At 39.2% G+C, this 130,188-nt stretch overlaps 4 protein-coding genes across 8 annotated transcripts; 2 read left to right on the forward strand and 2 right to left on the reverse strand.

Moving 5' to 3' along the window:
* Positions 1–6,971: 6,971 nt before the first annotated feature.
* On the reverse strand, positions 6,972–12,588 carry MED21 (mediator complex subunit 21). The gene is made up of 4 exons (XM_080660358.1): positions 12,516–12,588; positions 9,271–9,385; positions 8,359–8,459; positions 6,972–7,577 (listed from the first exon to the last, which is right to left on the reverse strand). The coding sequence occupies exons 1-4, from the start codon at positions 12,555–12,557 to the stop codon at positions 7,401–7,403; spliced, it is 435 nt and encodes a 144-aa protein (XP_080516484.1). The 5' UTR covers positions 12,558–12,588; the 3' UTR covers positions 6,972–7,400.
* A 6,958-nt stretch (positions 12,589–19,546) lies between these two features.
* Positions 19,547–52,019, forward strand: TM7SF3 (transmembrane 7 superfamily member 3). Its single transcript, XM_080662322.1, has 12 exons — positions 19,547–19,878; positions 25,803–25,957; positions 29,029–29,179; positions 30,628–30,748; positions 31,497–31,668; positions 41,499–41,676; positions 42,998–43,084; positions 44,232–44,312; positions 44,965–45,117; positions 47,879–47,976; positions 48,800–48,962; positions 50,170–52,019. The coding sequence occupies exons 1-12, from the start codon at positions 19,788–19,790 to the stop codon at positions 50,430–50,432; spliced, it is 1,713 nt and encodes a 570-aa protein (XP_080518448.1). The 5' UTR covers positions 19,547–19,787; the 3' UTR covers positions 50,433–52,019.
* Positions 52,020–53,391: 1,372 nt separating this feature from the next.
* FGFR1OP2 (FGFR1 oncogene partner 2) lies at positions 53,392–74,201 on the reverse strand. Of its 2 annotated transcripts, XM_080662323.1 has the most exons (7): positions 73,950–74,201; positions 66,094–66,242; positions 63,320–63,437; positions 61,699–61,841; positions 59,013–59,126; positions 56,389–56,502; positions 53,392–55,407 (listed from the first exon to the last, which is right to left on the reverse strand). In XM_080662323.1, exons 2-7 carry the CDS (start codon positions 66,226–66,228, stop codon positions 55,270–55,272), a joined length of 762 nt encoding a protein of 253 aa, XP_080518449.1. In that variant the 5' UTR covers positions 66,229–66,242; positions 73,950–74,201; the 3' UTR covers positions 53,392–55,269. The 2 variants fall into 2 exon arrangements, with proteins under 2 accessions (XP_080518449.1, XP_080518450.1); XM_080662324.1 differs by lacking the exon at positions 59,013–59,126.
* A 140-nt stretch (positions 74,202–74,341) lies between these two features.
* Positions 74,342–100,683, forward strand: INTS13 (integrator complex subunit 13). 4 transcript variants are annotated; one of them, XM_080659237.1, is made up of 17 exons: positions 74,342–75,035; positions 75,840–76,075; positions 77,523–77,597; positions 79,868–80,070; positions 80,431–80,511; positions 82,540–82,630; positions 84,604–84,732; positions 86,263–86,347; positions 92,125–92,214; positions 92,385–92,474; positions 93,763–93,941; positions 94,857–95,027; positions 95,265–95,419; positions 95,706–95,936; positions 97,428–97,567; positions 98,633–98,768; positions 99,732–100,683. In XM_080659237.1, the coding sequence occupies exons 2-17, from the start codon at positions 75,851–75,853 to the stop codon at positions 99,769–99,771; spliced, it is 2,121 nt and encodes a 706-aa protein (XP_080515363.1). In that variant the 5' UTR covers positions 74,342–75,035; positions 75,840–75,850; the 3' UTR covers positions 99,772–100,683. The 4 variants fall into 4 exon arrangements, with proteins under 4 accessions (XP_080515363.1, XP_080515361.1, XP_080515362.1 ...); XM_080659235.1 differs by having other exon boundaries at positions 74,342–74,879; positions 92,367–92,474; XM_080659236.1 differs by having other exon boundaries at positions 74,342–74,879.
* Positions 100,684–130,188: the final 29,505 nt, after the last annotated feature.

A 130,188-nucleotide genomic window follows, 5' to 3' on the forward strand; every position in this document is an offset into this window, starting at 1 on the left:
CTCTTAATACTAGTATACCTAAGTCTGAATAACTAGTCTATCGCTCAGTTTTAGTAAATGATATTCCCTGAAAAAAGCTGCTAGTTCAGCTCACAACTCAAAAAATTGTCTAACTTCTTTTTCCTTGACAGAGCTATTGTACTTGGATATGCAGCAGAAGTCATATCTATATATATAAAAGCCTAAGCGACCATTTGACCGTTCGACTGGTAGCTATGACATGCACTGACCACCAGGGGGCATACGCTCAACACACAGGCATGGAAACATGGAACAGACTGATGAATCTCAGAGGGAAGGGGGAAGGGGGGAGGGTGGGAAGAGATTAAACAAAGTTCTTATATGCATACTAGAGGCTCAGTGCACGGATTCATGCACCGGTGGAGTCTCTCAGCCTGGCCTGTGGGGATCGGGCATACTAGAGGCCCAGTGCACAGATTCGTCCACCAAGGGGTCCCAGATTGCGAGAGGTCACAGACCAGGCGGAGGGACCCCACTGGTGCATGAATCCATGCACCGGGCCTCTAGTAGAATAATAAAAAGATGTGTACAAGGGTCAGGATTCAATAAAATTAATTTTTACTGCTTCATCAAGGGAATCCTTAAATGAAATTGTTTGTTTTTGTTCCTGTGCATGTATGACAGTAAAGTGTGTAATTACTAGCTTGAATGCAATGCCTTGATTTATGCTAAGGATCCAGCAGTTTTCCCAACATTGCTTTTGCCTCATCAGTACAAATGCCAACACAGTGCAAAGGGTAAGCAATGTCTTAGCTGTATTAGACAAAGGGTTTTGATGGCACAGGCACAGGGGTCCACTAAGAATGGATTTCTATAGTACATTAATTCCTGGATTAACATGTACCACTTTCTAGTTGTTGTTTTTTTTACTTTGATATTAGATAAATAATATTATGAGTAAATGTTGCCATTGAGATAACCTGGTATTTAATTAAATATATGGGCTGCTTTGTCATCGTGTAGGCCCATGATCCTCAAACTTTTTCATTAGATACTCCATCCAAACAAATGTTGAGGTGATATGCCTGGTATGTATATATTTATTTCTTTATAAACTACATATGTAATGCTATATATTTGACACACTACAAGTCATACCTACAAAGATAGGAATTTTGAAAAGATGAGATAGAAATTAAACAATATTCTTAAATATAATATTTTATTTTACTATCAATAAAACATTTCTTTGCCTTCACAGAAAAAAAAATGTTAGTGACAGAAATGTAATTGAGTATGTTTGTTTTTATAAAATTTGTTTTGGTACCATAGAGGAAAGTGTTATGAAGTTCTGGTTACAAGTTTAGTTTATTTCAATATTTGGTATTAACAGTTCTCACATCTAAGAAGAAAATCCTGCAAAAAATTAGCTCTTTTGGCTTGGCCACCAATGTACCATCCAGACTGAGGAAGACCCAGAAACTTTGGGGCCTGTGAGCCACAGCCATGGCTGCATCAGCAGCACAGTGAGCACTGGAAGGCGAGGCAATGCTGGTGGCACACGCACATCATCACAGAATCAACTTCGACAAATCTCACCCATGTTCCTTTGGGAATGCTAGTATGAGGATTATCTCTTCAAGAGGGACCAGAGCTTCCGCCCAACTGTCAACCTTGATAAACTGGACCTTGGTCAATGAGCAGACACAGGTAAATGCTGCCCAAACCAAAACCCCAAGACAAGACTGGTGTTGCTCCTGTCATTGACATGGTGCAATGGGGCTCCCACAAAGTTCCGGGGAAGGGAGAGCTCCCAAAGCAGCCTGATCAGGAAAGCCAACCCTCAGCAGGAGCGCTGAGGAGACTAAGGCTGTTGGGGAGCCCTGTGTCCTGGTAGCCTGAAGCCACACGGAGGGAAGTTCATCAAATGCTCACAAGTGCTTGTCAAAAAAAGAAAGAAGTATGGATTTAATTGAAGATTTAGCAGCATACAAAATCAGAGTACTAATTTTTCAGTACATCCACCAATCATTTAAAAATCTTTCAATTTAAGTAGCAAATGTCCATTTTCCAAAATGTCAACAATTGTTCTTGCATTTTCATATTTTAAACAAATGGGTTCAAAAGTTACTTTTCAGAAGATTTAAAAATGGGACAGATAGCTTTTAGAATTATAATAAGTGTTTTGATGGAAGATTTTTAAAGCTGACATACATAATTTTTGGCAACTAAATCCCATAAGGATGGAAATACTAGTGTGTCCAAACATCTATTGTCAAAATACCTTACATTAGAGGTGTTTCTTTCAAAATACAGATACATATTTTCTCAGTCATTGTTAAGTGTTCCCTTTCCCTTGAAATGACAGATGGTGTTTGTTTTCTTTTGTCTTATTTCCATACAATCTCTTAGAGAACAGCTTTGCAGATTCTTTAAAAAGTTAAATATACACCTATCATATGACCCAGCCATTCTACTCCTAGATAGTTACTCAAGAGAAATAAAAGTCTATGCTCATATAAACCCTTGTACATAAATGTTCCTAGCAGTTTCATTTGTGTTGGACAAATATTTAAAACAATCTAAATATCCATACAATTGATAAGGGGTAGTCCTCAGGCAGGGTAGCACAGGAGCCTACACTATTCATCACTAACTACGCTGCCTGTCCATACAGGGCTGCCCTCCAGCCAGGAAGTAGCGGCGTTCTGTTGTGTGGCCTCTCCAGCGCACACACAGACATGTATGAATGTGCACATAAAGGATAACTTACCATCCAGAGAAAGTACTCACTTCCTTGTGGCTTACCCAACACTTAACTTCTCTATGATGAACCTAAACGTCTTATACCCATGGAGTTGTGTCCCTGTGCTTCTGTTTTCAGACGAAAATAAACATTGGATCATCATATTCGAGTTATCGGCCCCAGGACGACACTAGTTCAAATCAGAATCATAATACTAGCTTTAAGTGGACTCCAGGGGAATCTTAACTCGTGGCTGCTGCTACCAAGCTAGCTAATCCCCAGGTACCCTTGGAGTCACAAAACATCCTATCCAACCATTTAAAAAAAAAAATGAAACGCTTCACGAATTTGCATGGCATCCTTGCGCAGGGGCCATGCTAATCTTCTCTGTATCCTTCCAATTTTAGTATATGTGCTGCCGAAGAGAGCACCCAACCACTTCTTAAACAGAACCAAAGTTCAGGGTCAAACTGCCCTCTTGTGGTAGAACACTAATATCTGTTTGAACTCAGAAGCCACAACCTGCAGCATCAGTGCCTTAAGGGAGTTTTCCCACCACTATCTTAGGTCTTTTCCCACCACTATCTTAGGTCTTCATTGGGCAAGGGGGGAGGGGGGGAAGATAACCCTAAGTAGGCAGGGGCAAGGAGGAGGAGCAGGGGCACAGGAGCAAGCAGATCATCATTTGAAGTTCTCATTACTGTTGAATTGTTCAGAAGGACTCCAAGGGGCAGAGTGTGGGTTAGTCCTGTGGAGGAAGATCTTCCAGCAATATCTACAATGGGTATTAGCAAGCCAGTTCTGCTGAATTCAAACAGATAAAACAATATATTATGCTGCTTAAAAATGTGCTGCCTCATGCCTTATAGAAACCGTGATTTTAAATATAGTTTGCATTAAATATTAAGTTTTATTAAGTGCATACCTCGCAGTACAAAAAAAAAAGAATTTTATTATACTACCTTAAAAGGCCCTCGGTGCTCTTCCCTGATGGCATCCCCTTCTCCCCACCAGAGGAAATCACTACCCTGAAATTTGTCTTCGGAATATCCCTGCTTTTCTTTAAGTTATATAAGCATGTATTTCTAGGCCTGCCCTGAACACACGCAGCCCTGGTCAAGACTATATGGAAGCCCAGGGACCACATAGCCAAATGCATAAAATGTATCAATCAAGCTAGTATGTTAATGTTTTTTTAAAAAGTATGCTTTGTCCTCCTGTCTTGAAAAGTGAGCCTTCCTAAAGATGTGGAAGGCCAGTCAAATATTCCTGATTAGCAAAGAGGTTGAGCATTTTTGCATTTTTATTGGCAATTCCTCTACTGTGGAATGATTAAGTATTTTGTGATTTTTCTTTTATTTTTTAAATTGCACAATTGTTTTTCCTTTTTATTGAGTTTATTAGGGTGCCAGTGGTTAAAAAGTTAGTTTTCAGGTGCACAATCCCACAACACCGTACACTGTGTTGTGTGTTCACCACTCCAGGCAAGTCCCATCCATTACCATTTATCCCCACTATACCCTTCACCTCCACCCACGTGCCCCCCTCTCCACCACAGTCACCTCACTGTTGTCCATGTCCATGAGTGTTTTTTTTTTCTTTTTTGCTCAATCCCTCTGCCCTCTCCCAGCCACCCAACACCCCCTCATATGATTTTTCTAATGGATTATCTTTTTCTTATTGATTCATCGGAGGGTTTTACATTTCCAGATAGTAACCCTTTGTCCAATTACAAGTATTGCAAATACCTGCTCCCAGGTTGAGCTTGCATTTCCACTCTTTTGGAGTACTTTGATGAACAGAGATGTAAATTTTTTTAAATTTTTAAAATATATATTTTTATTTATTTTAGAGAGGAAGGGAGAGAAACATCAATGATAAGAGGTAATCATTGATTGGTGGCCTCCTGCACACCCCCTACGGGGGATCAAGCCCAAAACCCGAGCATGTGCCCTTGACCGGAATTAAACCCAGAACCCTTCAGTCTGCAGGCTGCCGCTCTATCCACTGAGATAAACCAGCCAGGGCTAAATTTTAATACAGTTGAGTCTATTAACTTTTTCTAAATTAGTATGTGTAAAAGTTTGAAACCATTTCTCACACATACTGTTTATTGTATTTTCCTTTATGATAGGAACTTTTTGCATCTATTTAATGGACAGAGACTTGACTTGGAATAGTGAACACTCAATACAGTGTACAGATGATAAGTTGTAGAATTGTGCACCTGAGACCTGTATAATTTTAACAAGTGTCACCCCAATAGATTTAAAAAATACATAAATAAAATTAAAAATTTTCCTACCCTAAAGTCATATTTTCCTGTCTTCAAAAACATTTTTGACATTTGCCCTTCACATATAAGTTTTCAATCTACCCGGCATGGATTTTGTGTGTGTGTGTGTGTGTAATGGTTTTATTGAGATACAATTCACATACCATAAAATTCATCCTTTTAAAGCACACAATTCAGTGTTTTAGTATATTCGCAGTTGTTCACCCCTATCTAATTCCAGAACATTTTCATTACCCCCCAAAAGAAACCCCACAGGCATTAACTTTAATAATGGCATGTATATAACCAATTTCCCAGCACCAATTCTATTCTATTTCATCCTCAATGATTTGCAACAGCATCTGTCACAAATCAAGTTTTTATATCACTATGATTTCTGTTCTCTTCCACTGGTCTATTTGTTTATTCCTGCACTGATATGTGCTATCGTAATTATTATTAAAGGCAAGCTCTATCATTCTATCTTTCCTCAACAGTATCTTGGTCTTGGTTTCTATTGAAACTTAGTACTTCTGTATAAATTTTAGAAATAACTTGCCAATTTCCATAGAAATCCTATTTGGAAATTTAGTTAAAATTATGTTAAATCTATGCACCTATTGAGGAAAATTAACATTTTAAAATATTGACTCTTCTTTCCATAAAATGGCCATAACTTGCTAATAATTTTTGATGTTCATGAGATTGTAATCTTTACTTTTGCACTGTCAGATTTTGATAATGAGTTTTATCTATTTTGTGTAAGATTGGAATTTTTTCTGAAAGTTTAGTAAAACTACTAAACTGATCTAGGCTTGGCACTTTATTTGGGGAGAAGAATTTTCACTATTGATTGAATTTCTTTAAAGGTTAAAGAAGGATCATGATTTACATATATTCTATTCTTGATCCTATTTGCTATTTCTAGAAATACCTATATCCTTTTGACCAAAATTTTCAAATATTGGCAAAAAGTTTATTTTAAAATCAATGCCTATGACATTTTAATTCTTCGTATTGTTTATTTATGCCATCTTTCTTTTATGCTTGATCAAGCTTGTCTAAGTGGTCAATTTTATTACTAATTTTGAATCCCCAACTTCGGGCTTTCCTAATTCTCTCACAGTAAGGTTTTCTTCTTAATTTCTTCTGTTAGCTTTATTATTTCCTTCCTTCCTTCTTTCAGTTGAAATTTTAGCTAAATTTTTAGCTTCATTTTTTCTAATATAAACAAGAGAATACTTGCATTTTCTGCTATACTGTCTTAGCACAATGCCAGAAGTTTCTATATAGTTTGTTTTCATTAAGTTCTGAATTATATCCATTATGATTTCCCTTTGATCCCTGGGTCATTTCTAAAGTGTTGGGTTTGTAATATTAACCTTTATTAATTTTATATTGGATGTGCACACAAGATGTGCTGAATCGGAGATCGATTTCCTATTACTTCAAGTAAATTCCTCTGCCCTCTTGTCCAGCATTGACCCTGTGGCTACGTGAGGTGTCATGGGATCCTTTTCCTATACAAGTGAGGAAAGTATCAAATGAAAACAAATCCAGATGTAGGTATGAAAAGACTATTAGAGAAACTACTGCAAAAGGGAGAAAGGAACTATTGAAATAGGGGCAGGAAGACTATAACAATAGAAAGAATGCCCTGATCATAGTATTTGCAAGCATCTCAAATCTCAAAGATGAGGTGGAAAGAGACTTTTTTTTAAATCCTTACCCGAGTATATGTTTTTCATTAATTCCAGAAAGAGAGAGAGAAGGAGAGGGAGAACATTGCCAAGAGAGAGAAACATCAATTGGTTGTCTCCCATAAGTTCCCCAACTGGGAACCAACCTGTGACCCTTGGGTGCACAAAACAACGCTCTCACCAATGGAACCATACCAGCCATGGTGAGATATTTTTAAATAGGAAGAAGTAAACAAGGCTAGAAAAATCTGGATGTGAAGATGAGCAGATGACATAATGGGACAACTGATCAGGGAATGTCTTTTTATTTGTAGTCAATTTTCAGGAGGGGTCATTGAGGGGGAACTATTCCACATTCCAGTATAAGGGTCTATGGGGTTATGAAGAATGATAAAAATAAAGATAGACATTATGTCACAACAGAATTTTATAGGACAGTTGTTTAATTAAATTATAAACATCAATGCAACAGCTGCCTCAATTTCATTCAGATAATAAAAAATGATGATATGATGGTTTAAAGCTGATTCAATCACAATTTTACAAGCTAATTCATCAAGACTGAAAATAGAAGACTATTAAAAATAGCGAAAAAGATAACATGTTATAGTGCTTAATGTTTCTGTAACTGTTGGTAAGGCTTACATCTAAATCTGATACAGAATTCTTAATGGCACTGAAACAGTTCTTTCTCGGCCACATGGTATATATATGGGCACTACGAGTCTGGAAGAGGCTGGCTGTGGGTACCACTTCTTGTCTTCAGCTGTGACTGCGCAATGTCAGCAAGTGCACTTTGTATCTTTTCTAGAAGCATGTCCCCTCGATAAACAACATCCTCCAGACATGTAGCAGCCTCGTGGTTTTCTTCTTCTAGCTTATACAAGCTTGCAGCCTTTATAAGACATAAATTTAAAAATCTTTTGAGAAATGAAAAAGTTGGAGATTAGTAAGAGCTGAGAAAGAAAGAAACTGCAGAATATTTACTTTTAAATCTGAATGACTATGCAGGCATTGTGATGGAACTTTCAGTGGCAAAAATTCTAAAATCAGGGAACTATTAAAAGTTTTCCTTGTGTGAATTATTTAAAACAATAAACTTTAATTAGAGATCTCTGGATGTCTATATATGACTCCCTTCCACACTGTTTTTGAACACTACTATTCTACTCCACATCCAGAATGCCATCCTCCTCTCATTCTTTGCTAGGTAAAGAGCCAAACTGAGAAAAATAGAAAGAGTCCTTATAACTCAAAATTGGAAAACTATATATACACTAGAGGCCCGGTGCACGAAATTCGTGCACGGGTAGGGTCCCTAGGCCTGGCCGGTGATCAGGGTCCATCTGTGGGGCGACCGGCGGGGCAATCAGGGGGGCCTCTGTTGGCACCCACCTTGGCTGGCCTGGGGCCTGCGTTGAGCATCTGCCCCCTGGTGGTCAGTGCATGCCATAGCAACCGGTCATTCTGCCGTTCAGTCGATTTGCATATTAGGCTTTTATTATATAGGCTATTCAGTGCAGTCTTTAACAGACTACACTAACCCACAATGAATGAAACTCCCACTTTAAAATTCAATCTTAAACTTTAAATATTACAACAAACGGTATTAAATCTATCTCCTTTAATTCAAAATTCCCTATTAGCAAAGTACTCAAAGGAAAAGAGATTTTTACCTGTAAAGCAGCTGTAGATTCTTCACTTGGCAAGGAATCTATCAAAACATCAATGTCTTTTGCTGTTCGTGCAATCAGTGCAGCAAAAAGCTGGGCATATTCTAGAGAAAGACACTACTAATTTAGGATATTAGAGAAACTTAAGTTTTCAGAAACAGAAACTAAACATTAAGTTAATGAAACCAGAAAACTTAATATATTAACTTTTCTATGCTAGGCTTCTAACGACTAAAGTGTAATTTTAACACATCAGTCCTATTACATGTTTAAGAATCACCCTTAATATTAACTCAAATTGCAAATTAACCATAATATAGATCCCTTATTAGGGCAATATGGTGGTCACTTGAATAAAGAAATCTATAAGTGGGATGCCTTCCTTATTAAGATCCCAGAAGTGCCCTTGCCAGTTTGGCTCAATGGATAGAGCATCGGCACCCTCCTGGACTGAAGGGTTCAGGGTTCAATTCTGGTCAAGGGCACGTACCTTGGTTGCAAACTTGATCCCTGGCTCTGTCTGGGGTGCGTACAGGAGCAAACCAATTGATGTGTCTCTCCCCCCACCTTCTACTCTCTCTAAATTCCTCAGGTGAGGATTAACAAAAACACAAACAAACAAACAAAAGTAGATTTCTAAAAAAAACCCAAAAAATCCCAGAAGTAAAATTCAGTTCAATTCATATAATTTTTCCTCTAAAGGAATAACAATGTTATATGACATAAACAGAATTATGACGTGTTATGTCAAATTGATTATAACAAACTAATTTCCTTTATGACAAAGCTTACAATATTCTCACACAACAATGTTTTTGAAAGCCACAAATAAGCCACATTTCTCAGTAAACGTAATTTTAAAAGATTACAAGTAATATGAGAATCAAACTAAGAGAAGCCAAGAAAACGACTTACCTTCTGTAGGATTCGCTGGCTGATCTTTGTTAATCGCTGTCTGAATATTACTAAAAGAGGCAGGAGGACCACACTGCTGCAACACTCCAATGGCATTACAAAACTGATCTGCAAGCTTGAAGCCAAAGGAAAGAAAGTTAGGAAGGACTGATCAGATTTAAGGGTTTTATTGGTAATGCAACAATGACCTCTGAGCAAGGGAATAAAACACACAAAAGTAATTTTGGATATAATTAGCCAGTTATTAACAGCGATTAAATGTTTTGACCATTCAAAGAAATTACGTTTGGTAGCAATCTACTTGAAACAGTTAAAAAGAAATACAAAATAATTTTTCTTTTCTTCCCAAGGTAATAAAATGATAAGAGAAATACATACCAATACTTGTTGCAAGCACAAGTAACGACTTTTTGGGGGGAATAGTGGGAAAAAGCAAATTTGACTGGCAAATATCTAAGTATAGCTCCAAGGTAAATAAAATAGTATGTGCAACTCATGGACAAGTATCAATCCTTTTTTTGAGATCAGTATAGTTACAAGTCTAAAGAAATAGTGGGGAAAAGATAGTAACTAAATATTTAGAAATGTTTTTCTTCATGACTCGAGTTTTCAAACTCCTGGTGCTCTAAATCTATTCCATGAACAGTTTTGAAGATTAAGAATTCTAATTCTTTACCAGCTCCAAACTCCTGACTCCCCACCAACTTCTATTAATAGTCCTGACCTCTCAAATCTCAATTCCTTATTTTTAATCTGTGAATAAGCATTTCCACTAAATTTCTCTGCCATTATTTGAATGACAGAACTCAATGTCAATTGTTTCCTTTAACATGTCATTTGTATTGAGATTCTCCTAGTCAACCAGTATAACTTCAAGCTCTTACTTTCCTTTAATCTTCAAATCCTGCTAATACTACCAACCTTGCCCTTTTCTTCTATCATCACTGCTGCTGTGTTAGTTCAACCAATTACCTCACATCAGAATTGTTGCAATAGCTTTCTGACTGCTTTCTAGTTCACTATGTTATTTTGCCCTGCTTAAGCATTTTGAGCTCACCCAGCATGGGCTTCAAGATAAATCTCCAATTCTTCAGGCTGTTTCAACGCTTTCAATAATCCAAGTCAACTCTACTTATTCATTTTCTACTGCTCCTTCATATAGACCTGACTAGTGATAAGCTAGTTCCTGACTACACTGCTTTTGCTCACATTTTACAAATGCAATAGAGCAGTAGTAGTAAGTGCTCAGAAACTGTACAAACATGGATTCTAATTCTGGTTCTAGTAACTTGGGATAGGGTTTTTTTAAATTTTAAAATCTGGAACATTCTCACATTACAGCACTGTTATGAGGAACAGAGAAAACAAAAAATATTCAACATAGTGGCTATCTGCTCTGTGCTTCAAAAGCTCTCAAGATCTATTTATTGAACAAATGTTATAAAAAATCAATTTTATGACATGTACTGTATATGTATAAACATGGCAAAGATACAGAGAACTAGACAGTTTCTGCCCTTAAAGAGTTCTTAGAGTGTAAAACAAATGTTATCTTGGTGGAATTATGAATGAATTTTTGAAATAACAAGCTTAACATTTTTATAAAATTATATAGACATATAAAACTCATTATTAAAAAACAAAAATATTTTAGTAATTTTACAAATAATTACAATTCAGATAAATGCTAAGAAGATTCCCTCTATTTTAGGGAATTTACTCTATATTCCAATTTACTTCAGCACTTACAGCTAAAACACTCCATTCATTATACCTCCCTAACCACATACTGCTTTTGCATTATTTAAAATGTCTCCTGCGTATATGACATCTTTCTAATCAGACTGTAAACTCCTTAAGGAGCATCTCTCTGTAAATATGATAAGTGCTTATATACATTGTAGGCACTCAATACTAGTAAATCTAGAGATTTCTCTCCAAAATCCAATAACCAGCATGCCAACCCTGGAGTTAAGGCCGTATTAACTTTGTTTTCATTCTCCTTCTGGCTACAAGACAGGTATGAATATGGAACATTTCCCTGAATATCATTTCTATCCAACAGCATCTTTACAACTGGATTTTGTAAAACCTCAAAGGAGTATCTCCCTGAGGGAGGCTGTCTGGCAACCCAGGAAAGTCACCACTAGGGAGAATTTATCTTGGTGAATTCATCAACATTTAGGGGCTGGTCCTCTCCGCCTCAAAAGGTCTTCTTTTATACACACACGGAGAAGATCAGTTTCTCACCAGCAGATGCACAAAAACTGATGCAACAAGAATGTCAACTTTTTAGCAACCTGTGTGAAAACACTGGCCAGGGACCAGGTACTTAGGTTTTCCAATCAACACATTCTCTCTCTTTCCATAGGCATCTTACCTGGGACATCAAATTATAAACAGAATGACAATGAGAAATATAACTGTCAATAGAAAACTATTTAACTATTAATGGTAATAAGCACATGAGTCCTATGGTTTGCATAGATGTTCCACTTGGGCATAACAGGAACAATAATCAGAAGGATGAAAGTAGGGGGAAGGGGGCTACTTACAAGATAAGATATGCCCTTCAATAGAAGGTAGACTTTTTGGGAGATACTAAAGAAGACTTAAATGAATGGAAATATACGAGGAGTAGAAAAATTCATTACCATTAAGATGTCACTTTCCCCCCAAAACTGTTTAATGCTGGAGAGTGGCCAAGACCTGGGGCGAGATCCTTGGTCTATATAGGTACCAACTAAGATGAAACAAAACTTCTCACCTCACCATCACTCCCGCCCCCAACATGAAAGTTTTGGCAAAGGATGAACTCGGCTAACAGCTATTGATCCAATCATCAAAGCACCGGTTCTCCTCCGCGGGTTAAAACTGATTAGCCGGGGGAAGAGCTGCTGCCACTTCTCCCCGCCTCCCAAACGAGAAGAGATCCTATTAGCATCACTAACAAAATCAACTGTTCCCAGAGAACGGGACGGGACCGGGAAGTCTGAGGGTCCGGGTAGAGACCCTCCCTTCCCAGAGGAGAGGCCGCGCCGCGCCCTCCGCAGCCCTCCGCCCCACGGGCAGCCGGCCCCAGCCTCCCCGCCGCGGCGACCGACGCCTTCCGCCGCCCGGCCGCTTTTTGCAGAAGCCGTTTCAGTCCGCCCTCCACTCCCGGGTGTCGTGTCTCGAGCCCCTTTTCCTCCCTCGCTTTGCCTAGAAAAGGGGAAGACGGAGACTAACCGAGTGAAATTGCTCACCGAGTTCACGGCGTCCTGCAGCTGCGTGAGCCGGTCCGCCATGTTTCTCTCCTAAGCGAAAGGACGCTACGGCAGCTGGTACGCGATTGGGCAGCGCTAGGGTGCGTCATGGCCAATCACAGGGCCGCGTTCTTGGAAGGGGCGGAGTCAAACGCAACTTCACAGGTAGGACTTGGCTGAGGCTGAGTTACATCCTTTAGACCAGCTCCACCTGGGAAAGGCCTCTGCTGCGTCTGTTTTCATTAACTTGGGGGCTGTCTGGGGCCCACCGGCTTTGGGAGCTAACATACTATACTATTTTCCAGGCTTCTAGGTAGTATACACTTTACGGAGATTAAGTTCTGCGGTTTTTAAACGTTAATTTTCCCTACCCTCCCATGTATTCCTTTAAAAAAAAAATATATATATATATATATATTTTATTGATTTCAAAGAGGAAAGGAGATGGAGAGAGAGAGAGAAACATCAATGATGAGAGTGAATCATTGATCGGCTGCCTCCCACTGGGGAATGAGCCCACAACCCCTGGTTCATAGGTCAAAGCTCAACCACTGAGCCCTGCCAGCCCTGCCCATGTATTCCTTTTTAAACATCTACTTGAGTATTTATTTTACGTTGCTTTTGCTTTCCAGATGAACCACAAAACATACACAGCAAGCAACTCAAGAATACTTGGGAGTCACAATACCGACTTAAACCTCAACAAATACAAATTAAAAACCACCAGAATATCCGGAATGGCCGGGTCGGGATGCCTCCTCTGTTGCTTTTGAGAAAGGCCCTTATCCAAGTGGAGACTGGGTGTGTGCTTTAATTCTGAGTGTGTGCTGGGGAAACTGACTGAAACAATTAAGTACAAAGTGAGCTGTATTGCCTGTGTTGGAAGAGTACAGAGAAGGAAGGTCTCCATTCGCAAAGGTGAGAAGAGCATTTGGAGTTAGGAGGTAAGATGTGAGTGTAGCAATGGATACCCATCTCTTGTTTGTGTGATTGAGGGAAATTGGTGTAACGGTTAGTGGAGAGGAGAGTGGAGGTTTACAGGGTGTTGTCAGAAGAGAGGTTCCTGGAAAATAAGCGACATGCATAGGAAGGGCAGGTTCAATTTTTTAAAAGATGAACTGTGCAATTTAGACTTAGAGTTGGGATCTATTGAGAGTTTAAGTGGGACGAGTGATAGTATAAACTTGGTATTAAGGGAAGTTAGCCTGGGGATAGTGGGAAAGAAAATTGCCTGGAATCAGCCAATGACTGGTTTGTGAACTTGAAACAGACTCACTCTCTTTCTCAGGCTATCTCCGATTATCCTCCTGGGATAGGGGGAAAATGAGGGAAACTGTCCATGGAGAATCTAGCTTGTTGGATCTACCCCAAACTAGGAAGCTAACTGGGAAGCTCCACTTCTGCTTCGCCTTCTCTCCCATTCCCAAATAATCCTATATAAAAAAGGCTAATATGCAAATAGACCGAACGGCGGAACAACCAGAACAACCGAAAAACCGATCGCTATGACATGCGCTGACCACCAGGGGGCGTGTGCGGAACATGGTGGGTGTGGGCGTCGGCTGCAGTGGAATGGTGGAATAGGTGAGTGGGGGCACCAGACCAAGGCAGGGCGCCGGTTGCTGTCATCGGGGTGAGCCTCTGGTGGTTACTGAAAATTCTTTGCTCCTGTGCACCATGGTCCCGCCCGGCACTCACACCCACTGCTGGCACTGGAGCCTCTGCTTGCACCCACTGCTGGTGCCCAGCGCCAGTCCCGATCGCTTGGCACCATCAGCAGGTGCGAATGATGGCTGCCAGCTCTTATAGCTTCTGAGGGCTTCTCCACCTCCCCCTGCTCCTGAGGGGCAGTCGGGGCAGCAGCCGCCACTCACACCTGCGGATGGCAGCAGCCGCCACTCACACCTGCGGATGGCACCAGCCCCATTTACACCCACTGCTGGTGCCGACCCCAATCGCTCTGTGCCATCAGCGCATGGGAGCGGCGGCAGCGGGAGAGGGGCTGCTGGCAGACAGAGGACTGGGGCTGCAGAGGAAGGGGTCGGGCGGGGGTGCAGAGGATGGGCTGACACCTGCCCCTGTACCTACTGCAGCCTCACGGCCCACAGTTCCTTTCAAGGTGCACGAATTTGTGCACTGGGCCCCTAGTATTAATAATACTAGGTCCCTCTTGGGACCTAATTCTGAACCTTTGGTGAGGCACCGGCCCCCATACTGGGATTAATGAGCGATAACTCCAATTTGTTTTACCTGTAATTTGGGGTAATTGGTGATATTCTCCTCCCACCCCCAGTTGAGCATGTACCTTATTTATTGATTGCCTGCCATGTTCCAGGAAGTATGTTGGGTGCTTGGTTTGCAAACACAAATAAGCTAAACTCACCAGGAGGGTTTTGTAGTTATCCAAGAATGTGTAGGTGTTGACCCTGATAATAGAAGAAAGGCTATTTAAAAATATATATTTTTATTGATTTCAGAGAGGGAGAGAGATACAGAAACATCAATGATGAGAGCGAACCATCGACGGGCTGCCTCCTGCATGTCCCTTCTGGGGATGGAGCCTGCACCCCAGGCATGTGCCCTGACTGGGAATCAAACTGGGACCTGCAGGTTTATAGGTTAACGCTCAACCACTGAGCCACCCCGGCCGGGCAAGAAAGGCTAATTTTGAAGGAAAAATTAACGTGGATTGATGACTGCTTGAATATAGAGGGATGAGTGAGAAAACCCACTAAAGGAGAATACTAAGTTTTGTAACCTGATTGAAAAGGACTGAGGTGCCTCGGGTAAAGCAGCCATTTCAAGACCACTCATGTTATGACACAGCTTTTGTTCTGCCATTCATTATCTTCCTTGCAGGCTTTCAGTAGCTCCACAGAGACCTCAGGTTCATGTCCAGCCATCTCTGACTGGTTTTCCAGGTTCACTGTCTTCTTGGATGAAATACAAAAATAAGCATATGCAGCCCCAACCGGTTTGGCTCAGTGGATAGAGCGTCAGCCTGTGGACTGAAAGGTCCCAGGTTCGATTCCGGCCAAGGGCACATACCTTGGTTGCGGGCACATCCCCAGAAGGGGGTGTGCAGAAGGCAGCTGATCGATGTTTCTCTCTCATTGATGTTCCTAATTCTCTATCCCTCTCCCTTCCTCTCTGTAAAAAAAAAATCAATAAAATATATTAAAAAAAATAAGCATATGCTTGGTATTTGCTTATTTACTTAGACCAGTGGTCGGCAAATTCATTAGTCAACAGAGCCAAATATTAACAGTACAACGACTGAAATTTCTTTTGTGAGCCGAAAACCGACTTCTGCGCATGGGCCACGAAGTTTCAATCGCACTGTATGTGCGCGCCCGCACGTGGTATTTTGTGGAAGAGTCACACTCAAGGGGCCAAAGAGCTGCATGTGGCTCTCGAGCCGCAGTTTGCCGACCACTGACTTAGACTCCTTGCAACCCCTGACTATTCTCTACTGTTTCACACTTCTAAGCACACTGTACTAGTATAAGAAACATATAATTCTCTCTTCCTTGTATGAAATGCCCACACTTCCATCCTTACCTCCATTTTGTCCTTTTGTTGATTGGGTCACTCAACTTTCAAACTGTATTTTAAATATCTCCTTCTTTATAAAACTTTCCCTCAAACTCTAGTTAATTGCTCCCAATCTTTATCACAATTGTTCCTTATATATCTATTATTGCACTTAGCATACTGAGGTGTAAGTCATACATTACTCTGATTCACTCAGCACCATGAAATACTTGGGGGCAGGTAACATATTTTAATTGTTTCCATATTTCCAATACCTAGCACCAAGCTTGTAGCCTGGCACACAGAAACTACTGAATAGTTTATTTAGGGGCTGAATGAATGAACTGCCCAGCATAATGATTTCCATATAACAGTTACGAAATAAACATTTATTGAAATTAATAAAAACAGTCAAAGTAATGTAAGTTGCTACCCACAAGAAGAACATGAATTTAAAAATACAGAGGGAATAGAGTGGAATAGGCTAAATGGGCAAGTTTCATAGCGGTCTTTTCCTGACTCAACCCTGGATCCCTTCTGTCATCTCCGTCCAAGATGTCTCGAGTTCCCACTCCTCCCTCCCTCCCTCCCTCCTTTCTTCCTTCATTCCCCCCTCCTTCCCTCCCTCCCTCCCTCCCTTCCTTCCTTCCTCTCTTTTCTAGCCCTTGAGCAGATTTTAAGGGTCTAGTTATCTATATCTTGGATTAGGGAATCTTCTCAGTTTTCGAGTTTCCTTTAAATTCATAGAAATGACAAACTCATCTGTAAAGCTGCTGAGCCCATTTGCTCAGGTCTCCACTGCAACTGAGCAAGGAGCCCCAGCCAGTCATCCTCCCAAGCTGTCACAGTATTTCAGAGTCAAGATAATGAGACCCTCTTATTATTGTTGATATACTTCTGTCATCAGCTGTCCTCTGCAGGCCTGGGGCACTGCAATGCAAAGGAATAGAGGAGAGAGAATAGGGTTAGTTCAGGGAACTGAAATTAATTCAGTGTGGCCAGCATAGAAGAGTTTGCGTTTAGTTGCAGCAGAACCCAAACAGATAGACAGAGCTATATCATGAAAGCACTGTGTAATACTCAGGAAAATGGACTGTTATTCTGAATGCTTTTATAAGAAAACTTTTAAAACTATACCTATCTTCTCAAAAATAATATTTTCTTATTCAAAAGCAATACATGTTCAAAGTAAAATTTTTTACAAAGAACAGACATGTGCAAAGAAAATCATTCTTAATCCAATCACCTTTATAATTTTTAACATTTTGACATATTTTTCAACCTTTCTTTAATGAATGTAAGCATGAATGCACATTTAAATGAAAACAAGTAAGGCTTATACTATATATATTTATTCTTTGTAACTTGCCTTTTCATAAACACTTCACAACCAATTGCCTTTAAAACATGATTTTTGAAGGGCTACACAGTATTTTATTATATGCATGTATCACAGGTTATTTAATTAATTCCTTATTGTTGGGCATTTAGGGTGTTTTTGTTTTTTTCTACTATAAATAACATCTTCATGAAGAGTTTTGTACACTAATTTTAAACATCTGATTTTTGGTACATATTTATAGGCTTAAATCTAAAAGTGGAATTATCATACCAAAGCTATGAATATTTTAAAGATTTTTGATGCAGATTATGCTTTAAAAAGTTGTTTCAAGTTACACTCCTTCTAGTCCTATGGAAGAATGTCTACTTCTCAGCTCTTTCATCTGCACTGAATGTTCTCATTCTTTAAAAATATTTACAGCTTATTTTCTTAATTTGATTTTTTTAAACTAGTGAGTTTGAACTTTTTTCATGCTTTTATTAGCCTCTTATATTTCTTTTTTTGTATGTGAAATTTGCTATTCATGTCCTTTGCTAATTTTTATCTTTTTTCGTCAGCTTGACTTTACATATTGTTTAGGTTTTTTGTTTTTTTTTAATTTTCATGAAATTTAAGTTTTTGAATAGCCAGACCTACCAATCTTTCTCTTATGGTTTCCTTCTTCGCCTTTTTGTTTATAAAGTTCCTCCCTTGAACCCTTCCAGATTCCAAATGATTTTGTTCAAATAAATTCTTAAAGTTAAAAAAAAAAGAGAGAAACCATTCTGAGATCAGTTTTCTTAAAAAAACACACAAAACCAAACATATTTCTTGCAGCTGTTACGATTTTATTTATTACTTTGGGATTGAATTTTGACCGTGTGAGAGTTTTAAGCCTCTCTCTCCACTATCAGAACAGTTTATTGTGTAATCCATCGCTGATTCAAATGCTACCTTTATCATAATAGCTCCTGTCATCTTCCTGGGATTCATCTCCCGACAGTTACAGGAATGGGGGGCATGTGGGAGAGTGAACAAATATCCTAGGCGGGAATAGACAGTGCTACCATGGTGTGAAAATTCAGGCAGATAGAGAACATACGGTGTTTGCTATAGATTTTTAGCTTAGCAGTGGATTAAGTACATACGTATGTAATTTTCAAGATAGTTGCTCATTAAAATATATAAATGAAAATTTTGTCCTAGCTGGTTTGGCTCAGTGGATAGAGCGTCGGCCTGCGGACTGAAGGGTGCCAGGTTCGATTCCGACCAAGGGCACATACCTTGGTTGCGGGCACTTCCCCAGAAGGGGGTGTGCAGAAGGCAGCTGATCAATGTTTGTCTCTCTCATTGATGTTTCTAACTCTCTATCCCTCTCCCTTCCTAATGTAAAAAAAAAAAATCAATAAAATATATATATATATATTTTTTAAAAAATCAATAAAATATATATTTTTTTTTTAAAAAAGAAAATTTTTAGCGGCAGGAAAAGGAAAGCAGGGCCATCTTCCCCAAATAACTTTGTCTGTAAATCCAGTTCCACACGCGAGCCACCTGTCACATGGACTACTGCCCTTTAAACAGCAACACTCAGGTATGCGATTTGAGAGAGGAAGTTCAGATGAAGGTCTTGAGTCTTCCAGGATATTTTGCTTAGAGAAAACGAAACTTTATTTTAAAATACGGTGCTCTTCCTCAGCGCAGTAACCACTACAGAAGCAGCATGACCCGCTCATTCTTATACTGACATCGGCCTACGCCGCTAAGGCGATCTCAAGCGGGGAGGTGGGGGGGTGGGGGGGTGGGGGGGTGGGGGGGTGGGGGGGAGGGGCTGGGCAAGGGGCAATTATTTTTGCGTTTTGAGCACCAGATTCCTCCTTTTTTATTTTCTTTTTGCAAAAGACCGTTAAGGTCGGGAACAGGAGCCTAGAAACGTTGGGCCGCAACACAGTTATTTTTACTGTAACGGTGGTTTTCGTAAACGGGAAAGATAAAAAAGGGAGAAGTGCAGGTTACACCACATAACTTCCTGGGGTCTCCCCTGGCCCCCGGGGGAGATCCTGGGAACGCCGGCGGCTGCGAGGCCTCCTCGCGCCACTGGGGGGCGCCCTCCCCCAGGAAACCTCCCTCAGTCGCCCCCGCCCGGGGCTACGGAGCGGTGACGTAAAGGGGCGGGGCGGAGGCGCGGTGCCCGGCGGCGGAGGGCGATCGCGGTAAGAGAGAACCTCTGGCTGCGGCGAGCGAGTGCAGCCGTGGTTGCTGGCCAGCCCCCCGCGGCCCTGGCTAGTGTGCGGCGCGAGCACCTGGCGGGCGATGGCGCCGAGCGCGAGCGCCCCGGGGTAGTGAGGGCGAGGCCCCGGGGCCCCGAGCGCGCCGCGCTCCGACCTTGGCGCTGGCTCCGCCGGGCCCGGGCAGCTATGGGGCTCCTTCGGCTGATGGCGCTGGCGGCGCTGGCATCGCAGCCCGGGGTGGCTGGTGGCGCCGAGACCGTCGGGAACTCCAGCGTGGGTAAGGTTGGGGCGTCTCCCTTCTGCACCCCAAGGGGCGTTTGCATTTCTTGCAAGGTCGAGGTCCACCCCAGGGTCTGTGCGCCTAGCAGCCGAGGCGGCGAGTACAGAACCGGCAGGAATGGGTCAAGGTCCTTCGTGCAGAAGGAAATTCCCTTTGCTAAGGAGGCGTCCTCACTCAGGCTGTGGACATGGGAAGAGATGCGTAACTCTCTTGTTCACACACATTCCTGTTTCCCTCGGGGAGCAGCCATGTTTGTGGGTTTCATTTGACACTTGAAAGCACCTCTTGGCTCCCGAGTGGCGTGGCTGAGCCGTGGGGCCGTCAGGCGTGCAGAACCGAGGGCTCTGCGAGCGACGGCCCCGCGGACCGCGCAGGTTTTTACTTCCCAGTCGAGATGCTTTCCTAATTGGCGAGCTGGACGGAGCTGGAGAGGAAAAGCGAACTCAGATCGGGCTTTAGATAGTAGGTCATGTGCTTGGTTGAATGGGTTTTATAAGTAATTCGTGGTTTGTTAACATATACACTGTGAATAGCACGAACTGTGCCAGGCTGATAATCACGTGCTTTTCCCGTGAGGTTAGGCACATTCTTAGTTTTGTTTGGAGCATTAAGAGACTACTTACAGTTCTGAAACATAATATTTCCTGAATAATGTGATTGTGCTTCTAAATACTTATCTTTGAAAAGCTCTTGTGCAAACTGAGTTCTAGAATCTTTGCATAGGACTTAAGGCCAAAGCTGAAAAGGGCAAGTTCTATTTTTGCAGAAAAAAATAGCCTTTTTTTATTATGGAGCAATGACATTCACGGTAATGCAGACTGTGCAGTGTGTGTGTGTGTGTGTGTGTGTGTGTGTGTGTGTGTGTGTTTAAAAAATATTTTTATTGGTTTCAGAGAGGAAGGAAGAGGGAGAGATAGAAACATCAATGATGAGAGAGAATCAGTGATCAGCTGCCTCCTGCATGCCCCCTACTGGGGATCAAGCCCTCAACCCCAGCATATGCCCTTGACCAGAACTGAACCAGGGACCCTTCAGTCTACAGGTCGAGGCTCTCTATCCACTGAGCCAAATCGGCCAGGGCAGTGTGTTGTTTTTTGTTTTTAATCCTCACCCGAGGATATTTTTCCATGGATTTTTAGAGAGCATGAAAGAGAGAGGGAAAGACAGAGAGAAATACCAATGTGAGAGAAATACATCTGTGGGTTCGAGCACCATGCCCTTGACTGGAATCGGACCCAGGACCCTTCAGTAGGCCGGTGGACGAGACTCTATCCACTGAGCAACACCGGCTAGGGTATGGCAGTGTTTTTTAATCCTCACTTGGCAGAGGAGGGAGCTGAGGCCCTGATGATTGGTGATGCCCACCACACAAGCAAACTGCTGTAGGGGCACAGGCAGCATCTGAACCCAAGTATGTCTTGTGGCAAATTTCCTGGTCCTTCCACTTCAACACAGCTGCCCCGAATAAGAATATTTTACTCAGTATGGTGCTTTGCACTTAATTCTTCCGGGAATTCTCATTTCTCAAAATAGCTTTCTGACGCAGGTGGAGGAGTTGCTGCTCCATTTCAACAGGTGAAGAATTTGAGAGATTGAGTTTGCAGTTGATCCGGGAGGGCTGCGATCCAGAACGTTTCATTTCTAGTTCTATGCTTTAGTACTTAATAAGATCTAGACATTTTTACACAGAAATTGAGAAACCTGAGTAATCGAGAGATTACTATTCTTCAGGCGCTATTTCTTGCCTCTTCCGTGATTTCAGCACTGATATTTCCCCTACCATGATACTCTTTGCCTTGCAGTAGTATTGTTGCTCCGTGCGGTAGGACAACATGTGGGAACTTAACTGCTGAGTGATAATAAAAGCTGATGTGCCCAAGCCGGTTTGGTTCATGGATAGAGCCTCTGCCGATGGACTGAAGGATCCCGGGTTCGATTCTGGTCAAGGGCATGTACTAAGGTTGCAGGCTCAATCCCTGGCTGTGGTTGGGGCACCTGTGGGAGGCAGTCAATCAATGTGTCTCTCTTACATTGATGTTTCTCTCTGTCTCTCCCCTTCCCTTTCATGCTCTCTAAAATTCAATGGAAAAAATAGCTATGGGTGAAGATTAACAAAACTAAAACAAGCTGGTGTTCTCCACATCTGTCAGATAGAAACTAACAAAGACTTAGTTAAGACTTCCAGTCTCCTCATTTGTTTCTATTTGAGGACTCTGGTAACTAGACAAACCGAAGGAATTAAGCAACTGCTATAATTTTAGAGGATTTACCCATCTTTCCCAGGAAAAGCTAACTTGCACCACATGAGTAGTGGCTCGAAAGCCAAATAAATCTTTGAAGGTGGCAGATGAAGTTTCTAGAACGAGGAACGTGCTTTCTGTGACCAGCAGGGCACAAGAGGTGCACCACACCTTTAAACAGTGTTTCCTTGTGTTGAAGTTCCAGTTCTCTGCTGCCTTTAATGTCTGTTGTTATTGTTTGTTTCACATGCATAATTTACATAGTATTACATAGTAATTGGAGGTGAGCACAATGTCATTTGAACTTCCTAATCTTTGTGCTAATGGTAATGCCACAAGTAAGGTAGCAGGCCATTTTTGTAGTTAGTTGCTAGTGGTCTCTTTCTCTTGAAAGTGTGTGAAAGATGCCCTGGCTGGTGTGGCTCAGTTGGTTAAGCATATCCCATGCATCGAGAGGTCGCAGGGTTGCAGGCTCGAAACCCAGTACGGTGCATGCAGGAGGCAACCGATCAATGTTCCTCCCTCTCCCTTCCTCTCTTTCTAAAAATATCAGTAAATTTTTTTTTTAAAAAGTGTGAAGAGTAGTATGCACATTTTGTGTTTCTTTTTAGCTTTTAGTGCTAATGAAAATTCATAAGATATAAATAAGAAATTGGGCCCAGCCGGCATGGCTCAGTGGCTGAGCTTTGACCTATGAACTAGGAGGTCATGCTTTGATTTCCTGGGTTGTGGGCTTGATCCCCAGTGTGGGGCATGCAGGAGGCAGCCCATCAATGATTCTTTCTCATCATTGATGTTTCTATCTCCCTCTCTCTTCCTCTCTAAAATCAATAAATATATTTAAAAAAATAAAAAATAAATAAATGAGAAATTGGGAGGGGCTGTTGCATGTTGACCAGTTCAAGTAGCTAAATTAACTGCTTTTGTTTTTAATATTTAATCTGAAGAGAATTATGAAGACAGCTTTCACAATTCTCTCCTAGAATTTGGTTGTTGTATGCAAGCACAAACAATGCTTTCATTTTAGTAAAACAGTTCAATTTTAGTAAAATAGTAAAAAGGAAGAGTTGAACAATTTTAAGTTTGCAAGTTTAGGATTGATTGGGTAGCTCTTGGTAGAATAGAATTCTTGGAAAGAAAAAGTGACTGCATAGGAATGAGGAGTATGAAAAAAGAAATGAGTCCCCTGTTACGGGTCAGATGGCAAAAAAAAAAAAAAAAAAAAAAAATTTTGGCAGAAAAAACAGAGGCACTTCTTTTTAGAGGAGAGCTGCAGCCTAAGTGCTCTGTCTCCATGTTGGCTATGTGCTCTGTAATATCATTTGATGTACTGTTTCCCTCCCACACCCAGAGTCATAAGATCTAATTATGCCTCGTAAAATGTTTCTCACGAATCCCTTTCCAGATGCCTTTGAGGTGAATTAAGTTCCTGTTAACTTCTTCGGGACCTATTTTGGTTATATGCCATTATTTGCCATGTGTGCTTTTATGAGTAGAAGTTAAATGCAGATTCTGCTACTGTACTGTTCCAGTTGTCTTGGTTTTCAGTATTTTTCCTTGTCACTTTAAGGAAGTCTCCTCTCACCTTGATGTTTCTGATGGGTGTGCCAAGCGTTTATACCTGTTAGTCCTCTTCTTCCCACTCATTTATTTGTAGGACCACACTGATTGCCTGACTTAAAATAAACAAGAGGAGCCCCTGAAACACTGGAAAGCTCATGGAAGTTAATCATGACACTTTGTTGTGTAGTATTGGACTGTTTATAAAAATTCCCCGTTTATTTGATAATTTCAGCAGCCAAGTGATTTACGTAGCACAGTTTCCTCCATTTTACCATGAGGGAACCGAGGCCCTGAAGAAAGAAATTACTTCCCTGAGGTTACAAAGTTGAACTGTCATTTACTAAACAGTTACTATGTGCCAACTAGGTGACCAGTACTGTACTAGGCTTTGGAATGCCAAACATGACAAAGCCCTGTATAGCCAGCAGTCATACCATAACTGATTTTGTTCCTACGCAATCTTCTGTAAAAATTGTAAAATGGCTATCCGACTGCAGGGGTAACACATCCCAAAGGATTTTCACACAGAAGTTAGGTTAAAGATAACTAGGAATAGGAAAAATATACTTATCCTTTCCTAACTCATCAAACGTTGAGTTAGGAGTTCTCAAACCTGGCTGACCATTAGAAATCAGCTGGGAAACTTTTATTTAAAAAGGCATATTGGTGAAGAGTCAACTAGAAATTGAAATTTAAAAGAAAAAGTAAATGAACAATAGTATCAAGAAACATTATTTAGGGATAATTATAATGGGATATGTGAAGACCACTACAGAGAAAACTATACAACACTTTTTTTTTAAGTATGTTTTTATTGATTTTAGGGAGAGAGGAAGCGAGAGGGATAGAGAGATAGAAGCATCATCAATGGGAGAGAAATGTCCATTGGCTGCCTCCTGCATGACCTCTACTGGGGATGGAGCCTGCAACCTGAGCATGTGCCCTGACCGGGAATCCTTAGGGTGCCCCTGTTTTATAAATTTCAGATGAAGAGTTGAGGTAGAACCTGTGTTTTGAGTGCCATTAGGGTTTCTTTCTGAAAAGAATACCTCGCTATCACTGTAGAATTTTGTTAAACAATGAAATGTGTAAAGAAAAGAGAAATCACTTAAAATATATTCCCAAGGATACCTATGCTTAATGCCCCTACTTATTTTGTCAGGTTACTAGTTGTTCAATAATGTATTTTAATTTCTTTGGCCCTATCTTTCCTTACTCTCTTTTAAAGCAATGGACATTTCAGTTCTCCAAGTATTTCTTGTGATTTATCTTCACCCTGGTTTACCTATTTAGTGGATTATTTGAGAATTAGCTTGGACAAAGAAAGAACTGGTGTGCAGCTAAGAGAAAGATACACAGAAAACCATGGGTAGAGTGAGTGAGTTAATAAACACAACCAGAAATGGATGAGAAAGGCCTGGAGGTGTTGGAAAACTGTTGTTTATGTGGACTCTGAACTTGGTCCTTAAACAAAAAGCTCATTTTTTTCCAGAATACCCATGGTTCATAACAATAGATGAAGTAAGTATCTGAGGTGGGCGTTCAATTGACATTTTTGCCAGTGTTGATGGCACCTTCTTTTGCAAGCTGGGTAATACAGTCCTATTTGACAGATGAAGAAAATGAGGTTTAAGAGAATTGAGAAACTTGCCTGAGATCACAAAGCTAGTACATGGTGGGATAAAATTGTAGCCACCTCGTGTCTCCAGGGTGACTTCAGAATTCTCAGTTCCCACTGTTCTTTAATACCAGTGCATTCACAGTTGTCAATAGCTCCTGAGGGTTGTTAATTCTTAAATTCAGGGCTTCTGTTCAGAATACAATTGTTATGGTTGCTACCAGATGGGGAGTTTTTCTGGGCCCTGGGAACCAGGCACCTTGAGCATCCTCAGCCACTTTAAGAATTTTTCTCATCTTTTGAAACACCTTTTCCCCACTTTAGTTCTTCGTTCTGCCACTCTCTAGCCAAGTCACCCTGCTGAGCTAGGGGCAGTAATAAAAGTTATCAACCAGTTTTTCTTTCTGAGGATTAAATTAGTGTCTGTGTTTATATATGTGATTTCTACAAACTGATATTAGAGGTTCATATGTTACAATGAAACGTTTCTCTTGTTGTAGGTCTTATTGAATTTTCTGTGGGGAAATTTAGATACTTCAAGCTCAACAGACCCTTTCCAGAGGAAGCTATTTTGCGTAATATTTCCAGCAATGCGACTTTTCTTATTTTCCAAATACACTCACAGTATCAGAATACGACCATTTCTTTTTCTAAGGTAAGTACAAAGGATTATTTCTGTAAAAACTGTTTCTGCAGTTTGTGTCCTTATATTTAGCAAAAGCATTAGAATTATTGGATGCCTCTTTATGTTTAGCTTTATGTCTTAAAGTTTTTAAAAAAATCAAAGTTGGTTTCTGTCAAATTAGTGGTTTAGACCAGCTAAGAGGTGAATATCTCAGGCCTTTCTTGAATGGGGTGACCTCTGACTTAATGAGGAGGTGATAAGGTACTGAGTTTGAGGGAAGGGTGAGCTATGCCAATGTTTCCCTGAATGTAGTTAAAGCTTTCCTCATGATTTCCCACTTTTTTTTTTCCTTACTCTCCTGGTCCTTAATACATTTTAATGGGTTTCCATTTCTGTTTAGCCATTTAGTGTGGTGTTGAAATTGACTAAGATCTATCCTATATAATAAAAGGCTAATATGCAAATCGACCGAACGGTGGAACAACCGGTTGTTATGATGCGCACTGACCACCAGGGGGCAGACGTTCAATGCTGGAGCTGCCCCCTGGTGGTCAGTGCGCTCCCACAGGGGGAGCACCGCTCAGTCAGAAGCCAGACTCATAGCTGGCGAGTACAGTGGCGGTAGTGGGAGCCTCTCCCGCCTCCGCAGCAGCACTAAGGATGTCCGACTGATGGCTTAGACCCGCTCCCCGTGGGCTCCCAGACAGCGAGAGGGTGCAAGCCGGGCTGAGGGACCCCCCCCCCCCCGAGTGCACGAATTTCGTGCACCAGGCCTCTAGTATGTTTAATAAGACCCTATAGGATCAACTTTATTCTTTGATGCCTCTTGGAAACAAAAATATCCTAACACCGAGTTCATCTTCTAGCAGCATTCAGAACTCTTGCAGAAATTATCACTAAACACCTTAACCTCAGCCTCAGTTTTGGGAAGTTTTTCAAATGCCCTGGCTCAGCCTAAGCTATTAAGGACCTGCCATTATGTTAACCTTTTACAAATCTATTTCTGTTTAGCCTTTATGACTCTTTAGACAAATAAATTCCACTATGTATTTGTGTTTTTTATTTGTTCTAAGCCTATATTCTAATATCCTAGATTTTGTTAAACAAAGCTCTTTTAGTCCAATTCATATATGTTTTGTAGGCATTGGTCATATAATCTCTCAAACTAAGTATTTTATATATTTTTACCCTGATATCCTGCTTCTGTCATGAAGGTTTTGAAGTTACATGCCTGTGTGTGATAGTTTAATCTACTAGAAATGAAAGAGTTTGATCATGGAAAACAAGAAGGAATAAATTGTTAATTGTAAGAGATGACAGTGCCTGTGACCCATTTACGCTGACTTTGCTTTAGTTCAGTGATCAGCAAACTCTTTAGTCAACAGAGCCAAATATCAACAGTACAACGATTGAAATTTCTTTTGAGAGCTAAATTTTTTAAACTTAAACTTCTTCTGATGCCACTTCTTCAAAATAGACTCGCCCAGGCCATGGTATTTTGTGGAAGAGCCACCCTCAAGGGGCCAAAGAGCCGCATGTGGCTCGCGAGCCACAGTTTGCCAGCCACTGCTTTAGTTCATGGCAGCCAGAGCAAAAATCAAGTCATGTTAAATTTCCTAACTTTCTTAGAAGGAAGAATATGCCAATTACTCAGAAGAAGCCAAGTTTTTTTCTGGCATTATATTCTAAAGGAATCTCCCTATGTAGGCCCTTACATAGGAGACATAGTAAAATGGCATGCGCATAATTTCCTTCTTAATAACATCACAACACAGACAACATTTGAAGGAAGAGAAAGGGCAAAGAAAAAGGCATTTATATTTATTGCATGCCTACTGTGTGCTAGGCTGGTAATCTTAGCTCCTGGGGCCATAGACTTTGAATCTGCTGAAATTTATGGACTCTCTACCTGGCAGAATGTATAGGTACATATGCGTGATTTCATGGGGACCTCCGGAAACTCTCCGGGCCTCTGGGGCTCCTAGTTAGGAACCCCTGTGCCCCTTTTCCATATAATTAATTTAATTCGCACAACCGCTCAACAAAGTAGTTACAGAGCCTGTTTTTACCTCTGAGGAAACAGAGCTCGGATAAAGGGATGTCGACATAACTAATGTGACAGAAGTGGCCTGGATGAACCACATATGCCAGTCACAGCCCTCCAACTCAGTTTCCTGCAGGAAGGATCTTCGTTATCTTTAATTATAACAATGTTCCTTCACTGTGCTGCCTTTAGTTCTCACTCTGTCTGTGCTACTGGGAGGCTATCCAGACTGCATGTAGCTCTGGAAGTGAGCAGTCTGTGGGAAGAGAATTGTTTCTGTGTCCTCTGCCCTTCCTGAAGAAGTGTAGCACTTAAGATTTTTAGGCTCATCATGGCAGCTGGTTCTTTGAAACTGTCAACTCTATCGTTCGTCAATTAGTATTTGGGTCATTCTCCCTTTTGATTGACAAATTGAAGCCCACCTATCACTTACGGAAAAATCAACCTGCACGTCAGTCTGCAGTTATGGGAAACCTGTCAAGGAAACCTCACATATGCCAATCACAGTCCTCCCACTCAGTTTCAGCCAGCTTACCTTACCCTGCAAATAGGACCTGCTGGTATCCTAAGAACTTCCCGACCTCCCATCCTGCCCTGTTTCTGCATTGCTGTTTCTAATGCTCTATAGAGCTCGCCCTCGCCCCAAATCCCTCAGAAACAATATTCCACAGCATGTGAGGCATTGCACTCCCCCTGCCAATGGGTTGTTTTCCCCTGAATAAAGGATATCATACTTGTGATGAAGTTATTTTAGTTTCATCATTCAACAGTAGTGTTATTACCTGACCTAGTACATCTTAATTTGGGGGATAGAAAAGCTTGGGAATTTTATTGCATCTGATCAAAGATCATGTATTTTAAATAGTTCTGCCATGTGTATGTGTGGGCAAATGCACAGAGGGGTGACAAGAGCCCTTTAATTTCTAAGGAAGGTCTGTTTTTATTCCTTTCTGTTTTGGGAAGATTTGGAATAGGACATGCATAGTAGATCATCTCTGGAATTTTAATATTTTGCTCAACTCCCTGTTCATGATGACTCTTTTCTTCCTTATTGCAGACGCTCCTTCCCAGTACCTCAGGAACAGGCACTGACAAAGGACTGGTTTTCATTCTTAGACCAGAGCAAAGTATGTGCTCTTGGTATTTGGAGACTTCAGACGCTGAGCCTGTCCAAAATATGGCCATTCCACTCTCCTACTCAGAAAGAGGTGGTGATCTTTCTGTCTTCAACTTCTACTACTGTCTAGATATGGGACTTATTCCTGAATATTTAGGGAAAACTGTAATCTTATTAAAAGTGTTTATTGTAAGTACAATATATTTAATCAGAAAGGTTTTAATAGCAAGGGAGCCAGAGAATTATCATGATGTTGAAAGTCTAGGTAGGAACTAGGAGAATACATTTATTCTTTGGAAAAACATTTAAGGAGCCCTTGGAAAAGCAGTAACAAAAGGGCAAGACATACTCCTTAACACTTCAGTTGGTTGTTCTAGGCAGAGGAGGGCACTTAAGAAAAATGGAATGTTAGAAGAATGGCATATAGTGGGTGTGGCTGGAGGCAGAGTGTGAGGGCCTTGCATATAATTTGAGGTTTGCATTCTATTCTGAGATTGGTTCTGGGGAAGCATAGAGAGTGTTTAAGCAGAGGAATGATGTGATGCACTTCATCTCTTAGACAGTTAACTCTAGAAGCAGTGTGGGGAGTGGGTTGGATAGGTCTGCGGCAGCACTAAGGATGTCCGACTGCTGCCTTAGGCCCGCTCCCCTATGGCCTAAGCCGTCAATCAGACATCCCCCGAGGGCTCTTGGACTGCGAGAGGGCACAGGCCAGGCTGAGGGACCCCCCTGAGTGCAGGAATTTTGTGCACTGGGCCTCTAGTTATTAATAAAATGGAATGTCACAAATTTGTGTTTAATTAAATATTCAAATACTATTCTGATACATGGTCTTGGGGGTCTTTTACTCTATATATATATACACAAAGAGTCTTGCAGAATTGATATGACACTGTCTTTCCCCTTTTACTCATGGAGTTCCTTTTCTCTTTGGCAGTGTTTTTTTCCCCTCCATCCCTGGGTTCTTATGTTCTTTTTGTAGGTTCATAGTCCCCAAAATCTAATAAAGACCTCTTTCCCTAGGAGATGAACACTCAACATACAATTTCAGGGTGTTCATGGAGCCCCTAAAACCCATTCTTGGATCTCAGCTTAAGAATCTCTTGTCTCTTCTGACCATTTCAACTCTAGAGCAGAGTTTGACAAACTGCAGACTGAGCCAAATCTAGCTCGCTTCCCGTTTTGTACATAAAGTCTTATTGGAATGCAGCCATGTTTATTCACTTATGTGTGGTCTATGTCTGCTCTCATGCCATGAGGGCAGGGTTGAGTAATTGTCACAGAGACCATTCGGCCCTTGAAGTCTAAAATCGGCACTTTCTGATCCTTTACAGAAGAGATTTGCTGACCCTTGTTCTAGGGCCCTTAACCTCAGTTAATTTTACCCTCTTAACCTCAGTTCATGAGGTGGTACAAATCTAGAAGCTCTGTATTTAACTTATATATGGAAAGTTCTTGAAAGAGTAGAGTTCTGTTTTCTGAGTGTTATTTGAATATATAAAAATTCTGTGTTGAGTGACTTTCTTATTTTTCACCCAGATCCTATTCCTGGAGGCTGTAATTTAGAGTTTGATTTAGATGTTGACCCCAACATTTACTTGGAGTATGATTTCTTTGAAACAACTATCAAATTTGCCCCAGCAAACCTAGGCTATGCAAGGTATGTCTGTCTCTTATAATTACTTCTAGAACACACATGACTAGATTCAATGAACTCTCTCAAAAGCTATCATTCTCTTTAGTAAAATGGAATCGTTTAATTTTTTTGAATGAAAGTAATTCATACATTGTAACTAATACTGGAGCTGTCATTTACAGTTAATATTGTCCCCCTCAGTGTGTATGAAGAGCCAGATGTTGAGTGTCTGTTATGAGCTTAGAAGTACATCTTAGTTTCCATAGAAAGTTTTATATATGGAAAGCATTTTGGAGCCTTGAAATATACTTATTTTTTTTTTTTTTGTCAAGGATTTTATTTTAATTAAAACTCTGCATTAGTTTCTAGTTTAACAATAAGGATAGCTAATGTTTGAGTAACATTTGAATGCTCTCTGTGTATCATCCACAGTGCTGAGTGCCCTATGTTCTTTGTCATTTATTTCTAGCACTTTTATTAAGAAGGGGCAATTGTTCTTATTTTATAAAGAGGTTCCCTAAGGGTCTTTGAGAGTAAGTGACTTGCCCACGTACAGCAGCTAACAACTGGCAAAGCTAGCATTTGACTCTAGGCCTGACTGACATTAACATCTGGTTACATAACCATGCTGCCTGTCAGTGTGTTGTTTTTCTTCATAATGCCAAAATTGGGATCATTGTTTCAGAAGTTTGAAATTTGAGCTTTGGTTCCTTTTTATAGATGGGACTTCCCTCACAAGAGATTGATGTTCAGTTTTGTTGGTTGACTTTAGAGGCACAGATTCTCCGCCATGTGACACCAAGACGGGGCAGGATTCTAGGTGGAGGTTGCAGTATGACGTCTATCAGTATTTTCTGCCTGAGAATGACCTCACTGAGGAGGGGTTGCTGAAGCATCTGCAGAGGATGGCTGAAGTGCCTCAGGTGATGGCCAATGCTATTAAGGTAAATCTGATTTCTTGTGCTTTGAGTGGCCAGATTGCGACACCTTTGTAAGAGTTGAGTAGCGGAGAAGCTACCAGGAGCTTATTTCTTTACTGTTCCCTTGGTCTTTCTGGGATTTGCACTTTATTCTCTTTTATTTCTTTATTATCTTGGGAGTCTTTGCTAGTGATATCTCAAAGTAATGTTGTCCTTTAAAGAGATGCATGTAAGTTATGTTACATTTTAGTTGCAGCCACACATATGACCTGGTAATCTTGAAATGTAGATGGAAGTGGGTGGTGATTTTTTATGTATTCCTATGCCTATTAGATTAAAACTTTTGGCAAATACGAAGGTTATAGTGTTGTGAGAAACTGTTTAAGGATATACTCACTGGCATTAATATTTAAACCCAAACTCCAAATCTCTTACTTGGAGAAAAATTTTCTCTAAACTGTTGCCAGAAGGTTGAGAGATTACCAGATTATATAGAAAGAGGTGATTGAAATAGGGCATATATGGTTAGTCTAGAGGCTCAGTCTGTTATAGAGCAAGATCTGAATGTGTTACTCTGTCATCTAGGATGTCATTGCCCCATGCTAACAGGAAGCCTTATACAAGAACGCTTATTGTGCTTATCACAAATTAGGAAGCTCTTTGGGAAAAGTTTATTCTTTAAAATAAGAAATTTTGAAGGCCATGTTTATGTATTTATTTATTTGTTAATCCTCACTCGATTGATTTTCAGAGAGAGTGGAAGGGATGGGGGTGGAGGGAGAGAGAAAGGATAAAGGAAGGAAGGAAGGAAGGAAGGAAGGAAGGAAGGAAGGAAGGAAGGAAGGAAGAAAGAAAGAAAGAAAGAAAGAAAGAAAGAAAGAAAGAAAGAAAGAAAGAAAGAAAGAAAGAAGGAAAGGAACATCGATGTGAGAGAGACACATTGGTTGGTTGCCTCCTGCACATACCCCAACCAGGGTTGGGGATCGAGTCTGCAACCGAGGTACATGCCCTTCACTGGAATCAAACCCAAGACTCTATAGTCCGCAGGCCAACACTCTTATCTACTGAGCCAAACTGGCTAGGGATATTCTTATGAAGAATATAAGAACTCACAGAACAGGGCCTTTTTAAGCTACTTTTAACTTTCAGTTAAGAGTTAGAATATGGTATGCTGATATTCAAGGAAACCCTCAGTGACTAATGAGGACATGTTAAAAAGACTCTGGAACCTGTTTGAAGAGGCTCACACTGGCCAACTTTGGGACAATTCAGTGATCAAAAAATAAAATGATTGATTATAAGTCTTGAATAAGTAAAAACAAGATCTATACTGATACAAAAAAAGGAAGAAAGAAAGAAAGAAAGAAAGAAAGAAAGAAAGAAAGGAAGAAAGAAAGAAAGAAAGAAAGAAAGAAAGAAAGAAAGAAAGAAAGAAAGAAAGAAATCTCCCTAGTTGCTACCATTGGAAAAGGCTCTTACACCAAATTACCCTGAAAATTTGTTAAAAGGGAAGGAATTTGTCCTGCCTTTTTAAAAGGAGGAGCGGTTATTCATTCTCAATTGATGAGAGAAACAGTGCCAACTAATAAATGTTGAAGGAATAATTTAAATTAGAAAATCACCATTTTGTGACCCTCAATGAAGTAATTCAGGCAAGGATCATTAGGTGAAAGATTGTTGGGGGACAGGATATTTCCAGGATGCCTAAATAGCCTGCCCAGATTCTAACTGTAAAGGGTCAACTGTTTTTAGAACGGAGTAACCTGATTGTCTCCTTACCCTGTGGTCAGCACAGCCTCAGTGATCGTGGGTTCACCTGCATTAGGTGCTCACATGAAGGCAGTCTGACATTGTCACCATTATTATCACCTGGGAAGGATACTAGCAAAGCATATCCTGAATTCAGTCCTTGGAATTCCTGTTTACAGAAAACATAGTGGGTGAAAGTACAAATTGGACACCTTGAGCATAATCTAAAAAATGCAGATTGTGGAATATTCTATAAAGTGACTGCCCTTAATCTCTTCAGAAGTTATTGGGTGAGTGGGAGCAGGGTGGGGGGAGGGACTGTTCTAGATTACAGAGGCTAGAGATAAGTACTGTGCATGCAACTTGGTTGGATCTTGGTTAAAGGGGAGAAAAGCTATAAAAGATGTTTAGAAAAACCTGAATATGGAATTTGTAATAGGTAAGAATTTATTAAACTTCTTAGGTGAGCTAAGGTATTGTGGGTATTTAGGAGATTCTTTATACATCAGACCTTGCTACTCAGAGTGTGGAAGATGGACGCATAGCATTGATGTCACCAGAGAGATTGTTAGATAAGCAGATTGTTAGATAAACCCTCTGACCAACAGAATCCGAATCCGAATTTTAACAAACTATCCAGTGATTCATAGACATTAAGTTTGAGAAACATTGTTTTAGGACATGCATGCGGAGTTATTTAGAAGTGAAATGTCATGATATCTGTACCTCACTTTAAAATGGTTCCACAGAAGCAAATAGAAGGACGAAGAGAAGGAGGAAGGGATAGATTAGCAAATATGGTAAAATATTAACAGTGGTTAAATCTAATTGGTGCGATGTAGTTTATTAATTGTAGTGTTCTTTCCGTATTTCTGTAAAGAAGGTTTCATAATAAAAATGTGGGTGACTAGGAAGTACTTCTTGTTGAACTTAACCGAATACTTTGCCCAGGAAACATATTTGTGAAGGATAAGCAATATTTTTGAGCAGTGCAAGTCCTCTAAGAGGCTAAAAATTATTCCTGAAACTCTAATTTTCTCATTTACCAGTATTAATAAGAACATAGCTATACAGGGTTTTTGTTTCTTCTATGACATGTATTACCTATTTTAAAAACAACCTTTAAAAGGGAATTTTTGAAGTTAAGGAGTATTGCATAACACAACTACACAACTACATGTAATGTCTTCTTATTTCAGAGCCTGTTAAACAAAAATAAGTGGGTACTCTATGAGGTGTTAACAAACATCGTTAGCTCTGTAACTAGTAGTAATAGCTAACACTCGTTGAACACTCACTCTTGTGCCATGCATTGTGCTAAGTATTGAAGAAAGAATAGTGAGCAAAATAAATATGGTTCCTGCCCTTATGTTGTCTACAGTCTAGCAGGTGAAAAAATTTTTTTTTTGCTTTGTCCTAATTAGTCTTTACATGTTACTTATATCTTATTTAATTATTAACATTTAACACTATACAAAAACTTTAAAAACATGTTGTATAAGAGCTTGCTTATATTAGTACATACAAACTGTGTATGATAATCTTTTTTTATTTTTTTATTTATTTTATTTTTTTAAATTTCTTTATTGATTAAGGTGTTACACATGTGTCCTTCTTCCCCCATTACCACACCATCCACCCCACTCATGCCCTCACCTCCCTGTTGTCTGTGTCCTTTGGTTAGGCCCATATGCATGCATACAAGTCCTTTGGTTGATCTCACCCGCTTACCCCCACCCTCCTCTACCTTCCCTCCGAGGTTTGATGGTCTGATCGATGTTTCTCTGTCTCTGGAACTGTTTTTGTTCATCAGTTTATGTTGTTCATTATATTCCACAAATGAGTGAGATCATGTGATACTTATCTTTCTCTGACTGGCTTATTTCACTTAGCATAATACTCTCCAGGTCCATCCATGTTGTTGCAAATGGTAAGAATTCCTTCTTTTTTAGCGCAGCGTTGTATTCCATTGTGTAGATGTACCACAGTTTTTTAATCTACTCATCTGCTGATGGGCACTTAGGCTGTTTCCAAATCTTAGCTATGGTAAATTGTGCTGCTATGAACATAGGGGTGCATATATCCTTTCTGATTGATGTTTCTAGCTTCTTGGGATATATTCCTAGAAGTGGTATTACTGGGTCAAATGGGAGTTCAATTTTTAGTTTTTTGAGGAAACTCCATACTGTTCTCCACAATGGCTGCACCAGTCTGCATTCCCACCAGCAGTGCACGAGGGTTCCTTTTTCTCCGCATCCTCGCCAACATTTGTCATTTATTGATTTGTTGATGATAGCCATTCTGACAGGTGTGAGATGGTACCGCATTGTTGTTTTGATTTGCATCTCTCGGATAATTAGTGACTTTGAGTATGTTTTCATATGTCTCTTGGCCTTCCGTCTTCTTTCGAAAAGTTTCTATTTAGGTCCGTTGGCTATTTCTTGATTGGATTATCTTCCTTTTGTTGAGTTGTATGAGTTCCCTGTAAATGTTGGAGATTAAATACTTATCAGTGATAACATTGGCAAATGTGTTCTCCCATGTAGTGGTCTTTCTTGTTGTTTTGTTGATGGTTTCTTTTGCTGTGCAAAAGCTTTTTATTTTGATGTAGTCCCATTTGTTTATTTTCTCTTTAGTTTCCATTGCCCCAGGAGCAGTATCAGTGAAGAAATTGCTTTGGCATATGTCTGAGATTTTTCTGCCTGTGGATTCCTCTAGTATTTTTATGGTTTCCCGTCTTATGTTTAAGTCCTTTATCCATTTTGAGTTTCTTTTTGTGTATGGTGTAAGTTGGTGGTCTAGTTTCATTTTTTTTTTTGCATGTATCTGTCCAATTTTCCCAACACCATTTAATGAAGAGACTGTCTTAACTCCATTTTATATTCATGCCTCCTTTGTTGAATATTAATTGGGCATAGTGGTTTGGGTCGATTTCTGGGTTCTCTATTCTATTCCATTGATCTATATGTCTGTTCTTGTGCCAGTACCAGGCTGTTTTGAGAACAGTGGCTTTGTAATACAGCTTGATATCTGGTATTGAGATCCCACCTACTTTCTTCTTCTTTCTCAGGATGGCTGCAGCTATTCGGGGTCTTTTTTTATTCCAGATGAATTTTTGGAGAGTTTGTTCTACATCTGTGAAATATGCCGTTGGTATTTTAATGGGGATTGTGTTGAATCTATAGATTGCTTTGGGTAGAATGGACATTTTGATGATGTTGATTCTACCAATCCATTAACACGGTATGTTCTTCCATCTGTTTATATCTTCCTCTATCTCTTTTTTCTATGTCCTGTAGTTTTTTGCATATAGGTCTTTTACCTCTTTAGTTAAGTTTATTCCTAGGTATCTTAAATTTTTTGGTACGATGGTAAATGGGATTGCTTTTTTAGTCTCTCTTTCTCTAAGTTCACTATTGGTGTATAGAAATGCCATAGATTTCTTGGCGTTAATTTTGTATCCTGCTACCTTGCCGAATTCATTTATTAAGTCTAATAATTTTTTGATGGAATCTTTAGGGTTTTCTATGTACAGTATCATGTCATCTGCAAATAAGGACAGTTTTACTTCTTCTTTTCCAATTTGGATGCCTTTTATTCCTTCTTCTTGTCTGATAGCAATGGCTAGTACTTCTAGTACTATGTTGAACAGGAGTGGTGAGAGAGGGCATCCCTGTCTTGTTCCTGTTCTTAGGGGAAATGGTTTTAGTTTTTGTCCATTGAGTATGATGCTGGCTGTGGGTTTATCATATATGGCTTTTATGATGTTGACGTATGATCCTTCTATTCCCACCTTGCTGAGAGTTTTTATCAAGAAAGGGTGTTGGATTTTGTCACGTTTATTGATTTGTGGATATTGTACCATCCTTGCATCCCTGGTATAAATCCTGCTTGGTTATAGTGTATGATCTTTCTCATGTGCTGCTGGATCCGATTTGCTAGGATTTTGTTGAGGATTTGGCATCTATGTTCATGAGGGATATTGGCCTGTAATTCTCTTTCATTGTGTTGTCTTTATCTGGTTTTGGTATTAGGGTGATGCTGGCTTCATAGAATGAGTTTGGAAATGTTCCTTCCTCTTGAATTTTTTGGAATAGTCTGAGGAGGATAGGTTTTAGTTCTTCCTTGAATGTTTGGTATAACTCTCCTGTGAAGCCGTCTGGGCCTGGGCTTTTGTTTGCTGGAAGCTTTTTGATGACTGCTTCAATTTCTTCCATAGTTATTGGCCTATTGAGATTTTTAGAATCTTCCTGATTAAGTTTTGGAAGGTTGTATTTTTCTAGGAATATGTCCATTTCCTCCATGTTGTCTAGTTTGTTGGTATAGAGTTGTTCATAATATTTTTTAACAATCTTTTGTATTTCTGTGGGGTCTGTTGTTTTTTCGCCTCTATCATTTCTGATTTTGTTTATTTGAGTCCTCTCTCTTTGCTTCCTGGTGAGCCTGGCTAGAGGTTAATCAATCTTGTTTATCCTTTCAAAGAACCAGCCCTTGGTTTCATTGATCTTTTGTATTGTTTTTTTGGTCTCTATGTCATTTATTTCTGCTCTGATCTTTACTATCTCCTTCCTTCTGCTTACTCTGGGCTTTTCTTGTTGCTCCCTTTCTAATTCTTTGAGTTGTAGCATTAGATGGTTTACTACCATTTTTTCTTGTTTTTTTGAGGTAGGCCTGGAGAGCTATAAACTTGCCTCTCAGGACTGCTTTCATTGTGTCCCATAGGTTTTGGATTGTTGTGTTTTTATTGTCATTAGTTTCCAGAATGTTTTTAATTTCTTCTTTGATCTCATTGGTAACCCAATCAATATTTAATAACATGCTATTCAGCTCCCAAGTGTTTGAGTGTTTTGGATTGTTTTTATTGTAGTTTATTTCTAATATTATGGCATTGTGGTCTGAGAAGATGCTTGGTATGATTTCAGTCTTCTTGAATTTGGGGAGACTTTGATTGTGACCCAGTATTTGGTCTATTTTTGAAAATGTCCCATGTGCACTTGAGAAGAACGTATATTCCGCAGCTTTGGGGTGAAATGTTCTGAAGATGTCAATTAAGTCCATCTGATCTAGTGAGTCATTTAGGATTGTTGTTTCTTTGCTGATTTTTTATCTAGAGGATTTATCAAGTGATGTTAGTGGTGTATTAAAGTCACCTACTATGATTGTATTGTTGTCTATCTCTCTCTTGATATCTTCCAGGAGATTTTTTATGTATTTGGGTGCTCCTGCATATATGTTTACCAGGGTTATATCGTCTTGTTGTATCGATCCCTTTAGTATTATGAAGTGGCCTTCCTTATCTCTTGTTATGGCCTTCACTTTGAGGTCTATTTTGTCAGATATAAGTATTGCTACCCCAGCTTTTTTTTCATTTCCATTTTCCTGAAAGATATTTTTCCATCCCGTCACTTTCAGTCTGTGTGAGTCCCTTGTTCTGAGGCGGGTCTCTTGTAGACAGCATATATATGGTTCATATTTTTTTATCCATTCAGCCATTTGATGTCTTTTGATTGGAGCATTTAGTCCGTTTACATTTAAAGTTATTATTGAAAGGTGCTTGTTTGTAGCCATTTTTATTTTTTGAGGCTGTGTTCCTTCTTACCTTTTTGTTTCTTCTTTTTACAGCATGCCCTTTAGCATTTCTTGCATTGGTGGTTTGGTAGTGATAAACTCCCTTAGCCTTTTTTTGTCTGTGAAGCTCCTGCTTTCCCCTTCAATTTTGATTGATAGTCTTGCTGGATAGAGTATTCTTGGATTGAGTCCCTTGCTTTGCATCACTTTGGATATCGCCTTCCATTCCCTTCTAGCTTAATGTGTTTCTGTTGAGAAATCATTTAATAATCTGATGGGGGATCCTTTGTAGGTAACTATGTCTCTCTCTTGCAGCCTTTAAGATTCTCTCTTTGTCAATAACATTTGCCATTGTAATTATGGTGTGTCTTGGTGTGGGTCTTTTGGGATTCATCTTGCTTGGGACTCTTTGTACTTGAGTAACTTTTTCTTCCCCATATCAGGGAAGTTTTCTGTCATTATTTCTTCAAATAAATTTTCTAATCCTTGCTGCTCTTCTTGTCCTTCTGGCAGCCCTATTATATGTATGTTATTTCATTTTGCATTGTCCCAAAGCTTCCTTAAGGCTCTCCTCCTGCTTTTTAACTTTTTTCTCTAATTGCTGTTCAGATTGGGCTTGTTTCTGTACCTGATCTTCTAACTCACTGATTTGGTCCTCTGCTTCTTCTAGTCTACTGTTGAAGCCTTCCATGGTGTTTTTGGTTGTAGCTATATCATTTTTCATTTCTTCCTGATTTTTGCACAGGTTGTTGATTTTCTCATCCATCTGGTGTATGAACTGTATGACCATTACTCTAAATTCTTTTTCTGTCATGTTGCATGCTTCTGTTTCACTTATTTCCTTACTTGGCAATTCCTCCTTTTCTTTCCTCTGGGGATTGCTTCATTGTCTCCCCATTCTGACTATCACCAGAAGGTTCAGATGTCGAGTTGTGGGAGCCTGGACCATGTGCAGTGGGTGTTTTGCACCCCCCAAGTGTCACTGAAGAGCTCTTGATACCAAGACGTGTGGTTGCTGTGGGTTGGTGGGAACCGCGCTCGCCCTGGGTCAGAGTCACAGGTGCTTAGTGTGGCTTTGTGTGTGCACCTAGAATCAGGGACCCTGCCTGCGCCACGTTGAAACAGAGAACCCACTGGTGTGTGCCAAAAATCAAAGTCCCCTATTGTGTGTCAGGAGTCAGAGGCTTCCTGTGTCCATGCCGAGAATTGAGTATCAGAATCTCTGTTTCTTGATGCTACCTCACACTGAGAATCAGGTCCCTGCGTGCACATGCGCCAAGAATTGGAGTCACTGGCTCTTAGTGTGAATGTACTGGGAATCAGGGATCTCAGGTGCACATAATGAGGAACAGAGTCTAGTCACTGGTGGTCAATGCTGCTCTTGTGTGGAGATTCAGGGTCCCCGATCTGCCCGGGAGACCAGGTTGCTCAGTCTCACTGTGTTGGCAGGAGGTCCACTTTGGCCCTGCGGGAAACAGCCTTCTGTGTGCGCTTGCCCTGAATCAAAGTCAGGTGGCTCTGCCTCTTAGTGTGGGTGTGGGGTCTGGTCACTCGGGTGTGCACTGTGGAAAACAAACTCCCTGTGTCCATGTACCCAGGCTCAAATTCAGCGCTGCCTTCCTGTGTGGGCACAGGGTCTGGTCGTGGGGAACAAACTCCTCGAGACTGCACATCCAGGTTCAAATTCACCGCAGCCTCTCTGCTAAGGTGCAGGGTCTGGTCATGGGAAACAAACTCCCCGGGTTTGCACCCCCAGGCTCAAATTCAGTGCTGTCTCCCTGCGTGGGCGTAGGATCTGGTCGCAGAAGACAGTCTCCCCAAGGTCGTGCACCTATGCTCAAATTCAGGACTGCCTTCCTGCCTGGGTGTGGAGACGAGTCACGGGAAACAAATTCCCCGAGTTCGCTAGTCCGGGCTCAAGTTCAGCGCTGTCTCCCTGCCTTGCGTGGGCGTGGGATCTGGTCGCAGAAGACCACCTCCCTAGGGATGAGCAGCTAGGCTCGAATTCCGTTCAGTCTTTCTGCCTGGGTACGGAGACTAGTCGCGGGAAACAAACTTCTCACGTCTGACACCAAGGCTCAAAGTCAGGCAGAGTTGCCACTGCTTTGTGTGTGCAGAAAGCCTTATTGTGCGGCTGGGGTCTGATAGTTTCTATGTCGCTGCCACAGGGGCAGCAGGGGAGGGGGATTGGCTTTGTGACTCACGGAAATCTGCGGCCGGGTGCCTGGAGTCCTGGTGTCCCTGGGTCTGCAGCTGTGGTGGCAGGTCTTCTACCAGAGCGGCCGTAGGGTCCCGGTTTGCTTCCGAGACCAGACTGGGTGGTGGCGAGGCTAGGATCCTAGTCTCAAGCAGTTCTATTCTTCAGGATGGCGTGGTCTCTGTGCCCTATGATAATCTTTTGATAAAACTAAACAGGTTGGTGTATTTTTTTTAAAAAAACATTTTAATATTATAATTTGATATCACATGTAGGTGGATTATAACAGAATAACCTTTAAAAAATCTAAACACTAATTATGCATTATGTTTGGCTTCAGGTGGTTACTCTAACAGCTAATGATAAGACAAGTGTTTCCTTCTCCTCCCTCCGGGGACAAGGCGTCATTTATAATGTCATTGTTTGGGACCCTGTTCTCAATACATCTGCTGCTTATGTTCCTGCTCACACATATGCTTGCAGCTTTGACGCAGTGGAGGGTAATTGTTCTTCTCTTGGTGAGTACATGGATTTAAACTTTGCAAACTCTTTTTTGACTTTGAAGATCTTTATCAACTAATATAGAACTTAAGAATATTGAAAATGCTTTTGTGTAGTATTTATTCATTCATTGTACAGATGCCTCTTAAGCCCCTACGCTATTCCACTCTCTGCTCTCTGTTCCCAGCACTGGAAGACAGCAGCGTGTGCATGTACTTAACATTTTATTTTGAAATAGTTTCATGGAAAACATGAAAAAAATAGTAACAATGTCGGTATAATCTTCACCCAGATTCTTCAAATGCTAGTTAATATATTTTGCTGTTTATTCTATTTATAGCTCTATTTAGCATTCTTCTATTAAGAGCTTTCGGTCATCAACTGCGGATGAATTATAGTTCCTCCTTTGAAAGAGCAGGCTAAATTCCCTCCCTTTATCAGTTTCCAACCACAGGTCTTAAAATAAGCAGAATGTGGCATTGTCTTTCATCTTTCATTTGGGTTCTTCATTCTCAGCAAAGCTGCTGTGTAGGTATATATTGTGCCTACAAATTCTGGTCTTCTATCTTGCGTTTCTCATTTAAATGTATGTCTTTGTGGTATTTCCATCTGAGTCTTAAGTGTTTTATGTGTTTTGATTGGTAGTAGGTTTTTTTCACATGAGTTTATATAGGTGTATTTTATTTTGGTTTTAGTTTAGGGAGTATTTTCTTGTGTTTATCTCAAAGGAATCATGATGGTGATGAATTTATTGAGCATATTTTTTTTCTTGTAGTTTATTTATTATATATTTTTAAAATATGTTTTTATTGATTTCAGAGAGAGAAAGGGAGAGGGAGAGATAGAAACATCAATGATGAGAGAAAATCATCCATCGGCTGCCTCCTGCACGCCCCCTCCTGGGGATCGAGCACACAACCCAGGCATATGCCCTGACCTGGGAATCGAACCATGATCTCCTGGTTCATAGGTCGACACTCAACTGCTAAGCCACACCTGCCGGGCTGTAGTTTATTTTTGAAGAAACAGAATTATTTGTTTTAGGTACAATCTCTCCTCCTCCTTTTCCACTTCCCCCCTCCCTTTCCCCCCAAAATATGTTGCATACTTCTATCAGGAAGCATATATTTTTTAATTTCTTTTTTTGTTATACCAGCAGCCATTGCCTACATACAATAATTCATTTAGGGGTGAGAAGGATATGTTTAAAATAAATTATATATGTGTGGAATAAATTATTGTCAGTTGACTTTGCTTTTTTCATGTAGCTTTGTTCTGTTGATTAAATACAAAGTATCAAATTGCATGTATTATTCACTAAATTTTCATTATTTTTAGGAAGAGTATCTACCAAAGTGTTTTTCACTCTTTTTGCCCTGCTTGGTCTCTTCATTTGTTTCTTCGGACACAGATTCTGGAAAACAGGTCTGATGTAGTTGCTATTGCATGCCTCGTGCTCTTTTTTCTTAAATGCTGTGGAGAATTTGTGACCTGTAAGGAGAGTAAGCAACTGTTTACCTCCACTGTCTTCATAAACTTGTGGTTGGGCCGTTTTAGTAAAGATTCTACCGAGTTTCTCTGCTTTTTTATTTTTTCTCTTTTCCCAATCATGGAGTTTACCACCTCCTCTTGTTAGTGGGATAAAATTTGATTTGTGCAGCAAACTTCTTCACTTGCTAAATTTGCTAGTTGGTTAAAGATAACAGGTTAGGAATCAGGATGTCAATGTAAAAAAAATATATGTATGTGTGTGGATTTCAGTGTTGGTCAACATGGTTTCATATAAGTCAGGCTGTAGGACTCCACGTATAATTCATTAACAAGGAGTATAAATGGAGCATCAGGGGGAGAAATAATCCTGATCTCATAAACCTCTTTAAACTTGCTTAAACAAATGGTTTGAAATAGCAATTCCTTTCCCTCCATCACTATACCTTTCTTTCTTGATTGAGAAGAGATGATTGTGAAGAATATTTAATTCCACAAAGTGTAGAATGATTCTGTAACAAAGAACTTAATTCCTCAGCTGCATGTAAGGTCCCAAAGATATTACTAGGTATTTTAACGGATAAAGATAATGGTTGGATTGTCCATTCTAAAAAGGAAAGGATAAATTAAAAGGAGATATGAAAGTCACATTTTGCTTTGGAATATTTTGTGTGGCTTTTTTTTTTTTTTTTTTTTTACCTTTTAAATTTTATTTTCTCTTAAGTTGAAACTTAGTGTGCAATTTCAGATCAGACACAACGACAGAAGTACTATTCTTATTTTAAGAAGGAAGTATAACTGTATTAAAATGAGCTTTGAAATTAACAACTTATCAATTGAAATTGACCTAAATACAAGAAGGTATAACTTATGGTTAATACTTTAATATTGTACCCATTTAATAGTAATATTTACTCCCCATGAGTTCTACATTTCTCCTGCCTTTTAGATAATTATTTCTTTCCTCCAAATGCCCTAATGTGGAAGCATGAATTTGTACATTAAATACTTAATTGCATTGTAAAAAGAATACCTAACCATAGCTTGTGTTTTTTTTTTTCCTTTCCTGATGGTTTGCTACTAGAATTATTCTTCATAGGCTTTATCTTCATGGGATTCTTCTTTTATATACTGATTACCAGACTGACACCCATTAAATATGATGGTAAGTAAAAATAATATAGTTTAATTAGGTGTTCAAAAAGGAAGATGCTGTGTTTACACTCCACCTTTGCTTCTACAGTTTGTCCAGTATTGTGTATGATATGCTATTTTGTGTGTAAAATAATGTAAAACCTGTATTCTAAACATCTTTTCTAAACTGCTTGTTCAGACCGTCTCTTCCAAGTTTTTGGTACTTGGTAAATTACTTGGTATTTAGGGAAATGAAAGGTCCCCATGGATTATAAACCTGTGTTTCAGCTATGTGGTATACTGAAATACGAGATTTACAACAGTCAAAATGTTAAGATTTTCTTCGCCTTAAAACAAACACAACCCCTCTGTCCTTGTCATGTTTAATTAGAATGCTTGTCATTCCATCTTCCTCAGCTCTAATGTATAGGTTGTGCCAAGTCATGCTTGTCACCAGTCCTGGGAGGTTTAGCCCTCCAGCTAGGGTTCATGTCTCAAACTGGCGCCTCCCGAGAGAGAGAGCCCATGCTGGTCTCATGGCACCACTGAAGAGCCCACCAACCTCTGTTGGTGCTTGACCAACAGAAAGGCTAAGGGCTGCCCTGGCGGTGGTCTGTGCGTCTAAAGCATGCAGTCAGAGAAGCCAGCCCTGATCACACAGTTCCTCTTCTGTCTTTGTGCAGTTCGTCTGGTTCTGACAGCCATCGCCGGAAGTCTTGGTGGGATTTTCTTGGTTGCTGCTTGGTGGCGATTTGGCATCCTCACGCTCTGCATGCTGTGTGTTGGACTAGTGCTGGGCTTCCTCGTCTCTTCAGTGACTTTCTTCACTCCGTTAGGTAAGAGATGCGTAACTCAAAGTTGCGTGTGTTCAGTTTATTGTTTGAAAGGTTTTATTTGGGCTCTCTAGGTACAAGTACTGCCTCATCAGGGATGTGGGATCTTCTCTAGAGTTCTGGAAATTTGCACTTGATGATGTGGCACTTTAGGGAGGGCCAGTATAAATAAGAATCCCTCTTTCCTCAAGGATACCTGTACTACATGACTTATAGAAGGCCTTTAGAGATAGCTCTGTTCCTATTTGTGTGATAAGGTGTGTGTCTAAGTGTGTTTCTGTTAGAATTAATGGAGATAAGAGGCATTCTTAATATATAGCAAAACAGTGAGTTTTGTTTTTTACTTTTGTAAACCTTGTAACTCTTTCTTCAGATGAATCTTAAGTAGAAGCCCAATATAGCCCGCAGGTAAACTTGGTGCTGCTTTGATGGCAGCTGACTTGGAGAACTTAGTGCTTTTTCTCAGTCTTCTCTTTTACCCCTAACCTCCACTCCCACCCTTTGCCAAACTTTGTGTTCCTAAGGTACCTCCTTGTAGTCATCTTAGGGATGGTTCACAGGGATGGTTCTGTGTGTGTGTGTGTGTGTGTGTGTGTGTGTGTGTGTGTGTGTGTTTACATAATTCCGTTTCGATCCATGTAAAAAATCTGGTTAACTTGTAAGTTAACTTTCTTTGCAGTTGTGCAATAACTTGCATTTCCTGATTGTTGTCAAACATGGAAAAAGAGTATCTACATTCCAAGGTACTCTATTAGGCTATTTTTTTAAAATGTATTTTATTGATTTTTTACAGAGAGGAAGGGAGAGGGATAGAGAGTTAGAAACATCGATGAGAGAGAAACATCGATCAGCTGCCTCCTGCACACTCCCCACCGGGTATGTGCCCGCAACCAAGGTACATGCCCTTGACTGGAATAGAACCTGGGACCCTTGAGTCTGCAGGCCGACGCTCTATCCACTGAGCCAAACCGGTTAGGGCAGGCTATTTCTTTTTTACGTTAGCTTCTGTATTGCAAACTCAGATTAAAGTTGATGGAAATGTTAGAAATAAGTATAGTTGTCTTTTGAGGCTGTCAACTTTTGAGAACACAGGGTATAACAGAATGTACTTGGTGCTCTATAAAGATTTTTTTTAAGACCTGAGAGAATTGACAAGCTTTACTGACCATTAAGAGGCCCTTTTGTTCTAATTTTAGGAAACCTAAAGCCAAGTTCATTCCTACAACCCACCCCCCACCCCCTTTGCAGGTAGCTTTTTTTAATTTTTATTTTTCAATTAGTGTTAGTGGGAATGCAGATTGGTGCAGCCATGATGGAAAACAGTATGGAGGTTCCTCAAAAAATTAAAAATGGAACTGCCTTATGACCCAATGATTCCACTTCTGGGAACATATCAGAAGGAAGTCAAAGCACTAATTCAAAAGAATATATGCATCCCTATGTTCATTGCAGTGTTATTTACAGTAGCCAAGATATGGAAACAATCTAAGTGCCCATCAATAGATGAGTGGATAAAAAAGCTGTGGTATGCATATACAATGGAATATTACTCAACCATAAAAAAAATGAAATCTTACTATTTGCTACAGCATGGGTGGACCTAGGGTATTGTGTTGAGTGAAATAAGTCAGACAGAGAATGACAAATACCATATGATTTTACTTATATGTGGGATTTATAGACAGAGAATGACAAATACCATATGATTTTACTTATATGTGGGATTTATAGAACTCCTACTCTTCCAGGATACATGGGTCTCAAGATGTGGGACCACTTCCAGGTGGACTGAGTGATGGTGACACTGTCAGTATTAAATAATTCTCAGGCCCTACCTGGTTTGGCTCAGTGGATAGAGCGTTGGCATGCAGACCAAAGGTCCCGGGTTTGATTCCGGTTAAGGGCATGCACCTAGATTGCAGGCTCCTCCCCGGCCCAGGCCCTGGTCAGGGCATATGCAGGAAACAGTCAATCCATGTGTTCCTCTTACATCAGTATTTCTCTGTCTTTCCCTCTCTCTTCCACTCTCTCTAAAAAAATCAATTGAAAAATGTCCTTGAGTGACATAATTGTCAGGCTTAAATTCTCACTGTTTAAATTTATTTATAAATAGGAGTTCTAATATGTTCATTTTGGGTCACCCAAGGTGTGCCACATTTTGGAAAAATTTAATAGGAACAGGTAAGTGGTTAGCTCCTATCTTTCCTGATGCATTAGGAGATCACATCTTCCAGTATGCAGTGGCTGGGCAGGACATGATTGATGGTAAAAATCTACTAAAGGGATTTTGCTGCTTCAATTGGGTGGGAGTTCATATCATTAGCTCTAAATCCCATTTCCTTGTATTTTTTACTTTGCAGTACAAAATCATGGAATCATAAAAATTTAGAGCTAGAATGGATAGCTTGGAGTTTGGAGGTGAAGTGGTTCAATCTTCTAATTTTATGGGTTAGGAAACTGAGGCCTAGCTTCACAGCCTGTGCTGAAGAGCATGGATTAGTCAGGCCTCTAGTAAATCATCCTGGGAATAAATGCAGAGCATTTACCTGCTTGATTTTACTCCCACCCTTCTATCTGCTGGGACACAGCTTTCAAAGGTGATTGTATTGATAGCTAACTGAAGAAAATGAGAATTAATTTCTAAGCGCCAATGCATTCCCTGGTTATACATTAAACCTTCTATGTATGTCCATGTTCAGATGTTGAGAAAATGAAATTTAACGTAGTGAACATGTCTACTCTTTATTTCTCTTTGCTTTTTCAGGAAACCTAACAATATTTAGTAATGATGCTGTGTTTTGGGTGACCTTCTCTTGTATAGTTGTTCTCATTCCAGTAATTTTCATGGGCTGCCAAAGAATAGTAAGTGTTTCATCAAAAGTTAGATTTATTTATTATATTGTCCTGGGCCTTCAGTTGTTCACTTATTGCATCAGTTTGCATGTTTTATTCACAAATACCATATGATTTCACTTAGATGTGGACTCCAGTGAACAAAATAAACTTAACAATGTGGAGACAGACTCATGGATATAGAGAACAGACTGACAGCTGTCAGAGGGGAGGGGGCTGGGGGCTGGGTGAGAAGGGTAAAGGGATTAAGCAAAGACTCATGGACACAGGCAACAATATGGTGATTGCCAGAGAGAAGAGGAGGGAGGGGAGGTAGAAGAGAGTAAAGGCAGGGGGGTAAATGGTAATGAAAGGAGACTTGACTTGGGTGGTAAAAACACAATTCAATATATACAGATGATATATTGTAGAATTGTGTACCTGAAACCTTTGTAATTTATCAACCAATGTCAGCCCAATAAATTCAATAAAAGATAAAATTTAAAAATATGCTTTTAACAGTGGGAGCAGAGAAGGTTGGCTTGCTGTAATGCAACAACCTGATGGATTATTAGCCATCTCTGCAAAAGAGTGGTTCTTCGTTTAATTAAACTTTATTGTTGAAGTTCTTTCACGGGGAAGATACCTTTTATATAAGGTAAACTGTGTTTTAAGAACTTACTATGGGTGTCAAAGATTGTTCTTAGTTTATAGGTAACCTTTATTCGGTTCTAAGACTTGGTCCTTTTCATGTGAGCAGAAGTGATTCCCTGTGTTTGAGGCCAGTGATAAGAGTTAGCAACTATTCTTGTTCTACGAGAGATAAAGCCTAAAATTTCCCTCTCTTCCACAGCTGAACATCCTGACTTGTGGATTCATTGGCTCCTATTCGGTGGTCTTGGCCATTGACAGTTACATGTATACAAGTCTTTCTTACATCGCTTTGAATGTACTCAAGAGAGCACTCAACCCTCATTTCCGCAGAGCTTTCACAAATGTGCCTTTTCAAACTAATGGTAAGACCCTAAATCCAAGAATCGGAGTGATAATCAGGAATATTGGCTCACCTGTGCTAACAGAAGCACTTGGTAATAGAATGAAAGAAGGTTAGCTGGACACAAGGAGGAAACAAACACCATTCAAATGCTGTTAATAACATGACCATAGAAGCAGAGAATTTAAATTTGTTAGGTGGTTAAAGTTCATACTTCTAAAAATCTACTAAATGAACTTCGTTAAGAAATTTCTAAATCAGGATTACTTAGGCTTACCTGGTCAATTTCCAGTTGAGAAGAAAATGCTGAGAATAAAGATGGCACCCAGTGGATTGGGGTGGGATGAGGGATGAGAATGAAACCTGGTTTTTTTTAGGTTATTCCGTTTCCCTCCTTTAAAAAAGCATGTAATTTGCTAATAGAAAGTGAAAGTGATTTTTAGTAAGTATATTATTTCCTTAGTTGTAGGATTTCTACCCATTACAGATTTTCCATTAACTTTTTGAAGGAAAAAAGACCACTAAATTAAATGGTCACAAAGATTGTAAGATATGTTGGTTTCAGAAATGTTAAAACATGGTGGATGGAAAAGCATGTCTTAGAACTAAACATGTATAAGCACAAATCTTTCCTTCTACTCTCCTGAGCCTGCCCCCTCGTTGGATAAGAGGTTGATGGTAGAGACCTTGAAATCCACATGACTTGGAAGTTTTACATACAAGACATTATTTTGCCACGCCTTTTACTAGTACAACTTTTTGCATATCTTCATGCATTTCTACTTGCACTCTATGTGAGTGGGTGACGAATGGGGCAAAAAGAGAGCAAGCATGGTAGCGTCCAGTGTTCCAGGATGTACGTTTGTGAGGTATACCTAGAATGCTGCCTTCTTCCCCGCCCCTTTGTGGAAAACACAACAAACAACTGTGCCTGTGGCCACTGGTCATAAAATATTGGAATATGAAGGACCCAAACTATTGGTTCCTTTATAAGCTGTCTGGACTTTCATATGACTGTAATAGGAAATTCCTATTTTCAAATATAAGATTATAGTTTCTTCACTCATTCTTTGGTTTGTAAGTAAGGAAATAACATATGTTTGGACAAACTCACCACAAAGGCTAATATTACTAAGAAAAGATGACATAGATTTAGGATATGAAAGGTTACATGTTAGATCTGGTTGGTTTTGAAATACAAGTTCCAACTGTGCTCTACTGTTTTTTAGACTTTATTATCCTGGCAGTATGGGGCATGCTGGCTGTAAGTGGAATTACGTTGCAGATTCGGAGAGAAAGAGGGCGACCGTGTTTTCCTCCCCACCCGTACAAGTTATGGAAACGAGAGAGGGAACGCAGAGTGACCAACATTCTGGATCCCAGCTATCACATTCCTCCATTGAGAGAGAGGCTCTATGGCCGATTAACCCAGATCAGAGAGCTCTTCCAGAAGGAGCAGCCAGCTGGAGAGAGAACACCCCTGCTGCTGTAGATGCCAAAGGGCTTGGTCAGGGTGATCCTGAAGAACACAGGCACTGCCTCAGCTTTGGTGTTTGTGCCCAGCCTGCTTCAGCAATCTCCAGTGCAAGTCTAGTAAGAAAACAGGCTTGTGTATCTATGTGCGATGTCCTTACCGATGCATGGTAAGGACGTGCCAAGGAGATTATGATAATTCTAAGTGATGAAAAAGATGACCAAAACATTGGTGATAGGGAAGCTTTTCCTTATTCTAAAATACTTGAGAAATTACCTCTTCGTTTACATGATCAACTTGTTCCATTAGATACACACACATATACACAAATTAAAAAACTGATTCTCATGTAAAGCCCTGGTGTTTTCTTTCCACAAGTCCTTGAAAATTGCTCACACTTTAGTCCGTCTAAACCTGGGGGGCAGGGGCACAGAGGGTGGTTTAAGTGTTAGACTGATTTTTTTGCTACTGTTTAGATTTAGGGATTTGATACTGGGTCTTTGAACTTCTGAGTACAAAAGGAGAACTAACTTAAAAACAGTGTATAGTAACAAAAGGTGTCATTCTTTTGCTTATTTTTGTGATAAAAAACACATTTACCATGTCATTTTAAATGTATAGTTTAGTAGATACCGTTTTTTTTGCTTTTTTGTTTAAAATGGTAATTTAAATAGCTAAATTATTTCAATTTGAAAATAGATCAAATTTATATAGATAACAGAACTTTTATATGGATGATTAATTTATATTCCAAATAATGGCCTGTTTTTTTTTCTGGCCCTTTAAAAGTATTGATAGCTGATCTCTAATTTAAACCATATTAAGTGACATGAATTTTTGTTTCGTTAATCTTTACCTGCATTTTGTAGTTCTGTTGAATTAGTTATTAGCATTGATGTAAAATACAATTTCAAAAAATCTCTGTATGAAGCCCTTTGTACCATCTGTGTTTTAAAGTGATGAAGTCAAAGCACTCAGTGTTTAATGGAGCTACTTTTGAAGTAGAGGCTTGGCATTTGTAAGGAAGTCCCTTCAGTTTTAACCATTTTTTTTTTTCCATCATGAGAATGTAACCTGGATGCCCTGGGCTGCATACCTGTGCCTCATGGCCTTTTCTCTTTAACTGTCAGAGCCTCTGCCACTGGCTTTGCCTTGGACTCTTGACATGCCTGAGTGACAGGGTGGTTGTATGCACATTTGTGAGTTAACCACCATTTGAAATGATGCTGCTTTAAAGAGATTTTTCAAAGCACAATAGATTTTTGAAATTTCGGATAGCTGGAAAATTTTCAACTTTTACTTTTGAAAGTGTCTTGGAAATGATTTATTCTGTAATCCACACTATATAACTGCAGTAACACTTAAACTTGAAGGAAATTTTTTTTTTATAATTCACCGTAGGGATTCTGACTTCTGCCATATCTTGGTACATTCTATGAAATGTTTTTGAGTTATTTTCTATACCATCAAAACGCACTGCCAGTTAAGGTTGTAAAGACACAACACACTTTTTTGGAGGGGGATACAAATTGTTAAAATTTATGTTAATTTGTGAGTATTAAAAAGCTCGTTTGTACAATTTTTTAATAATAAATTCCTATTTTGAAAAAATGCTAAAGTTTCATTATTATAAAATGTTTTTGCCAACTATCTTTGTACCATCTTAACAAGACATAAGAGGACAGTTTCATAGCTATAAAAACAACTATTTAATTAAAAAATATTTAAAGCGTTGGTTTAAGCACAAATGAAATCAGAAGAAATGAAGGAAATCTGGGGCAAGCTAATGTCTTTAGTGGATTAGTTCATTAGAACTTCAGGTATGTCAAACTGAAGGAAAGTAATAATATTGGAAAAGTATACTGTCCTTTAAATGTTGTTTCTGATAACCTGTTACAGGCTACCTACCATGTTTCCAAACCACAGTAGCTCACCAGTGCTACAGACCAGTTGAGTTCCATAGAAGATGACAGTAAACTGATTCTAACAAAGAAATTGCTGAATATTAGACCACAAAAGGACTTTATTTTTTTTAAAGTATATTTTTATTTCAGACAGGAAGGAGAAGAGAGAAACATCAATGATGAGAGAGAATCATTGATCGGCTGTCTCCTGCACACCCCCTAACTGGGGATCAAGCCAGAAACCCAGGCATGTGCCCTGACCAGGAATCCAACCATGATCTCGTTTTTTTTTTGGATTTTATTTTTAGAAAAACCTCTATTGTTGAAAGTATTACATAGGTCCTCCCTTCCCTCACATTAACCTCTTCCAGCCCACTCCCGTTCTCCGCCCCCGCTCCAGGCCCTCACCATGGGTTATGCATATATGCACAAGTTCATTGCAAACAGTGATCTCTTGGTTCATAGGTCGATGCTCAACCACTGAATCACACTGGCTGGGCAGGAATGAACTTCAGAAATCATGTTATCTGAACCCTTTATTTTATCGTATCATAAATATTTTGATTTTGTGGTGAGAATAATTAGGAAATCCTTGACGAAGGAGCCAATTATATGAAGTCAGTTATAAAATAGTGCCCGGACCAAAATTTGGGATGCCTGACTCCCTTTCCAAATAGTGCTGTTGCTCTATCATAATGAAAATGTAAATCATTGATTACTTCCCATTTTTCTCTGGTGAACTGGTAGGAGGCTTCTAATATTAATATTGTAATGATTTCTTCTTTTGAGGGGGGGGGTTTATAATTTTACACAGTGAAAACATGTTTTTTTTCCAAGTTAATTCTCTGAGGTCCTAGGTTGTTATTCATTTCAAAGAACATAATACTAAAAAACAAAATTCAATATCCATACTTATCTCCACAGCAGCATTTGTATAGAATGTTTTAGTATAAAGTTCACTCCTTGATGATGTATTTGATACCTGTTATTAAATATCATTACAACCCCAAGAAGAGATAAAAAACCCTAAAAATAAATGTAAGCATTATTTTCAAATTAACTTGGAGAGCACATCAATTTTAATCACTCATCTTTATTGATAAAATAGGCTCCTATGCACTACATACCTTCAGAATGTAAGGTTCTGCTTAACAAAAAAGTATGGGGTGGAAAACTGTTTTCATATAACAAAGTAAATGTCTTTAAACAGCAAGATCTTAGAATTATATCCAAGTAAGAAGACTAAGAATAAATTAATTCAACTTATTGGTTTACAAAAATAATTATCAAGTAATGTTTTATAATAGAGCTGCCTCAATAAACTGCCTCAGACAATCTGAACTGTGTAGCTTATTTTCTTTAATTCTAACTTGGGATAAAAACTATATGAATGAATGTGCCATCAAATTAAGGAATACTTTCCTAAAAATGAATAGAAAAGTTAAAAAATAAAAACTGTCATTTATTTATAAAACATTAAGGCCTCTGAATGAGAACAAAAATCAATTTAATGTTTGGGTCAATAGCCCTTTTCTATTCAACCAGCCCTATCAATCCCACTTACCCCAAACTTAAGATAGAAAAATTCTGAAAAGTAGTTTTAATTTTACCAATATATGAAATTATACATAAAAATTACCATGTAAATATTTAACAAATTTTTACTCAAAAGTAAATTGTCTATTTTGCTAATTTTAATACGTATTTAGTATAAATGAGCATAATATATTTATATCTGACTCTTCTTTGATCCTTTTATTCTGTAATCACCAAAAATAAGAAAAAAATTACATTTCAATTGATAATGCACATTTCTATTTTTGGTGGTTTTTAAAAATTTACATACTGGATATATATATTTTATTAAAAAAATAAAACAAATACTCCCAACTCCATCGATTTTTTTGTCCCTCTTTAATGGAAAGTTATAAGAAAAATCTCATAGGTTATGAGGACCACATGGGTGCTTTAAGAACAAATCCAGAAATTATTTTTTTAATTTTAATTTACTTTTTCTATGTCTCTTAACAGTTACTTTTAAAAAAGGACTCAATGAGGCAGAGGATGTCCCAACTTACTTTGAAATAACCATACCTAGCTTGCTTTATCAAATATTTCAACTTTTAGCTAAATGAGCTACATAGTATCCTTAAATATCAACCACATAAGAGAAAAATCTCATTAATGATTTAAAACCAAAACTTATTCTTTCAGAGTAGTTTAACCTACTAAATATGTCTTTTATAAGATCTTCTTTCTTAGAAAGTAGTATTTCTTCTCTTTAATTCCTGAAATGCTATCTCATATGCTTAGCAATTATGGACAATTGTTTGCTGAGTATTATGGTAAGTTAGCTAAAATTAAATGACCTCTTTTGCTTATGGTTATATAAGAATTCCTACAGCCTTTCAAACTGATTTTTTTTTGGACAAGAATTTAAATTAACGGGAAGGTAGGTAGGCAATCATTAAAGCTGAAGTCTCATGGTACATAATCTATTTGTTAACTTTGACACCCAACAGGGAGGATAAAACTTAGTATGATGATCTTCCATTCAGCAAACTGTGGCAAAATGTGTATTTTAAAATTGGGATAACTTCATGAATTCCCACACATTTACTGGGAATATTCCTGTTTTTCCAAGTATCATCCGGAAAGCCAACAGCACTACTGGAAGCTCTTGATATGTTCAGCAGTCGTGTAAAAATCTTCAATTTGTTCAGCAATTAACAAACTCTTAAGTTTCTACTTTTCAATTGTATTTTGGAATAAAGTCTATAACTATGAACTATGCATTTTTTGTTGCTACCTCTTAAAAATGTCATTTACAGTGCACTGTACATATTATAGGGGAAAAAAGAGTAGCATGAGATTGATTTTCCTGTTAATTCAGTAATGTCAGTAGACCAGTCCCAGGGATCATTTGGAGCCTTGGAAGAAACTCGGACTCTTCAGTTCTTCCTCAGACTCAGGTCGCTATTGGTTACTAATGCTGACAAAGAAGTATTTTCTGATACATCCTCTTTTCTAAGGTTCAGAAACGACTCTCGGGTTATTTGAAGAATCTCTCTCAAGCCTTTGTTTTCTTGCTATAAGAAAACAAATAAAGACAAAGATGCAGCCACCAAGTTAACTAGCTACAAGAGCACAAACATATAACAAATACGAAGCAAGTTCTGTAATGGACAGAAATGCACTAAATGATACATATGCAGTTGAAGTTGACAACCTGAATCTAGAGAACACTTTTTTAAAAAGGTAGGAATTGTGTTCAATGGCTTCTACCTCTGCAGTCTTATTTATGCAGCTATAATTGTAGATAGAACCTCAGAAGTTGCCTTATTTTAACATCTAGATTTATATTTATATACACTCAGAAAGTTTGTGAGTAATACCCTGGGACTAGAACCTCTTAATACTTTACTTCTTTTATTCCATGATAGCATGGGATACAAGACAAGCCACCTGGTTTCTTACCTTACAGGAATTTGACAACAGGGCTGATTGAGTAAATCATGATGTTTTTCAAAAAGGAAAGTGACCAAATCTAGCACTGGTGAACAACTTTGCCTTTTTTTTTGTAGTTACTATAAGAAATGTGCACACATTTAAAAATAATTTTCATAATTTATTCTCTATCACTCTGTCTTTGGTTTTACTTTCTAAGTTCAATGGTAAAAGGCAGGGATCAGCAAACTACAGCCTGGTTTGGGGCCTGTTATTATAAATTAAATTTTACTGTAAATTTTGCATTACAATGGCAGAGTTGAGTAGTTACAACAGACTGTCTGGTTTGTAAAACCTAAAAAATTTACTATCTGGCCCTGTACTGGAAAAGTTTGAATCTTGTATGCTTAGAGAGAGAAATAATTTTGGCCCTGTATAACCAATTTCTCCATCATAATTTCAAAATGAAGCTTTTAAAGTACAAAAGTCTATTCTTCTGATTCGGATTATTCAACAATGGTTTATGCATTCACTACACAAAATAAAGGACAATAATTTATGGGATATATTTTCTGGCAAAGATCTTTGAGCAGTTTCACCTACTTTTACAACTTAAAACTTACTTCAAGCTGAAATATTCTTTCCTGTTCCTTACAACCCTGTTGCTCATCAATTTCAATGGCTTTCTTCATTACTGCTGCCATTTCAGTTATCTGGTCAATATGTGCTTGTAATTCCTGAAAAAGAGATGGGAGTTGCAAATTAGTGAAATACTATCTTATTGTTATTTTTGGATCCTCTCCTTTTCATAAAATCTGTACTGCCACTTAATATGAATGTAATATTCACATACTGCCATTTAACATGAATGTAATTAATATAACAAACAGATTTTTACAAGAAAGCTGACAGACCATGATTGTGCTTTTGAAATCAGATTTTAGGACTAGAATTAAGACTAAGCAGCATAATCTAAGTAAACCCAGTCGTACGAAGAGAACTCATATTTCACATTCCTTTCACCACTACAAATGATCGGCAAATTTTATTTTTAGCACCTACCTATATTACTGGTCAAAGTAATGGGAAAGATAAAACTTTCTGACATATTCCACCTCTTTTCCCTGAAGTTTTCATGATTTATAAATCTTTTCTGTACTACCCATACCTAAATATCAATCTCAATCCAATGTAGAAACTTTCTAGATTATAATCCTCTTTGATAGCAGAAACTGTATCTTGTTTATATTTGCCTATTAGTGTTCAGTACATAATAGATAATACATACTGAGTAAAATGAACATAGTTCTGCCTTTAAGTATTAAAATATTAAATGGCCTTCTTTGCGAACTGTTCAAAATATAATTTTAGTATAAAATAGACATCCACTTTTTTGGTACAACAAGTAACACAAATTTCTTCCAATCCCATTCATTTTTCTTTTTTTGCACACCTGTACTAGGCAACAGAAATATGAATTCTGTTAAGACATGTTCCCTGATGTCAAAGAGCTTACAGTCAAGTGAAAGATACAGACAAAACATTTAAAATCAACATAAACTGAAGAATAATCATTTTTTAAATGAAAACCTTCTACAAACCATTGTTTACTGGCAATTGAGGGTTCTTTTACTATATTAAGGCCAAAAGTAAATATAAAAGATAATAGCTCCCCAAATAAACATTAAGTCTCTTAAGTAGTTGTATATTCTCTAACTGTACAAAGGATTTGAGTAGGATCCTCCCTCCCACTCCCCACCCCCGCAAAACTAGTAAACTATGGAGGAAATAAGGTGAAGAACAAATAGGAATAACTTTAGCAAACACATTTAATACTTTAACCAACAAAAATGTAGGTCCTTATATTAATGGGGAAATCTATACAATTCTAGTACACAGAAAAGGCAAAATATAGATCTGACACTGTCCAATATGGTGCTATTTAAATTGACATGAATTAAAGTCAAATACATTTAAAGAAATTAGCAATTCAGTTCCTCAGTTGCAGTTGTGACACTTTAAGTACTCAAAAGCCACATGTGGCTAGTAGCTCCCATATTGAACAGTGCAGATAAAGAACATTTCCATCATTTCAAAAAGTTCTATTGGATGTCCCCAAATTAGATTATGGTAGCAAGAATGATATCAAGACAAACATCTGTCATATTCTTAAAAATGATTAAAATCCCTCCCAATATAAAGGAAGCATGTAATGTTTAAAAGTAAGTTAAATACAGATAACTGCAGGGACAAATTGAATAAGGGTAATGAGTAAAAATTTTGAATACAAACAGCTATCTCAGTTTATGATTCGATATCCTATGGGACTGACCTAGGTTAAATGACTACACAGGAAGCAAATAATTCTGTGCCTTTAAAATGGAAGAAAACAAGATACCACCATTTTTTTTTTCTTCAGGACAGAGTCTATTCTAATAAAATCATCATGAAAAAAAACACACCCCAATTCTTCAATCAGAGCAGTATTTTTATAGGCCAAGTTCATGGATAATTCACTTATTACAATAAAATCTTTAGAGAACTATCATAGATCTTTTATTGGGCACAAGAGGCCAGACCTGTGCTTTCAAAACTGAAGGCAAGAAGTGTCAGCAAAATAATTCTTGAACTGTCTTGACATGCCTTTCACTTGTAACTTTTTTGCTTAGGTTTATTTCAACTTGGCTCAATAAAGACCAGCTACAAGTAAGGTAAAAAACAAACAAAAAACAGTTAAAACACAATGGAGAGGATACTATACTACACTTAATAAATAACACCTAAACAAAGGCATTTTAATTTTATTATAAACTCAAACTAAAGACAACAAACTGTCAAAAATCTAAGTTAAAACAGTTCATTTAATAATTTAAACAATCTTTTTGTAAAATCCGATTAAAATGACTGCCAAGAACATATCTTTGATGTCCAGAAAGAGAATAACTGTTTAAAGTTTACTAAATTTGCAGCAGCAGTGAATAAGAGCAGCAAAATGAAAAGCTGGCCTGAACAACCTTTAAGGCCTGCCCTTATCTAACAGGATGTGTATGATACAATACACAGAGAATCAATGACAGATTTAAAGTTTCTACACTGAATATTTTTGCATGGCTAGCACAGCATTTTAAAACTTAATTCCATTTATGTGCTGATTTAATCTGGTAGAAAAATTCAATGTAAAGAAACTCTTTAAAAGGAGTCCCCCTTCCATCCGCACCCCCAAAATTGACTGTTTTATATAGTGTACATTCTGATTTGCTTCCAAGTGCCTCCTCTCCAGTCCATGTTGAGGTGCTTCAAGGATGTGTCGAGATGCATCAAGGAAGAATCCTTCGGAGCTGTTACGATGTACCATGTCAATCTGTAGTACAGAGTCATTATAATGTTAATACGGATATTATCCGTAATTTAAAAACTGAATGAGTATTAGTTCATGCTTGTTAGCCAACTGTTTGAAATGTTTGCTTTTTTAAGATTTCCAAAAAGGCATCTGTTCAAAAATAATGAATAAAATGAATATTTGGATGAAAATGAGTTCTCATTTTGATTTTTAAATGTGTGCTCAAAAACTTTTAGGTTAAGGGCAAAATTCTGTATTACAGTAGTCCCAAAAGGATCTCTTACTTCAAAATGCTGTTATGTGTGACTCTGTAAGTCCTAAATGTGTTATAAAATTATTTTTGTGTTTAGGTGTCAGAGCACTAGTACCTAAACATGTCCTAGAATCTCCTATTTCTGCACCTTAATCACACAATTTCTCTGCTCACCCACCTCTGCTTGTTGATGCCCAACCCCCACTAATTAATTCAAAACTGAATTTAGTTGTATTTCTTCCTTTCCTTACTCCTTCCCAGATGCTCTTCATGAGAACTAATCTTGCTTCCTCTAGTACAGTGGTCGGTAAACTGCAGCTCGCGAGCCGCGGTTTGCCGCTCTGTTGACTAATGAGTTTGCCGACCACTGCTCTAGTATTCCTGTAATAATTCATATATCTATTTTAGGATTCTTCACATCTGACCTTATATCAGATAGTTATGTTTGTATCTGTATCTCCCATTATACTGTAAGCTCCTATGATAGAATAATGGAACTTATTCATTCATTCATCCTATCATTAATAATAACTAAGCCAGTGCAAGTATTAATAGATGTTTGTTTAATTGAGTCAAAGTGTCTCCTTTTTGGGGAAAATCAAAATCACAAACATTAATATGTATTAGTTAGAATTAATAACAAGTAACTGAATAGTCATTTTATGGAAGGTAAGGATCAGCACATATGATGAAGAACTTAATTTATATAATAAAAAAAGATGGTTTATAACTATCTTAAGAAATATTTCACTTTGCTAATTAATAAAACAGCTCTCTGGTGAATGGTAAAATCTCACGTGTTTCAGAAAACATTCACTTCTGTCATAGCTACTACCAGATGGGAAAAGCAAGCTGCAGTATCTTACTCTAAGCACTTTTTTTGGTCAAAGTATTCTTCTCTTTAGATCTTAAAAAATTTATTTATTTTTATTTTTTAAAAATGTATTTTTATTGATTTCAGAGAGGAAGGGAGGAGGGGATAGAAACATCAATGATGAGAGATAATTATTGGTCAGCTGCCTCCTGCACACCCCACACTGGGGATTGAGCCTGCAACCCAGGCATGTGCCCTTGACAGGAATCAGACCCGGGACCCTTCAGTCTGCAGGCCGACGCTCTATCCAGTGAGCAAAACCAGCCAGGGCTATTTCTTAGATTAATAAACAGAAGGACTTCTAAAATTTCTCAGGATTACATTTTTTTAACCAATAATTTTAAGTTAATTCATCTTTGTACCTTTAAAAAAACCTCTTAAGTTATACAATTAAATATGAATATTTTTATAATAATCTCATTAACAACAGATACATTTTACACTCAAAGGATTGCTACTTAAATACCCAACATTTTCCTTTTGGTTAGGAGATGAATACAGCATAATTAACTAACATTCAACTCATATTTATTAATTTACTACTTTATTATTTGACACAAGACTACTAACTTCCTCAAATATGCAAAGTTGTCACACAAAGATCTACTTACTAGGTATTTAATTTTAATAGAATAAATAATTTAAAAATATCTACAAGCCCCAAGATGGAAGAAACATTTCAAAGTATCTAAAATGTGTTTCAATAGTTGAGAAAGATAAAAATGTCTTATAACAATCAATATTTCTTAAATAATATTAGTTATAACTACTAATAGTTAGCTCACCATTAACCATTATAGAAAATGGCCTCATAATTACAATCTATCCTAATATTTTTATTCCATATCAGCAGTTAAAATTCAGTGTAAAATAAAAGGTAAATGGTAAAGATTATTCTACTTGTCTTCTTCATAGCAGTTGTTAGCAAACACAAGGGACATACACAAAAGGAACAGACACAGGAAGGACAAATGAACAGAAGGAAAAACACTAATTTTAAACCAGTTCAGCTATCTCTAAAAATTATGTTCCTGATATGTGATTCGGGGAGAGGAGAGCAAATTTTTAATGTGTTGGTTCTTTTCCTCTCCCTGACCCCATGTTCTTTCCATTATAATCAAGATGATAGTTTGGATGAATCAGCCTTATTCAGAAAATAGTTTTAAGAAAAACAAATCTAACTTTATCTGTGTTCAATTCCAATTTTTGTTTTTGCAACAGATGTCAATACAGAAATCTAAAGAAATATTTCTTAAAAGCAGATAACCTTATAGAAATAAATTTGAATTGTATACTTACCTTTATTTCCCAAATAAAGTTTACTTTTTAATATATATTAAAGCTACTAGGAACAATGGTAGTTAGAAGAGTAAATTAAATAAAATGATCTATAACAAGAAATGAAAAAATAGGTTAACCAATTTTCCTTCTATTCCATTTCTAATTATATTTATAGAATGGATTACCTTTGAGTGCTGCTCTTTTAACTTCATTATTATACCCGGGTCATCTTTTTTGCTAGCCATTAGCAATCTAAACATTTGTTCACGATACTTGCTCATTATAAGTTCCAAGGCAGATTGATGTTCTTCCAAGGATGTACGTAATTCTATCAAGAATAACAGTATATCTTATTGAAACTTGAGTTAAAGATGTATAAAATATTCTCTTCCATATTACTTTATTAAAAAAGCAACTTATAAAGAGGGTATTTTAAAAAGAAAACCTGATGAATAAAAATGTAGCTATATAGGGTAGTATAGAAATAAAAGATATCAAATGGAGTCCTTTATTAGTTTTTAAATTACCATTTAAAACTCATTTTTTGAGAATCATTTCAATATCCATTCACTGAATAGCAATTAGGTATCAGATGATGGTCTATATTAGGAATATCAAAAGGCCATGGAGCTCAGAGTGTAGTGGAGAAAACAAATACATAAATAACTGTAATACAATGTGGTTAAGTGCAGAGAGGCGCTCTACTCAAATATTTATGAGAAGTCTGTGAGGAGAAATTGGTGAAAACTTCACAGAAGTATGGTACTGAGGTGAACCTGCATTCCTTGAGCTGAAAAATAAAAAAACATTCTAAGTAGGGAGGCATGAAAGTGAACAGTACATTTAGGAACTAGTTTGGGATGGCAAAAGCAAAGGTTTCATGGAGAAGAGAGGTATGGAAAGAAGAAAGAAAAGAAGGCTTGGAGTTGACTTTGAAGGCCATTGGATAAGGAAATAAGTAAACAAGGAAACTGATAGGTTCTGTGACTTTAAGCAAAATGACATATAACAAAATTTTACCAAAGTCTAAAAGACATAAAAAAGAATTAACTTCCTACATCATCTCATCAACATTATAACGAAATATGAACAAATTGACATTATTTGAAGACCTGATGTTGTACAAGGAGGGTTCTTAAGCAAAATAATATGATCAGATAATTTTTAAAAAAATCAATCTGATGCCAGTGTTGAAGATGGATTGCACGGGATGGAATCAGGGAGACAATTAGGATAGTTGAGGAAGAGAATATGAACACCTAAACTGGGAAACAAAGTGGTGGGATTGCAGAGAATACAATTGAGTTATTTCATAGGTAACAACAATGGCACAAACTGAATATTTATAGTCAGAATCTAAGATGGCTCCAAGCAAGGCAGATATTCAAATGTAGAACAGGAAAAAGGGCAATAAATATGATTTAGACCTATGAAGTTGAGATGAGATTAACATCAAAAAGTAAATTTAGTTGATTATTTCACCATGTTTGACAATATTAATTGATCCCAAGTTGACAGTACAATTGTAAAGTTCTCTTTTTAAAAAAATATTTTTATTGATTTCAGAGAGGAAGGGAGGAGGAGAGAGAGAGACAGAAATATCAATGACGAGAGAGAATCATTGATAGGCTACTCCCTGCATAACCCACACTGGGGAGGGAGCCTGCAATCCATCTGGGCATGTGCCCTGACTAGGAATTGAACCGTGACTTCCTGGTTCATAGGTCAATGTTCAACCATTGAGCCATGCCAGCCAGGAGTAAAGTTCTCTTTTGATTTGCTATATGTAGTAATAATATATCTTGCCTTTGTTTTCTTGTTGCAATTCTCTGATTTGTCTGTTTTCTTGCTGGATTCCCATAACTAATGTAGACCGTGGCCGATGTCTTGCAACTTCATTAAGTTCTTGAATTTCTTCCTGATACTAATGAAAATATTAAAAAATAATATGTGGGAAGAAAATATCTGAAAATGTAAATCTGAGTCGTATATCTGTTAAGGGTCTAGTATCCAGAATATATAAATAACTCTCACAACTAAATGAATGGTAAGAAAACCCAATTAAAAAATTGGCAAGTAAGGTAAGTTCTGTGGCTGTAATGTACAGCATGGTGACTATAGTTAACAATACTGTGTTTGAAAGTTTCTAATAGGGTACATCTTAAATGTTCTCACTGACACATGAAAAAGGTAATTATGTCAAGTGAGGGAAATGCTAACTAACTTTATTATGGCAATCACTTCACAATATATGTGTATCGAATCATCACACTGTATACTTTAAACGTATACAATGTTTTATGTCAATTATCCTATATAATAAAGAGGTAATATGCAAATTGACCATCACTCCAACACACAAGATGGCTGCCCCCATGTGGACACAAGATGGCCGTCACAAGATGGCCAGCGGGGGAGGGCAGCTGTGGGCAATCAGGCCAGCAGGGGAGGGTAGTTGGGAGGGACCAGTCCTGCAAGAAAGGGCAGTTGGGGGAACCAGGCCTGAAGGGGAGGGCAGTTGGGGGGACCAGGCCTGCAGGGGAGGGCAATTGGGGGAAACCAGGCCAGCAGGGGAGGGCAGTTGTGGGCGATCAGGCTGGCAGGGGAGGGCAGTCGTGGGCAATCAGGCTGGCAGGGGAGCAGTTAGGCATCAATCAGGCTGGCAGGGGAGCAGTTAGGGGGCAATCAAGCTGGCAGGCAGAAGCAGTTAGGGGCAATCAGACAGGCAGGCAGGCAAACAGTTAGGAGCCGGCGGTCCCGGATTGTGAGAGGGATGTGCGACTGCCGGTTTAGGCCCGATCCTTGTAGGATCGGGCCTAAACCGGCAGTCGGACATCCCCCGAGGGGTCCCAGATTGGAGAGGGTGCAGGCTGGGCTGAGGAACACACCCCCATGCACAAATTTCGTGTACCGGGCCTCTAGTATGATAATGAAAGGCTAATATGCAAATTGACCGAACGGCAGAATGACTGGTCGCTGTGACGCACACTGACCACCAGGGGGCAGACGCTCAACACAGTAGCTGCCCTGTGGTGGTCAGTGTGCTCCCACAGCAGGAGCGCCGCTCAGCCAGAAGCCAGGCTCATGGCTGGCGAGCGCAGCGGTGGTGGTGGGAGCCTCTCCCACCTCTGTGGCTGTGCTAAGGATGTCCAACTAAGCCATCAGTCAGACATCCCCCGAGGGTTCCCGGACTGCGAGAGGGCACAGGCTGGGCTGAGGGACCCCCAGACTGCACGAATTTCATGCAGTGGGCCTCTAGTTTGGTAATAAAAAGGAATGAAGCACTGATACCTGGTACAATATGGATGAACCTTGAAAACATTGTTAAATCAGTCACAAAAACCCCCACATTGCAAGATTCTGTTCATATGAAATGTCTAAAATAGGCAAATCCATTGAGACAGAAAAATCAGTGATGGCTTGGGGAAGAGAGAATGGGGATTTGGAGTGATGAGAATATTCTGGAATTAGTGATTATGGTTACACAACCTGTGAATATTCTAAAATCCAATAAACTGTACGCTTCAAAAGGATAAACTTTATGGTATGCAAGTTATATCTTAATAATATGTGCCAAATTATCTTTTTTTAATAATTAGGAATCTAATTTTATTTTCAAGGCATTTTTATGAGTCACTTAGTAACACAGTCATTATAACATTCCTGGTTCTAAATTTAGCTGTCAAATTCTTTTCACAGCTCAATATCAGATATATATTCACTGGAATACATATGACAAGCTACACAGTTAAGGAGGTATGTAATCTTTTTAGGGCAACAGAGTTGCAAAACAAACTATGTAAACTTGTTCCAATATTTCCAGTAGTTTTGATAAAAGCTGGATCCCAGGATTGCTTCCTTTTAAAAATTGAATGAATTTCATGAGAGCAGGCTATGAATATACATTTCCACCTACTGACTTCATCATAATATCAGAACTTCTATAATTCTCTTAGAGTTAAAAATTTTTATCAGAAGAGGGCTTTAAATGGTAGCTAAACTCCATGGCCATTGGAAAATCCTTACACACAACACTAAGGATAACAAGAAGTGAAGCCCTTTTCATTTCTTCTTTAACTGACAGCATTAATGAAAAATAAGGTAGCAAATATAAATGCAATAATTGCAAAAGGTATAAACTAGATATTATTCTGCATTATTTAAAAAATATTGTTAAATAACACCATCTAGCTAGTTTTATAAAGAAAAACATAAACATTTCCACATTAAAAAACTATGACAGCAAAATGTGTCTATACTGGTAAATGACATTATCTGGTCTTTGCCAAATGTATCTGGACTGAATAAATTCATGTATTTTATAAACTCAAATGTGTGTCTGTCAGAAAAATTGTGATCAAGTCTACAGATTTTAGAATATATATGTATATAATACATATTTCACCTGAACAAAACAAAAAATGAAGTAAAATTGAAACATACAAGTCAAGCTACCTTTAAATTTTAAAAACATTAAAAAATAATACTAATTAAGCAGAAGTTAGTGATTCAAACAATACATAAATGTCAATGACTGCTTTTTTAAAAAATAAAATCAACAAAAAAGAAAAAAACCAAACCTGCTTCATTGCTTCTACTCGCTTGTTGAGAGCCGTGGTCTGCTCAATCAGAGATTCTGCTGCATCATCATGATCTCTCAGTCTCTCAACAAGAGCTTTGGCATCAGCAAGTGCCTTCTCAATTGTGCAACTCATTTCTAAAAGAATACCTATAATAAAAATTAAAATCAAGACTCAAAACAAAGGTCACATATCATCCTATTTTAGTTTCATGTTCACACAGATATGCTTCTGCAGCAACATTTGTTACAGGTTTGTTCATTGTATGGGCAGAGAAAAACATTTAAGAACACCTGTAGCTTTGCTTTATTAGGATGGCACAAGACTGAAAGTGAATTTATAATACTTGAAGAAATTAGAATATATACAAACAATTTGCAGACATAATAAAAATGCATGTAAAATACCAGGAATTTATGGTGGGGGAAAAAAGTAAACATACAATGGATACATTTAATATCGTACAGAAATAGTGTTCTTTTATGAGACTATTCCCTATCTTGTCATTTGTGAAAGATGTCATTTTACTATCTGTATTCTGTGGTCAATCTGACTATAAGATCCTTCCTAGCTTATGCTTGGTCAGATGACCTGAGATAATGTTTACACACACTACTGACCAGCCAAAGTGGCCTCTATGTGTCATGCTACATCCAATTGTCAACCTTCTTCTGGAGAAATTCTGCTTCTTATATGAAGTTGCATTATAGTCCTAACTCTTGCACTTTCCTAAGTAAGTGGCAAGAAAAAAAAAGTTTCTTTTATAATGTGAAACTTCCTTTGTCTGACTTGTTTCACTTAGCATAATACTCTCTAGGTCCATCCATGTTGTCTCAAATGGCAAGATTTCATTATTTTTTTATTGCTAAATAATACATCATCCTATATAATAAATCCTATATAATAAAAGGCTAATATTAGCACATCGACTGAATGGTAGAACAACTGGTCGCTATGACGTGCACTGACCCCCAGGGGGCAGACGCTCAATGCAGGAGTTTCCCCCTGGTGGTCAGTGTGCTCCCACAGGCGGAGCACCGCTCAGCCAGAAGCCAGGCTCACAGCTGGCAAGCACAGCGGTGGTGGCGGGAACCTCTCCCACCTCCACGGCAGCACTAAGGATGTCTGACTGATGGCTTAGGCCCAGGGGAGCAGGCCTAAGCCGTCAGTCAGATATCCCCCGAGGGCTCCCAGACTACAAGAGGGTGCAGGCCAGGCTGAGAGAACCCCGAGTGCATGAATTTTGTGCACCAGGCCTCTAGTTATAGTATTATATATACTAGGACCCGTTGCAGAGATTCGTGCACATTGAAAGGAAATTAATTAGAAGGTGGCCGGTGGGGTGGGACTGGGTGAGATGGGCTGGACACGCCCTGGAGCCAACCTCCCGCAGTGCCTCCCCACTGGCCGCACCTGGGGCACTGTGGCTCGAAGGGCTTCTGCGGAGTGAGCAGGGTCCCTCGGCAGGTGGGGGTCCCTCGGCCTGGCCTGGGGGGATCGGGCCAAAACCGACTCTCCGACATCCCCTGAGGGGTCCTAGATTGCGAGAGGGCGTATCTCGGGTGATGTACCTGGGAATTGGGCTCCCTCCTCTCTGGTTCTGGGGTGCATCACCCGAGAACTGCCACTGCCAAGTCACTGCAGCTCGGCAGCTCCTGCGTTAAGAGTCTGCCCCCTGGTGGTCATTGCACATCATAGCTACTGGTTGAACAGTCGCTTAGCCTTTTATATATATAGACACACACACACACACACACACACACACACACACACACACACACGCACACACACACCATGAGATATATATGTTCAGTAATCTATTGTTAGACATCTAGGTTGCTTCCATATTTTGGCTCTTACTAGTAATGCTGCAATGAACATACAGTGAATATATCTTTCTAGTTAGTGTTTTGTTCTGTTTTTGGATAAATTCCCCAGAGGTGTAATTGCTGGGTTGTATAGCAGCTCTACTTTTCATTTTTTGAAGAACTTCCAGTTTTTCCTAGGGGCTGTAGATACAATCCCAGCAACAGTATATTAGGGTTTCCTTTTCTTCAAATCCTTATTATTTGTTGATTTATTGACGACTGTCATTCCGCCAAGCGTGAAGTGATATTTCATTTTGGTTTACCTAGTTTTAGCCTTCTCTCTAACCAATCCAAATGGACCTCTAGAGCACTGTAGAATAAAATAAAACTGCTAAATAATCATTTTAATTAATTCAAACTATTAGTAGCTTTCTGAACCTGAGGACTACTACCTAATAATGTCTTGTGGTCAACAGGACAAGTGTTATTCCCATTTATCAATGAGGAAATATGTAGACTCAGGGATTCCAAATGAAAGGAAATGAATGACAGCACCATGCAGCAAGGAAGGAGTAAAGCTAGTACCAGAAATAGAATTTCCAATCCCCAGGCTAGTGCTCTACTCAGGAGCTAAGGTGGCTCCCAGGACCCTATTTGCTTTTAGCTAAATAAAAACTATCTCAGTCTTCCTGGCTGGAAAAACAGAGCAAATTCTCTGACTCTATTTCACCAACAGGTCTTCCAAAATATTATAAAAATTGCATTTCAAGCCAGCACTAGAAAATAAATGGGAGTGTAAATGAAGAATGAAATAACAAAATTTCAAATATTTTTTTCTTATAACTAGTAAAAGCCTAGCATCCATTTTTATTAGACATTATAGTTAATTATAAGACCAATGGATGTGTACTGATAGGCTTTCTCAACTACAATTAACATTAAATTAACTTTAAAAAATATTCTCTAGACTGCTAAAAAATACTATCTAAATAAACTATATTTAAAGTTTGCTTTGTAACTATAAAAATAATGCTATTCAGAGAAATGAATTTTAAACATCAGGTAATTCAAAGCATAATTTTATTAGCATTTCAGAAAAACAGTGACATGGAGTTCCTAAGAATCTGCATGTTCATTTCCTGTATGTGAAACCACAGAGAAGTTTAGAATGCTTTATAATATGCATTAACGTTGCCACCTTTTTTGAAAAACATTGTGTTTCCCCTCTCCCCTCTCTTTTTGGGTCAGTAAGTGGAGTGGGAGGAAGTTGTTTCCAAACTCTCAAACAAGTTTTAAAAATATATTACAGTTAAATAAAAATTAAAAAAGGGGTATGCCCAATTTATCTACCTATTTTTATCATGCTTAATTATTACTTACATTATCTCCTATAGGTGGGCCCAAATCACTAGTGAAATTTTTCTAAAGCAGGTTTTCCCCTGCATTAGCTATATACTCGCCTCTACCCAAAGACACTGACAGTCAGACTCCTGGCAGCGGGTTCAGAACATTCTGCTGCTGATAAAAGAGAAACTACCACCCACCTATGACAGCAACTGACAGCTGTTAACTTTAGATTTTGGTTAACAAAATTTTAAAGAAATTCAAGTCACTCTTCTTTCTCTTTTACCCCAAAATTCAGTATCCTATAGTTGGAAATACAGAAATACTGTGACTACTGATATGCCTTCAAATGTTAACAATCTAGTTTAATTAAAAATTTTTATTGGGTTGCTCAGTCAGGTACCTCTAATGTCAATTCATAGATAATAGACAGGGAATAGAAAAATAAAAAGGCATAGTATGGCTTTCTCATAAACTTATACTCTAAAAAAAAAAAATCAAGAAAAAAATGCATGTAAATACGATCCTATCTAATAAAAGAGTAATATGCAAATCGACCATACCCCTGCTATACCACAAGCCACGCCCACCAGCCAATCAAGAGCAAGTATGCAAATTAACCCAACCAAGATGGCTGCAGCCACAAAGCTGCAGCAAGCAGGAGGCTTGGGTTTCCCCGGCAATGGAGGAAGCCAAGCTTCCCTTCTGCCATGGCCGGCCCAGGCCTACACTCAAGGCTACAAAGTTTCAATTATAGAAGATAAGTAAATTCCAACAAAAATGGTGGCAGCCACGGAGCTGTAAAGAGCAGGAGGCTTGAGTTGCTCCCGGCGATGGAGGAAGCCAAGCTTCGCTGCCGCCGTGGCCGGCCCAGGCCTACACTCAAGGCTACAAAGTTTCAATTATAGAAGATAAATAAATCCCAACAAAAATGGCTGCGGCCACGTAGTGAGCAGGAGGATTGGCTCCGCTCAAAGCTACAAAGTTTCAATTAAAGAAGATAAATAAACCCCAGATATCAGGGCCTCCACTTGGGTTGCTGGGGGGCGTGGCCAGCCTGCAAACCACCACAGGCCCCTCACCCAGGCCACCCCACGCCCCAAGGGAACCCCCACCCTGATCCGGGACACCCTTCAGGGCAAACCAGCTGGCCCCCACCTGTGCACCAGGCCTCTATCCTATCTAATAAAAGAGTAATATGCAAATTGACCATCACTCCAACACACAAGATGGCTGCTCCCATGTGGTCAAAGATGGCCACCACAAGATGACCAGTAGGGGAGGGCAGTTGGGAGGGACCAGGCCTGCAAGGGAGGGCAGTTGGGGGCGATCAAGCCTGCAGTAGAGGGCAGTTAGGGGTGACCAGGCTGGCAGAGGAGGGAAGTTAGGGGCGACCAGGCCTGCAGAGAAGGGCAACTGGGGGGGACCCAGGCCTGCAGGGGAAAGCAGTTGGGGGGGGGGACCAGGCCTGCAGGGGAGGGCAGTTAGGGGTGACCAGGCCTGCAGGAGAGGGCGGTTAGGGGCAATCAGGCTGGCAGGGGAGCAGTTAGGCTTCAATCAGGCTGGCAGGGGAGTGGTTAGGGGGTGATCAGGCTGGCAGGCAGAAGTGGTTAGGGGCAATCAGGAAGGCAAGCAGGCAAGCAGTTGGGAGCCAGCAGTCCTGGATTGTAAGAGGGATGTCCGACTGCCCGTTTAGGCCCGATCCCGGTAGGATCGGGCCTAAACGGGCAGTCGGAGATCCCTTAAGGGGTCCCAGATTGGAGAGGGTGCAGGCTGGGCTGAGGGACACCCCCCCCCCACCCCCGTGCACGAATTTCATGGATTGGGCCTCTAGTTACATATAAAAATAATCACCTTATACAGACACGTCAGGGTATTTGAAGCACAGAAAATTTTCAGTTCTTGAAAATGATGAAATGAACATGTCTGAGGGTTTATGAAGCACCTTTATGAAGGTGAATTTTTAAAGTTGGAAGGAACAGAATAATTTAAAATCACATGTTACCTTAGAATTGTGGCTAAATATAAGTTGTATATACATATATGTTCAAAAAGATATGACAAATCAAGAAGGAAATAACCTAATCTAAACCAGTGATTTCTAACCAATGGGCCAAGGAGCCACTGGAAGTGTTGCATGGATGTACATACACCAAACACAGTCTGTAGTCTAAAATATTTCTCTCACAAATATAGCCCACTATTTTTCAAACATAGACACATACTAGAATACAAAATTATTTAAAAGCATAGTTTTTTTGCCATTATGCATAATCTCAATCAACAAATACAACTACTTGTGTGTTAGCGGTCCACTGTTCCTCATATTCAAACAGGTCAGTCGCCCGGCCAGCGTGGCTTAGTAGTTGAGCATCAACCTATGAACCAGGAGGTCATGGTTCGATTCCAGGTTAGAGGATATGCCTGGGTTGCACGCTTGATCCCCAGTGTGGGGCATGCAAGAGACAGTCAATCAATGATTCTCTCTCATCATTGATTTTTCTATCTTTCTCTCCCTCTCCTCTGAAATCAATAAAAATAAAAATTTAAAATAAACCCCCCAAAACAGGTCAGTGACCATTTAGCTAATATGCAATTTTCCTTCTGGCTCTAAAAATTGTATGATTTTTAGAAGCACTAAGGACTCCTATTACATTATCCTATATAATAAAAGGCTAATATGCAAATCGCCTGAACGGTGGAACGACCAGTTGCTATGACGCACACTGACCACCAAGGGGCAGACACTCAATGCAGGAGCTTCTCCTGGTGGTCAGTGCACTCCTTCAGGGAGAGTGCTGCTCAGCCAGAAGCCGGGCGAGCGCAGTGGCAGTGGAGGGCGCCATCAGTCGGACATCCCCCAAGGGCTCCTGGACTGCGAAAGGGCGCAGGCTGGGCTGAGGGACAACCCCCACCCAAGTGCATGAATTTCGTGCACCGGGCTCTAGTTTTTATATATATGTATACATAAATAATGCCTGCTAGGCACCAAGTATTAGACTAGCGTTTGCTACAAAGATAACTTAGACATGATTCCAAACTCAAGCTCACATATATGAGCAAATACTACAACCTAATAAATACTGCAGAATTGTTTCCAGTGCTTTGGGAGCACAGTGGTATTATCAATGTCACCTGGGGAAGTCTGAGGTGACAATGATTCATGTCTTGGGTTTTGATAGGTGGTATAAAAATAAAAAAGGAAGAGTAAGCATTCTGGATAGATGATACAGCATATACAAAGGCACAGAGCTGCCCAGCTGGTGTGGCTCAGTGGTTGAGCATGGACCTATGAACCAGGAGGTCTCAGTTAGATTTCCAGTCAAGGCACATGCCTGGATTGCAGGCTTGATCCCCAGTATGGGGCATGCAGGAGGCAGCCGATCAGTGATTCTCTCTCATCATTGATGTTTCTATCGCTCTCTCTCTTCCTCTCTGAAATCAATCCTACACAATAAAAGGCCAATATGCAAATCGACTGAATGGCGGAATGACCAGCAGAACGACTGGTTGCTGTGATGTGCACTAACCACCAGGGGGAAGACACAACGCAGGAGCTTCCCCCTGGTGGTCAGTGCACTCCCACAGGGAAGAGCACCGCTCAGCCAGAAGCTGGGCTCATGCTGGCCAGCACAGCAGCAGTGGCAGGAGCTTGTCCCACCTCTGCAGTAGCGCTAAGGATGTCCAACTGTGGCTTAGGCCTAAGCCTCAGTTGGACATCTCCCGAGGGCTCCCGGACTGCGAGAAGGCACAGGCCGGGCTGAGTGACCCCCCTCACCGAGTGCACAAATTTCGTGCATTGGGCCTCTAGTATATATGTATATATATACACACACACACATATATATATTAAATGTCAAAGGCACACAGCTGTGAAAGTGCACAACATGTTTGGGGAAACAGCCAGCTATCTGGTATGGTTGGATAGTAAGGTATCTGGAGAAGCAAGATGAGACGAAAAAGGTAAACTAGATTGGGACTGATAGTACAAGGTCCTGAATGGTACTGCTTAACCATTAGGAAATAGTTCTGTCAGCAAAAACGGTGACTGAAAAAGTTTAGGGAGTGATATAAACAGATTTGTATTTCAGAACGGTAACTCACTAGGAAGGATGATGGCGGGGAAGCTCAGCTGGGGGGAAGGCAACTGCACCATTCTGGGGAAAGAAGAAATAATATAGTGCAGTGCGAGTGGAAATGCAGAATCAAGGACGAAGGTTTCCAGCTTGGCCAGCAGGATTGGATACAGGTACCACATCAAACATGGGATGCAGAAGAAGGGGGCAGGAAGAAAACCAGGAAAAGAGTAGCAATCCTTGGAGGGCAGTTTCAAGAAGGAGAAAAGAGTTCTCCATGTTCTATGCTGCAAAGAGGTAAATTGAAAACAGAAAGGGTCCCTTTTCCCTCCCCTCAACGGTGAGCTCCCAGGTGGGTTAGGCAGCAAGAAAACAGATGGAAGGCGTGTCCCGAGGGCCGGGGCCAAAGCTTTTCATTAAACTTTCCGCACCTCAGTCCTGCAAAGAGGAGCTCAGAACTGAGGCCGGGGAGAGGAAGTTCAGCTCCCAGGAGGGGCTAACGGCGGGGGGAAACGCCGAGGGCCGCGGGCGACCGCTAGCTCAGGAGGAGCAAAGCACCAGGGCGGCCCAGGGAAAGGAAGCTAACGCTCCCTCCGCCTGTTCTTGTCCCTGGATTTATTCCACTTACTCTGGTCTCAGTCCCTCGCAGCCGTCAGGCGATTGGGACTCAAAGCCTCCGTCAACGGGGACCTATGCACCCAAGGGAAGAGAGTCCTTTCGCCTGTTCAGCTTCTTCAGCGAGCAGTGGCAGAACAAGGCTGAGGTAGTCGGCGGGCAACTGGGGGGTCAGCAGGGCTCGGATCCATCACTGGACCGGGAACCGCGTCCGACTAGCGCTCCCAACAGCACTCCAACCTCGCGAGATTTCCTTCCTCGCGTCACCGTGGGGGCAGACACAAGAGATTTACTTGCAGCTTCTCCCTGACATGCGCGAGAGGTGGGGGCGGGTCCAGTCTAAGCCCCACCCTGTTAACTTAGGTTTTTTGCTTGGTTTATCACAAAGTCTCGCGAGTTTTGCCAGGGGGACTGGCCTCGGTGAAGAGACCGAGAAGGGGATACCGGGTGGGAGGGCCTTGCGCTTAAGGGCCCGTGGCTGGTTTAGCTGGTGTTGTGGTTGGTACTTCGCTGATGGGGAGGCTCTCAGGTTGCCTGGAACATACTTCCCAATGGGTGATTGGGAAAATTAGCGGATAGAAAATCTTGAGGGTCGGAGGCATTTTTTTTTCTTGGCTCCGCCCTCTTCCCGTTTAGCGACCTGGGCGTCTGGCCCACCGAGGGGGAAGGGCAGCTTGGCCGGGCCGTCGATGAGTGCTGTGCGCACGCGCGCATCCCAGTGTGTGAGTGTTTGTGTTCGCGCGCACGCGCGCGCGCTCCCGCACTTAGGAAGCTTGGGAAGAACCGGTGTGCTAAGAGATGAGCGGGGAAAGCATAGCCCCCTGTCTTTGGTACCAGACACTCCTGACTGTGCGCTGACCCTCCCCACCCAACCAGCAGCCTTTGCCTGAGAGGCCGTGGTCCATAGCCTCTGTTCGTTTTCACTTCAGGACCAGGCACGAAAGTAAGCTAACCTCAATCCTGAGGTCTTCCTTATCCACTCACCTTGTACTTTCCACCCCGCACCCTCCAGCAGAGTGTGTCTAGATTTCTCAAAGAAGAGTTTTGCATGAAGGGGAAATGCGTTTGAAAGCAGAAGAAGATAGCTGGATCGTAAAAAGTCAGTTCGTTTTAATGAACACTTCTGCTTACCATGTGCTGTTTGGATGTGGATTGTCTATTAAGCATAAGATTTTATTAACGGAGCAAGGGAGTTTTTATAAGAAAAAGTTTTAAGAGTTCCTCCTCCCCATCAAGGCGATGGTAGCACCTGAGTTTTACTGTTCTACATGGTAAATTACTGTGGTGGCTCGAAAGCTAAGGGGGACATTGTGAATTTGGGGTCCTTATCCTAATGCGAAGACCCGATATGCAGCTATGTTAGATGTCTGTTATGTTTTGGTCTTTCCTATTGCTGTCACTTTTGTTTCCTGTTAATTCTATCCCCTTCCCTTTTCAGAAGTCTTGAGACTTTTTGGAGGGAGGCTCAATACTGCTGACTTGGGTTAGTTTGGGGATTTATACGTGATTGCTGTCAGTTAGCGAGGATCGTCAAAAGTGTGTTTGAAAAAGTATTTGTCGTTTACTATGTTTGGTATTATGTAAGGGGATCAAGTACAATTACTTGTAAAAGTATTTTCATTTGCCCATTTTAAATTCATTCAACAAGCAAAAAAATATGAATGGACTGTAATTTTGCCTGTGACTGATAGAGTGACAGCTTAATATGATGTAGCTCATCCCTTGAATTGATACTTTGTGGTCAGGACCTCATTAAGTCTTGTCCTTTGGTGAATACATTTCTTTGGATACTGATTATTCATGTTTCCTACCAAATCTTCTTGAAGAAAAGACACATTAGAAATAATGCAAGATTTAAATGTTATGTATAAGATCTTTGACTAATATATTTTATCCCTAACAGGTTAAAACAAAATGAAGATTTTTTCTGAATCTCATAAAACAGTATTTGTTGTGGATCACTGCCCTTACATGGCAGAATCATGCAGACAACATGTTGAGTTTGATATGCTGGTGAAGAATAGGACCCAAGGAATCATCCCATTAGCCCCTATATCTAAATCATTGTGGACTTGCTCAGTAGAATCTTCCATGGAATATTGTAGAATAATGTATGATATATTTCCTTTCAAAAAACTGGTGAGTGTGAAGTACAAGCAAAATGATGATTTGGGGAATGTACTTACTGCCTATAACATTTTTTACATATGAATTTGCTGTAAATTTAGAACTGTTTGTTTACCACTTTAAAAATGTGATATGTAGAACTGCCCTTTGGGATTAAATGCCATGTGTATTTAGTTGGGATCAACAGTAACAGCTAATAATTATGAAGCACTTACGGGTGCCAGGTATATTCCAAAGGGCTTCATGTGTATTAACTCTAATTCTCACAACAACCCTATAAGGTAGCTACTGTAATTACTAGGATAATATTCGAAGTATATAGTCACCAAAATGGAACAGGCACTGATCATTGATTGTTGCTAGCCTAAGCAGCAGGGATGTAGTCTGTAAGCAATTTGTCAGACTGTGCTGGTATGTACCATCTGAATATCAGCCTTTTTTATTACTGCCATGTTGGAGATGAAGCTGAGGTGGTGATATATTAGAAAATATATCAAATGATGACTGTGTTTCCTTTTGGGAGAAGGGTGCGATCATTTCATCTTACTTGATACTGTTTTTTTTAAAAAAGATATTTTTATTGATTTCAGAGAGGGAGAGAGAGATAGAAACATCAGTGATGAGAAAGAATCATTGATCGGCTGCCTCCTGCATGCCCCTCACTGGGGATTGAGCCCTCAACCTGGGCATGTGTCCTGACCGGGAATTGAACCATGACCTCCTGGTTCATAGGTCAATACTTAACCACTTAGCCATGCTGGCCCAGTGATACTATTTTTGTTTTGTTGAATTTTACTTAAAAATTTAGAATAAAGTCCAAATTAATTATTTTGACTTTCAGTGCCCTATGTGATATGGCCACTGCCTATTTTTTTTTTTTTTTTGAGAGTTTACCTCCTGCCCTTCTGTCTGCTCCGACCTTCATTCTTTTGAGGGTACTCGCTTAAAGGCCTTTGCGTTTTCTGTTCACTATACCTGGCATTCTCTATCCCCAGCCCTTCCCATGGCTGATTTCTTTTGGTCATTTTGAATTTCCTTCAGTTGCCACTTGTGTAGAGAGCCCTTCTTTGTCCAACCAACCTAAAGTAACTAACCATCTTTTTCTTCACATTTATCACTCTGAAATGATCTTGTTTGTTTATTTGTTGGTTCCCTGCACTGCTCTCTTATCTTACCACGCCTGCCAAACCTCTGGTTTTCCCCACATTGTGACAGAACTGTTTTATTCCTCACTATATTCCCATACTCCAGCGCTGAGAATAGCACCTGACATGTACTAGGCATTGTATACCTATAAAATGGATGAATGACTCAACCAACAAGTCAGTGCTAGAGACCTCATATTATTTTATGTTTAATTCTTTTTTACTATTAACTAGTAGCAAACTTTACATTTTAAATACGATGTGACCAGATGGAATTGGAGTTGAATACTAATTATTTCTTTGAAATCTATTAGGTGAATTTTATTGTGAGTGACTCTGGAGCACATGTTTTAAATTCCTGGACTCAAGAAGACCAAAATTTGCAAGAGGTATGATTCAGGTTTTGAACTGTGGCTTTTTTGAAAATTTCTCATCATGTTTCAGTAATACTTCCATAAAAAATAAATTTAAAATTTTTGATCAATATAGGATAATATATGCACATTGTTTAAAAACATCACCAAGCCGAAACCGGTTTGGCTCAGTGGATAGAGCGTCGGCCTGCGGACTGAAAGGTCCCGGGTTCGATTCCGGTCAAGGGCACGTACCTTGGTTGCAGGCACATCCCCAGTAGGAGGTGTGCAGGAGGCAGCTGATCGATGTTTCTCTCTCATCGATGTTTCTAGCTCTCTATCCCTCTCCTCTCTCTTCCTCTCTGTAAAAAATTAATAAAATATATTAAAAATAAATAAATAAATAAATAAATAAATAAATAAAAATATCACCTAATACTAAAAGTAAAACAGCTATCTCTAGTCCAGTCTTTCCCCCACTTGAAAGCAAACTTAAAACTCTTGCTCATTTAGTATATACTTCCATATTTAAAAAAATTTTTTTTTTGCTGCCATTTATCTACTTAATGAAGTTTCCTTTTATTTCTAGTTTGTTGAAAAGCTCTTAGATTTTGTCAAATGCGTATTTTTGGAGATAATGTAATTGAAAATTTTTTCTGTTAATATGATAGGCACATTAATTAATTTTTGGATTTTAAATCAACTTTGCATTCTTGGGATAGTCCCCTTGGTCATGATGTATAATTATTTTTATACTAGAGGCCCAGTGCACGAAATTCGTGCACGGGGGTGTGTGTCCCTCAGCCCAGCCTGCACCCTCTCCAATCTGGGACCCCTCGAGGGATGTCCGACTGTCCGTTTAAGCCCGATCCCGGTGGGATCGGGCTTAAACGGACAGTCGGACATCCCTCTCCATCCCAATCCAGGACTGCTGGCTCCCAACTGCTTGCCTCCCTGCCTTCCAGATTGCTCCTAATCGCTTCTGCTTGCCAGCCTGATCACCCCCTAACCACTCCCCTGCCAGCCTGATTGATGCCTAACTGCTCCCCTGCCAGCCTGTTTTCCCCTAACTGCCCTCCCCTGCAGGCCTGGTCACCCCTAACTGCCCTCCCCTGCAGGCCTGGTCCCCCCCAACTGCTCTTCCCTGCAGGCCTGGGTTCATCCCAACTGCCTTTCCTTGCAGGCCTGGTAGCCCCCAACTTCCCTTCTCTGCCGGCTTGGTCACCTCTAACTGCCCTCCCATGTTGGCTTGATCGCCCCCAACTGCCCTCCCTTGCAGGCCTGGTCCCTCCCAACTGCCCTCCCCTGCTGGCCTGATTGCCCACAACTGCCCTCCCTTGCAGGCCTGGTCCCTCCCAACTGCCCTCCTCTGCTGGCCATCTTGTGGTGGCCATCTTGTGTCCACATGGGGGCAGGATCTTTGACCACATGGGGGCAGCCATCTTGTGTGTTGGAGTGATGGTCAATCTGCATATTACTCTTTTATTAGATAGGATAGAGGCCTGGTGCACAGGTGGGGGCCAGCTGGTTTGCCCTGAAGGGTGTCCCGGATCAGGGTGGGGGTTCCCTTGAGGCGTGGGGCGGCCTGGGCGAGGGGCCTGTGGTGGTTTGCAGGCTGGCCATGCCCCCCGGCGACCCAAGCGGAGGCCCTGGTATCTGGAGTTTATTTATCTTCTACAATTGAAACTTTGTAGCCTGGAGCGGAGCCAAGCCTTCTGCTTGCTCTGTGGCGGCAGCCATTTTTTTTGGTTTTATGTATCTTCTATAATTGAAACTTTGTAGCCTAAAGCGAGGCCTGGGCCGGCCAGGGTGTGTGGAAAGCTTGGCTTCCTCCATTGCCGTGGGCAGCCCTAGCCTCCTGCTCTTTCCAGCTCCGTGGCTGCTGCCATTTCTGTTTGGGTTTATGTATCTTCTATCATTGAAACTTTGTAGCCTTAAGTGGAGGCCTGGGCTGGCAAGGGTGTGCAGAAAGCTTGGCTTCCTCCATCGCTGGGGAAACCCAAGCCTCCCTCCTGCTCTCTGTGGCCATAGCCATCATGGCTGGGTTTATTTGCATATTTGCTCCTGATTGGCTTGTGGGTGTGGCTTGTGGGCGTGGCTTGTGGGTGTAGTGGAGTGATGGTTAATTTGCATATTACTTTTTTATTAGATAGGATGTTGCTCAATTTGGTTTGCTAGTAGTAATTTGTTGAGGATATTTGTGTCCATATTTATAAGACATACTGGTTTATAGTTTACTTTTCTTATGATGTCTTTGTCTGACTTGTGCATACTCTTGTCACCATAATTGTTTTCCCATTATTTAGCTAATGGCAGCATTAGCTGCTGTTGGGCCCCCTAATCCACGGGCAGATCCAGAATGCTGCAGTATTCTACATGGCCTTGTTGCAGCAGTGGAAACCCTCTGTAAAATTACGGAATACCAACATGAGGCCCGTACTCTACTAATGGAGAATGCAGAGCGTGTAGGAAATAGAGGGAGGATAATTTGCATTACTAATGCAAAAAGGTGAGACAATAACAGTAAATCTTTCACAGAGGGAATTTTATTCTTTCACAGCTTTTATTTTAAAAAGTAGGGAAAATATGTTAGCATTTAAACATATCACAAATGCCTTTCTAATATTGAAGCTTTGTTTATCCAATTCTAAAATAAAGACTCATCTCAGTGAAAACTTTAGATTGTCATCATGTAGGTTAATTTGACTTCTCACTAGTTTTTCAGTTGGTTATTTGGTGTTGTGAAGGAGCACCTAAAAACAATCCTTACTGAAGTAATTTTAAATGCCTGTAGCTGAATAGAGTGTGTTTAATTTTTTCTCTTATTGTTTATTCCTTTAAGTTTGTTGTATCTTTTTTATGCCACTAGTGATAGTCATGTGCGAATGCTTGAGGACTGTGTTCAGGAAACGATTCATGAGCATAACAAGCTTGCTGCAAATTCAGATCAGTGAGTATAATCCACATATGAAATATATATTCAATTTTATAGTCATATATTTCATTCTAATTATTTCAATAATTTTAATAGAAACTGGTAAAATTTTCTTGAATTCTCTTCTGACTCTATAAATTAGTCAAAAAATGTGTTTGATCAGAAATTTTATTCCCTATTTTCCCTTTCACTTTAAGATTTTACTTTTTTCCCATAGGAAAGGTGATCAGAACTATAACATAATGTATAATTATAATGCATATTTGTTTTGATAGCTTACTCTCATATTCTTTCAAATTTATAAAATGAATAAATTGTCAGTGGCATTATTCATTATGGACCAATTAAAACATAACGAATTTCAGTATATGAATTTTTTTAAAAGCGAAAAGCTATTAAAAATATGTTTTGGACTGTTGCAATGTGAAGTCTAAATAAGATTGAGCTATTATTAATCTCCTTAAGTGGAGTACTGGTATTGTTAATAAGTAAAATTATTCTCACTAGGAGAAGCATGCTGAGGTATTTAGGAATGAAGTATTTCCTTTGCAATTTACTATCTAATGGCATAATAAAAAAAGTGTATGTCTATGTAGGTACATAGAACAAATATAGCTATCACTTAGTGAATCTAGTTTAAGGATATATCAGTATTCATTGAATAGTATCGTTATTTCAATAACCTTTCCATAGGTTTGGAAATTTTAAAATAAAAAGTTGGAAACTTCAATAGCTAAGATTTGGAAACAGCCTAGGTGCCCGTCAGCAGATGACTGGATCAGAAAACTATGGTACATCTACACAATGGAATACTATGCTGCCATAAAAAGAAGGAATTACTACCATTTGTAGACACCTGGATGGAATTAGAGAACATTATGCTAAGTGAAATAAGCCAGTCAATGAAAGAAAAATACCACATGATCTCACTCATTTAGGGATAATGAAAAACATTATAAACTGATGAACAAAAAGATAGTTACAGAGGCAGTAAAGCATCAAACAGACTAATTACAGTGGTAAGGTTAGGGAGAGGTGGGGGAAATAAGAGATCAACTGAAGGACTTGTATGCATGCATATAAGAGTAACCAACGGATGCAAAACATTGGGGGGTGAGGGCATGTATGGGAGTGGGGTGGGGGGGGCAATGGTAAGATATGTACACATATAATATCTTAATAAAAATTTGAAAAAAAAAAAGTTGGAAACTTTTTAGCATTACAAGCTCTGTATTCTTCGAATAACTAATTATAGGTCAAGGTTAATATTGCCTGGTTTTGTCCTTAAAAAACATTAGTAAAAAGGAAATTAATCCACAATATATTAATTTCCTCTGTGATGGTTATATATTGAAAATTGTACCTGATTATAAGAATTTTCTTTTTATTTTATCCTTTAAACACAAAAATTATTTTTGCATTTGAATTTAATTCATGTAATGTTCATACAAGTACAAGAGTTACACAGTTTTTCTAAATATGTAGCTTTTGTGTTAACAGTACTATCTGATTATAGAGATATGCTGTTTTGGTAAATTAAACTCTCAATAGTGTACCTGCCTAGAATCTTTACATTGAATGCACATAGTTTAAAAACATCACCTAATACTAAAAGCAAAACAGCTATCTCCATTCCAGTCTTTTCCCACTTCCTAGAAGCAAACTTTCAACTCTTGCTCATTTAGTATATACTTCCATATTTTTAAAAAACATATTTTTTTACTGCCATTTATCTACTTAAAGAAGTTTCCTTCTATTTCTAGTTTGTTGAAAATGTCTTAGATTTTGTCAAATGTGTTTTCTTGTATTTTTGGAGATTATGGGATTTAAAAAATTTTCTGTTGATATGATATGCACATTAATTAATTTTTGGATTTTAAATTAACTTTGCATTCTTGGGATAATCCACTTGGTCATGGTGTATAATTATTTTTATATGTTGCTCAGTTTGGTTTACTAGTAGTAATTTGTTGAGGATATTTGTGTCCATACTTATAAGAATAATATGTATTCTTATATTCTAAGTGAAAGTTTTTCTTTAAGTCTCATGCAGATTCAGAAGTGTGAGCTGGTCTTGATCCATACCTACCCTGTTGGTGAAGACAGCCTTGTATCTGATCGTTCTAAAAAAGAGGTAAGTGCAGAAGTAATAAAGATCATTTTTAGTTATTAATAATAAATGCTGACAAGGGTTTGCATTATAATGATCACATTGCCAACATTTTCTGCTAGAAAATTCAAGGTGGGGCAAGGCAGGTTTATAGTTGTAAGTACATGAAACACATAGTGTATTTATTCTCATTATTATTAATTATTGTATTATTATTTATTAATTATTGTATTATTTTTTCATCAGAACAACTGTAAACCTACCTTTGCCCCACCCCGTATTTACAGTTTTCAGAGAACCTGTATAGCAAAACACCTAGGTTGTTGGTTCTTTGTGTTATAATTGTATATTTTAAAAGTGTTTTTTGTTTAGCCTTGTCTAAGTGGCTCAGTTGTTTGGAGCGTCATCCTGTACCAAAAGGCTTTGGGTTCAATTCCTGGTCAGGGCACATACCTAGGTTGCTGGTTCAATCCCCAGTCTAGGTGTGTACAGGAAGCAACGGATCAATGTTTCTCTCTCTCTCGCTCTTCCTCTCCCTCTCCTTTCCTCTCTCTAAAATATATAAAAACGTATCCTCAGGTGACGATTAAAAAATAAAAACTGTTTTCTGTTTTGCTTGCCTTTTGACATTTAATTAAATGTGTTGTAAAACCATACATAGTTTGCATTGTTCCTAAAATTTCAATTATTGAAATGGGTTTCAGTTGCTTTAATGATGTTTTATTCCTTAAAAATCTTCTTTTTCCTCATTAGAAAAGCAATATACTCTAACAAAAATACACTCTAGTTACATAGAAATTAATTTTACCCAATCAGATGGGGAAAAAACTAATTTCCAACCTTGGTTTTCCTTTTTAAATAGATTTGAACATTTTTGAAGGAAAAGATAAATCTGTTGATTGTTAAAAGGATTTGCATCACATAATATTCTCCGTCAGTGGTCTATGTATTTACATAATTGTATTAAATGTGTATGTTCTTACGTTCAGGTTTTTCTCTTAGCCTTACTTAATATAAACATGTGAAGTATTACCTTAGTCCATGAATGCTTGGTAGTTATGTGGTATTTTTAGGTCATTAGATTTATTGTTGTGTTTTTAGGTGATTTCCAGTATAAGGTCTCTTTTTACTAACTTTTATCTGCATCTTTTGATAATGTGGCAATATGTTGGCTTTACTTTGTGATAGCTAACAAGCTTATTTACAATAAATATTGTTACCCTGGAATGAGTAAACTTTTGTGTTACCTTGTTATAAGTAAAGTTTGGCTGCCTTATCATATTTATTGGAGATAAAATATGATGTTTGTAGTGATTTCCACATTCCTTATAAGTAGTTCTACCTTTCGGGCATTGTCCTCTCCTCAAAATGAATTATTTTTCTACAGTATTTCTCTGGGCCACTTCAGATCCATTTTGCATATAGATAAATAGAAGTAAAATTATAAAAGAAAATATATATTTAAATCAACAACTCTAAGTTTCAAGAGGACAGGGAATTTGCCTGTTCACTGCTGTATCCTCCAATAGTTCACACAGTTTCTGGCATATAATGTAGTAAGTTCTGCTTGGTACCTATTTATTAAATAAATGAATGAATGAATGTCGGAACATTTATTGCTAAAATAATGATCATTAGTTCCTAGCCGGTTTGGCTCAGTAGATAGAGCATTGGCCTGCGGACTGAAGGGTCCTGGGTTCTATTCCAGTCAAGGGCACATTCCTGGGTTGCAGGCTCGATCCCCATTAGGGGCATGCAGGAGGCAGCTGATCAATGATTCTCATCACTGATGTTTCTATCTTTCCCTCTCCCTTCCTCTCTGAAATAATAAAAAAAAAAACATATTTTAAAAAATAATGACCATAGTTACGGACCTTTGTATTTTTCCAAATTCTATAAAATGAAAACACTCACTTTTGATGGGTTGAAGTAAACTATTTAGCCCTCGGTTACAGTGTATTAATGTTTTATGGTGTTTTTTTTCATACTTTCTGTAGTTGTCCCCTGTTTTAACCAGCGAAGTTCATAGTGTTCGTGCAGGACGGCATCTTGCTACCAAATTAAATATTTTAGTACAGCAACATTTTGACTTGGCTTCAACTACTATTACAAATATTCCAATGAAGGTAGGCAGCTCTTTTTCCAGCTATTTCGAAAGCTCTGTTTTGCTTTTTAAACATTTGTTTGACATATATTATTTATTTTAATTGAACCTTAATTTTTTTCTCCCCATATCATATTTTCTGTTTTGCTAGCCCACATTCAGTGTCTTTGACCAGGTCAGTAAGTACTGAAAAGCAACAAGAAAGGATCACAGAACAAAATGCTGTATTTTTCTCTCTAATAAGAACACTCTATATCAGCTTTTTTGTTTTTAATTATGTTCTCATTATTTTCATCAAAGTATAATCTCTATCTTAAATGACCATTTTTTCTGTGATTCTTTTTCTGACAGTTGTGTTATTAGATTTTCCTTACATTGTGTATTCTAGTTGGTCTTTTATTTTCTGTATTTTTGTTTTTGCCCAATAAGTATAAAGGTGTTTGTAACTAATAAATCTGACTAGGGAAAAATAGCTCATAGTTTTAAAAAACCAAAGATGTGAGTCTTACGATTTTATTAATGGATATTTTTAGGAACCTGTTGCCACCTGTTCCTTTTCATCATATTATCATTAGCTTGTCTAGAACTAGTGCAATGCCTGGCCCATAGTAAGCTTTAAATGAATTTTTACTAAGTGGAGTTATTTTTAATATTATTGATTATGTTTTCAAGTAAAGTAACCATCATATCTAAAAATGCAAAGAGACTTTCTTATAAGTCCCAATTACATTTTTTTGCCACCAAATGATGAACACTAAATTGCATAGAAATATCTTTGATTATTAATTTCCTCCTTATACCTCGGGCCGGCTCTTTAATAGAAATTGTAACTTTAACCCATAGAATGGTTTGGGTGCCGAAGCAATTAACAAGTAAAGTAGCATAATAGGTATACTTTATTATATATAATTTCATGAGTTATAAGAAAAAAATACTCTGAGGGTGACAGATACCTTGCTCTTAGAATTTGATTATATTTGTGTGCTGCTGGTGTGATTCATTCTTCAATCTTTTTTTTTCTTGTAAATAGATAATATCAAAATTCCTGTTGACTATTAGTGAAAACTAATAAACTTGTTTATTAGTCAGTATTTGCTATCTTATATAATTGACATTTGTTAATTCATTGTAGGTATTTAAAGATGCTGCTTCCTCCTTTAAACTATGATATCACTTTCAATATATATAAACTATTTCAATTACATTATATTTATTTACAGACAAATTGTGTATATTTGCGCAAGACAGTGCATTTGGAGTAAATTTGTAAAATTTCTGGATTAATCTTGTGTTAATTCATGACATAACATAAGAAAAATAATTAGATACTGTATTACTAATATATAGCAAGTAGGTTTTTAATAGTTTGTATTTCAGTGGAAAACTGTTGCATCTTTAAATAGATTAATTACTGAGCAAACTATACCATTATTGTAGATAATTTTTGTCCAGTGTATTTCATTTCATTCTAAGCAAAGAGCAAAATTAATAGTTAATAAATAACTTCATTATTTGGAAAACAAAACCAAGTTATTTTAAATTTTGCTTTAAGGAAGAACAACATGCTAACACATCTGCCAATTATGATGTGGAGTTACTTCATCACAAAGATGCACATGTAGATTTCCTGAAAAGTGGTGAGTAAGAGACATTGGAAAGTTAATTTGTGAGCTCTAACATGGAAGCTTGTGAACAGCTTTGATATGCTCTTCAGTAAACAAACCTGATTGACTTTAGTTGATTCCTTTCCAAACTTATTTGACAATGTCACCTATTAATGGTCATGGAACTAGTGTTCATTCTTACTTTGGGAAAGACTAAGCTATTGTGAAAGAGAGCCATTGAAGTCATGTCATAGTTTTTCTTTTCTAGGCAAACCGCCTTGGGAAAGGGAAAAGAATAGGAGCCAACTTGAAAGAGTGATGGACTTATAGTTTATAAGCCCGGATATAAATCAGTTGTTTTGAAATTTAGTGATATTTTTTTCCTCTAAAAGGTATTTGACTCAGTAGGTTTTTTTCTCCAAAACTGTGATTTCTGCAGCTGTATCAGCATGGTTTAGGACTTTGGAGTTAGGAGATGACAGTTTTAGCCAAAGCTTTGCCACCAGCTAGCAAATCCTATGTGTTTCTACACTTCAGTTTATGTACTTATATATTAAAGACTAGAGGCCCGGTACATGAAATTCATGCACGGTGGGGGGAGTGGCCTCTCAGCCTGGCCTGCACCTTCTCATAATCTGGGATCCTTCGGGGGATGTCCGACTGCCAGTTTAGGCCCGATCCCATCGGACATCCCTCTCACAATCCGGGACCGCTGGTTCCTAATCACTTGTCTGCCTGCCTGATTGCCCCTAACCACCTCTGCCTGCCTGTCTGATCGCCCCTATCCACTTGCCTGCCTGCTGGATCACCCCTAACCACTCTGCCTGCCTGCCTGATCGCCCCTAACTGCTTGCCTGCCTGATTGCCCCTAACCACTCTGCCTGCCTGCCAGATTGCCCCTAACTGCTCGCCTGCCTGCCTGATCGCCCCTAAACCACCTCTGCCTCGGTTCCTGCCATGGCGGCTTCATCCGGAAGGACATCCGGAATGATGTCCAGAAGGTCGTTCGGCTGTCCGGTCTTATTAGCATATCATGCTTTTATTATTATAGATGTTAGCCCTAGCCATTTTAGCTTAGTGAATAGAGCGTTGGCCTGCAGCCTGAAGGGTTCCAGGTTCAATTCTGGTCAAGGGCATGTACCTCAGTTGTAGGCTCAATCCCTGGCCCTGGTCAGGGCGTGTGCTGGTGGCAACCAATTGATGTGTCTCTCTCACATCAAAGTTTTTCTCTCCTCCCTTCCACTCTCTCTAAAAGTCAATAGAAAAATATCCATGGGTGAGGATTAACAAAAAATAAGTAAATAAATAAAGCTAGATTAGATGAACTGTAATATTCCACCCATTTCTAAACAAGAATTTCTAACAGGAGAAAAACTATTAAGGTAAATGGATATATTCATGTTTAACAAAGGAATGTAAATAACTTGTTTTGGAAAATACAATATATGGAAATTACTGAGAACCTATGAAGTAATATCAATTTTTAATATGTTTATTTTTAAAACTTAGAAAAATGATAAAAAAATTCTTTGTAACCCAACCTTTTTCTCTAAAATAGTTGTTGATTGACATGGACAACATATGTAAATGCTATAGTAGCAATAGGGACACAGTTCTGTGGGAACACAGGGGTTGCATGTAATTATATTTCTGAGTTGGGCAAACTTTACAGAGGAGATGACATTAGAGCTGGATTTTGATGAGTAGGCCTATACTTTAGCCCAGATATCTTCTCTAAGCTTCAGGTCTATACAGAGGGTCCACAATGGTTTGACTTATGATTTTTATATTTTCCAACTTTATGATGGTGAGAAAGTGATATTCATTCACTTTGAACTTTGATCTTCTCCTGTGCTCGAGATGTGTAGTATGAAACTCTTGTGATGCTGGGCAGCGGCAGCAAGTTGTACCTCCCAGTTGGCCTCTTGATCTCGAGGTTAAACAACGGATACTGTACAGTGTACTGTGTTGCCAGCATTTTTTGGATATTGCATTCTGAGCACATGTAGGCTAGGCTAAGCTATGATGCTCAGTAAGTTAGGTGTATTAAAATATGTTTCTTAGGCACCTATTACTCAATATACCCAAAACAACTTACAAACTTTGCCCTCTGAACTGGTTTTCTAATTTTCCCACTTTCAGTGAATGACCCTATTGGCTATTCAGTTATATAAGGCAGAAACATCAGCGTCATCTTTAAGACATCTCTCTGTCATTCTTCATATCTAATCTATCACCACATTCTCTCTTTTTTCTTTTGGCTTAAACAACAAATTTTATTTTCTGTTCTGGAGGCTAGAAATGCAAGATCAAGGTGACTATGCAGTTCATTTCTTCTGAAGCCTCTCTCATTGGCTTGTAGATGGCTGTTTTGTCTTCACACGGTTCTTTATATTCGCATATGATCACATTTACTTGATTTGATCTACCAAAGTATCTCTCATACATTTACATCTGCATCTCCACTACTATTACATCTCCCTGTTAATAGCCCAGCCTAATGTTTTCTTACCTAGTATCCTATAATAGCCTCCTTAATGGTGTGTCTAGCTACTGGACCTGCTAACTAGAATATCTTACACAGTGATACTTAGGACATATTCTCCTTATCTTAAAACCCTCTAATGCTTTTCTGTTGCCCTTAAGATAAAAACAGAATTTTAAATGTCTTAAAAGGCCCTGGAACTCTTCATGCTCTCACCTGCCACAGTATTTGGGTATCTGCTGTTTTCCTTGCCTGAATACTCTTTTCTTCATTTCTTTAGTTATTTTCACTTCACACTTTTAGAACTCACATTAGTTTTTATTTATCAAAGAAGCCTTCCCTGTTGTCTTAACATAGGTCAAACCTCTCTGGAAAGTTCCTCATAGCACTGAATATATCTCCTTCAGAGCTTTGTCAATTTTATGGTTTGCATTTATTCATTATTATCTTAATATATAAAAACTCTGGGTCCGTCACAACCAGAGGCTCGACCAACTGGAAGTCAGTCCTGCAGTCAGCACTGGGTTGCTGTGGCAACCCAGCACTGACTGCTGAGGGGGCTGTGAATCAGGCCTGGAGAGAGGCCTGAAGAGAGAAGCAGGGTCTGATCCATGGCCTGTGTGGCAGCTGTTGATCAGCACTTGCCTCTCTCTTTCTCTCAGGGCTTGGCCAGCAGCCGCGCCTCCATTCTCTCCAGGCCTCCACCGGGGTTGCTGATCAGCCCCGCCTTTCTGATCAGGCCCCGTTGATAGGCCCAGAGACACTGACTGGCATAGAAACTGACCAATCAGAACCAAATCTGGGTGAAGTGTGAGGAGCCAATGGCTGCCTAGGAGGTGGAGCTTTTCACACTGACTGCCATAGAAACTGACCAATCAGAACCAAATCTGGGTCAACTGTGAGGAGCCAGTGGCTGCCTAGGAGGTGGAGCTTTTGACACTGACTGGCATAGAAACCAACCAATCAGAACCAAATTGGCCGGCAGAGGAGGGCAGTTGGGGGCGATCAGGCTGGCAGGGGAGGGCAGTTGGGGGCGAGATCAGGCTGGCAGGGGAGGGCAGTTGGGGGCAATGAGGCCGGCAGGGGAGGGTAGTTGGGGGTGATCAGGCAGGCAGAGGCAGTTGGGGGCGAGATCAGGCCAGCAGGGGAGGGCACTTAGGGGTGATCAGGGATGCAGGCAGAGGCAGTTAGGGCCGATCAGGCCGGCAGGCAGGCAGAGAGGTTAAGGGCGATCAGGCAGGCAGGCAGGTGAGCAGTTAGGAGCCAGTGGTCCCAGATTGCGAGAGGGATGTCCGACTGCCGGTAGTGGGATCGGGCCTAAACCGGCAGTTGGACATCCCCCAAGGGGTCCCTGATTGGAGAGGGTGCAGGCTGGGCTGAGGGAACCCCGCTCCGTGTACGAATTTTGTGCACCGTGCCACTAGTCTATAATAATAAAAGTGTAATATGCTAATTAGACCGAATGACCTTTCGGACGAATCAGGGGCTGGGAGGGAAGCCTGGGTCCAGAGGTGCCAGAGGGAAGCCGGTGCTGGCAGCCGGGGGAAGGAAGGCCTACTCTTGCACAAATTTTGTGCATCAGGCCTCTAGTTTCATTTATATCTGTTTATTGTAGACTGCATTGGCAAAAAATGCTTACTGTTAAATGTTATATATTTGTAACTTTCTAAGTTTCTTATTTTATGTTTCTTCTCATAAATACATTAGGATTCAGTATAACTAGTACATTTTAGATTCCTGAAGCTTTTTTCAAGTACTTATTTTATTTAACTAGAGGCCCAGTGCATGAAATTTGTGCACTCAGGGGGTCTCTCAGCCCAGCCTGCACCCTCTTGCAGTCTGGGAGCCCTTGTAGGATGTCCGACTGACAGCTTAGGCCCGCTCCATAAGCTGTCAGTCGGACATCCTTAGCACTGCCACAGAGGTGAGAGAGGCTCCCACCACGGCCGCTGCACTTGCCAGCCGTGAGCCTAGCTTCTGGCTGAGCAGCGCCTCCCCTGTGGGAGTGCACTGACCACCAGGGGGCAGCTCCTGCATTGAGCATCTGCCCCCTAGTAGTCAGTGCACGACATAGCGACTGGTTTTTCCTCAGTTCAGTCTATTTGAATATTAGCCTTTTGTTATACAGGACTAGAGGCCCAGTTCACAAATTCGTGCATGGGTGGGGTCCGGCTAGCCTACCCCAAGGGGGGCCGATAGGGCCGGGCCGGTGGTGGGGAAGGGATGTGGGAGGTTGGCCACCCATGCCCCCGATCGAGTTGGGGGTGCAATCAGGGGCAGGGCCAGCTGGGGGAGGGGCTGCAGGTGGTTGGGGGTGTCGATCAGGACTCCGATCAGGCTGGTTGGCTGCCACAGTGCACATCATAGCAACTGGTTGTTCGGTTGTTCTGGTCGTTCCAGCATTCCGGTCGCTTGGCTTTTATATATATAGACTAGAGGCCCGGGGCATGAAATTTGTGCACTGGAGGGAGGTGTCCCTCAGCCCAGCCTGCACCCTCTCCAATCTGGGACCCCTCAGGGGATGTCCAACTGCCGGTTTAGGCCCGATCCCTCTCACAATCCGGGACTGCTGGCTCCTAACCACTCGCCTGCCTAGCTGCCTGATTGCCCCTAACCACTCTGCCTGCCAGCCTGATAGTCCCTTAACTGCTCCCCTGCCAGCCTGATTAACACCTAACAGCTCCCCTGCCCCCATAATTGACACCTAACTGCTCCCCTGCCTGCCCGATCACCCCCAGCTGCCCTCCCCTGCAGGCCTGGTCCCCCCAACTGCCCTCCCCTGCAGGCCTGGTCCCCCCAACTGCCCTCCCCTGCAGGCCTGGTTGCCCCCCAACTGCCCTCCCCTGCCGACCATCTTGGGACGATGTGGGGACGGCCATCTTGTGACAACGTGAGGGTGGCCATCTTGTGACGACGTGGGGGCAGCCACCTTGTGACGACATGGGGCGGCCACCTTGTGACGACATGGGGCGGCCATCTTGTGATGTGAGGGCATGAGAGTCAATTTTCATATTACCTCTTTATTATATAGGATGGTGACAGAAGGGAGCAATTGTAGAGTCTTGAAATTTTAAAAAGTTTTGCTATTGGCTTTCAGTGCAGTGATTGGGATGATTAAATTAATGAGAAATTTGGAGGGAAATCAGATATTTATTTTAATTATAGCTAATATCCAAACTCTATTTGGTATTTTTCTAGGAGACTTCATAAAAAATGTTCTCCCAGAGGTATTTTATAAAATTTACTCTTTTAGAAATCTTGGGTAAACAATTTGAAGTTTGTGGTCTTAATGTAATGTTACTGTTTCTCTGATTTATTTTTAAAGGTGATACCCACTTAGGTGGTAGCAGTAGAGAAGGCTCGTTTAAAGAAACAATAACATTAAAGTGGTGCACACCAAGGACTAATAACATTGGTAGGTATTTTAAAAATTTCTTAAAATGTTACAAAGGGCTCATTAATTTGCTTTTTTTGGAGTTTTTGTTTTTCATTGTTTTATGGCTTTAAGAAACAAGTGGGGTTTTTTTCTCTTTTGTGGAAATATTCCTTTATATTCTTTCAAATCAGTATTTTCTTCTATTTCAGAATTACACTATTGCACTGGCGCTTATCGAATTTCACCTGTAGATGTAAATAGTAGACCTTCTTCCTGCCTTACTAATTTTCTTCTAAATGGTAACTTTCATCATTTAATTGTTTTGACTGAGATTATTACAAGTGAAATAGTAAACTCTGGAAAAGCCATTTTTTCTACATAGTTTAACCATTTTATTTCCCAGAACTGCTTTAAAGTTATATAATTATAAATATCCTTAACTAGTTTACTAATGTTTAAAATTAAGATGACTTTATGTCTTTCAGACTATTGTATCCAAGTAAGTTTTATTTAATATTTTTTTTGGTATTTTTAATTTAAAAATTTGACCATTAAAGTCTGCATGTTTTGTTTTGTTTTTAAGATAGTATAGTACAGACCATTTATCTTGGCCTATTGAATTTTAAATTATGCAGTATATTTGGACTTATTTCTCTTTAAACACTATACCTTTATCATAAACATTTTAAATATTTTACTATATTATTCTTAAACACATGGCCTTAAATTTCTGGTTTCCTTGTGTGAAAACATTTATTTTTAAAATATTTATTTATTGATTTTAGAGAGAGAGGAATGGAGAGAAAGAGAGAGACATCGATTTGTTGTTCCACTCATTTATGTATTCATTGGTTGATTGTTGTATGTTCCCTGACCGGGGATCAAACCCGCAACCTTGGCGTATCAGAACAATACTCTAACTGTGCTACCCAACCAGGGCCTGAAAAATTTCTTTAGAAAACCAAATTATTGGATTTCATTTACTAAATCTAAACTCTAATAGCTTCTCTTAATAGACTCTTATGATCAACTTGGTTTTTGAATCACTGATAAGACGAGTTGGCCAGCCTTTATCATAAGATTAATTTCATAGTTATATTAAGCACAATTTGATTATCAGACTATCTAAAGTCTAGCTTAAATAACATTTGGTCATGTGAAATAGAAAGTAGTTACAATAATAATGCTGATAAGTAGGTATTGTGGAAGTGAATTTAGACTTTGTTTTCTCCTCCAAATGTTTTATAGCTTTGACAACTTGAGGATTATCCAACACTTGTATCACTTTTCTTCTTAATGTCCAAGAGAAAAATTTTATATGAACTTGTAATTGAATGAAGAATATAACCAAACATTATACTAGAGACCACTATATTTATGTTGGAAAACCACCTGTATAACTATGTAAGCTTGGAGTGACCAAGAGAAAGCTAAGGCTAGAATTCAGACTTTTTGGACTTGAAACACAGAAAAACTAAATTAGCAGTGCTGGTTAAAATAGGAGGTTAATAAATAAAATGAAAAAATCTAGACATAAACCTTAAGGGAAAAAATAAGAGCCCATTTGAATTTCATTACTTTTGACAGGTCGTTCTGTTTTATTGGAACAACCACGAAAGTCAGGTTCCAAAGTCATCAGTCATATGCTTAGTAGCCATGGAGGAGAGATATTTTTGCACGTCCTTAGTAGTTCTCGATCCATTCTAGAAGATCCGCCTTCAATTAGTGAAGGATGTGGAGGAAGAGTTACAGACTACCGGATCACAGTAAGACACTAATATCTATAAATTTTATGATTTGAGTGTATTCTCATTCAGCAAGTAGTTATTGAATGCCTATTATATGCTAAGATCTGGGACAAAAAGGAGTTTGGGAAGTTGATTATTTTAATTAGCAGTACTTGCTTGAAAGAGCTATTTATCAATCTGTAGTCTTCCTTATGTATTCAGTGTATACTTAGAAGTATCTGAATAGCATTGACATATTGGAATTATAGAAAAGAATAGAAATTGATTTGAGCTAATATTTTAAGTGGAACTTTATTTCTAGTAACTTAAATGGCAAACAAAACATTTCAATAGTTAGATTGCTGCTAATTTAAAATAAAACTAAATCTTTGTGTTATTTAAAGGTGCTTACAAAAAATTTGTTTCTATTTTTGGTAGAAATTCCATTGTTCTGATTTTAATTTTTCACTCCTCCTCCCCTAATTTATTATATTCGGTATTTTATCGCTGTCTTCTTTTTGAGGTGGTTGTGAAAATTAAATGTGATTGATGTGTATGAGTGCATACTTTGTAAACCAAAGTGTTATATGCTGTAAGTAATTGTTTTTGATTAGGCTTTTCTTTATTATTTAAAATTTTTTAATAAGGAGAAAACTAATAAATATTTATTTTAGAAAATTTAGAGATATAGATATCTTTAAAAGAAAGACTATAAATTACTTATAATTCCATCATTCAAAGAATGTGATTCACTAATTCTTTTTTCTGTATATGATACAAAAGAGTTAAATTACAGAAGTGAAGAAAAGTAAGTGGGTGGTAGGGGGAGTTGTAGGAGAAAATGCTTTGTTGCATATCACAGGACAGAAGACATCAGGGAAACAGTGTTACATGTAATCCATACTGAAACATTAGAAAATAGTTTCTAATTTTATCTTATTTGGTTATCATTAGGATTTTGGTGAATTTATGAGGGAAAACAGATTAACTCCTTTTCTAGACCCCAGATATAAAATCGATGGAAGTCTTGAGATCCCTTTGGAACGAGCAAAAGATCAGTTAGAAAAACACACCCGTTACTGGCCTATGATTATTTCACAAACCACCATTTTTAACATGCAAGCGGTAAGTGTTAAATAGTTTAAACTTTTCTTCTAGATTATTTATATATTCTTTTCAGAGACCATTTCTGAAGCAAAGAATAAAATATGAGTTTACTACAGTTAAATAGTAACAGAAAATTGAAGTGAAAGTTATATATGATCTCGCCACAGTGATGTTTAAAATCAATTGAAGTTCTGCCTACATGCTTTGATATTTGTTTTTCAAGACAGATTTTGTTTGTTTTTTTAAATGTGACAGGTAGTTCCATTAGCCAGTGTTATTGTGAAAGAATCTTTGACAGAAGAAGATGTGTTAAACTGTCAAAAAACAATATACAACTTAGTTGATATGGAAAGAAAAAATGATCCTCTACCTATTTCCACAGTTGGTACAAGAGGAAAAGGCCCTAAGAGGTAATTTTTTTCTTTATATATCATATTGACTTGATATATAGTATATTTTAAGTTAACTTATTCCATATGTAAATTATGTTTGCGAGTGTGTATATACACATATAATTGAGATGAAATACTATAGAATAGCAGAATTGGATACATTATAACTGAAAATTGTACCCTTATGTTTAGGAGAAAATAAGTCCATGTTTAATGATTTCCTTTTACTTTGCTAGTAGAAAGTGACACTTTAATATTATTTAAAGAGTATTTCTAAGATTGTTATTTTAAATTTTTACTTCAGAGATGAGCAATACCGTATCATGTGGAATGAATTAGAAACCCTTGTGAGAGCCCATATCAATAACTCGGAGAAACATCAAAGGGTATTGGAATGTCTGATGGCCTGTAGGAGCAAACCCCCAGAAGAAGAAGAACGAAAGAAACGAGGAAGAAAGAGGGAGGACAAAGAGGACAAGTCAGAGAAAGCAGTAAAAGATTATGAACAGGAGAAGTCTTGGCAAGATTCAGAGAGGTGATTGTTGATATTAATAATAGCACTGTGGTGCCTTTTGGCATATCCCATTCTGCATATAGATCAACCCTCATTTAATAGAAGTTCATTTAATGTGTTTTTCATTTATAACTAAGATTTTGTCATTCTTAAAATAAAAAAGATCTTAGACTTAATGATTTTATTTTACTATTGGGGCAAAGATAGTTTAATTTTTATCCTAATTAACTTCTGAAAATTATAATTTAGGACATTTTGGTGTCAGTATTTATATTTTATGAATATCAAAGACATAGTTTTATTTCTTTGTTAGTAAATATTATTGAATACCTGTGATATGTCAGGCATTTAGCATAAGATTCCTGCCTTGGAAGAACATACAGTGTTGCGTTAGAGATAGGCAAGTACGTCAGTGATGACAACAAAATGTGGAAGATGCTGTTACAAAAATAGGCAAAGATGTCCTTGATAGCACAGTGAAAGAGCATCGTCCTAATTCTGAAAACCTTCCTCAATAGTACATCTTTTTCCTTAGTTTGTGATTTGTAAATAAAAGTAGCATAACATATTAACTGGCTTTGTCTTCTAACGTCTTGCCAGAAATCAGGCAAAGAACCAGGTAAATATTATAATGGCAATGTAGTATGTCCCTTAAAAACAAATCAGAATTTATTATGAAAAACTTCAAACATTTATTCTGCTGTGGAATATACATTTATCCATCATCTACTTTGAAGAATTATCAATTCATGGCCACATCCACTCCCCTCACCGCCACCACTGTCCAACTCCCACATGGAATATTTTGAATCTAATTCTAGAAATTATATTATTTCATCCAAAAATAAGTAGAATGTAGAACATTTTTATTCTCTTGACCTTAGAAATTCACTTCTTCCTTAGAGCGACCAAGCTTCTGAAACAGAATTGGCTCGCTTTAAGACGAGGAGGGTAAAAAAGAAGAGTGGGGGGAAAGTATTCTCATTCAGAGCCCCCTGTTATTCAAGTGTATGTCTATATATTTTGAAAGTGTTTTTGTTCCTTTGGGAAATTCAAAATAAGCTTGGAATCAAGTTTCTAACTTGTGGCATGTAAATACATATCCACAGAACATAAACTAGGGAACAAATAATAGTAAATTACACTTTATAATTTAAAGTACTGTTTGGTCAATATCTTTAAATATTAAATTGTGATATTTCTTCCAAATATCACTTTTCTTTTTAATATTAGCTTCTTAAATTTTTCTTCATTTTTTTCATATTTTGCAGCAAACTACATTACTGAATTATTACACTGTTATGATGAAGAAAAGGGAATACTTGTGTTTAATTCATTAAGTTCTCTTACCTGATTTTAGATTGGCATTTAGCTTCTGATTAGTTTCTAGGTTTACTTTGTAAGAGCAGCTATCTTTTATTAAGACTGATATGCAAAATCTAGTTTAATTATTGAACCATTTTGATTTCTAAATATTTAAACTTTAAATTTTATTATTTGTCCCTCTAAAAGATTAAAAGGCATCTTAGAACGTGGAAAAGAAGAATTGGCTGAAGCTGAAATTATAAAAGATTCTCCTGATTCCCCAGAACCTCCAAACAAAAAGCCCCTTGTTGAGATGGATGAAACTCCACCTGTAGAAAAATCGAAAGGTAAGGTAGAACTGTGGTAACTATGTTTGTAAAAAGCTTAGTTCTGTTTTGTACAGTGTTACTTAATACTAGAGGCCCTTGTGCACCGGTGGGATCCCTCGGCATAGCCTGTGGGGTTTGGGCTGAAACCGGCAGTCCAACGCCGCCTGCCACTCCTGCTCATCCCGGCCCCGCTGTGCCTGCTGCCACCGCCGCTCGCCGCTCGGTAGGCTTGGTGCCGCTCCACTGCAGTCTCCAGGCTGCAGCGGCCAGCTGTGAGCCCTGCATCTGGTGCCCATCGGTCAGCTGAGTGGCGCTCCCGCTGTGGGAGTGCACTGACCACCAGGGGCAGCTCCTGCATTGAGCGTCTGCCCCCAGGTGGTCAGTGTGCATCATAGCGAGCAGTTGAGCAGCCTTAACATATCATTAGCATATTATGCTTTGATTAGTTGACCTGAGGAACGGACACTTGGCATATTAGGCTTTTATTATACAGGATTTGGGGGAGTGGGAAGGCTTGGCTTTTAAAACATTCCCCAAATGATGAACTTATTTTGTCTTTCATGTGAATTGAACACCTGCTTTCCTTCTGGGATCTGGAATTTTGGTAGTTGTAGTTTGGCAGAGAATGACTTTGTGAGCAGCAGCCAATAAAAACCTTCAACTCTAAGTCCCAAATGGGCTTTTCTGGCAATAGTATTGTACACACGTGGCTGCATTTTTGCTACTGGTGGGAAAAGGCACTGTGTGTGAACCCTCACTGGAGGGAGAGAGCACAGAGAAAGCCTGCAAATAGATTCCTCTCATCTTTGCCTTCCTGATCTGCTACGTATCCTTACTATGTTGCTCTAATGATTCTTAGCTGTGGCTTTAACTTTATGTTTAGTCATTTGAGACCTTCCAGCAAATCACCAAACTAGTAGGTGATCTTGGGACCCCCTAAACACATACATTTTTTGATAAGGTGAAGATGATATTGCTTTAATTGTATAAAATAATAGAATTAAAGGTAAATTTTTAAAATTTATAAATTTCAAAGAAATGAACTATTCTACCTTTTCCTCTTCTTTCCAATATTAACACCAGGACCAGTGTCTTTATTAACCTTGTGGAGTAATAGGATCAATACTGCCAATTCCAGAAAACATCAGGAGTTTGCTGGACGTTTGAACTCTGTTAATAACAGAGCTGAGTTATATCAACATCTTAAAGAAGAAAATGGGTTTGTATTATTTATTGTAGAAATTAGTTTTGTTAATTGCCTTATAAGTTAAAATATAATGAATACTGCTTGTTTGTTATGTTCAGCAATTTTGTTAGTAATATTATGAACCAATACATATTACCTATAAAGAGAAAAAAATTAACATCTTTGATTCTTAGTACTTGTAAAAGGCATGATTACTAGTATATTGATTGTAACTCTGAAAGTTTTTACTTCTTAGAGCATTTCTTTCATTGCTCAATAAACATCATAAAGGGAAAAAAATCATAGAGATAACTTAATATGTAACACTGACTATAAAATAATGGAGGGAAATATTTTTTGATTAAGTAATGCAATATTAGGAATATTTGTTTCAGTTGAATAAATCTCAGGTTTGATCATTTTAATCTCCTTTTTAGAAGAACTTTCGATAATGTGTGGCAAAGGAACCTCTTTAGTGAAAAAAGAAATACATCTTTTACTAAATATCAGAAGTATTTTTCCTTAATTTTGCTTGCAGAAGTGAAAAAAGTGGCCTTTGAAAGGAAACTGGGAAGGTCACTTAATCTCTCTGGGCCTCAGTTTTCACTATTCTGCAAAATGAGGCAGTGAGACCACCTAGAGGAACCCTAACCTTCGTTCTTTTCTAAGGTGCTGATATTCTGCTTGATGAATATGTAAGAGTTTAATTCAGCCGTGGGCAAACTACGGCCCGCGGGCCGGATCCGGCTGTTCTATCCGGTTCTCTTGCTCTCCCCTCCGCTCCTTTACTTTGAATTTATATTAGTTCACACAAACACTCCATCCATGCTTTTGTTCCGGCCCTCTGGTCCAGTTTAAGAACCCATTGTGGCCCTCGAGTCAAAAAGTTTGCCCACCCCTGGTTTAATTTCAGATGAAAGGTATGTAAGGAGAAAAAAATATACGGATGGTTAATGTTTTATTTTACCTATTTATTTTTCCCCTTCTGTTTTTCAGAATGGAGACAACAGAAAATGGAAAAGCCAGCCGGCAGTGAAGGGTGACTTGAGGAATTAAATTTACTATATTGCATAAATATTTTGGACAGAATTTGATATAAGTACTTTTACAGCAAGATTGTATAGTTATGTTGCCTGGACTGGTTTTTACATTTTTAAGATATTTCAACTAACTTTATCTTTTTTGTATTAATTGTAAGATTGGCACATATGTCAAAAAAATACATTTGAGATTTGTCCTCCCAAATCACACAAATTTATTTTATGGTAAAAGGTTTTCCCGCTGGAAATGTTTTTTAAAAAATTCTTAGGCTTCTCTTTGCCAAATAAAACTATTAAAAATATCTGAAATGCAAAATATTGGAGTATTCCTTTAGAAAAATATATTTATTTAATGACTGACAACTTTTAGAAATTAAAATTTATCAGAATTTAGGAGACATTTACAATATTTAGTATAAAATTTTGCTGGTTAGTCTATAACATATATTGTGCTTTTCAAAAAAAGAATGTTGTTTTTTCTTTTAAATTATTTTTGTGTATGTTGCCCATTTAAAAGCAAAATTTTCAGGTAGTTGGTGTAAATTTATATTTTCCCATATTGAACAATGTTACTTTTTTTTTCTGCTAAAAATTTACTTTCCGTTGACTTTTCATATTGAAAGAGAAGCATAAAGGAGATTACAGACTTAGAAGAAAGGAAAGTCGCTAGGTTATTTGGTTTTAAACTTGAATAGAACCTTGGTCTGCTCATCTCTCAGAAATGTCATGGTTATACTGTGAATGCTTGGTGACTTGTCTTCTTGTGCTTCTTCATCTGGAAGCTCATAACATGTTGCGAGAAACATGTTATTTAAATGTTGAATGCTAATTCTAGGCTTGTCATTTTTTCTTGAGTATTTATTAGAGGAGGAGAAAACTCTTTGTTTAAATATAGATTATTTTCTATGAAAAAACAACTGGTGTTTATTTTTTTAAATTTGAATTTCTAGGTTAACATTGGTTAATAATATAATATAGATTTCAAGTATACATTTCTATAATATATCGTCTGTATATTGTGTGTTCACCACTCAAAGTCAAGTCTCCTTCCGTCACCATTTATATTCCCTTTACCCTATTCTACCTCCCCCACCTACCTTTCTTTTTGGTAATCACCATACTGTTGTCTGTGATCATAAATTTTATTTTTTTGTTTATTTTAAATTTTTTTTGCTTAACACATTAAGCACCCAGTCAGTCACCAGTGACTGACAACATACTTTCCGTCCGGAAGACAAAACAGACTGGGCGCTTAACTGGGCCCTTTACCTTTTTCACCCAGTCCCCCTACCCCCTCCCACTGACAGCTATCAGTTAGTTCTCTGTATCTGTGAGTCTGCTTCTATTTTGTTTGGTAGTTTATTTTGTTCTTTGGATTCCACATATGAGTGAAATCATATGGCACTTGTCTTTCTCTGACTGGCTTATTTCACTTAGCATAATACTCTCCAGATCCATCCATAAACAAGGTAAGATTTCCTTCTTTATTAAAAGTTGAGTATTATTTCACTGTGTAAATGTACCACAGCTTTTTTATCCACTCATCTACTGATGGGCATTAGGGCTGCTTCCAAATTTTGGCTATTATAAACAAAGCTGCAATGAACATAGGGGTGAACTCAAGAGGAAAATGGGAGGCTACTAACGTCTCCTTTGCTGATGCTGAAGGTATCAAGAGACTGTTAGATGACTGTGCAAATCTTTCCAGGTAGATGGAACAGAGCCACTCCATTTGCTGAGAAATGTTGTCATTGAAGATAATCTTTCTGAAGGTGTGGCTATATCCTCTATTACTTCCTCAGAGATTGAGGATCCAAGAAAATGAGAGTACTTGGTAGGCAAGAAGGGCTTTGTGAATACTAAGCTTGGCTAATTGATTCTGAGACGAGGTCAGATACAACAGGATGCTTTTGTATTTTTGTTCTGTGGGTTAGGGATTTATTTCCCACTCTGTAGAGTCCAATTTTTCTAGTAACATTGATACTGTAGAAGTTCTCTGAAAGTCAAAATCTGTGAATGAAGTAGCTGTTAATAGCAAAGAAGGAATGACCTCGGGGAAAACAAAAGAATATTCAAGGTTTGTTGTCAAGGACATTTCCTTTAATGAATTCTGTGATACTACTGTATGCAGTGGCCGTGTAATCTTGATGCACCTTAGTGTGTTTGGAGTAAAGTCAGGATCAGGAATAGGAGTGATCTGTCTTAAGGTAGCAAATAAGCTGGGGATCGATGGTGCCTCTTCTTTAGAGATCCAATGAGTCATGAAGGTGGTTAATGAAACAGAATGGCTTGCATAGTTTTGTTGACTAAGTCATTTCAATGACTTCATTGTTGTGACTGGGATATCCCTTAACTGTCTAAGTCATCTTTGAGATTTTTGAAGTAAACTCCAACCTTCAATCTGATATCTTAAAATTTGAGCAAGGAACTTGAAGGGAGCATGCTGTTGAAAAACTTGAATTAGCTCTGGGAGTAATGTAGAAACCTCATATTCCATAGGCTAGTGCAGTGGTCGGCAAACTCATTAGCCAACAGAGCCAAATATCAACAGTACAACGATTGAAATTTCTTTTGAGAGCTAAATTTTTTAAACCTAAACTTCTAACGCCACTTCTTCAAAATAGACTCGCCCAGGCCGTGGTATTTTGTGGAAGAGCCACACTCAAGGGGCCAAAGAGCCGCAGTTTGCCGACCACGGGGCTAGTGGAATGGTACAGCCAATACTGGAAGATCCCACAGTTGCTTATCTTGCTTCTGAATGGCTCATAGTCACCAAAGAAGCATCCTAGTGGAAATAGTCTGCCAGAGTGTATAGCACAAAGAGACGCTCTTGACCACTAAGAGCTTCAGCAGCTGATTTAAGAGTAATTTCAGCTACAGTGGTGGAAAACTCCTTTGATCCCCCTTGGGCCCTAACACTTAAGATTTAAAAGAAGAACACAGCATGGATTATTGCTGTATTAGTGATCCCTTATTTTTATGTAGTCCTTCATAATGTATATAGTGTTCTCACGTATATCATCACACTGCCACCTCCAATAAATAGGAGGGAAAGGAGGACAATTATCCTAATCCCTAATATATAGTTGCCAAAACGGATTCAAAATGGCTTGCCCTAGCTGGTTTGGCTCAGTGGATAGAGCCAATGGACTGAAGGGTCACAGGTTCAGCCTATGGACTGAAGGGTCACAGGTTCGATTTTGGTCAAGGATGTATGCCCAGGTTATGGGCTCAATCTCCAGTGGGGGGCGTGCAGGAGACAGCCGATCAGTGATTCTCTCTCATCATTGATGTTTCTTTCTCTCCCTCTCCCTTCCTCTCTGAAATCAATAAAAAAAAAAGTATATAAAAAAACAAAAAACCCTAAGTGGCTAAGTAAAATGCCCAAGGGCACAGAAGTATATGATCCAAATCCAGGTGTTCTGACTTCAAATTGGAAGGTAGAGGTTTCAGTGGAAAAGTTGTGGGTTTTGGAGTTAGAAAGTTTAAATCTAGTTTGCCACGTAGATTAGTTACATGGTTTTGAGTTATTTAGCTGATCTAAGCCTCAGTTTCTTAAAATAGAAAGCAGGAACATTTACCTTGCAGAGAGAGAGATTTTGAATATTAATTGATATGAGGCACTTTGGAAGTTACCTGGCACACAAATAAATCTTGCATTCTACTGCACCTTTCCTGTTTCTTTGTTTTTCCTTCCTGTGACCTTTCTTATCCTTCCCCTTCCTGTTTTCTTTCCTGTGTCCTTACTGTCCTTTCATTCCTTCCTTTGCTCTGCTTTGTTATACTTCTCTATCTAACACCTTTTGCATCTCATTCTAGACCAACAGCGGATCTCCCAGTTAGTGGTCCCTGCAGTTACTAAAAGTGCTCCTTTAAGTAACAGCCCATAGCTGGCTTTCAGTTTAGAGTTGGAGTCATGAGGCCAGTGTCGAGAAGAGCATGGTTTGCTGAATGGAAATTCAAGTAATAACTCTCACAGGTCCAGAAAGGCTCTGAGGGTGGGATAACCCAAGCTTACTGTTGAAATGAGCAGGCATGCTCTACCAAAAAATAAAATATAAAGAAGTATACAAATAATTCTAGGTCTTTCAAGAAAAGAAAAATGGGATTTATTTTTAGGGTAAAATAAATTCTACTTTTAAAAAAAGTATTTTGATTGATTTCAGAGAGGACTGGAGAGGGAGAAAGAGATAGAAACATCGATGATGAGAGTCATTTATTGGCTGTCACCTGCACGCCTGTACTGGGGATGGAGCCTGCAACCTGGCCATGTGCCCTGACCAGGAATCAAACCGTGACCTCCTGGTTCATAGGTTGATGCTCAACCACTGAGCCACATCGCTGGCTGGGCAAATTCTATGTATTCAAATTTAATGTATTCGTAAGGCTTCCATTTCTTCCCTCCATCTCCAAGACTTTATTTATTTATTTTTAATATTTTTATTGATTTCAAAGAAGAAAGGAGAGGGAGAAAGAGATAGAAACATCAATGATGAGAGAGAATCATTGATCTGCTGCCTCCTGCACTCCCCACACTGGGGAACCCACAACCTGGCCTTGACCGAGAATCGAACCATGACCTCCTGGTTCATAGGTTGATGCTCAACCATTGAGCAACACTGGCTGGGCATCCCCCAAACTTTAAAATGCAGTAGCTGCCATGGAGTCTATAAGGCTTTTCAAGATCTAGACTCTGCTAACCTCTGTCTGCAGCTTCATCTGCTGTTCCCCAACTTGCACTATGTTTAGTAGGGCTAAACTTCATGTGGCTTCCCAAACATACCATGCCCCTTTAATGTTTTTGTGACCATTAAAAAGGTCCTTTTTAAATCCTATAATGCCCTTTCTCCTTTTCTGGCTGGCTAACTTCAACTTTAAAAACCCATCGTGACACGACCTTATCCAAAAAGATCCTGCCAACATCCTCCCCCAAATTTTGTTAAGGTACTGATTTTGTCTTACATGTGGTTTTGTTATTGCATTTACTTCACTATATTATAATTTTTACTTTTTACCTTTCTGTATACCCTACTGAACTACTTGACTGAGTTCCTTGGCAGCAGTTTATTCATATCATCTTCTACTTCTAGCTCAGGAATCTGAAAAATAGTAGGCATTCACCAAATCCTTGTTGAATGAATAGGTGAATAAATGAATGAAAGAATGGAAAAAGATGCAATATATGAAAACACTGTATCACAGTGTAGGACTTAGTTATTACTGACCTTACTATAATTTTCATAATTTTTTGAAAGTTAAAAGTAACTTACTAAAGAAAAACTTCAAAATTTTAGATTAAGAGGGATAGTTAACAACGTAATTATGTCCATAATGGGAAATTATTTGAGGAAAATAAAAAATACTAAAAATGTGAATTGTTAAAATATGTAGAACTACCTTTTATTTTAATAGATAGTGCATGTATACAATATAAAATTCATGTGGTACTAAGAAGAACATACTATAAAATACACCAAGTCCATTTTTCATTTCCTCACCCTGGTTGCCCAATCTCCCAGTTTCTCACCCTTATTGTTACCATACTATCTAGATGCCTTCTATGCTTATAAGGCATAGGCATACATGTATATGGATGCTGCCTTTTGAAAGAGAAAAGAAAAAGGGCTGTTTTCAAGTAGTTCATGGTAAAATAAAATGGTATGAGAAATAAAAAACATAGTTCTCAAGTTTTTATTTTGAGAGGTTGTTTTCTAGTTTGAGGAAATTACCATACTGAACTTTGTTTTCAGATCCTGTTGATTAACAGCATTGTGAAATGTCACTACTTGTCCCCTTTGATTTGGTCTTCTGCTCCTCACTCTTTCTCTAATACAATGTTTTACCTCTTCAAATCCTGCCCTTGATTCACACGCAGCTGTGCTGGCACTTTTAATAAGGATACTTACCCACTTGGAGAAGGAATCAGGCTTGCTCCCCTCACTTCATTCCTCGCCAGCATTAGAAGAGTACAAATGATGGAGGCTGTTTGTGTTTGCTGGAAACAAACATCCCCAGATACTAGCACCATGATTTGGTAATTGCTTCCCTCATCTCCTGTAAGTGCAGTCCTTGCAAAGTCTTCATAGGAGAATTCTGTTCCTGCTATCTTGGCAGTTTGACATTATGAACCAGTGTAACCTGTTCAATGACACATGAAATAAAGTCTGAACTTGCCTTCAGGAAGAGGTTTTAAATTTGTTTACTCTATCCCTTTGACAGAGCATTGATACCAAGAGTTAAAGAGCTCTATTAATTTTAATCATAAACCAGTTTTTTTTAAACCCTAAAAACAGACATTCTTTCATTTCAGGCTCATAAAGGTGTTATGGAAAATATAAACTTCAAGTAGAAATCACAACAATAATCATTAAATTCATTAAAATACTTGGCTAAGTATTTCACTAAAAAATGTTTACCAAATCCTAGCCACAACTTAATATGACTGGACAATATTCTATTAAATTCATATATCATACTGTTTTTCTGAGTCTTTAAAAATGTTTTCATTTTTGGTTACTGCTTTGAGACACCTATATTTACAGGAAGCAACTTGGGAAATTTGAGCCCTATTTATTTTTAACATCTATAAGAATACAATGCTGAACAGATAGGTTAGAGATACTTAGGTGTTTACCTGAAACAGACTTGTTTTCCCTTGGAAGGTATGTGGTAAAATTGGATGATAGAGTAATTTTCCAATCACAGCAGCTGTGTCTGGCATGCCACAAAGAACTCGGGTCTCTTCACATGAACAGTGAGTAGTCACAGCAAGCATATTCACAGAGACAGACATGAGTAGCAGCAGATTTAGAATTGCTGAAACTCTTCTGATCCAGTTCAGGGGCAAATGGATGCCGGTGATGCCCACTCCCCCATTTCTTACTGGTATCCATTGCTTCAGTATAGATAGTTCCACTCTGGTAACTGAATATCACTTTACTGAACCAGAAATGGCTTAAAAACAAAACAACATTTGAGCTCAACTCATTAGTACTTTTTGGGAAGGGGAAATAGATTTTATCTATCTTCAGAGCAATATGTAAGGTTTAGAATCCTTTTGTTTTCTTATATTATTCACATCAACTAATAGAGAATTAAAGTAATAATTCCTGCTCTCTGAAAACATTGTTACTGCTCTGTAGTAACAATAAATTGAGTAAGAGAGGGAAACCACTGAAAGATTTTAACAGTGTCTGCCTGGTGTTGCTTCCTTTAGTGATCTCCATCCAGCTCCACCTAGAGATGAATATGGGACTCTTAAAAGAATGAATTAATATAATACAGTGAAGACAAACACAAAACAACAACAAAAAGCCTTCTCCAGAGACAGCCTTATTCTCATTTTTATCTTCATCCCTATATTAGACATCAAGGGGTCTACCTTCTCCGCATCCCTGTTCTTGGTTATAGCAATCTCTCTTTGGGAAAACCTCCCTCCTGTACCTCATAATGAGCTGCTGTACTTGCCAATCACAGTCACCCTTCTCTCTGGTCACAGGGGTGAGCAAATGGCTTAGGTCTGGTCATTCATAATACTCCGTGCCTCTTGCTATGGGGAAAGATCAGGTTTGGGTAGGAGACCCAGGCTCGGCTTACTAGAGTCCTTTTCTGTTTTCTGGGATTTTCATATGGAAATGCGCCATCTCCCCACTCCACTTCTTACCCACTCTACCTCAGTCCTCTCCCAGCACCCCCAGTCCACCTTTGTCTGGCCTTCCTGGCTTGTTATGGGAATAGCTCAGTCATATACAGGCACCCTTGAAAATGTTGAATAACCAACCCACTATGTTACCCTGTTACCCATTTATTCCTTTTTCAGCTCCTGTGTCTACTCTGTGTAATGGATTGGTCTTCATAGCATTTCTGTATTACGGGGAGCACAGTGCCTGAAGAGGGCACGGGAGACTGCACGAAGAAGGCTTCTGATTGCCGTGCGCTGTTTTCCTTTTGCCAGCTCCTGCTGTAAGGCTCCTCAGTGTTGTATGTGGAGAGGGGCATCCAGTGGCACTGCAGCAGCTGCGTACTGTCCCTTGGTGACCTCCCAACCTGGCCCAGGCCCAGTTGACCACTGCACCATCACTCTCCAGACATGGACACTGGCATGTGTTCCCGACCTCATGTCAGCAGTAGCACCTGGACTCTCTGTGCTACTCTCCGCACTCAGTAGCACCAGCCTTGGCTTGTCTGTGCCCTGGAGGGTTGTTTCCTGTTGCCTGGTGACTGTAGACCAGCCTTGGCTCAGGCAACCCAGCAAACTTCCCTGCATCCTGGTGGTGGCAACCATTCTCTCTCTAATGCGGTCTGAACCCCACCTTTGGGGAGTGGGCCCACCTCCAAGTTTTCCCTTCCTTGGGCACTCTCCAACAGCCCTGGGTATCCTGTAGAGTTCTCTTTACATCTTTTTCAGTGACTCTCCTATTGTAGTTTAATAATTGTTTGTATGCAACCTCCCCTGTCCAAATTACAGTGTGTTTTCTGTTTTCTGACTGGACCCAGACTAATTCACTCTTTATTCTTAACATTACTTTCAGTTTCTGTGATTTGCTTGGCTCTTTTCTCACCTCTGTGTGATTAATACTCTTATTATTGTCCCACTTATTAAATTGGGAGAAGCAATCACTATCTTAGCTTTTTTCATGCATATATGAGAGAGTAAATTGTAAATTGATATTTTATGTTTGTTGATTTATTATCTAACAATGCTTCTTTATATCTTTAGCCTCATCCTCTCTCTGAACATTTCCAGGAGGTTGGTTCTTGACTTTTGCCTTCTCTCTGTACCTTAACTTCCCTTATCTTTAGCTTCATCCTGATTTCTTTTGCAACTCTGGGCTCACGCCTCCATTGCTATCTGTAGTTTTTCTCCATTGTTTAGATTCTGGAAGATAATGTCCAAAATTTTTAATTTGACAGACAAGCTTTCATTAATTCTCAGACACGAGGGCCTATATTATGCAAGGCACTGTTCTAGGTGCTGGGCATACAGAAGTGAACAACATAGGCAAAATCTTTGCTCTTAAAGAGTTTATATTCCACAATTTAACCCTAATTTATCCTTCCAGACTTATCTCCCTGCATTAACTTATGCTCCAGGGGAAAATGAACATTTCATTGTTATTTTCCTGCCTCTTTACCAATTATCATACCTCAAATGATCTTCATCCTCTCTATCTAAATCCTGTGGTTTCTCTAAGACTCAGTTTAAATCCATCCATGAATCCTCAGTAGACAAGTCCCAAAGCACTTCTTGTAGCAGCGATTCACAACATTTTCTATAGCAACTTATCTGAGAGGTAAAATATGCCGTTTTATAACAGTGACTCGATGTGCATATATTTTCAGTGGGTAAAAGGTAAATTTTTGCCAGAATCTCAAAATGTAGTTGTGGAGGCATGTAGAACTTGAATATATCTCCCTCACTGGTCTATACCTTGTGTTTATTTTTCTTTTTTAAAATTGATTTTGGAGAGAGAAGGGGGAGAGAGAGAAAGAGAAACATCAATCTATTGTTTCACTTAATTATACATTCATTGGTTGATTCTTGTATGTACCCTGACTAGGGATCAAACCCACAGCCTTGGTGTGTTGGGATGATGCTCTAACCAACTTAGCTACCAGCCAGGACCTATATCTTGTGTTTCTTAATTAAATGTGTACTGCTTTTAAGGTATTTTCTATTAAATTCTCATGCCTTATCTCTATAAATAAATGGGAATGCATTAGAAAAAAGTCAGTGGGTCTATCACTTTTTGACAGTCTTCCCTGCCAACAATTCCTGGTTGTATATGTTACACATAGAATGTTAAGGAATAATGAAATGATTACTGGTTTTATTCCAACTGTTGCCCAAGGCTTTCCTATTTTTTTAAAAAATTCTCCCCTGAGGATATGCTTTCTGTTGATTTTAGAGAGAGGAAGGGAGAGGAGAAAAACATCTATGTGAAAGAGAGACATCAGTGAAACATGGCTTGGTTGCCTCCCGTATGTGCCCCAACCTGGGATCAAACCCACAACCTAGATATATGCCCCAACCAGAAATCAAACCCACCATCTTTCAGTGTATGGGATGATTCTCCAACTAACTGAGCCACACTGACCAGGGCTAGGCAAAGAATTCTTAGATAGTATATAAAAATCACATAATTTCTATAATGATTAATTTTTTCAAGTTGACAGTACCAAATGAGAAAACTGGAATTCTCATACATTGCTAATGAAGTTGCAAAATGGCACAGCCACTTAGAAAAACATAGGCAGCTTCTTGCAAAGCTAATCATATACTTTTCATAGAATTTGTCAAATACATAGTTTATTCTTATTTTTAGTGTCAATATAATATTACAGAACCCAAAATTTAAAGCTACTTTAATTTTAAAATTTTCAAATACAATTGACATACAATACTATAGTAGTTTCAGGTGTACATCCCAGTGATTAGACATTATATAACTTACTAAGTGATCATCCCAATGAATCTAGTACCCATCTGGCACCATGCATAGTTACTACATTATTAGAGGCCCGGTGCATGAAATTGTGCACAGGGTGGGGGGTGTCCCTCAACCTGGCCTGCACCCTCTCCAATCTGGGACCCCTTGGGGGATGTCTGACTGCCAGTTTAGGCCCGATCCCTGTGGGCAGTCAGACATTCCTCTCACAATCCAGGACCGCTGGCTCCTAACCACTTCTGCCTGCCAGCCTGATCACCCACTAACTGCTCTCCTGCCGGCCCAATTGCCCGCAACTGCCCTACCCTGCCGGCCCGATTGCCCACAACTGACCTCCCTTGCCAGCTCGATAGCCCCCGACTGACCTCCCCTGCTGTGACCCGCCTCCTCTGCCAGGACCTGCCTTCTCTGCACGAGGCAGCGGAGACACTGGTACCAGCCTCCTCCGTGCTGTGCAGAGCCACAGGACCCTCAGGCCTCACCGTGCGGAGCGGCTGCTGGGCCCCACCTCCGCTGTGCATGTGGTCATCTTGTGGTGGCCATCTTGTGACGGCCATCTTGTGGTGGCCATCTTGTGATGATGTCACATGTGAGGGCCACCTAGGCTTTTATTAGGACAGATTATTGGCTCTATTCCCTATGCTGTACTTTACATCCCTGTGACTATTCTATAACTACCACATTTGAAGCTACTTTAAAGATTATTATCTTGCTTTTCAATGAGTCAGTCCCTCCTTAGAATATCTCTTAATGTCTATTTTCTGCACTTAAATTACCACTTGTCTGTCCTTTAGGTTAATATCCCCATCTCATTAGACTCCTATGGAGAAACCACTTCCATCATTTAGGCTTTTTAGTTGCTTATCGTAGGTCTTTTTTCATTTCTACAACCTTGTTTCACTTGAGAGTAGAAGTAGATACTTCTAAGAAAGGATTTCATCTTGTCTAAATATAAAATAATATTTCACTAAAATGATTTTTGTGGGTGGGGGCAATGTAACAAAGCACTGGCAACATGTGTGAAGCTGCCTTTGGGAAATCAGTATTTTGTATCATAATGGCTACCACTCTGCAGGTTGCCCACATCTACAGAGGTTCAGTCTTTGAGCTCCCTGTGAATAGAATGATGGTGCCAGGAAGCAATGCATGTGTGTCTCTGAGCGGGAATGTGGATCTGGACAAACTGCCATCTGTTTTGCTGTAGCATCTTGGAGTTAATGACCCAAGAAAGTTAGAATCCATCATTCTGATGAGTCCTGAAATAGGAAGCTCCCTCCAGTCAACAGTTGGTACTCTTACTAGGCATTTGAGGCTGTAACAGAATGATCAATGGGAAGTGGTAGAATAAATAGGAAGCTCTCTAAATTTAAGGGAGTTAAGAGGCCTAGTTTCTTGTTCATTTTTGTAATTAACTAGCTGGGACACTGTGAAAATCACTTCCTCTCAGTCAGACTGTGCAGTTGTTACATTAGAGAGGGTCAGACTAGAAGCTCCCTGTGGTCTGTTTGGTGCTGCATTTTATAATTTTGTAGTTATAGGTGTCAGGAAAATTACTAATGTGAATCACTCTCCCTCGTGGCAAGACAATTAACAGAAGTAACTGCCTTTGTTACTGGGCTCTTGAGAGAGAAGCAACACTTCAGTGAGTCCAGAGGGTTGAAGAGACTGAACATGCCACATTCTATTTCATAATACACACTGCTAAAGAAATCCTAAAACGGAGTTACTGGTTATGTGGGAATATATGATATAGTCCTTTAGAAAGCTGTATTGTCCATTTAAATATGTAGGAATTTAGGGTTTGGTTCTGTTCCCTGCAACAAATGATAGCAATTCGATGGTAAGACAAGCTTTGTCAGAGTATTAGATTCTGTATCCCTTTTGGTGAACAGGATGATAGAAGTAAACAATAGAGGATGATTCCATGGTTTCGAAATCTAGATTTTAGGGTACTTGTCCCAAAGAAAAGAACATTTCACATACAAGATCTAAAAGCCATGCCAATAAAAAAAAATCTATGGCTAGAAAATTAATTCAAGTTGTGAGCTTATAAGGATTAGAGGTTGTTTCTTTTTCTTCTCTCAGAACTCCTACAGCACATAGATATCTTGCATGCAGTGGTTGCCTAGTAACTGCTTATTTACAGTGACTATGGAGGCCACTTTTCTTTAGCCTAATTCCAAAACTAGAAAGTTCAGAAAAACACAAACACTGAATGATTTATATTATTGATTATCAGGTTGGTTTTTGTTGATTTTTTTTTAATCTTTCTGTATTCTTGTGTTTTAGAAGTACCAGCTTTAAACAGCTGGATTTTTTTTTTTTTAAATCCAGTCTGACACTTGCTTTTTTTAAATGGGAAAATTTAATACATTTCCATTTATTGTGGTTATTGAAATATTAGGACTGTAGAAATAAATATTATCATGTCTTTTCTATTTGTGCTACCTTTTCTGCATCTCTTCCTCATTTTTGCTGTCTTTTAAATAAGAAGAGGAAATTTTCCCTTCCCCTTCTTATTTTTTTTCACATGCCCTAACTTGGAATTAAAATGCACTGTCTTTTTGTTGTTGTTGTTGTTAATGCTCAAAGGATATTATTTCCTTTGATTTTTTAGAAATAGCGTAAGAGAGGGGAAGAGACAGAGAGAGAGAAAAACATCGATGTGAGAGAGACACATCAATTGGTTGCCTCCCACTTGCTTCCCAACCCGAGGCTAGGGATTGAGCCTGCAACCAGGTACGTGCCCTTGACCAGAATAGAATTCTCGACCCCTCAGTTCATGGGCCACTGCTCAACCACTGAGCAAAAGTGGCTAGGGAATGCACTGTGTCTTTTATTTTTATTCGGATTATTTTAATGGGAATACTTGTCAGAGTTTGCAGCATTTTAAATTGATTTTTCATAGAGGTGAAGGAGGGGGGAGAGAGAGAGAGAGATTTGTTGTTCCACTTATTTATGCATTCATTGGTTGATTCTTGTGTGTACCCTGACTGGGGATTGAACCCACAACCTTGGCATATCAGGATGATGCTCTAACCAATTGAACTATTCAATCAGAGCCAGTTTTTCAATATTTGTACCTTCCAAAAAATGCAAAGACCTTAGAATGTTTTTAATTTTGACTACCCCCTCACTATTTATAAGCTACTCTAATCATGTTTTAGGCCAATTATTACCATTGTTTTTTATTACATTGCAGTCGGTGTAATCAATTATTACAAACAATCAATGTTATATTTTGCCTACATATTACCAATGTCTTTGTGTACATTGCTTTTACAACCAAGTCCTTCCTTTTAAAGTTTCTTTAGTGAGCTCTTTTGGTAGTAAAGACTCTGAGTTTTCATTTGTCTGAAAATTAATTTATTAATTTAAATTATTATAGTTCTTGAAGTATAGACTAATAGATTGGTAGTTGTTCTATCTCAGCCTATTGAAGACATTATTTCATTATCTTCTGGTTCCCATTATTGCTGTTATAAAGTCAGTGGACTCTCTCATTGTTATACTGTTGTGGATAATGTGTGTTCTCTCTGCACACTGTTGGAATCTTCTTGTCTTTTGATGTTTTGTAGTTGTGACGAGTTTTTATTTTTTCAATTTGCTCTTTTTGTTGGTTTTGGTTTCCCTGCATCTGTGTCTTTTAACACTTCTGGGAAATCGCCAGCCATTATCTTCACAAATACTACTTATTCCCTATTATGTCATTCTGGACTGATAGTTAGACCTCATTCTACATTCCATGTCTTTAACTCCTATTTCAAATTTTTATCTTTCTCTGCGATATATTCTGCATTTCTTTGCATCTTCCAGTTCTCAAGTTCTTTGTTTAGGTGTCGCTCACCTGCTATTAATTCAGTTTTTGACTTTTAGAAATTCTATTTGGTTCTTTTCAAAATCTGTTTTTTAGAGTCTCTTGTTCTGTACTTATATTGGAGTTTTCACTTTTATTTCTTTAAACATATTATATATAATTCTGACATCAGAAGTTCTTTGGGATTGTTGCCCTCTGTTGTTTCTATCTCTTATTCATGGTGCCTTGTTTCCTTGTGTGTTTTGTGATATCCAATTGTGAGTTACTCCTTTTCCTTGAATCTTTTTGAGAATTTTTGAGATCTGGGTTTTATTTTCTTCTGCCAAACATCTAGGGGATACTATCACCACTTTGAATAAAAATGTCAGCCCAGCTGGTGTGGCTCAGTGGTTGAGCGTTGACCCCAGGCACCAAGAGGTCACCGGTTCATTTCCGGTCAGAGCACATGCCCAATTGCAGGCTCGATCCCCAAGCAGGGGGCTTGCAGGAGGCAGCCAATCGATGCTGATGTTTCCCTCTCATCGATGTTTCTGTCTGTCTCTCCCTCTGCCCCCCCATCTCTCTAAAATCAATAAAAACATATTTAAAAAAAATACCAGCCTAAGTTTTTTGAATCACAGTGGCAGTATAAATTCAGACTGTAAATATATGTCAGAGTGCTGCTTTGACTTGGTTTGAAGATCTGAATATTTCTTGCATTTCTGCTATTGTTGTCCAATATTGTATTTGTTTCTATTGGGAGAATCATGTAGGGTCTCTTACCTGCCATCCTGCTGGTAAGTTGGATGCAGTTTTTGTTTTGACACAGAGTGCAGTTATTACAAAGCCACATAATTTGGATTAAGTTTAACAGAAAGAAGAAGTGAGAATTTATTGCCAGATAACTGGGCCTGTAGCTCTAACTGGTTCCTTTGTGACATCCATGGCACCTGGAACCTGACACTTGCCACTTAACATCATTTGACTTTGAAATGTGAAATGTGAGTTTTAAGAGAGACTTGGGTAAAATCCTTCCTAGTAAGTTCATGTTAATAAACAAGTAGTACTGATTTAAGTGGGGCCATTCTGGGACGTATTCATACTTGATGCTTGAAAGGCAGTTGTAAACTCCCACTGCGGAGACAGCCAGATGTACAGGTGCTGTCCCCAGAGAAAACATCCCTCCTTGCCTTCCCTTTTTTCTTTTGACTTGCTCAGGTGCCCTGGGGTCAGAAACAGGTACTGTTTCCTAAGAACATTTCTGATAAAATAGTTTGCTTTGGAAATTCATGTGAACAAGCTACTCAATGCAGAGAGTGAGATGATAAACATTGTGTTCCTAGGAAAAGGCAAATGACTCTCCCTGCTTCTCCCTCTGTGGGATCCAATAAAACCTGAGATGGTCTACTTCAACCAAACCAACAAAAAGAGGGAAGCTCCACACTCGCTGCTGCTGCTGCTTGTAGCCACACAGACTCAAGATTCCTCCCAGCTTAAAAATGCTGTCATTTCTTTGATTTATTTCCGGCTGCCAGTGGAAACTTCCATTATCTCTGGGAAAGCAATAGCTCAATGTGGCCCATCTTTATAGGGACAGCAACTCATTATGAGACCATCTCCTTTCTCCCAAGTTCTGGTCAAGCAGGCACTCTGGAATGCTGGTCAAAAAGAGACAGTTAAGCAGTTCGGACTGTCTGAATAAAAGATATCACAAACAACAGCTTATTCAATAATTAAAAAATACATATTTGTGTGTCCACTGTGGCTGGCATTTTTCTAAGTGCTTGGGATAGAACAGTGAGCAAAACAACCCCTTCCCTACAGCACACGACCGCAGGCAGAGGACAGACAAGATACAGACAATTCCATTACAGGCATACCTTCTTCCGTGTACTTAGCTTTACTGCATTTCACAGATGTTGCAGGGTGTTGTTTTTTGTTTGTTTTTTTTTACAAATCAAAGGCAAGACCCCCTCCACCAGCGAAAAGATTATGACTGACTTTATTGCAATACTCATTTTACTGAGGCGGTCTGGAACTGAACCTGAATTATCTCCGAGGTATGCCTGTATCAGTGTGATGAGAGCCTGGATGAGAAATGATAGAAGCAGCTGCCTAAACCATCTCTCTCACTTTACTGGTTCCACATTGAGCTTTTAGTTAATTGTAATGCATATAACCACACAACATATAAAACAATATGCTAGGAATGATCTCCCTAACACAAAAGAGAGATGAAGGGTCGAGGAGTGTGGGGTGGGAAAGAGAGCAAGGACTGATGATGAAAATATAATTATTTGACCCTTTTTGATTTTTCAGAGGAGTTTTAAAATGTATTATATCAAGACAGGCTGTTTAATAAGTGAATATTGGTACATTCGCCTGGCATATGTAACTCTTCGATAAGAGTGGAGAAAGAAAGTGGACACAGTTTTTAGTTTTGAACTAATCAAACTTTAGTATTTTTCCATTTTTACAAAAACAATCTTATTTTTAAAACTAAATCCTTAAATGTTCTTAGTATAGAACATTTTTTAGGGCAGTGAAAATACTATGTATGATATGACAATGATGAGCACATGTCATCATACATCTGTCCAAACATGTATAAGGTACACCTCTAAGAGTGAAGCCGGATGTAAACCATGGATGCCGATGATAAGGACGTGTCAGTATAGGCTCACCATTTGTAACAGATTACCACTCTGATGGCGGATGTTGATAATGGGCGTGGCTATGCATGTGTAGGGCAGGGAGTATATGGGAAACCTCTGTAAATTCTACTCAATTTTGCTGTGAACCCAAAACTTCTCCAAAAAATAAAGTTTCGATTGACAAAAAAGAGATTATTTCACATCTTGGTTGTGAGCTCTGAGCATACCCCTCAAGTAACTGAATCAGACATCACAGACTAAAGGGCCCTTTGATACACAGGCTCTTAACAGGAGTGGCTCTAGTACTGACATGTGTTGGGGTTTTCATCAGGAGTAACAGTTAAATAAACCGTAATACTCTCACGGAGCATGAAGACCATTTCATTTACTTCTCAGGAGCCAAGCCTGAGCGCTCCCTTCCAAACGCACTGGTCGCTGCTCGGCAGCACCCTGGGCCCCTGTGTCCTCTCTGCTGGAGTCTGGGCACAAAGGCGGAGTTTGATAGTTAGGTATTTTAGCGACTGTCTCCATGGTGACAGAAAGTAAACTTTGCCCTATCTGCTATTGTTTGTAGAAGCCCATCCAGGCCTGCAAGCTGTCTTCTGCACCTTGCCTGGAGAAGCCAGAGGCTGCCTTAGTGCCCTTGGGTCCTGGCCACCTGGCCCACCCACCATGCTTTGTTTTCTTTAGATCCGGAGGTCAGGCAACCACCATTCTCCCTGAGGGGAGCAGGCGAAGGTGGGTTGTGGGGTGGAAAAGCCTAGTTTTAAACGGAATATTGTGGGCACCAGGCTCACCAGGATTGCCTGACACGATTAGAAATCTAGATCTTTTTCATATCGTCAGCTGTGCCCTTCTGCTCAGTGTCCCCTTCTCATCTCTAGTCCCATCTGAAATTTTCACTTATTCTCTCTTATTGAGAAAAACATATGTATTTAGGCAAAAGCACTACATTATTTACAGAGCTAAGACTTAAGTATCTGACCCTTTGCCACATATTTTCCAGTTACAAAGAGAAGTTGTGAGTTAGCAAGTGAGACAACATAAAAAATGTTTTCATGAGTCCCAGAAAAAGGAAATGCTATTTATTGGGATACATATCGTAGGCAGCATGCTGTGTGGGAGCCCCGGGTGCCAGTGAGTCTTGGTGGAAATGAATTAGGCATCAGAAGAAAGGAGGGACAGAATATGAAAGAAGATAACTTGGCCTACTTCATTTTGCTTAAGGGCAGAATTAGTAACCACTGCGCTAGCCCAGAGGTAATTTTTCTCATCACCAGAAGGGGGACCTAGCTGACTGTAGCGATACGATTGCATTTTGAACTCCACACGGAGAAGAAAAACCTGGCTTTCAGTTAATTCAGAACCTTCTGTTTTGCATGTTGCTTTTAAATCAGATGCAACTTGGTGCTGTATGTGATCTTTATTGGTAGATTAAATATCTTGAATAAACTGATGTTTTCGTTATTGTTCTTGATTTCATGACAAGTTCAAGTTTTAAAAATTAAGGTATTTCCTTTTTTTTGTTTGTTTTTGTTTTGTATTGGTTTCTAGTTAGCCAACTTCAGGGTTTAAATGCACCTTTTGGCACATTTTATCCATGCATGGGAAATTCCAAATAACTGTGGCCTGCACAGGAATCAAACCTTACCCTTTTCTTTACTTCATACCCTATGTCCAAATCCTGTTGGTTCTACTTTCAAAATAGAAACACTATGTTAAGGTTTCATGCTAGCATTTCTGAGTTCATAGATTTATGTGATTATCACTTTTTATCCATTTTAAGGAACTGGAAATATTTATATTCACCTAAACTGCTTAGCTGATTTAAAACACGTATTTTTATATATAATTTCTTAAAGAATAAGGGAAATACATTATATTCCTAAATTAAGAGTGTCTCAACATTACTACCTTAGTCCAAAACACAGTTGTCTATTTCCTGGAACACTGAAATAGCCTTGTAACTAGTTTCTTCACTTCCACTACCCCTTCCCTTCCTACCCACTCAGCTGTCCAGTTGGGTCATTAAATCTCCAAAGGTTCAAATGTCCAAATTTTTTCAGACATCTGGTTGGTGGTCCCCCTTCTCCCCCAGTTTGTCTTGGCCTTGGCTGGATGAGCATCCGGGGTTAGGCCCTGACAGGTGAAGTATGGGAAACTAGAGATTGCATGAGTAAGGGGAGGAGCTGTGGTGCAGTGAGAGGCACACAGAGAAGAGCCAGGAGAGAAAGGTCCTAGTTCATGCTGCACAGGAGGATTCTTGCAAAGGATTCCATGACTCACCTTAAAAACTTTCGCTTCAAAAATAAACAAGTCCCAGGACAAAGTTTAACATGATCAGAGACTCCGAAGGTACAAGCCAAAGGTCACATAACTCAAGAGAAATAAGGTCTAGGAATTTTCAATCAAAGCTAAACATGGAGCTAAACAAACAAATAGGACCGACTTCAGTGAATGTAAGAGCATCAAATGGCAAGGGTCAACTTGAAAGGGATGTTTTGTCTTTGGTCAATTTCCTTTTTTTCTAGATTCCTATTTGTAAGCTTCAAATACTATTCCCTTCTTGATTCTATCTGAAGTATAACTATCTGCTATAGATATAACTGTAGCAAAATGAACAGTCAGGAAACTTAATTGTGCAAGAAATTTGTTTTTCTATAACCTAATTTCTGTTTTGAGCTCCCATTCCTCTGATGCAGCAGAAATTAATCTCTATTACCTTGGGGATTTCCTCCCACCCTTCCCACAGTTGCATGTGATTTCTGGAGGATGTTCTGAGTGACAAGGTTGGGACATGGGGTATATGGTTTGAGTCTAGTCTCTGGTCATCATGTGTCTATGCTGGCATCCCCTGTGATGACCAACACTGGGAATAGAAAAACCTCCCACCACTCCAGCTCCCACAAGGACCATGCCCTCAGTATCTATCTACATCACACAGCCATTTCTCTTCTAGGCTATTTTTGATCTGGATCTTTCTGGAGCTTCAGTAATCCTCCTTTCCATCTGACATTTGAATGGATGAAAGAGAAGGAGAGGGGGTAGGGCCCTTTTACAGGGACATTAGCATCTTTGTTCTTTTTTTGTTTTTTATTGATTTCAGAGAGGGAGAGAGAGAGATAGAAACATCAATGATGAGAGAGAATCATTGATTGGCTGCCTCCTGCACACCCCTCACTGGGGAGTGAGCCCAAAACCCAGGTATGTGCCTCAAACCGTGACCTCCTGGTTCTTAAGTCGACGCTCAACCCCTGAGCCATGCTGACCGGACAGCATCTATGTCCTGACTTCCTTTCTAACGTCTCCTTCCCCACACCTGGGAAATCTTCGTGTAATATTGGGTGGGAGCGCTTTCTCTAAATTACTGAGTAGACTTCTAAACCTTACTTATGCCCTACATGTTTTCCATTCCCTTGGAGGCTGGATTTTAGAGACTCAAATGCCAAAAGAAGCTCATTTTTTTTTTTTTTTTTTTTTTGGTTTGCTTTCTATTTACCTATTCTGTCTGGGGGTAATAGATCTCAGAATAACCTATCTGCTATGTGAAAGACGGTAAGAATGAAGAAGTAGGGGGGATATTAAAGAAAAACATTGACTGATACTTCAAAAGTGTATCCTACCTCATATCTCTCTATTGATTAATTCCCTAACAGAGGAAACTGGAATGACACAAAGACTAAACCTCTTAATGCATGCTAAAGTGATGCATACAAGCTCTAATAAAATGCCTAGGAGCTCTTAAGACTATCATTTGTTACAATTAAAAATATATATTATTTGTAACAAGTGGAAATCATTTCGGATGTAACAGATTATAAGGAGTTCACCTCTGCTATGATCTGGCTGTAGAACCCTAGGCTGATCACTTCACCGTTAAAGCACAGATTTTCTCATTTTGAAAGTGGTGTTAATAACCTCTGCTTCACAAGTTTTTGAGAGAATTAAATTACATTAAGTAATCCAAGTGATGCATAATAGTTGTTCAGTAAATGCTTATTTGTTCATCATTCATCCATCATTCATGTGTTCATCCTTTCTTCTGACAGGCATGCATTCCTTACTCCTATATCACAAGGCTATAGCCACTGTTAATAAACCTTTTGCAATAAGTAAAATAGGTTGTTTGGTGGGTGTGACTGCCCTCACTGTATTGTAGACATAAGCCCCAAGTACGATCAGTGAAGAGAAGCCCTAGCTTCATTAATCCCCTGGATCTGATGAGCTCAGGGCTAGGGCCTCCCCATTGCCCTTACTGGTTTCTAGTGAACGAGTTTTTGAGCAGAAAGGGTACCTTTAATGGTAAAGAGCCTTTAATTGTGCACAATATGGACAACAGCACCCTCCTCACTTCTCTAAATGAATGTTATCAATAATATTTTCCAGGCTTCAGATAGAGAATTGAATGGAATACAAATCTTAGCTCCAGAGCAGAATTTATAACTATTCTTTTTCTTTTAACTGAAGTATAATTTTCATACAATAAAATGAACAGATCTTAAGTGTTCATGAGTTTTGACAATTCTACACAGCTATTTACCCACCCCCCGCAACAAGAATTTAACATTTTTATCACCTCCCAAATTACCTTTTATGGCCCTTTCTAATCAATCTTCTCTCATTATGGCAGAATTTTTTATTCTGAAAGTTCCCAAGTGTACTTAGGAATGTCTTTTATTTTATTTAACACTAGAGGCCTGATGCATGAAATGCGTGCGAGAGTAGGCCTCCCTTCCCCCGGCTTCCCTCGCAGAGGGAGGCCTCACCCACCCACCACAGCCCGCCTGTTGCTGGCAGCCACAGCGGTTTGCCTCGGCCCTCACAGCCCCAGCTTCATCCAGAAGGTCATCCGGAAGGACGTCCGGTCTAATTAGCATATTATGCTTTTATTATTATAGATTTTAACTCTTGGAACTTCCTTCTGTCAGAGGTAAACTAACGGGAGCCCATGTTGGCATGCATCATTTCAATATGCATGACTATTCTATAAGGTAGGAGCTATTGCTTATTCCGTTTTACAGATGAGAATGCTGAAGCTCAAAGAGATGAAGTCAGTCACTCAAAGGTCACACAGCTCTCAAGTGGCAGAGCTGGGTTTTGAATTCAGACACGATTCTAGAACTCGACTTTTACATCACCTTTAAAGAGCAGACACGCCCTGAGGATTAGCAAATGATTGTAATTTTCCCGGGTCTTGATTTTGTGCACCTGCTGTTATGACAAAAGGAGAAAGAGTAAGTTGGTTAATATACCGTCTTACAGCGTAACTTCTATTTCCTTTGGAATAGCCACCCGAGCCTTGCCACCCTTTCACTAACTTGTGCCTGCAAGGTGTTCACCCGTTGACTGTGAAAACCATATGGAGATGATAATCATGATGACGGTTAGGAGAGCAAACATTTTGAGCACTTCCTATGTGTCTGGTGCTATAGGAAGCACTGCACCTGAATTTCCTTGTTTAGTTGTCATAACCACTTTCAGGAGAGGATTTGCTATTCACATTCTTACAGATGAGAACTTTGAGGCGAGAGAGCCTGAGTGGCTTGCCCAGTGCCGCACAGTGAGCGAGCGGCGGAGCTGACCTTGAATCCTGTCGGGCTGTCCTGAGAGCCTGTATTTAACCACTGCTCTAGGCAGCCTCTTGATCTGTTTATGTCCTCAGTCCTGTTCATCAAGAACCGTCTTGGTTCCTGCCTAAACTAGACCTCACGAGTATAAATATGTGTGTGAACGCTGCCAGCTGGCACTCCTTTAGATAAGCTCCTGTTAGTCCCAAGCACTGAAGTCCACCTGGTCTTCAGAAACATGGACACCGGCCAGCTGGCCCGTGGCCGTGCTGGGAGGTGGATGACGTTTGTTTGGGGCATTTTTTCCTTCTCTGCATGCTGCCAGACCCTCTAAGTATCATGTCAACCAAAGACTCCTCGAACTTTCAATTCCTGGAGCCCAAATCCTGCCAGGATGACAAGTCCTTCAGCTAATGCCTGTTTACTTGTTGAGACCCCGCATGCTCTTGTGGCCCCAGCCTGTTGATTTTCCCACCTGTGGCTGAGTCCGTTTCACTCTAGCTTCCCCCCAGCTAAGCCTGTGCTAATGTGCTGTGGATAGAATTTGGTGGAAGCACTCCAGACACCTGAGGCTTTCTTACGATAGGCACCCTATCTATTTTGGCAACCTCAGTGGTGTGTCTCCCAGGACTGATAGGAAAGGAACAGGGCAGCCTTGGTGATAACAGTTAATCACATGGCATTTACTGCACCTTGTACAGTCCTAACTATATGTATACGTTCATTTAATCCTTAAAGCAGTCCTGTGAGGTGTGTTAGTCAGGGCTTCAGCAAGAAATAGGCAGCACACACAGATGGAATTCTGAAGAGAATTTTAAAAAGGACTATTTGCATACGTGTAGCAGATTTAAGGGAGTCACTCAGGGATATGGAGGTGCCCAGGAAACTATTAGCAGAAGGAAATTGTTCCCACTCCTAGGACAGAAGGAAATGATGTAACCGGAGCAGATGAGGAGCTATTCTAAGAAGCCATCTGCAGTCTTGAGGAATGTGGCCAGAGCCCCCGTGGTGTAGGGGTGGGGACAGCAGGTGAAGTGAACAATGAGGTGTTCGAGAACAAATACTTTTTTAACACACCCTTCCTCCTTCCCAGTTCCCATTGGCTGGAACAACCAGAAGCCTGAGGTCAAGGGAGTCTGGGTGATGTGGGTGTCAGGGATGGCCCACCAAGGATGGCTCAGAACAGGGCTTGAGGACCAACAGACAGTAACAGCCCACAAAGAAACCAAGGCACAGAAATGGGAAGCAACACACTCAAAGGCACACAATCGGAAGTGGCAGAACTTGGATCTGACGGAGGCTGCCCATCTCTAGTGTTGAAGAAGGACTGCTCTTACATTTACATAGTGTCTTACAGTTTTTTAAAAAATGCCTTCTCCAGAGAAACTTTGGAAGGCTCCTGAGGGATGTATTTTGAGCAGATGCCAATCATATTATTCTTGTAGAATTGGGACAGATCCTGGGATTAGGCACTTGGCGCCCACAATGGATGGCACCATTGGGATGAATCTGATCCAATGCATGGAGAGCCATATATGTCAAAATGGTTTCCACTGGTGGCAGAGAGAAGCCCCTACTACAGTTAAAAGGGCTCTACTCACCTGCTTAAAATGTCCCTGTACGCAGTAGACCCCTAGCAGGAAAGACTTCATGACAGACATAGGTAACTGCAGGCTGTGGCCAAGTCCATGTGTTAATGATGACTAACACAGTCAAGTTAATGAAACAGATTATGAAATAGTAGGTTTGTCAATAAACTGCTGATAAGATGGAGAGAATCATTTTGCCTCAATTTAAGAGAAACTAAGACCTGTGGTTTCTGTGTGAGAGAAGTCAGCACTCAATTTGAACAACTTCTGCAAAAAAAGCAAAGAAATGCCACTGACCTGAGTTGAACCTGATTGAGCCAGACCAACAACTAGAAAATACAATCACGGTGTGGAGACATTTTCTGTGAAATGAGAAGAGGAGGTACAGAAAAGCACTCATGTGTGAAAAAGAGAAAATCCAGGAGAAATGAAAGGATGAGTATGTTTTTTTATATTAAAGAAGTAAAGCTCTAATGATAGCCTTTTATAGTTCATATTTTATTTCTAATTAAGTTTTTAGTTTTCTCCTAGACAAAATTAGGCAACAAGCTGACTGAAGTACACCTTTTGCAAACCTGACAAAGGGTGGGTCTGGGAGAGAAAGAAGAGGCCCAAGATGACACAGTGAGAGGTACATGATTTTAAGAAAAATACCAACATTTCTATGTAACTTTGAACCCTGCCTCAATCGGGTTCAACATTTCTTATGTGTAGCATGGACTAGGGTCCTGTGGCTTGGCGTTGTCCCTACACTTTGAGAAAGGAAAGCAGTCCTACAGACCCCACAGTGCTAGGACAGAACACTGTGAGGAGTAAAGGATATGTACTCAGCGGGTAACAAGTGTTATCTAGAGAGAACTTTTCTACTCCAGTGGTCGGCAAACTCATTAGTCAACAGAGCCAAATATCAACAGTACAATGATTGAAATTTCTTTTGAGAGCCAAATTTTTTAAACTTAAACTTCTTCTAACGCCACTTCTTCAAAATAGACTCGCCCAGGCCATGGTATTTTGTGGAAGAGCCACACTCAAGGGGCCAAAGAGCCGCATGTGGCTCGCGAGCTGCAGTTTGCCAACCATGGTACTAGACATTTTTCTCTCCCACCATTTGTTCAAACAGTGTCCTTTTAAAATTCTATCTTTTGAAATGATTTGAAATGTGGAAGTTGGCTTTGGGATGCAATATTCATTATTTATCATAAAGATGGAATATAATTGCCTGAATTGTTATTCTTTCCAGAAGTTAGCTATTTCTAGGAGTTGGTTATTCATATTGTTTATTATATAGTAGGGTTTCAAATGGCTGCTTTGCTTCAAGCCTTAAATACTGCAGGCATGTTATATAAATAGTCATACATGCATGAAAAATGCACTCTCATCTTCCTTCCCTCTGGACGCCAGGTTTCTTAAGATGCTGTGGGACTGGTCATGAGGGAGTAGGGGCTCCATGTGAGCAATGAGCTCAGGAAAGGAGAGTAAAAAAGATAAACAGACTAATGTATATGCATTCAACCCTTCCAGGTGCTGGGATCTTCTACCTGCATTTAAAGTAAAAATTAAGAAAGGAATATAAATACCATTGTCCAATCCATAAAATAGGAGATAGGGTTGAGAAATATCCTTAGGAATCCTAGAAATTGTTTATATTTAAAATACTATTCGAAGGACATTTGTTTATCATTGATACGTATTTTAAGAGTCCATGATTATAATCTGCAACCAATTAAAAATAAAGTGTGATCAACATTATTTTCCAATCAGACTTTTATAGTGATTTGGCTATTGGGGTAGAGAACATCGATGAAAAGTATGTTTTGTGTCTACTCTGTCATACTTTGGGAGGTAGGAAAAGGAAAATGTATTTGAGCTATGACAATATATCATCACTATCTACCTGTTAACTATACTTGAGTTAGGGTGGAAAGGGAAAGTTATCCTTAATAGTGGGGCAGGGGGAGAGCTAATTTCACCCTTTCCATTCACCCAAGTGCACTTAGCTGGAATCTGGGATCCACCTTTGGGAACCACATATCTGCCAGCACCAACCCATCCTCACCAGAGAGCTGCCTCCTATCCCTGCAGTCCCCAGCCTTCCTGGATTCTTGCTCTAACTGCCCTGGATAACCTGTGTCTTTGAGATGACACCCAGCATTGAGGGGGGCGGGTAGGAAGCGGGCAGGGTGGGGTGAATGTTTCCAAATGTAAGAGACACACCTAAGTAGGCAATTTTAAAGTAGAGGTAGTTTTAGATTAGATAAAAGACACTAATATTAGAAAATATGTTGAGTTAAAATAATTCTTTATTGTGGTGTTTCAATCATCCAGTTGTGACCTATTGGTGAAACCAATTTACTAGAACTGAACCAGCATCTTTTTTAAAAAAATACATATTTTTATTGATTTCAGAGAGGAAGGGAAAGGGAGAGAGAGAAAAACATCAGTGATGAGAGATAATCATTGATTGGCTGCCTCCTGCACGCCCCACACCAAGGATTGATCCCTGGACACGTGCCCTTGACTGGAATTGAACCCGGGACCCCCCTTCAGTCTGCAGGCCGACATGCGATCCACTGAGCCAAACCAGGTAGTCCTGGACCAGCATCTTTAATAATATATGTAAATAGACTAGAAACTTTCAGAGCACATCCCATATAGTAAAGTTAGGTGTTGTGTTATGACATTTTATTTCAATGTTCTGTATGTAAGTATGTGTTGTGAGTTACAATAGAAATATATTTCTTATGGTAAGTTGTGGTCAAGAATTTTGAGAGACATTTTGATCAGTGATTTGATTAATGATACTGGAAGCAATGTTTATTAAAAATATCAGAAGATTCCATGAAGATAAAGAGATAAGGCATGCACACACTTAGATATTAGAATTAGATTTTAATAAATTCTTGATAGTTACAGGGATGAGATAAAGCAAGCAAAATCAAATCGATGTAGGTAACATTTAAGGTTTTATTCTTACATCCAGAAAATCAACCATATAAATTGATACAATATTTATGAACAAGACCCATAGCAACTTAAGAATGAAATATTATGTTGATAATATGTAATATAGCAAACAATAAAAATAACATATAATTCTTCAAATGAAAGAGGTTATAGTTTCCCTCTATTCTCCCTTATCAGAGAATACCTAGAAAATGGTGTTCAGCTCTGGACACCACACTTTAAATATAATCCAATAGGTGTACAACCCAAGAAATATTGTGAAAGGACGTTAAGAAGGAGAAAATAGAATTAAAAGTTGGAGATGTCAACTGAAGAAAGTTGGGGAAGAGTATGATAGCTGTCTTCCCGCTTTAAAAGGTTAGCATATGGAATAAGCATTAGAGTTGTGGAAAACCCTAATGGGACAAACTCAGAAAAGAGCTGGAAACATCAGGGAAATGATGTCAGTCCAATGGAAGAAATTGCTATCCAATCTGGAACGGGTTCCCTTGAGAGCTATTGAGTTCTCTTGCACCGAAGACTCTCATGCACAGACTGCCTGGGATTTATATTAAAGTAATGCAAACATATGGAGAGTCCTGAGCCAGTTTGAATGTCAATGCCCCATCTCACATTTCAAGTTGTGTGACTGCAGTGACTACATGTCTGTCTCTTCTTGAGGGAAGGAAAGATAAACAGCTGGAACAGGAGAGCCAGGGATCAGATAAGGCCTTTGCAAAGGTCTGAACGGGCTGTTTTGATGATAGGCAGATTTATGATGGAATAATTTCCTTTGTTTGTCTTGTAATGAGTGTTTGTACCTTGGGTTTGCAGCAACTCCTTGCCCTGTGGACATTTCCAGCTGGGTTTCAAAGAAAGGAAATGGTTTTGCTTAAGTGACTATTAACAGAATTCCTGCTGATTAATTTTTTCCTTATTGTTTTCATCACAGAAAATAGGTACTATTTGTCTCAGAGTAATAAACAAAAAATATTATAATTTCAAAATAAAAGTTTAAAATTGCACAGCATATTATTTTTTAATGCATACACTTTATATGGATCCTTTTATTCAAAACACAGAAATATGAGCTGTATTTGTACCTAGCAGCATCCTAACACCCCCTTATAGCAAATGTTAACTTTCTATCGATTCATTTTTTTCATACTAAAAATAAGAATTTTCCTAAGTTCCTCTCTTTCTCTCTCTGATTATTTCATGTTTCCTTTCTCTTTTAAACTTCCCACTTTTCCCATTTCTCTTTCCTTCATCCCAGTTCATTGAGAAAAAAAGAATCAGGTGGGCCTTTTGTCTTCCCGTGAACAATTCTATGAACATACCAATTTCTGCACACATCATCTTCCTCTTTCCTTCTGTTTCAATGAAAGGAGTGTGCCTCCCTTTTTTTCAAAATTTGAAAATAACTTTTTGATGAAAATAAAAGGAGAGCCAAGTCCTGTGTTTGTGAAGAATTAGAAGATGTCACGGTAGAGAGTAACAGGCTACATATGAGCAATAAATGTGAGCTAGGCTTACTTTTGTTCCCATACAAAAATAAAAATAAAATTATTTTACAATTCCTACTGTGCCATTTAAAATTTGGTTGCATTCAACTTGTGACATTGAGACAATCAGTCCACAAGCATTTGTTGCCCTTTTAGCTCATACACAGTAAGCAGTTTTCTGTTTGGAGGCACATGTATTAGAATTCAGGTATAGTGATCACATCTTGATTCTGCCTTCACTGCAAGCATGAGCTTATCTATCTCCTGAGTCTCTTCAGAATTCTTCCCACTCTTTATCAGATTTTCACATATTTGTAAGTCAATTTTTCTCCTGAGACAAAGTTTTGCTTCTGCTATAGTTCAATAAACAATTGCTGGTCATTGCATGAAAAATATAACTTTGTCACACCCTTTAAGAGATTGTTAAGACATAATTGGCCGTAGAAAGTTAATGCCATTCTACTACCCTTAGGACACAGGTTCCCACAGGACATTTTGATACACTTTTTCTGAGAGTTTGTGGTGACTCTGAACATTAGGAGATACTGTCTTTAAAATGTTTTCTTTCTCTTTACTGCTATCCTGTCCATCATTAAGTCCTTTGATTTCACCTTTCAGATAATGTTAAATGAGTCCACTTCTCTTCATCTCTACCATCCCCACTAGAGTTCACACCAATATAATTTTTTACCTGGATGACAACTTTATTTAGCCTTCTCACCAGTGCCCCTATGGCATTTCTTGTTCTTCTTGAATTCTTTCTCCACACAGCAGCTGAGCAATCTTGTGTCAAATGCTGCTGACCAGTAAAACTGAAAGTTCTCTATCAGACAAACAAGTGTAGATGTCTAAGAAGTTGGATATCAGCTTTGGAAATGAAGTTGGAGTGGAAAAGTTGTGAGTGAAGGTAGACTGATAAGATGCAACGTTTGAGCCCTAGAGCTCCATTGTGTGTTGGGGATCTACCAGAGAAGACTGAGAAGTAGTCAGTGAAGGACCAGGAACGCCGGAGGAGTGTAGTGTACTGGAAGCCACGTGAAGAAAATGTATCAGAGAGGAGGGAGCTGTCAGCTGTGTAAAGCGCTGCTAATGGGGCAAGAAAATGAAGACAGGACCATAGCTCAGTCACAGGTGACCTGACAACAGTAGTTTCAGTGGTCTAATGGGGGCAAAGCAAAAAGATTCAAAAGAAAATAAGACAAATATTAGAGATAGCCAATGTGCACAAGTCGGTTCATGGGATTTTCTGTAAGAGGACTAGCTGGAGTGGGGGTGAGGCCATAACAATGGGAACTAGCAAGGGTGCACTGGCAGGTACTTGTGGAAGTTCTGTTACAATTGCTTCTATTTTCTCAGTGAAATAGGAAGCAAGGCTATCAGCAGGGTGGGAGTAGGATTGGGGAGGAGCTGTTGGCCTTTGAGGAGGGAGGAGAAGGTCTGAAGTAGTCATCTAGAGGAGTGGGAGGGGGAATGGATTAAGAGAATGTATTATGACTGTCACACTCCCTAGAGGTCCAGTAGTAATACATTTAGAATGAGGCTGGTCAGCGTGATTTTACATTTTTCTCTATTATTATTGGTTGGCAGTGCAGGTGTAGAGGAAGCTGAACACTGGTTTCAACCAGGGTTGGAGTTTACTAGGTGAATAACACAAAAAGGAAGAAGAGGAAGAGAGCTGAAGATAGTGCATGGGAGTGATTATAATGATCGACTCTAATCCAACTGAGTAAGAAAAAAAGACAGGACATATGAGAGGCAGGTTGCTTCATAATAGTGGTGGATTTGGTAGATTAGTGAGATGATGGGGATTAAAAGCTGTTGGAGTTAAGGTAGTTAGAAAGATAGGAGGTAGGTGGTAGTAAGGGAAGACTGATACTATGGGTTGTAATTATTGGCAATGATAAGATCATT

Source organism: Plecotus auritus, assembly GCF_963455305.1.
Source record: "Plecotus auritus genome assembly, chromosome: 3".
Lineage (NCBI taxonomy): Eukaryota > Metazoa > Chordata > Mammalia > Chiroptera > Vespertilionidae > Plecotus > Plecotus auritus.

What these genes read in the sequence shown, in the direction of transcription:
- MED21 (XM_080660358.1), bottom strand. Translation starts at nt 12,557, where the DNA reads ATGGCGGACCGGCTCACGCAGCTGCAGGACGCCGTGAACTCG. An exon ending in GCCAGCGAATCCTACAGAAG is followed by an intron (nt 8,460 to 9,270) that starts GTAAGTCGTTTT and finishes GTCTTTCTCTAG; the next exon opens with AATATGCCCAGCTTTTTGCT. An exon ending in AATCTACAGCTGCTTTACAG is followed by an intron (nt 7,578 to 8,358) that starts GTAAAAATCTCT and finishes TGTCTTATAAAG; the next exon opens with GCTGCAAGCTTGTATAAGCT.
- TM7SF3 (XM_080662322.1), top strand. Translation starts at nt 19,788, where the DNA reads ATGGGGCTCCTTCGGCTGATGGCGCTGGCGGCGCTGGCATCGCAGCCC. An exon ending in GGGTAATTGTTCTTCTCTTG is followed by an intron (nt 41,677 to 42,997) that starts GTGAGTACATGG and finishes CATTATTTTTAG; the next exon opens with GAAGAGTATCTACCAAAGTG. An exon ending in TGTGCCTTTTCAAACTAATG is followed by an intron (nt 48,963 to 50,169) that starts GTAAGACCCTAA and finishes ACTGTTTTTTAG; the next exon opens with ACTTTATTATCCTGGCAGTA.
- FGFR1OP2 (XM_080662323.1), bottom strand. Translation starts at nt 66,228, where the DNA reads ATGAGTTGCACAATTGAGAAGGCACTTGCTGATGCCAAAGCTCTTGTT. An exon ending in GAGTAGAAGCAATGAAGCAG is followed by an intron (nt 63,438 to 66,093) that starts GTTTGGTTTTTT and finishes TATTTTCATTAG; the next exon opens with TATCAGGAAGAAATTCAAGA. An exon ending in TAAAAGAGCAGCACTCAAAG is followed by an intron (nt 59,127 to 61,698) that starts GTAATCCATTCT and finishes TCTGTACTACAG; the next exon opens with ATTGACATGGTACATCGTAA.
- INTS13 (XM_080659235.1), top strand. Translation starts at nt 75,851, where the DNA reads ATGAAGATTTTTTCTGAATCTCATAAAACAGTATTTGTTGTGGATCAC. An exon ending in TATTTCCTTTCAAAAAACTG is followed by an intron (nt 76,076 to 77,522) that starts GTGAGTGTGAAG and finishes GAAATCTATTAG; the next exon opens with GTGAATTTTATTGTGAGTGA. An exon ending in AAGACCAAAATTTGCAAGAG is followed by an intron (nt 77,598 to 79,867) that starts GTATGATTCAGG and finishes CCCATTATTTAG; the next exon opens with CTAATGGCAGCATTAGCTGC.